At 41.8% G+C, this 116,066-nt stretch overlaps 5 protein-coding genes and 3 long non-coding RNA genes across 22 annotated transcripts; 5 read left to right on the top strand and 3 right to left on the bottom strand.

Moving 5' to 3' along the window:
• Positions 1 to 3,987: 3,987 nt before the first annotated feature.
• Positions 3,988 to 34,432, bottom strand: LOC120743244 (protein mono-ADP-ribosyltransferase PARP14-like). 3 transcript variants are annotated; one of them, XM_040046816.1, is made up of 23 exons: positions 34,118 to 34,432; positions 33,322 to 33,410; positions 30,258 to 30,285; positions 29,820 to 29,888; positions 28,840 to 29,013; positions 27,777 to 27,902; positions 26,067 to 26,168; positions 23,367 to 25,539; positions 21,918 to 22,106; positions 21,765 to 21,831; positions 19,192 to 19,428; positions 16,221 to 16,442; positions 15,729 to 15,834; positions 15,089 to 15,238; positions 14,929 to 14,991; positions 11,583 to 11,765; positions 11,030 to 11,233; positions 10,313 to 10,437; positions 9,122 to 9,357; positions 8,772 to 9,040; positions 8,456 to 8,601; positions 7,469 to 7,643; positions 3,988 to 4,461 (listed from the first exon to the last, which is right to left on the bottom strand). In XM_040046816.1, the coding sequence occupies exons 1-23, from the start codon at positions 34,299 to 34,301 to the stop codon at positions 4,181 to 4,183; spliced, it is 5,598 nt and encodes a 1,865-aa protein (XP_039902750.1). In that variant the 5' UTR covers positions 34,302 to 34,432; the 3' UTR covers positions 3,988 to 4,180. The 3 variants fall into 3 exon arrangements, with proteins under 3 accessions (XP_039902750.1, XP_039902749.1, XP_039902752.1); XM_040046815.1 differs by having other exon boundaries at positions 3,988 to 4,464; positions 34,118 to 34,431; XM_040046818.1 differs by having other exon boundaries at positions 3,988 to 4,464; positions 33,331 to 33,410; positions 34,118 to 34,431.
• Positions 34,433 to 37,478: 3,046 nt separating this feature from the next.
• On the top strand, positions 37,479 to 45,148 carry LOC120743254. The gene is made up of 4 exons (XR_005698127.1): positions 37,479 to 37,490; positions 41,343 to 41,352; positions 44,087 to 44,091; positions 44,223 to 45,148. It is a non-coding gene; the product is annotated as an uncharacterized LOC120743254 (long non-coding RNA).
• Positions 40,640 to 45,148, top strand: LOC120743252 (phospholipase A and acyltransferase 3-like). 2 transcript variants are annotated; one of them, XM_040046841.1, is made up of 6 exons: positions 40,640 to 41,146; positions 42,058 to 42,128; positions 42,528 to 42,544; positions 42,658 to 42,766; positions 42,967 to 43,220; positions 43,790 to 45,148. In XM_040046841.1, exons 2-6 carry the CDS (start codon positions 42,107 to 42,109, stop codon positions 43,871 to 43,873), a joined length of 486 nt encoding a protein of 161 aa, XP_039902775.1. In that variant the 5' UTR covers positions 40,640 to 41,146; positions 42,058 to 42,106; the 3' UTR covers positions 43,874 to 45,148. The 2 variants fall into 2 exon arrangements, with proteins under 2 accessions (XP_039902775.1, XP_039902774.1); XM_040046840.1 differs by lacking the exon at positions 40,640 to 41,146 and having other exon boundaries at positions 42,044 to 42,128.
• On the bottom strand, positions 41,813 to 42,994 carry LOC120743258. The gene is made up of 2 exons (XR_005698131.1): positions 42,890 to 42,994; positions 41,813 to 42,203 (listed from the first exon to the last, which is right to left on the bottom strand). It is a non-coding gene; the product is annotated as an uncharacterized LOC120743258 (long non-coding RNA).
• A 5,902-nt stretch (positions 45,149 to 51,050) lies between the features above and the next one.
• LOC120743247 (GTPase IMAP family member 8-like) lies at positions 51,051 to 70,787 on the top strand. Its single transcript, XM_040046822.1, has 8 exons — positions 51,051 to 51,283; positions 57,378 to 57,450; positions 61,786 to 61,842; positions 62,456 to 63,067; positions 63,150 to 63,206; positions 64,012 to 64,161; positions 66,026 to 67,165; positions 68,450 to 70,787. The coding sequence occupies exons 2-8, from the start codon at positions 57,432 to 57,434 to the stop codon at positions 70,129 to 70,131; spliced, it is 3,717 nt and encodes a 1,238-aa protein (XP_039902756.1). The 5' UTR covers positions 51,051 to 51,283; positions 57,378 to 57,431; the 3' UTR covers positions 70,132 to 70,787.
• A 6,627-nt stretch (positions 70,788 to 77,414) lies between these two features.
• LOC120743251 (GTPase IMAP family member 5-like) lies at positions 77,415 to 89,005 on the top strand. The gene is made up of 7 exons (XM_040046839.1): positions 77,415 to 78,060; positions 79,343 to 79,447; positions 82,638 to 82,692; positions 82,766 to 82,822; positions 83,603 to 83,650; positions 86,283 to 86,330; positions 86,474 to 89,005. Exons 2-7 carry the CDS (start codon positions 79,379 to 79,381, stop codon positions 87,028 to 87,030), a joined length of 834 nt encoding a protein of 277 aa, XP_039902773.1. The 5' UTR covers positions 77,415 to 78,060; positions 79,343 to 79,378; the 3' UTR covers positions 87,031 to 89,005.
• Positions 89,006 to 90,805: 1,800 nt separating this feature from the next.
• On the top strand, positions 90,806 to 103,895 carry LOC120743248 (GTPase IMAP family member 8-like). 12 transcript variants are annotated; one of them, XM_040046823.1, is made up of 7 exons: positions 91,073 to 91,682; positions 93,622 to 93,946; positions 96,046 to 96,105; positions 98,670 to 98,720; positions 98,904 to 99,542; positions 99,638 to 99,700; positions 100,177 to 103,893. In XM_040046823.1, the coding sequence occupies exons 3-7, from the start codon at positions 96,087 to 96,089 to the stop codon at positions 102,888 to 102,890; spliced, it is 3,486 nt and encodes a 1,161-aa protein (XP_039902757.1). In that variant the 5' UTR covers positions 91,073 to 91,682; positions 93,622 to 93,946; positions 96,046 to 96,086; the 3' UTR covers positions 102,891 to 103,893. The 12 variants fall into 12 exon arrangements, with proteins under 12 accessions (XP_039902766.1, XP_039902767.1, XP_039902762.1 ...); XM_040046832.1 differs by lacking the exons at positions 91,073 to 91,682; positions 93,622 to 93,946 and adding an exon at positions 90,806 to 91,049 and having other exon boundaries at positions 98,673 to 98,720; XM_040046833.1 differs by lacking the exons at positions 91,073 to 91,682; positions 93,622 to 93,946 and adding an exon at positions 90,807 to 91,049 and having other exon boundaries at positions 96,078 to 96,105; positions 98,673 to 98,720.
• LOC120743256 lies at positions 92,510 to 93,634 on the bottom strand. Its single transcript, XR_005698129.1, has 3 exons — positions 93,528 to 93,634; positions 93,442 to 93,484; positions 92,510 to 92,758 (listed from the first exon to the last, which is right to left on the bottom strand). It is a non-coding gene; the product is annotated as an uncharacterized LOC120743256 (long non-coding RNA).
• Positions 103,896 to 116,066: the final 12,171 nt, after the last annotated feature.

Genomic DNA, 116,066 nt, shown 5'->3' with positions numbered 1-116,066 from the left:
GAAAGAAAGGGCTTAACCTTTGATAAACGTCTGAGGTGATAAAATGCTGATTTTACCACCCCGTTTACATGGTCATCAAAGGTGAGTGCAGAATCAATTTTAACTCCGAGATTTGTGATCGAGCTCTTTAGTTGGGAAGTCAAAGCTGCAAGATCAACATCCAGAGTATGAGAAGAACGATTTGGGCCAAATAAAATTGCTTCTGTCTTCCGATCATTAAAATTTAAAAAGTTGTTTGCCATCCATGCTTTGACATCAGTAAGGCAGTCAAGCAGAGGTCCAGTTGGGAGACTATCAGAATGACTAAGAGGTAAGTAGAGCTGGCAGTCATCTGCATATAGATGGAATGGCACTTTATGCTTTCGGAAAATCGCGCCAAGGGGCAAGAGGTACAATGAAAACAATAACGGCCCAAGAATAGATCCCTGTGGAACACCCCAAAGCAGAGGGGCCACAGAGGATGAAGCCGACCCCAACTTAACACAAAATGTCCTATTTAAAAGATAGGACTTTAACCACAAAAGTGCCGAACCAGTAATTCCCACACCGTGCTGTAAGCGGGAGATCAGCAAATCGTGATCCACAGTGTCAAATGCAGCTGTCATGTCCAACAAGACCAGCACTGCATATTTACCACGGTCTGTCGCTATCAGGATGTCATTCATAACTTTTACAAGGGCTGTCTCCGTGCTGTGGAATGGCTTAAAGCCGGACTGAAAGATTTCTGACAATTTAGAGTCATTCAAGTAGTCCATCCAGTATCGTAACAAAAAATTTCTGCTCTGAACTGGAAGAAAAAACCCTGAGTAGAAGCTCACATCAAGAAAATAGCTCCTCGGTTCACAGTAGCATCGCTCTGCTAACATGCTAACAGCACATTTGAGCTACTCACCCCCTCCCTCCTTGCTCACAGCTTCTTCTTCTTCTTGGTTGGCAACCAATGTTAAGGCGCATTACCGCCCCCTGGCTCACAGCTCAGTGGACATTTAGATGAAAAAATATATATTTAACACATTTAAGGAAAATACTAATAAAATAAAAAATACAAATATATTAAAATAAAATAAAATAAATGTTTATTAAGCAATTTTGATAGGAAATTGCTTAATTTTAGAAATGTTTTTGCTCTTTTTTGCTCTATAAAATAGTTGATTTCTTTTAGAATCATTCATCCTAGCAGTAGGATTTACATGAAAAGAGAAACAAATTAGGTTTGAGTGAAAATGTACATTTTTTGCACTCTCTGGTCAACTGACTCAGTGAATCAAATGACTCAAAAAACCGATTCACTTTGGTGAGTGACTCATTAAAACTCGATTCAGTAAAAAGAATCAAATTTACCATCACTAATTCACAGGCAGAGAAAATTTATACTATTTATACTCATATAAATTAGTGTAAGAGTGATGATGTACTGAGACAATCTCTCCTGAACCAAATTCCACTTTTGGTTTTAAGTGGCCTCCTCCTTTGTAAGCAACCAGAAACCAGACAAACATGATTTCATTCCATAAGCAGTGTAGCTCTTGTAAAGGTCATCTTCCCTTTACATGAGTAGATCACACATTTACCAGCTAAATGTGGTCTGATAATTTATTTGCAGGTATTGCACAGATATAACATGGATATTGATTGAGTTCTCTTAAAAAAAGAGTTTACCATGAATCATTTCAATAACTGTAAAATGTCATTTGTCATCCAGACTGTGCTAAAATTTACAACATATACAAGACACACTTGAACACAAAGATGCTACACATACAAATAAGCTGAATTGTCCATTAACTACACACTGCTGTCTCTGAATAAAAGTAACCTTCTACAAGTCTTGCAAACATTTGAAACAAATTTTAAAAGAGGAAACAAAAGAGCAGTTTGGGGCAAGTTACTTTGAAAAAGTAATTTATTATAGTTACTTTCTTGAAAAAAGTAACTGAGTTACTAACTGAGTTACAAGATTCTAAAAGTAATTAATTACTTGAAAAGTAACCATTGCGTTACTTTAAAAAAAATGTTTAACCCTCTGGGGTCCAGGGTATAATCGGCCATTTTAACTACTTTTGATGTTTCCTCCACATTTCACCTTTAAAAACTATTTACTTTGTCTTGTTTGGTATCATCAGCACAACCTCACGTGTCTGAATTTACAGTCATGTTTTCATTATATTTTTTACTGTAACAACCACAAACATGTTTATTGAATCATATTTCATAACTTTAAATACAAATATAAATTGTCAATTTTAAAATCATATCCTCAAGTTTTGCAAACAACAAAGTTATTTGCAGCCATTTACCTTTTACCCTTTTTTAAAATAACCATTCCAAACTATTTACAGAACAATCAGCTGTTCTTCAATAAGATGTCACACAAATTATTTGTGCCACTCTAAAAACATAATTTCTGTCCACCATAAAGGAGAACATCACAGCCTGATACCTGCAGGTCTGACATGCTCTTTTTTGACATGCAGCGGCGCTGCACACATTAACCAGGTAAAATACATATTTAGGCAGAATTGTGCAAATATCTATTTTTTTCAGCAGCATAGAGCTTTTTTTCCAATTATTTTTTAAAAGTCAGGTCAAGGCTCTAAAAGCACAAAGGCGATTCGAGGCTGGCGGCTCACAGCAGTTTTTGTTTGCTGGATCCTTTTAGTTCAGCTGGGTGTCTTTCCTTTTGTTATATTTCTTTAAGAGTTCAAAATGTGTTAATTAAATAAATAAAATGTAATTTTCTCTGTAGCACTTCATGGATTTCATAAGCAACACACCTTAGTAGTTCACACAAAGCATAAAGGTAAAAACAATATATACAGTGTTATCTTCATTTTAGATGTCAAAAAGTATTTGCGGCTCCCAGTGTTTTCTTTTGCATGGAAACCAGGTCCAAGTGGCTCTTTGGGTGTTAAAGGTTGCAGAACCCTGGCCTAAGGGAAGCATGTGTAATGTAAACAGAATAGGTCCTAGCACTGAACCCTGTGGAACTCCACAATTAGCCTTAGTGTTTGAAGAGGACTCTCCATTTACATGAACAAATTGGAATCTATTAGATCAGCGTTCCCTAACCCTTTTTTGTGCCACGGACCAGTTTAATGTCAGACAATATTTTCACGGACCGGCCTTTAAGGTGTTGTGGATAAATACAACAAAATAAAATGATACGACCAAGAAAAAAAAACTGTCGTATTTTGTAAATATAATAATAATAATCGTGAATTCACTATGCAATTGTGTAACTTTATTAACAGCGTGCTCCTGAAATGCGCCAACAACATTTAGAACAGGGGTCAGCAACCTTTAACACCCAAAGAGAAGTGGCACAATTTAGGGGATGTAGAAACTAAGGGGTTTGATCTGCGATGCTCATTAATTCCACTCACCAAGGGGATTGAAGGCCAAACAACCGGGGAGTCTGGATGAACACTCCTAAAGTAGCACAGTATCATAGGTCCAGGCCCGTTACATTCAAGCAAGGATATGGAAGAAAAGTTCCCCTCCATAAAAACTGTCTGAGCACAGGTGACCAGAAATGCTTGGCGCCCCTTACCAGCTAGTCCCCGCTTCCAGAACAGTCTAAGTTTCACCTGGACACCTGCTCTTTTTCCTCTCCTCCTCCGTGATTTGTGTAGATCCAGAAAGGTACCACTGGTGCCACTCACACGGAGGACTACTTGAACATTGGACTCTTTGTCACCCTTCCTTTTTCACTGTAAATAAAAGCACTGTCTGTTCCTTCAGAAGCTCCACACCCGGGTCCCTCATTCCCCGTGACAACCAGAAGTGATTGAGTGAGTAAGTTTACCAAGTGACGTGAGTTACAGCTACACCAAAGTTTTCTAGATATGTGACTAATCATAGCGACACCCTGGGTGACCTGAAGGGAATGGGAATGGCAGCAGGAGACAATTTAAACTGGAGTTTACTTTTACGATTCTCCGATTATTGTTCACATTAAAGAAATAACAGAGAAGAGAATCACTGGAATTTATTTCAGCGTTAGTTTAATCTTCCTTTAAAATGTGCTTCAAAATATTTAAAAATAATGTGACAACAGCAAATGAAAACAGACTTACACTATTATATATAATTTGTAATTTTAAAGAATGAACAGTCAGAACAAACATAAGAGGAAAGGTTATTATTTTTTTTCTCAGAAATGTTGCACAGTGGTGGCAGCTCATGTAAATGTTATAAGGTATTCTGGGTAAGCCTGGATATCATTGAAGACCACAAACATGGTTGGATTCGACATGTTATCTGTGACGCTGTCATACAGGTCTGAAGCGCTCCCAGATTTGGCTGGAGGGGTGATCATGCCACTGTTTCCTTGGGTGTATTCTCCAACAAGAACCTTGGCCTGGTACATGCGCTTGTGTCCTTTGGCGTCAGGGCTGGCGTAGCCTTGTGCTGAATAGTTTGGGTTCACAGCAAAGTAAGAACCTTTGCCGATTGCTGCACCTACTGACAGAGTGAATAAATAAAAAGATTTAGTCAAAGATGGTCGACAAAAGTTTTTTTTAAGTGAACGCTGCTCCACAGCTGTGGTCTCTGTCAGATATGTATCATGTATGTCATTAGAGTGCCTAACTATCAGTTTGTAGGTGGAGGGTAAAAAAAAGCTGTGGCTTGTTTCTGGTAGCCCAGGTGTAGCCGGGAACATCCGCCCTAAATGTTGGTAAAAAAAAGGTTTGTGCCTGTTCTTCTAAAGAATATGTAGATAGATCCGACTGAGCAATTTGAAAATCTGTCGTGAAACACGGGATGTTTTATTTCTCCAACAACCAGTGAAAGTGTCATCCATTGATTAATAAACTACTGACTGTAAATAATCTAAATAAAACATGCCAAAAAATAAAACATGGAAATCAGCATAATAACTGCTGAGGAACATCTGTCTGGCCTACAGGGTTGAGCCAGCAAAAGACAAGACAGCAGAAAATGTCTCTCACTGACTCAAGCTATACCTGAGCAGCAGTGGAAGAAAACACAAGGAAAAAAAACAGAAACAGAAATACAACGCGAGTGTTTTTGTTTAACATAATGGAAGAGTTGTTGAAGTGACAAGGAAACAGTAAACGGCTAATAGCAAACATGCATCTCCAGAAATATGATTCATGGCATGTCACGAATTTATCAAATCATCATTTAGCCTGGAGAAATAGTTTGCTGCTTTATAAGAAAGCCCTCCGCAAAGCCAGAACATCTTACTATTCATCACTGATTGAAGAAAATAAGAACAACCCCAGGTTTCTCTTCAGCTCTGTAGCCAGGCTGACAAACAGTCAGAGCTCTGTTGAGCCAACCATCCCTTTAACGTTAACTAGTAATGACTTCATTTAATAACTTAATATTCACTTAGACTCTTTTTCTCCAATTGATCTTTCTGAGTTAACTTCAATAATTACTTCCTCCAAACCATCAACGTGTCTTTTAGACCCCATTCCTACAAAACTGCTCAAAGAAGTCCTGCCATTAATTAATTCTTCGATCTTAAATATGATCAACCTATCTCTAATAATCAGCTATGTACCACAGGCCTTCAAGCTGGCTGTAGTTAAACCTTTACTCAAAAAGCATCTCTAGACCCAGCAGTCTTAGCTAATTATAGGCCAATCTCCAACTTTCCTTTCATATCAAACATCCTTGAAAGAGTAGTTGTCAAACAGCTAACAGATCATCTGCAGAGGTTTATTTGAAGAGTTTCAGTCAGGTTTCAGAGCTCATCACAGCACAGAAACAGCTTTAGTGAAGGTTACAAATGATCTTCTTATGGCCTCTGACAGTGGACTCATCTCTGTGCTTGTCCTGCTAGACCTCAGTGCAGCGTTCGATACTGTCGACCATAATATCCTATTAGAGCGATTAGAACATGCTGTAGGTATTACAGGTACTGTGCTGCAGTGGTTTGTATCATATCTATCTAATAGACTCCAGTTTGTACATGTAAATGGAGAGTCCTCTTCACACACTGAGGTTAATTATGGAGTTCCACAGGGTTCAGTGCTAGGACCAATTCTGTTTACATTATACATGCTTCCCTTAGGCAGCATCATTAGAAGACATAGCATACATTTACACTGCTATGCTGATGACACCCAGCTCTATCTGTCCATGAAGCCAGATGACACACACCAATGAGTTAAACTGCAGGAATGTCTTAAAGACATAAAGACCTGGATGGCCGCTAACTTTCTGCTTCTTAATTCATATCAAACTGAGGTTATTGTACTCGGCCCTGAAAATCTTAGAAATATGGTATCTAATCAGATTCTTCCTCTGGATGGCATTACCTTGGCCTCCAGTAATGCTGTGAGGAACCTTGGAGTCATTTTTGACCAGGACATGTCCTTCAACGCACATATTAAACAAATATGTAAGACTGCTTTCTTCCATTTGTGCAACATCTCTAAAGTTAGAAATATCCTGTCTCAGAGTGACGCTGAAAAACTAATTCATGCATTTATTACTTCCAGGCTGGACGACTGTAATTCATTATTATCAGGAAGTCCTAAAAACTCCCTGAAAAGCCTTCAGCTGATCCAAAATGCTGCAGCAAGAGTCCTGACAGGGACTAGAAAGAGAGAGCAGATTTCTCCTGTTTTGGCTTCCTGTTAAATCCAGAATTCAAAATCCTGCTCCTCACATACAAGGTCTTAAATAATCAGGCCCCATCTTATCTTAATGACCTTGTACTACCATATCACCCTATTAGAGCACTTCACTCTCGCTCTGCAGGCCTACTTGTTGTTCCTAGAGTATTTAAAAGTAGAATGGGAGGCAGAGCCTTCAGTGATTCTCACGTATTGGGTTCTGTCACTTCTGCAGCTGGTCCGTCACATTATTGCCACCCCAAAAACACTTCCTCTGTCAATTAAGAGTTGAATTCTTTTCTACTTTCACTTTGTTCTATTAAAATTCATTTGTGTTTCATTCAACTGCTGTTGTGTTTTGTTTTGTTTTGTTTTTACTTGCACTGTTTGACCTTATAGGCCTCCTTATATTTTACTGCAACACACAAACCTCTGTTTTTTTGTTTTCTGTTTTTCTCCTACACAAGCAGGTGTTCAAAGTTAGCAGTCAATATTAATCTACTAGTAATAGATATGATGTCTTCATGTTACCTAGCAACCATCTACCAATCTAACGAAATCTTATGAAAGATTTGCTGATTTTATGTTCACAATAATAACATGTAATTACATGTAATACTGAATATATGGACTTTGATATCTTTGATATCTTTGATATCTCCCAATCGTGTTGTCAGTAGTGTCAATATTCCATCATTTCACACATTAACAGCAGAATTTTCTGCAATAACAAACTGAATGAATGAAAAGTTTACATTTTATATTATTGTTTCTGTTTGCACACATTATTTGTTACATATTTGGTAAGGATATTATGGCGTCTGCTAATTGATATTACTGTTCTATAAATGTGCCGTGTATGAGTGTTCAGGTACCGTTTGTTCCTGCGTAGCTGCGGTTGAAGCCTTTGTCGTTGATGAGATCGACAGATTTAGCCCTGGTGCCATGAAAAAGAAGCTTTTCGTTGTTTTTATGTTTATTCTTTGCCTCCATTTGCTTCTTCAGGATCTGGTAGTTCTGCCACAGTGTTGGATTTTGGACCCGTTCAATCTGCCAACACAATCCAAACACATTATTACTTCTCATAGTTCTTACCTTCTTACCTCTGCTTATTTTGTCTAATGATGTGTGTATATAGATATTTATCTTATTTGCTCAATCATGAATACATTTCTTCCTTACTCCTTTTTACTAGCAGAAACCTCCACCTGGCTCTCTTTGTACATAGATGAACTTTGAAAGATTTCATCCATATGAAAGAGGTGTGCTGAGGCTGGCTCCAGCAGTTTCAGTCCCCATAGACTCCCATTTTAAATGTCCAAACTTTATAGCACAAATACATACATTATGGTTGTGTTTTGGTCTCTATAGATAATCACTGCCTTCATACCAACTTTGGGGATGAGGAGGAACTTTTATATAACTTACTTGTTTGATTTATGTGTGTGCCGTTGGAGCCTTTTGGAGCATTGTCCTACTATCTCACAAATAATATGGCTGAAGTTCTGTTAATTATTCTAACAGAGCTCCAGTTTTGGGCCACAGGGAAATTATAGGATTTCACTGTGGACTCAATGATTCCCATGATGCATTGAGTTTTTCCTTTCCAGTCATCTTTCTCACTCAACATGTGTTAACAGACCTCTCTGCACTGAATCATACTTGTTATTAATCCAGTTATAAATGGTGAAGCTAAAACCAAAGCTTTAACCTCACACCAGTGAGTGATTCCATGGTGACTTCATCCATCTTTTATGTACAGCATATGTAAAACATTCGTTTACTATGGAGACTTTTACTAGCCAATTTTTTTAACCGTCACAGTCATACAGTCTGCTCCGTGTATTTGTGGCTGAACATACACTGATGATGTTAACATGAAGTCGATTCTTTGTCAGTTCCTGCTCCACGTCGTTGTATTCCTGAGATCCTCGAGTCAGAGCAAACAACTTCACAAGGTCTCCTTTCATGTCCTCCCAACAAGAAGGCAGAGGCAGAGCAGTGTCATCTGTAAAAATCATTGGAAGAGCTCAGTTCAAACTAACAGTGCATATATACAACATGCTGTGATTAGAGTTTCAGTGGAAGATGTAAAATGCGGTGGCTACAGACTGATCACCTCTTCTGTTTTTTCTGAGGTAAAACCTCCATAAAAGACAAAGTGCCTAGATGACTCACCCTTCACCTCTTTCCGAAAGAGCTCCATAGGAGGCCTCTTTGCTGTAACTGCTTTTCTAAGTCCTGGATCAGCGGTGTACGTTTCATTGTTGATCTTGATCTTCACCTTTTGTTTCTTCTCTAGCGCCTCCTCCAGTTTGAGGTTGGTGTAAATGTCAAACGGCACCATTGAGCCACTGCGGTCTGGATACTGCCACTCTACCAGGCTGCTCACTAACAAAGCCTGTCTCTTTGAGTTCTCCGCCCTCTCCACTTTCCGGATGATGTCCCTGATGGTCATCAAATAGAAAAAGCAGTTAGGACCTTGCACTGAACATTCTTGAAAAACATTCACGTCTCTGTTTGCTGACCTAAGTGCAGACTCAGCAGTGAACACGTCTCTGGTCAGACCCTCCAGGTGGATCTCGGGGTCCTGGTCTTCTGCTCCTTTGTCCAGACGGATGCTGACCGTCAGTTTCCTCTGCAGAGCCTTCAGCTCTTCCATGTCAGCCTGTGACAGCTGACTAATGAACGGGTCAGAGATGGTTTTCTGTGCCTGCTCAGCCAGAATCAGGTCATTAATCCTTTTCTTGGCCTCACTCAAAGCCTGCAGGGTTGGAGAAATCGTGGTACATTTTAGTTACAGGCATCGACACATTTTCTTAAACTCACAGAAATAGATTTATTCAGTGTTCTGGAAACATTTAATGTGCATCAGTCTGTCCAGTAATTCTACACAGGCTCTCTGACAGCAGCCAGATTTGTCTGTGAGCAATGTCGTTCCAGTCTGGAGAGAGAATTTATTTATTTAAGTTCAGCTTGACACATGTCTAAAACTACACATAACACCTCTCTCGCTCACTCACAAAACTTTAAGTATGTGTGGACGAATCACCTGTTATGCACAGATCACGTTGAGTTTGGCTCGTAGCTGCTAACCAGCTGTCTGGTCTGGGTCAACTTATAGCAAAGTGGAGAGAGGCGTCGGAAAGTTGCACCAGCAGAACATTATTCCTCTGGAGGCGGTAAACACAGTGATCAGCTGAATCCTAACATTTCGCTCACAGCTGGGCCTGTTCGACTCTCTTTTGGCTGCAGCAGCTGCTACTATAAGCATACTTTTCTTCTTCTCACTCGCTGTAAACTTCGTACTGCAGATGTTACTCTCACTCGCACACACACTGCAGAGAGAGAGGCGGTCCCTGTCTTCGCCACAACATTCAACCGTTGGCACAGAATACATTACCCATCAGGTTACCTACTTAAAGGGAAGGTTATGCCTGAAACATTTAACATTTTCTTAGGTTTATTTTTTCACCAAAGCTTGTGGGAGCTACAGCTGAGGGGAGCCGTCTTCTGTTTTAGACCACACAGGCTTTGATTTGTTTTGTTCTCTGATTAGCACAAAGATTTGCAGTTTGACTTTGGGCACGTTGCTCGATCCAGATTGCCTTGCTACAATAGGCAGGATATGTTTGATTGTTTGCTTGTTTTCTATCCATCCATGTGTGTGTAAAAAATTAAATATTGTTGGAATAAAAAATAAATGAATAAATGCGTACCTTGTTGTCGTCGGCACACAGCTGAAACACTGTGGGCTCGAACTCTTCCCTCTCCAGAACTAAGTCGACAGAGCTGGACTGAGCCGACCCGGATACCAGACCTGACATGAACTGGCGGACTGTTGCTGAAACAATAATAATATCCAACGTCAATCCATCTGACAACATTTTATGTTATGATCAGAAGTTTCCAAACACTCATTGTGAGCATGAATGTCAGGGTAATTCTGGCCTTTTAATGATTTCTTTCTTTCAATTTAGTGATGATCATTTTCAAACCAATACACTGAATTTTAACTTGGGCTCATTCAAATTCAAGTTCTGCCCATACTAAAACCCCAATTACAAAAAACATAGAAAGCAGATCCTTACACAAAGACATTTTACAGTTTCATTAACATTATTACTGCTTTTTTAAAAGAACACTGCCTATCAAATGCACTCATTGCCTTCACCACAATGACCAGGAGGGAAATTAAAAAACATGTTAAAAACACATCAAGAGAGACTTACATCTTCAGGATCAAACCACAGAGATGTTCAGATAGTTCAAGTTATTCTGAAATGCCTTTTTGATTTTGGTCAATAAAAGAGCAAACATTGTCTTTTAGGAGAAATGTACTGGTACTTTTTAAGCCACCATGATCAAAATGAAATGGATAAGTAAACAATTTCCCATCTACAGTTGGGTTTCCCTACCAAACAACAGCGACGTACCTTTGACTTTGTCAAAGACACTCCTCTCCTCCACCGTCTCTCCCTGTCTCTTCTTCATGCTCATGTGGAAATCGTTCAGCATGGCCGTCTGGAAGATCAGGATCTTCACACTCTGAACAAACCTCGGCTGTTTCTTCCTCACAAACTCCATCACTGCATCAACCATGGCATCAGCCACTGTTGAAGGGCTGACCCCTCCCTGACCTGACAGGCAGACAAGGATGATGATGGTGATGATGAAAGGAAGGAAAGAGGGTGAAGAGTACACTTTGTGAAACTCAACAGAGCAACAATCTCACATCTGGCTGCAACATTCATTACAGCTCGAAGATGAAAGAGTTGGACAAAACCAACAAACTGATGGTTTTGGTGTAACCTAAGATCTCAAAGACTCTGTAGAAGGGATCTGGTTAGTTGGCGTGTTTCAGCTTAATATTAATTTGGTGTGATCACAAACTCTGATGGGACCTTTGTCACAGTTCCTCATGCAGTAATGACCTCTGCACACTGCTGCACAGCAAATCAGTGAATACCATAAATAATATGTACAGACCTGTTCCCAGGGCAGGGAAGGCCACAGAGCTGAACTTGTTCTCCTCGCAGAACTTCAGCACTGAGTAAACCATGTTTTTAATGTTTGCAGGGTCGTTCTGGCCGACGACGTGGACGATGTTCCCGCTGGGCAGCTGCCCGGCTGATGTCAGGATCATTGCATGAGGCTGAGCCATGGAACTCACTGCAGGGAGGAAGCACATGAGGCTTATAACACAGTGTGGCAGAATTGGTATTTTCCAGTCCAAAGCGTTACACGTTTGAAATATTTTAAAAAGTATTCCAATCTGATCCATAATTTTGAAATTCTATTTTTCACATCGGAACCTGAAATTTGGTAAAAGGTAGTAACAGCAAGGTAGTGACTTTACAGTAAAGATATTGATCGATATTGATTGTACCAGAACCAGATGCAAAATTTAATGCTTTAATTGATTAAATAACTCACTCAATAAACTTCATCCTCTACCACTTATACTTTTCAGGGGCGCGGAAGGTGCTGGAGCCTATCCCAGCTGTCATAGGACGAGAGGCGGGTACACCCTGGACAGGTCGCCAGTCTGTCGCAGGGCCAACACACAGGGACAGACAACCATTCACGCCTATGGGCAATTTAGATGAATCAATTAACCCCACTAACTGCATGCCTTTGGACTGTGGGAGGGGGCCGGAGTACCCAGGAGGAACCCACGCAAACACGGGGAGAACATGCAAACTCCACACAGCAAGACTCGGCCTGATGGGGGAATCGAACTCAGGACCTTCTTGCTGTGAGGCTACAGTGCTAACCACTGTGCACAAACTCCACCATACCTGAAGTCATTTTAAAAATAAATAAAAAATGGCTTACTCAGGTATTAAAATTTAGTTTAAAAAAGAACATACTTTATAAATGTTATATTAAAATTCAGTGATGGAAACAAAGAATTATATATAAAATACAGAAATAAGGTGACACCAAGTGTAAGTCAATAGAAACATACAAACCTGTGCTTCCTCTGATGGGATTATAATATTATCTAATGCCATGTTAGACCCCTAATTAAAGATTGTGAAACTATTATGTAGTTTTAGTTTGCAGGATTCTCCTGAATTAGAAGAAGGTGAAAACTATTACAGTTATTAAACTGATTTGTGTTACATTAGACTGCTGATTGAACGAATGATATTGTTTATGATGCATTATACTGCTGAGTTATAGGAAATACTGTTTTCGGAGAGTCAGGACTTTGCTGACTTTGCTTTTTCTGATAGTGGAGGAGACAGAGAGCACATCACCCCCACCCCAGGCAGACAAAATAGGGAGCCAAGGCCATAAGTCAGGCTCGCTGGGAGTTAGAGAGAATGTGAATGTTTAGGTTTTTACGACTAGGTGGGGGCCACTAGAGGCTAGGAGAGTTTGAGTAACCCTCCACCAGTTTGAGACTTGCTGTGACCCTCTTCATGCATGGCTCCCCATCTGGATGGTTTGTGCTCATAAAGTGTTGAATTGTATGGAATAAAAGATTGTTGATTGAGCATTTATACACCGAGTAGTGTCCTTCCTTCAGCCCAAAGATCGAAAGAATTGGGAGGATTTAACACCTAAAAACAGTTGAGCAAGAAATTGTGCCAGAATTGATTAAATGATGAAAATCTTGCAAATAGTTTTGACCAGTTTATCTCCAAAGGAGACAACCTTCCTTGGGCTATTACTCCTCCCGAGTGCCAATATAAACTGCATTTACAAGGCCATGCTCTTTTTTCAGCTGCTCCCTTTAGAGGTCCTCTACCTGCTCTCTACTCTCACCACAGAGCACAGTGTCTGCAAACATCACATATCATTTTCTTAATGATATCAGTAAACTTCTCCATTCTTCAGGTGTCCTCTCATATGTCAAACAGTCTCCTAAAAATGTCTCTCTGTCCTAGACCTCTCCATACCTGCCATCTGCACCAATCACCTTTCCAGTCTTTATTCTCTTCATAGCTGGCATCACTTCCTTATTCACTAACTGCTCTTCATCCTACCCTCCTTTCTCTCTCATTTTTTACAAGTTAATTATTTAACTTGGATATCTGTGAAAAAAGAAATTAAAGATGCTGATCACAGAGGTGGAATCTTAACAAAAGAATTTGATGCGATTAATTTCAAAATCCATCAGAGACAGCACTCGTTTGGAAGTTATATGCACATTTATAAATAAATGCTATAAAATCAACATTAGTAAAACTATTACATTTGTGATCTCAAAGCGATCAATATTAGGACGACGTCTTTTCCTTTCATATTGCAGTGATTCGGTGTTTATTCCTCTAGAATTTTGTAATGTTTGCTGAAATTGGAAACGTATTGAACATGTCTGTATCCTGATAAATGGTCCAGTTATTGAAAGTTGAAAGTAAAATTCAATAATTTATTAAAGGTTTAAATTGGTAAATATCTGACCTTTAAGAATGAATAAAGACATTAAATATGTTAGCTCATTTTTTCCATTCCTTTAATGTGAAGCTCTACTTACCTTGTACCAGTCTTTGTTTGAGCCTTATTTTTATGATGTGATCTTATATGGTACAAAGCGTCTCCTACTTATCTCAACAGATTACAGACTTTACATAAAGCAGGTATGCGAGCCATGACACGGCCCACAGAAGATGCTCTGATCCTACAAACTTCTGACGTTAACTGTAACATTTTCATACTGTCTGTGTTATGAGTAATGTGACATTAAGACTGAACAGCAGACTCACTCACAACACCAAGGAAAGATCATTTTTGAGTGGAAAGAAATGCAAACGTAAATGTACGAGTTTGTGTTAGGACAATATGGAATGAGCTTCGAAACACTTTATAAATGTTAACCACTGTCATCAACCACTATCTTTAACAGGAATTTAATAAACTGCTACTAAAATATGTTTGATTCTGAACCCTGTATAGTAAATATAGCTTTGAACTTTAAACATAGCGCAATATTTAAAGTTCATACTTAAATTCACACAACTATTTTCGTGTACGACTGTCTAGATCCATTGGATTTGTATTATTTATTTAGTGATTTAGGTTGGCATTGTACGTACAGTGTATGTTGGGAATGATGTATTTCCTGTATATCATCTGATATCTACGATTCTGTTTATGAGCTCTGGACAGTTTTCAGGGAACCTATTTCACAAATAACTACTTTACGTTTGATTTGTGAATAAACTGAAACAGACTTCAGGGTTTTGAAATTAATAAATTTTCAGTTTTAACCGCCTGCTGATGCTGAAAAGGGAGTCAAGTGTGCCGTTCCATGTAGAATAGAATAGAGTAGAATAGCCCTTCATCATCAGTGTACATGTACAACGAAATTGTAGGCACACACCGAACTGCGCACACTCTCGCTCCACTGTTATTCCAGCGCCGTCCAAGATCGCCTTTGACACTCCTGAGAAAAGATAAGAGGAGAGCAGTAAGTCAGACGGTACGTTGACTTTGTACAGTTAAATACAGACTTTGTGTTTTTAGCACTCAGAAACACTCACCTGCTTTAAGGTTAAAGGTCTGATTGGACGAGTTGACAATGACATCACTGGTCTCTTTGGTGATGTCACCTGACGACACCTCTAAGGCGAGCTGACCCATCTGCATCTGGTACACACCGAGGGAGGTGGACAAAACTGGGCCAAAAGTGGCTGAAACAAGCACACGTAGACTTTCAGCGGATGATTTTAGACCTGCGATTTTATCTGGAGGCTCGAAACAACACCAGTGACTAAGATCCTTATCTGTAAATAACGAGGCCTTTTCTGATCACTCTAATTAAATAGCTCAGCTGATTTGTCTTAAATGTGTTAAAACAAGAATTTTCAACTGAACAGAATTGATGGGGTTTAGTGGTTAGAAATAATTTTTCCCTCTTCTGCCTCATACCACTGGCCATCTGAGTCCGGCTCATAATGTTTTTAACGTAAAGCTAAAAAGCGACACCTGTTGCACAACCTTAACCCATCGTCTATTTACATCATAAAGACACGAGTTGTTACTGATGGTCGTATCAGGGCTGTTCTTATAAAACTGTGACTGCCATCATGTTTCTATGACCTAACTAAACTCTATTAAATCATCATATAGTGGTTTAATATTAAATAATCACTCACTGTAAAGTTTAAAAGGACTGCTTACCTGAGGAGTGTTGTGATTGGCTGACAGGCTGTTGAACTGGTGGCTCATTAAAATCATGCCGTTCGCGCTGGACGTTCCTCTGACCCGTGAACTCTCTGGTGAAACACTGACCAACAACAATATAACTTAGATGTTACTGCTATAACTGCAGCTCAATGAATTTATAAGTAACAGTTAGACTTATGTTCACACATTACATCATTTTAAACCTCACAGCAGTTGTAATTAGATTTTAAGACAACAAAATTCTAAAAGTTTGATATAGTCTGGTTTTGTCTGTTTGTAGTTCTTATTGCTTCCTGTTGCTATATTTGCAGGCTGAGTTAATTAAACCTTCTCATCCTTCTCGTACCCGTTTCATGTGATAAACAGTATGTACTGTGTGTTACTCTGTGCTTTCACTCACTAACAGGGTGGGTTTGCTCGTCTCTAGTGCTCACTGTCAGAACATGATAAGCACTTAAACAGCTCCTATCAGAGTCACAAACTCACATCCACGGTTTGGCTGTCACTGGGGTGAACGACGATGACCACCTCTCTCAGACAGCGAGGGTTTCTGCTGCCGCTGTACGAGCGGATCTCCCTCAGCAGGAGTTTGGACACCAGGGTTTTGGGGAAGCTCAGGTTTCCTGTCCCGATGGCTGGGAAGGACAACGATGTCATCTGATGTTTCTCAGCCTCCACCAGACAGTATCTGATGATGGACGTTAACTCCTGACAGAGATAAGATGGAGAAAGTGAGGCTGGACTTCAGTGACGGGTTATAAACAGTACGGTGCATATGTTGTTGTTGTTTTTAAGAATTTTAATCACTTCAAGATGATGGAGAACATGTTTCCATCACATGCTACTGTGGCTGAATTTACTTTTTGGTGCCACTAGGTGCCGCTGAAGCATCTAAAACTCTCTAATCAAAGTGCTGCATATTCTCTAAAATTTCTCTAATTGAGTGTGTTTAACTGAAGAATGCTAACTAAAGCAAAACTTTGGACGTGGCTTCATAACAAGCTTAATGCTGCATTAGCATAGAAATGGTATCAGACACTATGAATGTGGAGCAGAAGAGGATCGTGGTGCTGTGGGGATATGAGGCCTTCGTATAGACGACCACTGTCTTCTGCCCTTCAGCTTCTCTGTATTCTGTCTGATTATTTTCTGTCTCGATATTTGTTATTTGTCCAAAAAGGTCCCGGCCTTATTTTTTTAATATTCAATTATAAAGAAATATTTCTTCTGAATCATGTAAGTGAGCCTCACGGTTCAGAGGTTCCTTTGACTTTTCTTTGTTTAAAGAGCAGGGCCTCCTCCTGAAGTTGCCTGTGTGGGCGTGTCCTACCAGGCACGCCCACACAGGCATGCCTGGCCTTAGGTGCCACCTTTTTCTTTTGTACAGCTGATTCACATCAGCAATTACAGGTGTTTAAGCCCAGGGAAAGGCGAGCTCTGGGCCAGAGAGCCATGTTGGTGGTTGCAGCTAGTGATGGTGAGATGAAGCCTCGTGATGAACTGAAGCTTTCCATCCAGCCGGTCGACTCATGGTTCGAAGCATTGTGGTGATTCCTTTGTTCTACTGCGCCATCAAGTGGACGATTCAAGTGAAACAGGCTCTGTGATTATAATGATGTGACGTGTAAACCTCTAAACTGAATAAGTAAATTGTTTTCATGGTTCTTTATCCCGAATATTGTCTCAGGATGTCTGATACAAACGAGAAAGTGGAAACTATCAGGACAGAGTGTTGGCATGATTGTGTAACTGTGTAATCATGCTTATGTACATCTGGATAATGACACAAACTAGTGTGTGACGCTTCACTTTTTAATAAACTAAAAGACAGAAAGCAGATTATAGGATCTGTAGTGTTGTTGATTTATTTATATCCTGGTGTTTATCATTCGTGACATTTATTACTGTGTGCATACTTTATTAGGAGAGATGAGATAAAAAACATCTCTTGCTGGTTCCATCGAAGAAGAAATGCTCAAGTAGCTACGTAGCACATACGTAATCCAATGGGAAATCAGCTGTGTTTTGCTGCCCATTTTATTTCAAATCTGGCGCAAACCGACGAGCCAGTTCCTGAATCAGTCACGTGGTACGGACTGCCCGCGAGGCCTCGAACGTCACTGCATACGTAATCAAAGCGAGCCTCGATACGCGCTTCACAAAAACTCCCCCGAGATTACCTGACACACGCTTCGAAGCTTCGACACACAGGACACATCACTTTGATTGCTTGCTCCTGCTCAGTGGAGAGTGGGTTTGGTTACTAATGTCTGTTTGACTTACTTTTCAGTTTACTGACCGATGCTTGAGTTTTGTTTTGTTTCTTTAAATGGTGATAGCAGCTTGTCCGTCTCTTTTAGTTGAGCTATCAATAGAAACTTTAATAAAACTCTTTAATTGAACGCTTTTGCCTTTGTCTTCTTTTTCCGACCCGGACACTTTTTGTTACTCCCCCCTCACCGCCTGGACCCTTTTAGGGGAACGTAACACCTTTAAATATCATCTCCCTGCTTAATCGTATCTACACCCATCTGGACCACAATATGTGTGTCTCCCACAGTGTGTGTCTGACAAGGTGATCAGCAACACAGGGGACTGTCCTCTCCCCCTTCCTCTTCACCCTCTACACCACAGACTTCAGCCACTGCACAGAGACCTCCATCTTCAGAGGTTTTCTGATGACTCTGCGGTGGTTGGATGCATCAGCAGGGATGATGAGACAGAGTACCGGGCTGTGGTCGACTCCTTTGTCACGTGGTGTGAGCAGAATCATCTGCAGCTCAACGTGGCAAAGACCAAGGAACTGATCGTGGACTTCAGGAAGACCAGGAAACACTTGACCCCTGTTTCAATCCAGGGGGTCAGTGCTGGACATTGTGGAGGACTATAAATACCTTGGAGTTCACATTGACAATAAACTGGACTGGGCTAAAAACACCACAGCACTTTACAGAAGGCCAGAGTCGTCTCTATTTTTTGAGGCGACTGAGGTCCTTCAACATCTGCCGGAAAATGCTCAGGATTTTCTACGAGTCTGTTGTGGTCAGTGCGATCCTCTATGCTGTTGCATGCTGGGGGAGCAGGCTGAGGGTCGCAGATGCCAACAGACTCGATAAACTGATCCGTAAGGCCAGCAATGTTGTGGGGATGGAGCTGGACTCTCCTAAGGTGGTGTCGGAGAGGCGGATGCTGTCCAAGATAAAGACAATGTTGGATAACACCTCCCACCCACTCCATGACATGCTGGTCAGTCACAGGAGCACGTTCAGTGAGAGAATGAGATTACCCATGATGCACCACTGAACGACACAGGAAATCATTCCTGCCTGTGGCTCCCTGTACAACTCATCCATCTAACACACTGGTTACTGCTACAGCTACACCCTTTTTGCACACGTTCTCCTCTTATTCAGCCATTTATCAATATGTGATTTTATATATACATAAACAGCCTCACCTCCTCTGCCTGGCCGCCTCCGTTGTCCCAGGATGGACAAACAGCATGAAAGACTTTGTGACATGTGAGGTTGTAGCCGTCAGTGATGATGACTTCCCCGTCTCGCAGTGTGTCCCTTCTGGCTTCAGAGTAGATGGCGTCCTGCAGACTCCCTCCAGCCGCTGACAGGATGGCTTTGGACACAGCTCCCTGGCTCAGGTTCATGTCCTCTGAGATGGTGTTGACGATGACGTCAGTCTGTGGAACAAAAGCAAAATGGCACAAAGCTTAGGCTTGAACAATCAACGGTTCACGCAAAAATACAAAAACATTTTATGATTTTCATTTTTAAAACCAAATGGCCGAGGAACTAAATGTCTGCACAGTGTGGCAGACGATACCAAACTGCTTACAGCAAAGCAGGCGTCTGCTCAGGCTGGCCGGATTAGATTTTTGTAAAATACCAACGTTAAAACAGCAAAAACAACCCTGAGCCAAATATTCAGCCCCACAATAAAAGTTTTTCCTTTGATAATTCACATTAAATGATAACAAGGAAATTATTTTTGGATTTTATTGCGTATAACCACTTTGAAAATATGCTTCAGAAGACATTAAACTCCAGAAAACCAGAATCATTCATGATTCCAAACATTTTTTACAAATAAATAACTGAAAAGTGAGGTGTGCGTGATTATTCAGCCCCCTTTGGAATCATGTATGATTTTGGTTCCACGTCTCACGTGTGCACCACTTTGTGTTGGTCTTTCACCTGGAATTCCAATAACATTGATTCATGTTTGTGGCTGTAATGTGACAAAATGTGGGAAAGTTCGAGGGGGTCGAATACTTTTGCAAGCCACTGTACATCACGTAACTGAGAAATTAGAATATTGTGTTCTACGGTGTCAAAAGCAACAGTAAGGTCAAGCAAGACAAGAACAACATGGTTACCAGAATCACATGCCAGAAGGTTGTCATTAAAAACCCTTAATAATGCAGATTCTGTGCTATGAATGTCATGGTCCCTGTGCCTCCCCGGCCAGCCCAGTGTGGCCACAAGTGTTTGTTGTTTTTCTCTCTGTCTCCTACCTGTCTGCCTGGGCGGAGCTCTGATTGGGCTCCCGCCCTTGGCCCACGCACCTGCAGCTGATCTCGAGTGAATTGCAGTCGACCTCTGGCTCTTCTTAAGGCTGGGGCTCTGAGCTATTCGTCGCTGGAATATTGAGTGACCCTCGTCAGTGTTGCCTGGCTTCATTGTGAATTAGTTGTTCCCGTGCTTGCCGCCGACTTACCCTCGTCTATGTTTATAGGTTTATCTGGACCCGCCCGTTTTGATTCCTGGACCCCGTGAGTGTGAGTGGGTGTGAGGAGTGTTTGGACAAGGAGCGGAGCGAGTGTGAAGACGTGTGCTTCCCCCCTATTGACCCCCGGGACCCTGGTGTCTCTCCCCCCCCTTCATGTGTACATAGCGCACCGGAGTGATTAATAAAGTGTTGTTGAACCGTGCTACCTCAGTCTGCGCCTGAGTCCGTTCCACCACCGTGACAATGAAGGCTTTTAAAACCTGACTGAAAAACCTCAAAGACGCCATTATAAACTAGAAAATCTTTCAGCTGACTAAAAACAATTTGTGGAGGAAAAGGATCCCGAGGGGAACCTGTGGGCTTAATGTGGGCGAACCACATCCTCTAAAGTGGAGAGCGTCACAAGTTCAAACTGAGTGAAAACAGCAGTGCAAGGGGCAGAGACCGAGGGGTCAGAGTCAGGAGCTGTGATAAGAGCCCTGGTGGTGACAACCTTTTCAATAAAAAAGTTCAGAAAATTATTGGAAATATTAGGAGAAACTTCCAAACAGACATTCAACGGAGTATTAAGAACAGTGTCCAAGGACCTAAATAACACATGTGGGTTATTTAGGCTGAAACGAAACCATAATCTCTGTTACTGTGACACACAGAGGGCTGACACCAAACTGTGAATGTAAATAGTGATCTGTAAGATGTGCTGATCCTGTGTTTTCAGTGTCATAATTCTCTCTCTCTTTCTTTTTACTGTTGTATCAGTAACTCGTAAAGATAGTACTGAATATTTTATTTAGGGGTATCAGAGTAAAGGTAAATATAAATGCACGCCACACTTTTCAGATTTCTATTCGTAAAAACACCAGGTATAAACACTTCACAATTATGTGCTACTTTGATTGACCAATCTCACAAAACTAGAAATGAAATACATTTATGTTTGTGGCTGAAATGTGACAAAATGTGGAAAAGTTGTGAAGAGTTGTGAATACATTTTCAAGGCACTCTGTTTATCCTAGTAATCTGCGAAGTTTGAGAAGTAAAGACTAATAAAAAGACGTGTGATAAGCAAAGGAATGTGAGTGGTCAGATAGGGGTCAACAGAGAGTGATCAACAAAGGACAAAACTATAAAGGTTTTCTACAAATTGTAATAATCTAGAATTAACCTTTAATCTTGGTTTTTCTGTGTATGTGATCTAATTCTATGTTCTCATGTTATAATTAGCTCTAAACCAGCAGTTTACAGAATCCTCTCAGTCGTGATCCAAACAGCAACACAGGTACTCACAGTCTGGTCCTCAATGTTTCCCCTGCACAGAATGATCTTCAATCCCTCAGCTGTGGTCTGCTCCAACCTACACCCAATCAGATAACAGCACTGATGACATCACACTATGGCAGAGTTTTATACAACCAAAGAAAAGAAGATGAGGAACCTTACCCTCCGTGCTCTCCATGGCTGGTGTGTTGCTTGGGACTTTGGCTTCCCCTGTTACCCTGATGATTTCCCCAAGATTCACCTCTTCCTCCTTGTCCTCCTCCTCGTCCTCCTCCTCTTCCTTCTGTTTCAGACCAACCGGCACCATGTGACTGGCTCTGACCTTGTTTGCCTCGACCTCGGTGATATCCACTGAGAAACAATTTTAAAATATTTAAGTTCACTTTGTTTTAATAAAATGGCGGACATTCAACTTACATGCTGCATGTAAGTTTCTTTGCAAGCACAAACCCTGTGTAAACTATCTTGGTATCAAAATAAAGCTAACACTTGTGAGATTTCATCAGACGTTTAAATATCAGAATCAGAATCATCAGAATCAGAATACTTTATTGATCCCTGGGGGAAATTATTTTTGGTTACAGTGCTCCAGTATAAACAAACGGTAACAAAAACAGACAATACACTAAGTAAGAATAGCACAATACACACACACACACACACACACATATATATACACATAAAAGTCACTTATTAATAAATAGCTGAAAAAGGAAGAACATGTGCAAAAAGGGTGTAGCTATTGCAGTAGATGTTACTGTGTCAAAGGTACTGAGGCTGAAACACATTTTTGGATTTTATTGCATATAACCACTTTGAAAATATGCTTCAGAAGACATTAAACTCCAGAAAACCAGTAATCAAAATGTAAACATGTGAATAACGCACACACTCACATACATTGGGCCTGTTTTGCCTTGTGCCACAGTCAGTTTAAATACCCCTGTCACTTTAAACTCTGAGGGGCTGTAACTTTTTGGAATCTATGAGAGCTCAGCTTTTAGAAAATGTATGGTTCGCTTGGTTAGTTGTGGTTCCGTGCACGTGGGGCTCGGTTGCTTGTGTTGATGGACATTTTGCGAAATGATGTTACTGCTGTTTTAATTGTTTGTTGTGTTTGCTGTGTTGGGTGGTTGTAGAAATGGTTTATATTAGCTTTTAGCTGAGATTCAGAGGTTTCTGTGGATGCCACACATCCCGGGACTTACATAACGACCTCATGTTATAGCCGATAAAATTGAATCTTCCCTCCTTTTTTGTAGCTCTTTGGTACCAGGGATGCTGGGTACCAAAAACAGTAAATCTGAGTGAAGATTTAAAGAAAGTTATATTGTATTGTTTTAGGGAGAGCGATTACCACCACACTGTCAGTTATGTAGCATGGCAAAGCTAAAGGTTTAGCACAAGAACTGGAAAAAAGCACATGGACGTTGTTACATGTGAGCCAATGCTGCTAGCCAAGCTAGCTGTTTGCCCTGATTCCAGCATTTTTGCTAATCTAATCTAACTACTTGCTCATTGCAGCTTTTGCTTTATTTTTTTTATTGTTGATGGGCATCAATGTTGAGTTGCATGCAGTAAAAGTTCATTATTAAAAAACTTTAACATTACCCTGAAGCTCCTGTTCGTTTCCCGCCTGCTTGCTGTGGGATGGTCATTGTAGGTCTGAGGTCAGAGAACTCCTTGCTCACAGCTGTGGCCATGACTCTGACGGTGCTATCATTGTTGTCCACCAGGTGAATCTCAGTTAATGATCTCAGACCTTGTGGGTTGTCACAGTACTCCCGAACTGCCTGGGCTATGGTCTCAGCACAGAGGTCAACAGGGAAACCAAAGATGCCCGAGCTGATCGCTGGCAGTGCAATGCTGGAGCAGTTGGCCATCTCTGCTTGTCTCAGACTTTCTCTAACTGCAGTCTTCAGGCGTGACACTGACGTCTTCCTGTCAAAGTCAGAGAATCGTGGACCAACTGCATGGACAACATGTTTGCAAGGCAGGTTGTAGGCATCTGTTATGATGGCGTCACCAGGACGTAGACGTCCATTTTTAGCGACGTAGTCGCTGCTTTCTCTCTGCAGCTGTGGTCCTGCAGCCCTTAGCAGTGCCAAAGCCAGGCCACCAATGTGGTCTAAGTCCTCATTAGCTGCATTGACCACAGCGTCCACACCAAAGCTGCAGATGTCCACCTTACTGACAGAAATCAGTACTCCACTGTTGGTCTGCACTCTGCACAGGGTAGTTTCTTCTTCATAATTCTCTACTTCTTCTTCTTCCTCTTCAATCTCTGGACGAAGGAGAATAACACATCTTAACTCATTCATTATTGTAGGCAGGAAAATGCTTCCTTGGGTTTGGAAGTATTTCTTTGCTCCGGGCTTGTCCACAGTTAAGGTGTCAGTGAAGAGAGCACTGGCCAGTTCCCTAAAGCAGGATTTGGTTTTCTGGACATGAAGACGAGCTCCAGCAAAGCTGATTCTTGGCCTCTGTACATAAAAACTTACTGAAACATTATTATCTTTGGCAATACTGGACCATTCCTCTGTTCTTTTCTTTTCAATAAACTGAACAGCAGCACAGGATTGGACACGAATGGTTTCTTGAACTCGTGAGTAGTTCTCAATAAACTCCCTCAGACTCTGGCTGACCTCTTTCACTGGATTCACAAAACCAGCCACTGTTATTTTTCTCTCTGGGTGCATCTGAATGGCCACAGTTTTTTTCTTCGATAAGTTGAAGATATCTAGCAGGTTTTGTTTCAGGTCCACCCAGGTAGGGAGTTTTAGAACTTCCGGATCTTCCACATTTACAATCTGATGAGCCAAAGCAGCCTTCATCTTACTTTCCGCATCAGCAAGGATTCTGTCAGAACTCCCAAACAGGAGAAGCCCTTTGTTGTCGATGGTGTAGATTGCACTGATGCCTTGAGATGTGAACAGATCCTGGGATAAGTCCATGGGATCCAATGTTCTGAGAAAGTCTAGAAGACATGGGGGGACATTCTGTTGTTTCTTACTCATATTCACATTCCTCTCCAAGATCCATGACTTAGTCTTGTAGACCTCTGCACTGAGTCCTGTAATGGTTAACTTCTGGGTGCCTTCATCATAAGAGAGTTTCATCTCAGGAGAAATGTCCAGAGCAGATTTCTGGAGCCCTTCCTGCTTCAGGATGTAGAACCATGCAGGGGACAAAATCATTTCCTCAGAGATGCTGTTTGTCTGCCGTTCAATGTGACTCATGGCTTTAAGAAGAATGTTCTCCACAGGAGCCCTGATTCGTTTCATATCATCAGCTCGGCCAGCAACAGTCAGAACCCCTTTGGATGCATCCAGCACCAGGATGGCATCTTCCTTCACAACTGAACGGACATCTTTCTCTGCAGCTGTCCATCCCAGTGTATTTGCTTGACATTCGAATGCCATGTACTGAGACATCAGGCAACGGAAGGCATGTTGGGCCTTACTCATCCAGTTTTCTACATGTTCTGCAGTCAGATCTTGCTGCCTCAAAAACTCTGGCACAGGGCTGAATTTCACTTCAGGGTCATTCAAATCCACTCTGCAGAAGTGTGGACGCATCTGATCATTGATGTGTTCTGATAGTTTCTTCTCCACAAGGAATTTCCAGATAACGTGGAGAACAGGCTCTGTGAAGGGCTCGGGCATCTTCCATGTTGGGCGTTCTTTGCTGTACAAGGCGGTTCCCAGTGACTCGTAGTATGGATATACCTTCACTGTGATAGATTTCATCTCGAGGTCTTTCTTTACACAAATCTTTTCCACAACTGCAGCAAACAAAGATCAGAGAAGCAAAGGTTAGATAAGTGGTGTTAAGTTTTTTTTTTTTAATGTTTCTATAAAGATTTATCCAAGTCACAAGGGGTTTTGAACCTTTTTTTATCTGACATAACCCCACAGATATAAAACATTCTTCTATAACTCCTTTCATATTCAAATTATTTCATCCATCCATCCATTCGCTTCCGCTTATCCTTTCCAGGGTTGCGGGGGGCACTGGAGCCTATCCCAGCTGTCATAGGGTGAGAGGCGGGGTACACCCTGGACAGATCGCCAGAACACTAACACATAGACGCAGGCAACGATTCGCACTCACGTTCACTCACAGATTCACACCTATGGGCAATTTAGATTAATCAATTAACCTATCCGTCAGTCTGCCCCAGGGCTGCTGTGGTTACAACTGTAGCTTGCCTCCACCAGTGTGTGAATAGGGTTAGGGTCAGGACCCTCTTGCTGTGCGGCTACCGTGCTAACCACCGTGTTAACCAACATGCCACCGTGCTAAATAAACCTTTAGGGTCGCTGAAAGTGATGATGGCAGCCTGTTCAGTTGGGATCATGACAATTTTGGCCGGCAGAGTCCAGGTCTTCTCAAAATACAGCTCCAGCATGTCTAGAAATAAGACAGAAATACACAATTTTACAGCTGCTTAAAGGATAAATTCAATTTCTAAAGGTTGGTCTCCATGAAATTTGACAATAACGTGAGGTTTGTGTAATGATGAATGAGCTCAGGAACAGCAGAACCCCCTCAGGACATCCAGCATTCATTGTAAATAACATGACATAACTCTTGTTTTAAAACACATATTTATGCCGTAAATAAAAGTCAGCTCAAACTGACAGATATAACTTTTCCAAAACATCACAAAAAACTCTAATAATATAGAATCTACTACGTGTGAGAATCTTTTTTTTCTGCAGGTGTTTTTCTGAAACAGTTTTGGCAAGAAATCCTGAGACATGCTAGGATCTACAATTCTAATAATTCATCCCATATATTGAAAACACACTGTAATATGTGTTGAACCTCACGAAAGAGGAAAAAAACAGATCTGTTTTTTTATTATATTACACACATATTACAGTGTGTTTAAAGAAATTTAAAACCCGGATAATGTGAAATGGTAACAACAAAAAAAGACAACCAGGAGAAAAGGAATCGTCAACAAATATGCAACAAAGCTTTAAAATACACACAAATACACACAATCAGCAACTTCACATGAATCAAGTCCCTGTCAGGACTCTTGCTGCAACATTTTGGATTAACTGAAGGCTTTTCAGGGAGTTTGTAGGACTTCTGATAATAATGAATTACAGTCGTCCAGCCCGGTTAGATACCATATTTCTAAGATTTTCAGGGCCGAGTACAATAACCTCAGTTTGATCTGAATTAAGAAGCAGAAAGTTAGCGGCCATCCAGGTCTTTATGTCTTTAAGACATTCCTGCAGTTTAACTCATTGGTGTGTGTTATCTGGCTTCATGGACAGATAGAGCTGGGTGTCATCTGCATAGCAGTGTAAATGTATGCTATGTCTTCTAATGATGCTGCCTAAGGGAAGCATGTATAATGTAAACAGAATTGGTCCTAGCACTGAGCCCTGTGGAACTCCATAATTAACCTCAGTGTGTGAAGAGGACTCTCCATTTACATGCACAAACTGGAGTCTATTAGATAGATATGATACAAACCACTGCAGCACAGTACCTGTAATACCTACAGCATGTTCTAATCGCTCTAATAGGATATTATGGTCGACAGTATCGAACGCTGCACTGAGGTCTAGCAGGACAAGCACAGAGATGAGTCCACTGTCAGAGGCCATAAGAAGATCATTTGTAACCTTCACTAAAGCTGTTTCTGTGCTGTGATGAGCTCTGAAACCTGACTGAAACTCTTCAAATAAACCTCTGCAGATGATCTGTTAGCTGTTTGACAACTACTCTTTCAAGGATGTTTGATATAAAGGAAGGTTGGAGATTGGCCTATAATTAGCTAAGACTGCTGGGTCTAGAGATGCTTTTTGAGTAAAGGTTTAACTACAGCCAGCTTGAAGGCCTGTGGTACATAGCTGATTATTAGAGATAGGTTGATCATATTTAAGATCGAAGAATTAATTAATGGCAGGACTTCTTTGAGCAGTTTTGTAGGAATGGGGTCTAAAAGACACGTTGATGGTTTTATATACAGTCTATGGTTTTTAGGAGCATATGTACCTTCAACCACAGTCGGAGGAAGACTCTCCACTCGGATGTCCGTTGCTACCTCCAGAGGCCGAGCGGTCAGTCCTTGCTTCTTCATCTTTGAGCTGGTCTGACTTACAGAGAGGAATCTCTCCACATCTGCAAAATAATCCAGACTAATCCTTTCAGACTTAAACTGTTTCATCAGAGGATGAGAGACAGAGCTGGGCTATAAAATGTCAGATTTATTTATTTTAGTGTTATTTCTAATAGAACTTGTTTCAAGGTTAAAATCAATGTTTAATCTCAAAGACTGAGCCAGCATAAGCTGTCCACTGATATCAGCTCTACAATGTTTGTAAGGACATTTGAAAGACACGGTTTGAAAATATAAACATCTTAAAGCAACATTTCCAAAATGGTAAATGGCCTGTATTTATATAGCGCTTTTCTAGTCCTTAAGGACCCCAAAGCGCTTTACACATCCAGCCATCCACACATTCACACACTGGTGATGGCAGCTACAGTGTAGCCACAGCCACCCTGGGGCGCACTGACAGAGGCGAGGCTGCCGGACACTGGCGCCACCGGGCCCTCTGACCACCACCAGTAGGCAACGGGTGAAGTGTCTTGCCCAAGGACACAACGACCGAGACTGTCGGAGCCGAGGCTCGAACCGGCAACCTTCCGACTACAAGACAAACTGCCAACTCTTGAGCCACGATCGCCCCAAAACATGAGAAATGAGATCTGGGGTTGAATCCAACGTGAACACTGAGCTCAGACGTGGAGTGAAAGGTTATACAGAGGAAAAAAGTAACCCACATGTGCCTGAAACCTCACCAGTGGACAGCGTACATTAAGATAACAGTTTTTTATATTTCAAGTTTTGTAAAATCATATATTAAAATAATTATTCAATTATTATCTTATAGTTTTATTAAAATTTTCTGTAAATATGGACAAATCTGCACAATTTCTCCGAGTGCTGCATAAAGAGAGTTTTAAAATGTAAAATCAGAATCAAAGGTTTTAACAAAGTAGATCTGGGCCCTGTAGTGTAGTGTGTGGGAGGAAAAGTCCAGGTGTGTCCTACCTGCAGGGCTTTTGAATGTGACCACGGTGCTGTTGGATTCCCAGATGTTCTCCATGCTGTAGCCGTTCTCATCCAACCCGGAGATGTTCTCCACCAGCATGGAGAGCAGATCTGTGGACATGTTGTCTGTGACGTTTTCCAAAACCACCGCACAGCTCTGAGACGACTCTGAGTCTGAGAGAAACACGAGTCAGAACCAGCCCATCAGTGTTGGAGGAAAATGATTCTTCATTCCAGGCTGTTATTCCCTAAAACCTTCCTTCATAGACTCACAGAATTTGAGACTAATCAGATCTGACTTTGTTCACTTAAGACTGAAATCACGCGTCCGTTTCCATAACACTAGGGTCTAAGTGCTTATTATTTATTTCTAATAAAAATATTTTAATTGTGAGTCATTCACACTGCTGAGTAAACCTCTTTCACACAACGACTACAGGCGTGAAACTGCGACACTGAGAGTCTGTGACAACCAGGTGAGCCGCATGAGTACAGTGCAGGTCCAGTGTGTGCAGTAGTCAGCTGACCTCTGAAGAGGGGGATCCACTCCATCAGGACCACATCGTCATGAACAAGAACTCATCAATAAGACCTGAGAGTCTCATGAACACTGACATTACATAATATAGTAACAAAGTCACCCCTGTCTCTATGCATTTCTCTATCCCGACTATTATATCTGCAAAAACAGCACATTTACTCCACACTGTGAACATCGGCACACATGCTGTTGTTCTGTTCACACGTGCTCACAACTGGACTTCACACTGGTTTTAATACATTTACTGTCACACTCAGACATTGAGTTCATACTGAAGTTCACTCAGTGCATGTGTGACCACAGCTTTTAACAGCAGAGGAATCCAGTGGAATTAAAACAAAGTGTCACATACAGAAATATTACATTTGAACCAGCTCCAGCTGTGGCACAGTTTTCATAAATTACTGTCACAACATTTGTTCCATCAGTTTGTTTTTACCCTCTTTGTTGGCAGCAGCAGCTCCACTTCCAGGTTCAGCCTGAGGCTTCTTTGAGTCTGTCGATGAGTCTGAGAATCAAGAGGATCCAGTTGGTCCAGTTTAGAGTAATGATCAGCAAACATGAACACATCGAACCACAGGCGCTCAGAGAAAAGCTCAGATGAAGCTTGAACACATCAAACTGATTTAAAGTTGATCTTATTGTTTTTCTTCATAAAAACGATGAATAATCAGTCAAATCAGAACATGTTTAACAAACGTGTCTGACATCATGACAAATCATGATGTGAATGTGCTTCAACTTAAATAAAGTCCAGTAAAATCTCCCTTCAGTACCACAAACAATCACTGCAGCTCATTTTACACAAAGAAGCTAAAAAAACTAAATAAACTGTGATGATGAAAACTGAGGAGATAAGCTGAGGAGGAGGATTTACCTGAGACATCGTCGCTGCTTGTTGGGCTCTGAGAAAAAACAAAAATAAGATTTAATCTAAAAAAAATAGATCTGCAGTCAGTTTAATGAGTATTTCAAAGAGTTTTGGTTAAAAAAAGAACAACATTAACCAAAATCAACACAAAGTTGACCAAAGCACTGCAAATCAAATGTTTGACCTCCTGCTGGGACCACAAAGTCAGAACATCGATCAGTCCTCCCGATGGTTCGCATGAGAATGACGTCAAGTTTTTATCAAGCATCTGTGTAGGACTGGACCTCTTTAGGCTTGTAAAGATGTGTCGGACCTGGAGTTTGTGTTGTGAAGTCGCTGTCTTTGTGCGACACGCTTTGTGATGTGAAATTATTTTACCTGAGAGATGCAGGAACAAAAGAAACGTGAGTGTTTTTGTCTCTTCAGCAGGAAGTGACAGCATTAGTGGATCACCGGCTGAGACTCTGTCACAGTCCTGGGTCAGTGACCCAGTGTTTTGCATCTGTTTAATTTGTGTTTGTTGATTATTTGTTATTCATGGCGTTTTGGTTTCTGTCCTAGTATTTCTAGCTTCATAGTAGTATTTCCTCAGTTCTAGTTCTTAGGTGTTGTTGTGCTTCCCTGTGTCATCTACTCTGTACCCTCCTGTCCCTGTTTCAGGTTCCTATGGTCTCTGTGTTAACTTTACATATTTTGAGTTCAGTCAGTGTGTTTCCTGTTTTGTCACTGGATTCAGTTTTGCTTCCTTCCTGTCTTGTTATGTTCAATTTAATTCAATTCAATTTTATTTATATAGCGCCAAATCACAACAAAGGCGCTTCATAGATACAGAGAAAAACCCAACAATCATATGACCCCCTATGAGCAGCACTTTGGCGACAGTGGGAAGGAAAAACTCAATGCATCATGGGAATCCCCGGCAGCCTACGTCTATTGCAGCATAACTAAGGGAGGATTCAGGGTCACCTGGTCCAGCCCTAACTATATGCTTTAGCAAAGAGGAAAGTTTGAAGCCTGATCTTGAAAGTAGAGATAGTGTCTGTCTCCTGAATCCTTAATGTCAGTTAAGTTCAGCCGTGTCTCCCTCCTGTGTTCAGTTTCCTTGTTTCCCCCTGTGCTTATATATTGTGTGTTCTTTGCTCGTGACTGGTCCGTCTGTGTCATCGCTGCACGTCTTCCCCGTGTTGCCTCAGCGTCGCCTCCGTCAGCTTTCCCTGTGTTTCCCGGTTCCTCATCCCTCAGGTTGTTTATGCTTAGCTTTCCTCGGTGTAGGTTTGCTTAGTTTTCTCTGTTCCACCTGTTTGCAGTATTGATCAGCTGTAAAGACTCACTTTCTGTCCAACACGTTCTCCTGCATCCGTGTCTGCATTTGGGTCCTTATTCATCTATAATTCCACACGTCTGACAGAAACATGTCTGATTACGACCATCTGACCTGTGTGACTGTGAAACTTTATTCTTTTATTCCAGCCTCGTGTTTTTCACCAGGCTGTCCACCTGTAAAACCTGCATCTGTATCTGAGACTCTCTGGTTTGAATTTGGGAAACTTTGAACACAGCAGATCCTGCTTCTCTTTTCCTCAAGTGTCAGAATCCACCACGGCTTTCCTTCACCTCATGTTTCTCCAAAAATCCAGGAAGGTGATTTTAGGAAAAGAAGAAAGGACATGACATCATAACTGTGATTTTTCTTTAAAGAGTCCAGTGTTGACGTATTTTAGTCATATTTGGCGACACTGTGGCAGTGAAGGACCCGACGACAGCAGCGTTGAACTTTTTAAACGTCTTTTCTTTTCTAACTTTCCGGCTGCTTCTGCACACACAGCCCTCCCCTCCCAGCAACAGCTTTAACAGGTCAGATGTGATTGGATGATGAGGTCAGGTGTGTGAGTCAGACTCCCCTGACACCACACGCTGTAGCCACTGCTCCACCCCTCCCCTGCAGCTCGCAAGCCACACCCCACCACAGTGATTATTATATAACACTTTAGTGCTCAAACACTAACAGCGCTTTATACAGCACGCCTTGTTTATCCTTTCATACTGTCAGAGCTTTCTCTCTGACACTCACAGTCTGACGGAGAACTACGTCAGGTTAGCACCCTGGCCAACGATATCAGGCGGGGATCAAACGGATGTGAGAAGTGTAAACTGGGAGGTTTGGAGGTTAAGCTGTGATTTCACTGCCTTATAAACGTGAACAGAACGTATCATCTCCATGTCAGCCAGGCTGGTTATTACTGGAGTTCAGAGGAGCCACGCCCGGTCACACAGCAGCAAAACACACAAACAGCAACGAGGAGGAGAAGCTGAAAGTGGAAGTCAGGCTCCTGCTGCCGTCACACAGCCAGGAGTTTATTTCCACCCGTGAAGAAAACACCTTCACAACCTGCCACACAGACTGAAGCTCACCCTCTCGTAAGGACAGCTGATCCCTCCTCCGTGCTGTTATTAAGACTCTTTGGACTGATCAGCACTGAAACAAGAATCCAGCTTTCTTTAATAAATCACTCACTACGTCACAAACATGAAGCCACTTCAGTGACTCCATGATTATCGATGCTTCTGGAATAAAAATCTGCCAAATAGTCAGCTGAAGTTTCATATACAAAAATAGGGGAAACTATTTTTGCCCCTAAATTAACCCTAAAATAAATCTGATCAGAGAACCAGTGGAAATGTTCACCTTCCTTTAATAACTGCTTCGTCCTTTTCTGCAGGACGTTTGTGTTAAACTATTATTTTCCTGTGAAATGAAACTCTGGAGCTGTTTGTGTCCTGAGCTGATAAGAAGCTCAGCAGCCATAAAACTCCTGCGTGGATTATTTTACAGTCAGTACCTGATGTTTCCAGATCTCTGATCAGGTCAGAATCAGAGGACCGAGACTGATGTCACAGTTTTCTGTTTTTAAAGAACTAACTGTGATATTTGTATAAAGGGAGGCGCTCGGTGATTAGTCATAAAACCCTAAAGGTGCTTGGTCCAAAGAGCTGAACCCAGAGCAGTGACAGTGAGCAGCAAACAGGAAGCTCTGAGTGAGGAAAAAACATCCACATGAAACATCGAAACTGGACTTACTGCTGAGCTCAGCCGCAACTGGATGGTTTTACTGTCCAGGATGATCTCATGATTCTTCCTCGCGAGGACTCGCTCTCTCACTGAAATCACACACACACACACACACACACACACACACACACACACACACACACACACACACTTTTAATGATCAGCTGTTTGTAACAAAGTAAGAAACTAATCCCTCCCTGCTTCCACTTCCTGTGAATAAAAACCTGCTTCCTGTCATGTTTTGGTGACAGCTGCTGAGTATCAAAGCCACACCCCCTGGTGTGGAATCATTTTCATGATTTAAATACACGTTTCTAAAAGTGATGAAGGCTCCACGCACGAAGCATGGAAATAAAACCCTCCAGGAGCTCCGCACTGAAGGCATCAGAGCTCCTGATGTGCTTTATTAACCAGAGGCGCTGTGCCTCAACAACAACAGGAAGGAGTGTAACTGGAGGGTGAAGTGCATGCTGGGAAATCATCGCAGAGGCTCTGGGTGTTAATTAACCAGCTTCAATAACCGGACAGATATGACAGTATGAAGAATTTCATATTTTAAAGCTGGTGTAAGTCAGCTGCTCTCTGAAACTTTCCTCTCTGAGCTGAAAGGTTAAAAACATGAAGTTTTGAGATCCTTCAAAGCTTTATGGCCAAACTTTCTCTGCAGTCTGTCCGGTCACAGTGAGACTCTCAGACCTGTTTGTTCCATCATTACACTCGCAGGTCTCCGTCTGTCGGTGTTTTTAATTATTAAATGATTTATTTTACTATGTGAACCACGATGAAGCGCACTCACCCTCCGGTGAGCTGAAGTAAACGGCCGCCCTCGGGGCTCCTTCCTCCGCCTCCACCCGGCAGTCTCCTCCGCTCGACTTCTTCTTGCTCTGGAAGTAAATGTGCAGTTTGTTCTTCAGGGCTTTGGTCTGAGCCGGAGTCCAGTCCCCCTCCACGGTCACAGGCGGACACTCGGATCCCTCCATGCTGCCGTCCGCTCACACACACGGACACACACACTGACACTAACAGCCGAACACTTCAAACTAAACTTTACTTTCACTTTCGTTTCTTCACAAAGAGCAAGAACTCCGGAGCCTGACTCACTGTTTATTCTGACACACGAAACTTAACTGTACAAACACGTTTCTTTAACCAGTCGTTCCTTACGTTCAGAATCATTTTACTCGTTTGGGATGAAACTCAAATATTATTTAAGGCCTTTTGTAATGTTTGAAATCATAAACACGCAGAGAAAACCCAGTAAAGAAATGCACGAATACATTTATAGATAAAATACTAGAAACCACAGAAAACGCCGCATTTATTGAAGCGAGGCTGTAAATGCAGAGTAAATATTATAAACCTGATAATCAGCGCTGTTAATGTGTAACAGTCATCAAAAGACAAACAAAATTACAGTAATAATTACAAAATGATTTTTTGAGGTGACATAATTAAAAGTGAGCATCAGCAGTTTCAATGAAAACTAACATTTTAGATTTAATTATGTTTCATTATTTTAAAAGTGCTGTAAAGGGAAGCTTACCTGTATTGTTTCAAGTACATTTTGTTTTTCTCTATAAACCTGTTAGAGCCGAATATCGCCCCCTGGTGGACACAGCTGCACATTGCGGTGGGTTTTGTTTTGAAATTGCAGAAAGCGAAAGCTGAACATTTAGAAAGATGACCCTCTGTCTCATGACCTTTCGTTCAGCAATCAGCTGATATATTTTCCATCACCTGACAGAGAGATTACATGCTTGAATTTTACTTCTGACTTTACTTTCTGCAAAATGATCCAAAAACAGGAAGTTAACTAATGACCTATAATAAACATGCATTAGAAGTCTGTCATAGGAGATCATTTAGAATAAACAAAACAAAATTCATTTCACAACATTAACGACGATGCAGGAAAAGTTATTTTATTGATTTCAAATCTTTTTGCTGTAAATGAGCTGAAACTGTTGAATGTTTCAGAAATCCACACAAGAACTTTTACAGGTCAGTTCCTGAATCTAAGACGCAAAAATATGTTTATGACCACATGAGACGATTCAGGCTTCATAGGCCGCTTTGTTTTGACCTGCAGAGGAACGAGAACCGTGGTGAGCATCAGGAGGAGGAAGAACCACTTCAACCAAAACAGATTCAAATATTTGTGCTGCTGTTTAAAATGACTGCTGCCTTGGTGCAGGTGTAGGACACCTGGAGGTACCTGGTCCTTTGAGGCATATTCAGCAAACAGGACGTGACAGACATCTGGTTCCCACAGCTGTACAAAGAGTTCAGTTTGATGATCTGATCTGTGATCAGGTTTATGTTCAGTTGAAATGATTGACACGTCTCTCTGTGACTACACTACCCATGATTCTTAGCTGCTCTTAGCTGCATGATTCTTGTGCTGTGCATTCAGAGGGCAATGAGATATTTGAATCATAACTGAGGGAAAAGAGGAATTTTCATATTTCCTGTTTTATTTGGGGACTCGTGATGTTTTCCAGAAAGGTGGAGCTGTGTGGAGCTGCCGACCACAAGTGGAGGATGGGGCTGTGGATTTAGTGACATGTTTGTAAGTGCTGCATTCCCACAGTGGAGCAGTCTCATAGCATCACCTCCAGTTACCACACCTGCTGCTGCACATACACACAAATAATGGTTTGGCCCCATTAACTGCTATTCATTGAGGACTGTCTCATTAGCGCCCCCTAGATGAACTGCAGCCAATTTCGCATGAATATTAATGACTGAAGGAATTGTCCATAAATCAGAGTGAACAATCTGACTGTTATAAACGTAAACATCTCAAATTTCGAACGTTATTTAAAGTTCAGTGAGGGATGTTTGTTAGGTTGTCGTTTACTCTGTCCTCAGAGGATTTAATGACTTCAAGTAAAATAATTATCTTATAGTCTAATACTCGGAGAGAGCTCCATCAGTCATGTGACATCGTCTACAACAAACACAAGGACTCTCTGGAGACGACAGAATAAAGTTTCCTTACAGATCCTCCTCCACCTGAGACCATGAGGGGCAGCAGGTGCTGGGTCTGTGTCACACATCTGCAGAACAAGTGTCACAAAGCAGGACAGAGTTTCATTTCTTAATGATTTGTTGCAATTTAATTTCTTTACTTCAGCTTTGATACAGTAAACTGACAGTAGGGATTAATATGAATTAATTAATATTCGCCTCTGTCAGTGCGCCCAGGGTGGCTGTGGTTACAATGTAGCTGCCATCACCAGTGTGTGAATGTGTGGATGGCTGCATGTGTAAAGCGCTATACAAATACAGACCATTTACTAGTTACCAATATTTCTGTTAGTCATGTCACATTTGTTGGTCACATATGCTCCACAGGCATCACTTAAAGGACTGCACTGATCATCAAGTCAAGAGGATGCAGGGTTATTTATAAAATATGAAGTTCCATTTGTCACCTTAGCTCGTGGCTAAGATGGAGGTGATTTATAACGTCTTATTGTCCTGAGACTAAAACACACATTTCCAACCCTGTTATGATGTCTGGCATTACAGTTTCTTTAACCGTCCGATTCTGGGCAACCTCATCCCACTTTAGTGTTCCCATCAGAATTCACCAGTTTTAGTAGCATAACAAACTTTGATCACCAAATTAAGTTCAGTGGGTCTTTCAGGGGGTTGTTCAGCACCATTAACTCATTACATCACTTCCTATAAATGATGTAACAAGGTTGAGTAAAACACTCAAAATCCAATGAAAGAGGTGATCATCACTTTTATATGTTCAAGTGCACCGTGTGCAGGATTTCATAAAAGAGTCGTACCTTCAGCATAATAATATTTCAGAGATGCAGAGTACATTCATCCAGGCTGAGGTGCCTCTCAGCCGCCTGACAAAGCCTCTCCCTCAGAGCTGTGGTGGGGGCTGTCAGGACGTGAGGGGAAGTAGGGCCAATAATCCAGTGCTGAAGTTTTACAAGTTCATTTGATTCATGTTGATCATCTGAACTGGTTTAGATCTCGATCAGACGAAGCAATGAGTTGATCTAAAATGAGTGTTTTTATACCACAGTCTCACAAATAGTCAAAACAAAAGACAAATTTAGGTTCAAACAAAACAGCAAGATTTGATTTACTGTGGTGAAACTGATGTAATTCCACGCTACACCAGAAGGTGACACTGTGTGTTTGTGTCGGCACTAACCTTCTGAGCTTTGGTAGAAGGATATAAAAAAACAAGAGGTACCAGAACACAATCTGATGCACGGCCCTGTTCTACCTGCTAGCCAAGACCAAAGCAACAAAGGCATGTAGCAGAGGCTGAACAACTCATTCTTTAGAGATAATGGAGGTAAACATACACTCAATACTTACATTTGTTATGATGAAGACACTCGTAGACAAACACGTCTGGAAACTCCTCAAATATCAAGCAGAACATTTTTTATCTGGCACATCTGAAGGTGACCAGATTTATACTGTGAAAGCAAAAATACTTGGAGTGATGCCTGCTATGCAGTTTTCCTCTCCATTAAAGCTTAAATAGATATAAATAGATAAGATAGATTAGATTGATACTTTATTGATCCAACACGTGAGAAATTCAAAAGTTAGAGCAACATAAGTGTCGAAGAGAAAAACTAAAAAAGCTTAAATTTTAATTCTAAAGCCATTAAATTTCCTTTAGTCTATTTCTGTGAGTGGAAAACATTAAATGATAAAGACTCTGCATCTCAAGCTTATCTCATAAGCGTTGCTGTATTTTTATTTCATTATATTTATAAACTGCTGATGCACACTGAGCCTGTCTGCTCATAAATGTCTTGATTTGATGACGTCAGTCTCTCTGGTCAGGTGTCTTCCTCTCCCCCGACACACCCTTTGTCCCTGTTTGCATTCACTCAGCTCTCGTTGGTTACTGTCAGGACTGTGCTTTTGTTCACTGGAGGCAAAAATGATGCAACATTAGTTTCTGGTGAGAACATGTAAGATAAATGTGAGCAAATACTGAATAATAACACTGTACAATAAAATGTGATGTACTTCTTAATCACATACGCTGGTGATTAAGTATAGTGATTGGTATAGTTTAATTCAAAGTGGTTTTAAAATGTAGTTTGACCCTAATGTAACATTTATGGTGTTATCAGGGCTTTTCTTGATGATCCAGGTCTGGGAATAAAAAAATCTGAACACTACGATGGATCAGCACTCATCTTTGCAGAACTGCTGTAATTCAGCCACACTGCTGGGGTTTCTAACTCGGGCAGCATCTCAGTCTGATTTAAGTCTGGATCTCAACTCGGCCACTCCAAAAGCTTCATGGTTTTTCTTTTTTTTTTATATATATATATATTTATTTATTTTTTTTAGCCAATCAGAGTTGGGGAATCCTGCTGCATAACCCAAATGGTCTTGAGTTTCAGGGCATGAATTGATGGGTGGACATCCTCCCATCTGCTGTTAGGGGCGTTCTAGATGTCAGTTATCTGTCTAAAGTCCATAGAAACCAGAACATGAACCATTTAGAGGCAGAATATTTGGAAGCTGACTATGATCACAGAGTTGATCCTTGAGATGACAAACTGCCTGGAGAAGCAGCTGATTGTGACTTTATTATATATTTTCACAAAGTATTCCATCCATCTATCCATCGCCACGTCACAGCAGCAGCCTAAGCAGAGAAGCCCAGACCTCCCTAGCAAATCAAATGAACAGCAGGAAGTACATACACAGAACAGCAACACATAAAAGCAAAGTCCTGGGGTGTACAGCCTTAAGCACAGAGAAGAGAGCCACACAGAGAGGGACAGAAAGAAGGAGGGGTGTCCTCTGGTCCCTGAATTCATAGGGACCAGTAACCCTGCCCCGTGCTGCTGGGTAACTTTCCTCTTGTCCTCCAGCCAAAGACAGCAGGTGCACGTCTGTGTCCGTGCGCCTGTTCGTCTGTGTCTATATGTCAGCTTGGGTCTTAGACTCCGCCTCTCTGGGTACATCTCAGGCCCTCCAAAGTACGGAGGCCTCTCTCCCCTCACCACACTCCCTGCCGGTGGCTGATGCCCTCAGACGTTGGTGTGTTGGTGGTCCTTGTCGTCTGGGGCTGGGCGCTCATGTATGTACCGGCTCACTCCTGGTGGCCCACCTGGATCAGCATACAGGTGACCCAGGTGTTTTGTTTGTGTTTTTTTTCCTCCCCCTTTCTCACCGTCTCTTCTCCCCTCCTCTATTTTTCTTTCTCTCTTTCTTTCATTCTTTCTCCCTGTCCTATCCCCCAGTCATGTCTGTCCCGTCTTTAAAAAAACGAAAATAAAATAAATTCATAATTATAATAAAGGTCAATCAAATGGACCAATATGGCAAGGCCATGATGATCCACTTGGTAAAATAAATCCGCTTGGCATCTTTCTTGGCCTTCAGACAACAATTCTGATGGCAAAAGAACCAAACAGGAAACACACAAAAAAAGGAAACGTTTAAAGACGATTTATCATCTCTTTTATTGTGGTAGACGTTTAAAGTGTATGTGAGAGGCTGTCCTTTCAGTCGTCTGAGAGAAAAACGTAATAATGAATGAACATATACAGTTGGAGGTTCAAATACCAAAGTTGGACTCGGCCAAACAACCATCAGTACAGCTACACAGTAAAATATCGGCTCTGAAGTACAAACTCAATAAATTGCTCTCAGATAAAATTTCCAGGGCCTGTTAAGCAAACCTTGAATTTGGTGATAAGCTGCATAAATTACTGGCCAGGCATCTAAGAAAGAGAGAAAGTGGTCGGGGTCAGACTCAGGTCAGACTCAGGGTTGTTGATTAACTCTCATAAGGATATTGAGTCACTTCTGGCACTGCACTTCATCCTTCCTTCTTTTCCTTTCAGTGGGTTCTCGTCACTCATGGAAAACTGGAAGTGAAACTATTCTTACTGTGGTTTTTTCCCCACTTGGGTGCTGTGATCTGCTGTATGATCACCTGCTTTTACAGCGACTCTGACACCTTCCAGAAATAAACCGTGCAGAGCAGATTGTGTATCCAGTTTCATTTTTCCCTTTCAAAACCGAAAGCAAATATAGATGCTGGCCCCGCCGACCTGGTGGGTGTCTGGGAGGGGTGCCATCCTAAATCCTGCAACTGTGCATTAGAATAAAGAGACACACAAGCTTGTTTACAGCTCTGACTGCAGGATTTATGAACAACACAAACTCATCAACCACTTCCAATGATAAGCAGCATGGCAGATGTTGATACACTGTCACAAAGGGCATGAAGAACCTCAGGAACATGACAACTGAAGCACCACAGAGTGAATCTCATGGTTCACAGTCACCATTATAACAATATCTGTTCTTTGGCCACAGTAAACCACTTGTGCAAACATTTGCATCACCAAACACAATAAACTATAGACTCACAGTGAGTAACTAGTAAATAACCATTGATATAAATCCCATCACTGAAACATGGGATGATTTCTTTAATGATGAAAATCACCCACAAATGTCCAGCAGTTAAAACTAAGGAATGTTGGATTAATGTGAGCTGAAATTCACATTAGAAATAAAAAAACAGTGATTGATAAAAGATGTTTTTGCATGTTTTACCAAAGTTAACAACGATGCATAACAAAAATAAAGGTTCACTGTGTGGATGATGTGCTGCATGAGTTGCTCATCAGGAAAACATGAGAAACACATTAGGTGCACAGGTATGTCTTTCAGTTCGTTCTGCTGCACACTTTTATTTTCACTTTTACACTGACTGTGAGGATGGGCTGGGCCACGGGTATATGTAGCGCTTCACTCTGAGGACTCACAGCACTTCTCTCTGCAGCACTGACTTCAGCAGGTGAGTGGAAAGAAACGCAGACGTCTCTCTGCACATCACACAAACACAGCTTTATATTTGGTTTTACTTCAGATCAGCAACTTTCAAGTTTCAAGTCAAAGTTATTAGATTTCGCTGCTTAAATATAAAACATGACCAGGAACATGATAACTCATAAAGTTATTATAAAACACAGTAAAAGTGTGTTTGTTTTCAGGAGTTTCACAGTGATGATAAATGCTTTAGAAAGATTTAGGTTAAGTCTTAATAAGCTTTTTGATAGTGGACATTAGTGGAGTTCAGGAACAGCCACCAATGTTTCATTCTCATATAAAATCTGCCGTAAGCTCATCTCCATCTCTGCAAGTCGCTCCAGCTTCATCAGCTACTCTTCTTCTTATTTTGCTCTCAGTGGTTCTTGAGTGAGAAAACTTTGTTCTGTGGGAGGGGAAACTTTCTTTCCCTGCTTTTAAACTTTAGAATGATTAACTTCCTGTTTCATTCTTGAATGCATCAGTTTTGACTTCAGGATTTCAGCTGGTGAATAAATGAAGCCCACACTGAATTATTTGTCCTTAAATCACAGTGTGATGAAGCAGACGTTTGAGATGTTTCCACTGGCAGGGATGCTAATGAAGTGTGTGTAACGTAATGTACACGTCATTAATCCCTGTAGGGGAATTAGTCCTCTGCAGTTGACACATTCACTCAGTGAAGCAGTGGGCAGCCACCGAGGTAGCACCCGGGGAGCAGTGAGTAGGGACGGTGCCTTGCTCAGAGGTACCTCAGAGTAGCCTTTCAGTGGATTTAAACCCCCAACCTTCTGATCATGGTGCGACCACTCTACGTACTGAGCTATGAAATTGTGTTTTTGTGTGCGAATGTGTGTAAAAGTGTTCCAGTTAAACTCAAAATGTTCTTTGTGTCACCAGGTCCATCAAACAGTTCAGTCCATCGTTTGTTTCTAAGTTCGGAGACATCATGGGATCATCATCGTCGTCTTGTGAGTCTGTAACTGTTTCTTAGTTTTCTCAGGATGTTGTCATTTCTCATTTGCCACAGTTTACTTTCATCATTTCTGAAAAAGACAGAGGAAACTACTTATGGCCAAAATATGGTTCAATTAATCCAATAAAATAAAAAGCAGAGCTTTTCTCTCTTTCTGATGATCTGTATGTTATATTTCCACTCTAGTGTCAATACACTATTAGAGCTTATGCCGAGTCAGACTGCACACACAATAGTTTGTTTACAAGTTGACTTCTTCTTTATTGGGATAACACAGAAGTAACACACACACATAACTGGGCGTGGTGCCCCCTACTGGCGATGGCTTGCATAGCACACAATAATTCTTGGTTCGTACATAACACTGTACTAAAATGGTTTTTTGTTTTTGCAGATGCCGGAGGGGATCAGGTAAGTAGACCAGTCAGACATGAAGGCTGTGACATGTTACTGAGACTGGCTTTAAAAACAATTTAATTATTTAATTGAGGAATTAAATTTGTTTTCTTTTTTTCTAATCCCAGGTTGACAGGGAGCCAGAGCTCGGGGACTTGATTGAGATCTCCCGTGACAACTATAAGCACTGGGCTGTATACGTCGGTGCGGGCTTTGTTGTTCACTTTGTAAATCACTGTAAGTTTCAGTCCTGACCTGCTACCAAATATCAGCAGATCTAACAGCCCACATTCATTCAGTGTAGTTTTCAGACCACAAACAATATCTTTTTAGACTAGACTGTCACAATGATCCACTTACCAGAAATGAATAGGTTTGCATTCAGTGTAGAAACTCTTTATAAGCCGTTTTTATTTTCCTCTGTTTCGCCCTGAAAGCTGGAGTCGCCATCGGCGCTTCTGTCCGAGCTGCAAACGGCATTGTGCTGAAGGAGAAGATGTGGAATGTGGTGGGAAAAGACAAATGGAAAATCAACAACAGCATGGACAGGAAATACAAGCCACGCCCAGCTAATGCTATTGTGGAGGATGCTAAAGCGTTGGTGGGCAAAGAACTGCGATACGACCTTGTCTCATTTAACTGTGAGCACTTTGTCACAGAGCTGCGGTACGGTGTGGCCGAATCACCGCAGGTGGGTTAAACCGTGTTGCTGCTTTCAGGAAACTGTCTTTATGGAGCTGCTGTGAAAAAATGAAATAAAAAGGCACCGATGTTAGTCTGCTGCTCATGGAAGAAGCAGCTTTACATTATTTCATTATTAGGACAAGTAACAAAACCAATAACAATCATTGTGGTGTGTGATATTCTGTCAACTAAAACCAGATCATACATGACACTGACGGCAATTAGTTATAATATTTAGACACACGAGGGTGAAGCACACAAAGAAATGGATTTACTGCAGTTAGAAGCTGATAACCAGCAGAGCTGTGAGGGGCTGCTGCTCAGATTTCAGCTGTTTTGGAGATTTTGAATTAAAACGTTTCTGACTGCTGACCAGAATTATTGATGCCATAATAATTTAAAGAAATAAAAATGCCCATAATCATAGTAATGACCAACAGCTGACAATGCTCGTGTACGTGTTCATGTGTTTTTACTGATATCTCAGAGTTGTTGAAACTTTCAGCGGTGACTGACGACAATAATCTGCTCATAATGTTCCTGCAGAAAAACTAAACGACGTTTTTCCTCCTGCAGGTGGAAGAAGCAGCACTCGGAGTCTTGGGTGGTGCAGGCGCCATCGCTCTGGCTGTATGTGCCGCTGTGGCACATAGAAATTGACCTAGCTCATTTTGAACAGTCTGGAGCTGCTGTTTTACACAAACACACACACATAGCTGTCAGCTGTTCCCAGGACTGCGCTCTTCTCATCTCCGCTGTTGTTCCCGGGATCTGCTGGAGCCATAACTTGGGAGTCACCGCACCGAGTGCTCCGATCACCACGGGGACCGCCGTCACCTCCACCCTCCACATCCTCTCGAGCTCCTCTCTGAGCCCTTGTTACTTCTCCAGCTTCTCGTGTTCCTTCTTCCTGATGTTGCTGTCATTCAGAACCGCTACATCGATCACTACGGCCGTCTGCTTCTGCTTGTCTACCAAAAGAAGAAGACGACGAATTAAATAGTTGAAGCGTGTAGAATAAAATGCTGTATCGATGTATGATTAAAACGTGACTTGTTAGTGTTTTGAGGTCAGTGAGACTAAGTGTCAAAAATCAAGGCTGTAAACAAATGTTTGAACTTAAATCAAAGAGAAATGAGGCTGAGTGCAGCTGCACCACAATAACTGATGATCAGGTACATGATTCCCCAAATGCTTTATCTTAAATTTAAAAGAACTTGTCATCAAAATGTAATATTGACATGTGTCAGAATAGGATACACCTGTGTATAAAAGCTTTCAGTGATTTATGAATAAATACTGTCTGATAATAATTCACTGTTTTTTGTGTGACTATTGAAATACAGAGAAACCTACAAATGATTAACACAGATTTGATTTCTTCAGATTTTCTATAGAAGAGAGAAAACACACAGCCAGAGCTGAAGGTCTGTGAGCATCAATATTTCTGCACAGAACTGAGCCATGATTCCATTTTCCAACAAAGAAATCCAGCGAGAGAGCGATGGCCAGCTAGCAGATGATCTCTGAGACTGAAGAAAGACAACAAAGTCCAACTGAGGGAAGAACATGAGAAACAGAGGCAACAATCAGGCAGCGAGTTGGAGCCAGAGTTTTATTGCTGCATTACTGATTGAAAATGTGGGAAACCACCATCTCCAAAATAAAAATAAACCAGGAGGAAACCAAAACTCACAAAAGTAGACAAACACACACAGACAGGAGACAAAATATAGAGGTGTTGTTCAGCACTGGAGGGACCACGGCAGATGACATCACACGCTCTGCACTGCATTTTGTTCTTTTGGAGATGAAATAAATATTTTATAACACAGTGGGTTCATTCTGAGGCAGGAAAAAGCTTTTATTTGTGTACAAACCTTCAGTGACCCGTGAATGAAACTGAGAGAATAATAAAGTTTGTTTTATGGATGATTTTAGTTTCAAGTTTACGGACAGTAAGAGAGCTCACACAAGGGCAGCACACCACCTATCCATTTTCTTCTGCCAAGGGCGTAGATTTGGCACGTACAGAAGGGACACGTCCACCAATAATTTGATCTCTTCGGTAAAGAAAAACAAAACGATCTGTCAGCGTCTCATTCACCCAGCGGTGCAGAAAGAGTTAAACTACGTTCTCTACTGGAGTGCTACCTCATGTGACAAATATGGCCAATGTGATTGGCTGTGCCTTTCAGGGAGCTCTGTTTAGTTTTAGCAGCTGCAAGCCTGCGCTGCCAGGAGGAGGACGGCAGCAATGAGGAAGAACATGGATATAAGAAAGTGTTTTTCAAAGAAACCTGTCAGTCACTTAAAGCCAAGCTCACTAATATAATGTCACGGTATGGCATGGCACACCGTGGAAGGAGTGGGGAAGGAGGACCCAGGCGCGGTGCTCTATGTACAAACAGTGTTTATTTACAGAGTGAAAACAACGTAACAATAAATCCCCGTGTTCTCCCAGACTCCCGTGTCGTGTCTCCCGTGAATAGTCCGTGTGCTCTCTGCTCCCGTGTCAGCACCCCCCGGTGCTCGCTGCTCTCCGTGCCTTCCACGCTCTTCCTGCGGGAAACAATAACGGCAGCTGTCAGGACACTCAGAATGGCAGGCATACACTTTCTGACTTAGCTTAGACAGGGTGACTAACGTGGAGTCTCATGCAATGATCCCGCGTTGGTGGGAGCTCCAAGACTCTCCTAAGTAGCTCCCCCGACGAGCCCTGATCAGCGGCAGGTGTGTGGCTTCGGGTGTGGCCAGTCCCTCCGCAGGGCCACACCCCTCAGGCCTGCAGGTGGCCGAGCTCCATCCTCCAGGCACACCCGCAGACATACACACCCATACCTCGCCTAAACATATGAGTGGGACAGACTAACACAGCACAGAGAAACACACATATGTACACGCACAGAGAAGGGGAAAACGACACCAAAAATACATAATAATACACAGGTCCATGACTGCCCAGGGATCCTGGGTTGCCCAGTCCCAGGACCCTGACATATAATGTGTCATAATAACGTTACAGGCTGTGCTAGGCTTTGGCCCACATCAGTCTAAAATCGTATGTAACCATGAATAACGTGTTTGGGAAACTACCTGCACAACAGGCAGCACTATTAGTTCTCTCAGTCAGACCGCTGACCTTAATTATTTCTCTAGGGATCCAGATAAAGACCTAATGATATTGAGCCTTCTGTGCATTCTGTGATGTCCTTATGATAATCTTTCATGCTATCTGTTTCTATCCATGCGTAATCTGGTATGGTGTTCTCTGTAATGCTGAACGTGAGAGATGCTGAACCTTATTACCAGGGAACAGTACAGAATCACATTTCAGAGATAATGGACTAGTGTGTCCGCTATATCCGCTGTAATAGCTGGGCTTGGTGGAGCAGGCCGAACCGCTCCCCTTTGATTCCTGGCAGCAGCAGTCCACGAAGGCTGCACATGCTGGCACCATCTTGCCGGTATAATCAGGGAAAACAGAGATGGTCATATTGTTCAGTGAAACCCCCTTAAACTCCCTGAAGTCCTTGCGGAGAGCCAAAAGCAGCTCTATTTTGAGAGTGCAGACATCGTCACTAGTGATGGCCTGGGCCGCAGTCCCCGACTCAGGACAGGTCAAGGGCTCATTAGGAGATCAGGCCGCAGGTGAGGCGGGATTGAGTTTCCTCCTTTAGTCAGCTTTGATGGCATTTTAGTGACCAAAACCAAAAAGTATACTGTAACACAGGACCTCAGAACACACATACGCACAAACTGGCGTTATGTTTGGGCAGCAGCTCTTTTATTTATGGCAACACAAACTGCGGTTTTGTTAGCCTAGTTGTCCGTCTGTCCTGCTCACATCTCCAATGGTTGTACACGTCATTAACGTGGCTTCACTCCACATCAGCCATGCCATTATGCCAGCTTAAACTCCGGTGTCGGCACATAAGGACGCTGTCATAGCCTGTCAGCAACGTTGATTGGCTGCGTATATACGAATGAGAATCGCATCATTGGATGGACTATGGGATAAGGCGGCATCGTTCTAATCCCACACGGGAGCAGCCAGTCACTGACTAACACTGCAAAAAAGAATTGTCCATCCATCCATCTTCATCCGCTTTGTCCGGGGCCGGGTCGCGGGGGCAGCAGCCTAAGCAAAGAGGCCCAGACCTCCCTCTCCCCAGCCACCTCCTCCAGCTTGTCCGGGGGAACACCAAGGCGTTCCCAGGCCAGCCGAGAGATATAATCTCTCCAGCGTGTCCTGGGTCTGCCCCGGGGCCTCCTCCCGGTGGGACATGCCTGGAACACCTCACCCAGGAGGCGCCCAGGGGGCATCCTTGTCAGATGCCTGAACCACCTCAGCTGGCTCCTTTCGATGTGGAGCAGCAGCGGCTCTACTCTGAGCCCCTCCCGGATGGCCGAACTTCTCACCCTATCTCTAAGGGAGAGGCCAGCCACCCTTCGGAGGAAGCTCATTTCTGCCGCTTGTATCCGCGATCTCGTTCTTTCGGTCACTACCCACAGCTCGTGGCCATAGGTGAGGGTAGGGACGTAGATCGACCGGTAAATTGAGAGCTTCGCTTTTACACTCAGCTCCCTCTTCACCACGACGGACCGGTGCAGCGTCCGCATTACTGCAGCTGCAGCCCCAATCCGTCTGTCGATCTCTGGCTCCCTTCTCCCATCACTCGCGAACAAGACCCCGAGATACTTGAACTCCTCCACTTGGGGCAGGAACTCATCCCCGACCCGGAGTGGGCACTCCACCCTTTTCCGGCTGAGAACCATGGCCTCGGATTTGGAGGTGCTGATCCTCATTCCCGCTGCGTCACACTCGGCTGCGAACCGTTCCAGTGCGAGCTGGAGGCCCTCACCCGATGAAGCCAACAGAACCACATCATCTGCAAAAATCAGAGATGAGATTCTGAGGCCACCAAAGCGAAAGCCCTCCGCCACTTGGCTGCGCCTAGAAATCCTGTCCATAAAAATTATGAACAGAACCGGAGACAAAGGGCAGATCTCAGATCCCACAAAGGAAGATCTCAGCCTGGGCGTCTATTGTTTTATGTAGTCTGGAAGATGAGTGGATGGTGGGGTGGGTGCAGTTTTCTCTGTGGTGGGGTTGGGTGGACTGTCCCGGGTTCTGTGGGGCCGGGGGCGCTGCTGCACTGGGCCCCGGTCTGGATGGGCCTGGGCCCCCTTTCCCTGGCGGGTTGCGGAGTATGGAGTACAACTTAGACATTCACATTACTCACACTCTCATTACACATACATATAGGATCTTGGGGGTGGGCACGATACACGGAGTCCAAGTTACCATCAGGGTGTACACCCCACCCCTGGGGTCGTTGCCCACCTCTCAATTTTGAATACACGTAGACATTGAGGGCTAGCAGGAGGGACCATGCGCTTACCTGCTGCTCTCTGGCAGGTAGCTCCATGCCCTCCTGGGTTTTAATTGCACCTCAGAACACACATGCATCAACACTACAATGAGCGGGTGGAGGGAGGTTTGGAGTCTTCTCTCACCCCCGTTCTCTGCGGCATGCTGGAGCGGGGGGGCTAGGAGGAGGAGTTGGCCATCCGACTGCGGTCTGGAGTGTGGGGCCTCCCTGCTGCTGCGGAGTCGGGGCGGTCTGCCTCCCCCCACCGCAGGGAAAAGGGTAACACCACCTGGGTCTGGGTGCAGTTCCCCCCTCCAGGGGCAAGGGTACCTAGACCCGGTTTGTAGAGTACGCTTGGGGAGTGTGATCGTGTGTACAGCGTCTCTTTATGTCTGTCTCCACGTTGGTTGAGTGTGGAGTAAGTGCATATGAGAGCATGAGGGTGGGAATGGATGTCTGTGTCTATATGTCAGGTTGGGTATCAGACGCCACCTCTCTGGGGACATCTCAGGCCCTCCAAGGTTTGGAGGCCTATCTCCCCCCACCACCACTTCCCCTGCCAGTGGCGGACTCCCTCAGGTGTCGGTGCGTTGGTGGTTCCTTGTGTCTGGGGATGGGCGTCCAGGTACACACCGGCTCACTCCTTGGTGGCTGCTTATCGGGGCCTGGAGCCTGGGGCTCGCTCGGGCCCCTTCGGAGGTGGGGTGCCCCCGGCCTCTCGGCCTGGGGCTCTGTCACTCAGGCACAGCTGGCTGCCGGCGGAGCTCACGGGCGCGTCACTGCAACTCCCCCTGGCTTCTGCTCCGCAGCTGCTGAGTGAGCCCTCATCTGGGACTCTCCTCAGCTCTTACTGGGACAGTGGCGCGGCTGCCCCTCTGTTGGTCTTCCTTGGTCTCTTGTGTTCTGGGGGCCTCTGGATGTCTGGAGTTTTGATCTCCTCCATACCTGCTTCATGCCCTGGAGGACGGGGCTGTGGCCCCCCCACACCCTCTAGCAGATCATTACATGGAGAAACCTTTGGAATACAAGCATGCTGATCCACACAGGTGTGCACACGAGTATTCACAAACGCGGACTACAGCTTTCTTGGCTGCTGCCTCAAAGCACATTGTGCGCTGTCTATCTTGCGTGCTGCACAATATCGTTTATTATTTAGTATCTACTGATATCTACTGCTAGCTAGTTTATTGTGATGGTGCCGTTTTTTTTCTTATGTTGCTCTTTGTTGTTTGCTTTCTCTTCTGTTTTTTTTCTCCATACAGGTGACCCAGGAGTTTTTTTTTTTTTTTTGTTTGTTTGTTTTTTCTTTCTTCCCCCCCCCTTCTCACCGTCTCTTCTCCCCTTTGGTTTTCTTTCTCTCCCTCTCTTTCTTTCATTCTTTCTCCCTGTCCTATCCCACAGTCATGTCTGTCCCGTTTGTAGGAACTGAAAATAAAATAAATTCATAATTATAATAAAGGTCAATCAAATGGACCAATATGGCAAGGCCATGATGATCCACTTGGTAAAATAAATCCGCTTGGCATCTTTCTTGGCCTTAAGACAACAATTCTGATGGCTAAAGATCCAAACGGGACACCAAAAAAAATAAAAAAAACAAACAAACAAATACTTACTTTAGGAGGATGGGGAAGGGCAGCATGAGGTTGAGACTTTGACATCTGTAAGAAAAAAATTCATGTATTACAAACAAGTCATTTAAAAATACATTAATGTGGCAGACTGTTCCCTGTTCAGATGCAGTGTATAAGTACAATCAGGGCTGTCACAACAATGTGGCGGGAGGGGGGCAAGTGGCTGCAACCCTAGGTGCAATGTGCAGGTATATATAATTACATATAATATATGTGAATAAAGCAAGAATCTGTTTAGGTTAGGCACCGTGCTGACTGATGCTTGCTAGGTTTATATATGATTGTAAACTGCACAAAAACAACAACAGCAACAAAATTAATGATAACGACAAACAAAATTACTTAGATTTATGTAAATCTCACATCAGGAAGATCTGCATTTGATTTCATGGGCTGAAATAAATAGGCAGAAACATTACTGCTAAACAACCAAAAAAAAAAAAACTCTAAAAAGCCTAAAAATGACTAAAAAAGCGAGGAAATGTGGAACATTGTAATTAGTGAATATTACCAAGGTGCTAACCTTGGTAAGCAAGTACTCTGTAGCCACAAGGAGAGGTGGGATTTCTGTGAAAGTCAAATTAAATGTGAATAGGTTTTGATAGTTATTGTATATAACATCTGTAAACAGTTTTATTTGTAATTTTTTTATAATAAGAAAAGGCTAAAAGGCTTTCATTTTGACAGCCCCCTTCATTTCCATCCCACCCTAAGAAAATTTCTCTAGATCCGCACCTGGATCCAGGATAGTTCTCCTTGCATAAGGAGCACCAGCTGGGCTCTCCAAGTCACGGACAGTGTCCCCTCATTCTTGGAGATGAATGAGGAATAATCTGGCTATGGCACTTAGCCACAGGGGGCGCTAGTTGACTCGACACCATTTTAATGCACACAGTTTAAACTGCACGCTCTGGTTGTGGGGCGAAAAAGCTGAAATCGGAGTAATAAAAAGCGAGGAACGATAACGAAGACGAGATTCTCCAGATCGCCGACTTGTCCTGTAAACAGCATCGTGTGGTGACGTAAATTTGTTTTGCCATTTTCGCGGTCGTCTCGTGCAGGTAACAAGAGTAACAAGAATGACGGGTTTAAATCAACCTCACAAATGTCACAGTTGAAATGTTCAGTGTTTATTTGCTGCTTTACCAGTTACGGTAAAAAACAGAAAAGCATGATTGCAGCGCAAGCTCGTATTTGTCAAGCGTTAATCTTGTTGAATACTTTAACTTTTCTTGCGGAGAAAGTTGGTGGCGAACATTAAAATATAAAAATAAAAACAAAGGGAGAAACATGCTGACAGCGGATAAACCGATCATTGAACCACACAAGCTTCTTTATTGACCTCACTAACTGAAAATCCATCACTGATTGTACAGCTCGAGTCTGCTCAGATTAAATCGACAGTTTCTTATTTGTCACATAACGACTCTGACTGAGCTGAAACTCACTTCGACTCTACTCAAACTGTCATATCACGTAACAACTGACGCGACTTCAGATACATGGGTGAAATTAAAAAGTATTTTTACTTCAAAAACTGTTTAAAAGGAAACAAGGACATCACTTAAACAGACGCGATGTCTGCGGTTTATTAATGTGTGATCTAATGTTCAGTTCGTGTTTAACCTCTGTGTGGTGTTCATATTTTTGTTACTCAGCCAGTGTTCATGGGTCTGGTGGACCCGCTACAGTTTTGGCTTTCCAAATTAACACTATCAAACAATTTTATGTTAAATTACTCAACAGCTGTTTACTTCATCCCAATTACAAGCCATATGAACAGCAAACATGGTTAATTTTCCCCTTTACCTTTGTTAGATCACATTGATGAATTAATGTGCTTCTCGTTTTTTTTTTTTTTCTAAAATGTTATAAAAAAAGTAAATCAGTTATAATCAAGTGGAGTGAGTGGAAAGACACAACACATTTACACGTGAAGCAATATGTTTCACAACTAAATGGGATCAGCTGCTCATCAATGGTGACATTAGGCCCAGGGTTGTAAAACAGGGGGAGGTGGTGCACACACTTATCCCACACTGTCCTGATGGCAGCTAGCTTGACTCTCTGCCGTCGAGCTGGTCTGTCGTCTCAGTTATCAAAACGGATAATCCTGGAAATTTTGTGGAAGTTTTCCAGAGACATTGATGCACGGAAAGGTTCTTGCCGGTTTCTGCATCCCACAGGGATTCTGTCGATTCCCCTTTGGACCTGAAAACTCCTGCGAGGATAAGAACCCCAAAGTAGGCCTTTGGAGTTCTTAAATGAATTTGGTCCATCTCCTTCCACCTCTCTCCAAAAACACACCTTCCTTCTAGATTACTGCAATCCAGAATAATTTTCTGGATGGAATCTGGGATGAAAAGCTCAAATGAAGACTTGATGTCCTGCACATGAGTAACTGTCAGCCGTGTTGGCCCTGGCTTATCACAGTAACAGCTCTGCAGGGTGGCTCATTTCTTGGCCAAGAAGACCATTCAATTTCACCAGTTATTGACATCCATATTTCTTCACTTGCTGTCTGGTGGGCTTGTTCTGGTCCTGGAGCTGGCTGCAGATGGGGTACTCGTCTTTGTTTTGTTACTAAATGGTGATCAACCACATCCTCTTCTTCAAAGTCCCTGTCAGACTCTGAATTTTCAGAAATGTGAAATATTCTGAAACCTCTTTGTCAACATCATCATCCGAAGCTCCTCTCTCTTCCAAAATCAATTGGATGGCCCTCGCAGCAGATAATCTTTTGCCATCTTCATCAGTTGTGATAAAGAACCACACTGGCAAAGTCTTATTTGTAGTATTATGCCCCTAATTTGCAGGTGGGACAGGGTATGAGAAAATAAAATTTGGATCCCTCAAGAAAGAGGGTAAAATGTGTGAGAATGTAAGAGCAGACGGTGTTGATAGTTGAGTTTTCAACAATGGTGCAACTTTGTGTGCGAGCAGGAGGGGAAGAAAACACTATCAGCAGCACCAGAAAGGAGGAAGACAGAGTGTGGGAACACAGGACCTACACTTTCAACACTTTTATTAGGCCTGGGTCCAGTGGACCCCAACACCTTGTATGTAATGTAAATGCGTGGGGGGAGGTACAGTATGAGGTCATTGAAAATGAGTTTGTTCTTCACAGAAAATAAGCCAAAGCCTGAATTTCAGGTTGGAAAAATAATTGTTTAATTTTTCTTTAGAAAAAAACTGAAAACGGGTCTCACAGACCCAAACACCATACAAGGGTTAAATTGAGTACATTTAAGGTGACACTGTGACACTGACAGCATTTTGAAGGATCAGATCTGAAATTGTAAAGTTTGAGTAAAAAGATTGATTTCCGCCATTTCAGATTCGGGTTTGGCAAAACAGGAAGAAGAGCTTACGTAACACAAAGCTGCTGGTAAATTTACCCTTTTAACAAGAGATACTCAGTAAAGGCTTGTAAAGATCTACCTAGCTGCGTATAGAATTCAGAAATTATTTATTAGGTCTTTTGTTTCAGAGATTTATTTAGGCCCATTCATTTGTATGCAAAAACATCTGATCCCACACCTGATTTGGCGTTAGCAGAGTGCAGAGAGGACATTTCAAAAGTAAGGGGGGGGGGGGGGGGTGGAGCAGCAGGCAGTTGTAACACTCAGTTACTCAAAGCAAACAGAAGGTAGATGGCTATACTTACTCTGTCCATGTTAATTAAGACGCTCTTTCTGAAAAAGTAGAGAGTGACTTCATTTGTACAGAAATTCTGATGGACAAAACTTTATTAGAATGTTTGTGGAACTACAGTCCTTTCCTTCTGCTGCGCCAATTTTAGAAAAACGTCATTTAAAGCATATTCAGTTTTATTTGTAAGATATTTGTTAAAAATTAATATAAATAAATTAACTATGGTTACAGCTAGAAGACAAGATTGTAGCATACTTGAGATGTTTTACAGCAAGGAGAGCAGTTATAACAGAATTATTTGTTTAAGGTAATGACATGGTAGAAAATTGGGATATTTTACCAGAATTAAATGTAAAATCTAATGTAAATACATCTTATATAAAATAGTGCTTTATATGTTTTAAAGTAATATTATCCAATATTGATTAAAGGAATGCCAGTTTGCATGGATTTATGATGACTTATATTATACAGATAACTTCTAGCACTGTCAAAAATGTATATAAATATGGTCTTGGCATAATTTTACTGCATTATTCTGTACAGATCTGTTATATCTGTATATCTGTTAGCTGTATATATGTTAACGCTGCTCAACATCGATTGTTTATATTAAGATAAATTAGGTTAGAAACTGTTTTTGAATAATATAGTTAAAGTGCATATAGAATCTATTTACAGCTCTTCACTTACAGCAGATCATCTCTATCTCATCCCGTTGCCAGAATCCTCCTTCTGTCACAACCAACCCTGTGTCCTCCTTCACTCACTGCTCCTTTGTAGTCTTCCTCTTCTTTTCTTTCCTGGCAGCTCCATCTTCAGAGTCCTTTGTCCAGTATATCCACTATCCCCGCTTTGCATGTCAAAACTATCTCAACTTTGTCCAATAATATAACTTACAAAATCCTTGAACCTATGTACTTTCAAATTTATATATATATATATATATATATATATATATTACATACTGTACATACATAAGAGTTGGCAACTAGTTTAGTGGTAACAACATCTGGAAAGTATTTACAACAGTTCACTTGTCCCAAATTTTGTCATGTTACAGTCTTATTCCAAAATTATTAAATTTGTTTTTCACCTAATAATTCTGCACACAATACCCCAAATGGGGAAAAAAGTTTACTTTAAATTCTTGCAGATTTATTTTTAAAAAGAAACATCCACAGCCTGTGCAGTGACACTCAAAATAGAGCTCGGGCGCATCCTGTTCCCACTGATCTAGTGTCAGATGTTTCTACAATTTGACTGACGTCCAACTGTGGCAAATTCCGATGATTTTGCATCACTGTGTAGGTTTTCAGGGGCCTATTTCTCCCTGCCACTTTCCCTGCCATGGGCTGATGCCCCCACCTGCTGGTGGTTCTTGGTGATTCTTGCCATCCAGGGCTGGGTGCTAGGGCGTGTACTGGCTCACTCCTGGGCCTGCTTGGTGGGGCCTGGTCCCCTTGACTCTGTTAGGCCCCTGCTGGGTGGTGAGAGGAGGTGTGTGTGTGTGGGGGGGGCATTTATTATTATTTTTTATTTATGGTCATTTATGCATATGATGGTGTTTGCTGTGTTTTCTCTGCTGTGTTGTTGTTTTTCCAGCAGGTGTTGAAGCAGATTCTCAGTGTTTTGTTTTTTCTGTCTCCCTCTCCTTCTGTTAACTTTCTCTCTAACTTCTGTCTTTCTTTTTCTTTTCTGCCCCCCATCTTGTCCATTGTGACTTCGAGTTATTAAAGTTCTAATAAAATATGCCCATTAATTGGATCATTATAGCAAATGCCATAAAACAAACACATGCACACATCTGAAGTCCAGAAAAATTCTGACGTTATTTAAACCTGAACAAAACAAAAACTAAAAGACTTTAAAATTAGATGAGCCAATATTTTTTTCACAACAAATTAAACATGAATCTTGCTATAGACGGGGCAAGAGCATGTTCACCGTGGTGTAGCTCCTCCTCTTCTTTTCAAAACAGTTTGAAGACATCTGGCCATCGAGGTTACGAGTTTCTGAAGTTTTGGTGTTGGGATTTGGTCCCATTCTGGTCTAGCATAGGTTTCCAGCTACTGAAAAGATTGTGGTTGCCTTTGGCATATTTTTTTCATTTAATGATGCACCAAATGCTCTCTATAGGTGAAAGATCTGGACTGTGGGCAGAACAATTTAGCACCCAGACTCTTCTCCAGCAAAGCCATGCATTTGTATTATTCTGCTGAAATTCACAATGCCTTCCCTGCAATAGACATCATCTGTAGGGGAGCTCATGTTGCCACAAAACCTCTCCCTCCGGGGGAGAGTCGTGGAGGTAACAGCCTAAGCAGAGAAGCCCAGACCTCCCTCTCCCCGAACACCACCTCCTTAGCTTATCCAGTAGAAGAACAAGGTGTTCCCATCCAAGAGATTTAATCTCTCCACCAGCAGCAGCTCTACTCTGAGCCCCCCCCCGGATGTCTGAACTTCTCACCTTATCTCTAAGGGAGAGGCCAGCCACCCTTTGGAGGAGGCCCTTTCCCGCAGCTTGTATCTGTGATCTTGTTCTTTCGGTCACTACCCACAGCTCGTGGCCATAGGTGAGGGTAGGGACGTAGATCGACCAGTAAATAGAGAGCTTCGCTTTTACACTCAGCTCCCTCTTCACCACAACAGACCGGTGCACCGTCCGCGTCACTGCAGCTGCTGCACCAATCCATCTCCGGCTCCCTCCTCCCATCACTTGTGAACTAGACCCTGAAATACTTAAACTCCTCCACCTCCTCCTCACCCGATGAAGCCAACGGAAACACATCATCTGACTAGAGACGAGATTCTGAAACCACCAAATCGGAGGCCTTCGAGGCTACGCTTAGAAATTCTGTTCATAAGAATTATACACAGAATCTGTGACAAATTCCAGCCCTGCAGAGTCCAACATCCATTGCGAACAAGTTCGAATTATTGCTGGCTCTGCGGACCAAGCGCTTGCAACTGTCCTATAAGGATTAAGCAATGGGCCAGACACCCCAAACTCCCAGAGCACGCTGCACAGGACACTCTGTACTTGTTTTCAGAAAATAAAAACCTACTCAAGTAGAGTACAAATACCTGAAAATTCTACTGAAGCACAGCAACAAAGCATTTGGTGCTTCCCACGTTTGATTATAGCACCTAAAGTCTGGAACAGCCTTCCTCAGATTGGCTGAATCTTTGTTTGTTAAAATAACTATAGCAAAGTCATTTTTAAAAATTAGCTTTCTCGTAATCTCTCTCCCATTCTTTTTGGCTGTAAATTTTCATCTAATGAGTGCGTATTAGAATGAATGTAAGACTGTTTGTATGTGTCTGTGTGCTGGAAATATTTTAGTTGCAGTAATCCAAACTAAAGCTTTGGAATTGTGTTTAAATAATCTGTCAATCGGTAACTCACTTTTGTGTTGTTTTGCTTTGACAAAAAATGTAGTTTTTATAAACCTGACTGATGATGTTTTTGTCTCACCTAAATCTGCATTCTTCATCTAGGTGTTAGAAGCAGCTGTTCTTCAGTTGAATTACTCTGATGTGACAGTTGATATTATGGAAACTGCAACACCTGGTGAGTTAAAGGAGGCCGTAATCATCTAGATCTTTTTTTTTTGCTCATTCTGGGCCCTATTTCAGGAAGCCGGTTTAGTGCAAACTCTGAGTAAGTAAACCCTGAGTTAATGAAAACTCTGGGTTTTCGGTTTCACAAAGCGAGTTCAGATTAAATCTGAGTGAGTTACTATGACGACACACTCCGTGAAGCTAACCTGCCCCCTAGCAGGTTTACTTCAACTAACCCTGACCTTCTCCGCCTCTTTGTCAGAAACCTGACTGTAGGAAGTGTCAGACATGGCGTGCCCCTTCCTTGAAGAGCCAGTAGATGTTGAAGCCCAAATTCTCCGCAGAGCTCTCCGCCGGGAGAGAGTGATTAGAGCGCGTTTTATCGTTTCCTGATGATTTCCTGTGTGAACGTTACCGTTTTTCAGCACAATCTATAATTCATTTGAATAACATCCTCAGGCCTAATATTGCTCATGTGACACATCGCGGACATCCTCTCAGTTCTGTACATATTATTTGTATTGCACTTCGGTTTTTTGCAAACGGGAGCTTTCTGTATAATATTGGTGACGCTGAGCACGTTTCCAAGGCTACCGTCTGTCGGGCAGTCAGGAATGTTACAGTTGCACTGAAACGTCTCCTGTACTCGTCTGTGGTGTTCCCCGGTCATAGACCCACAAGATTTATCAAAGAGGGATTCCACAAAATTGCAGGTATCAGGATGAACGAAACTTAATTCATGATGTGGTGATACTTGAACTACTTAAATTTTACATTTATTCTCACGGTTCCCAGGCGTGATTAGCTGTATAGATGGCACTCACATTCCAATCATTGCTCCTTCAGTAAATGAAGGAGACTATGTGAACAGGAAGTCTTTCCACAGCATTAATGTACAGGTACATAGTTCCCTGTAGCGTTTCAAACTAACAAATTATTTCATTATAGTAATGGATGCTAATTTGTGTTCTCTGCACTGTGAAGATCATATGTGATGCTGCCAACATTATCACAAATGTGGAAGCCAACTGCTCAGCCTCTGTGAGTGGTGGTGGTGGAGGACCCCCACCTGTTTTTCGGGCCTCCGCTTTTTTTTCTGTTGGCTATAACGGGTCACATTTGAGCACACAGAGTAAGCAAATATGTACTTGTAACGTGCTCAGATAATTTCAATAAGTGCTTACAGAGGGGAAATTAATGTAGCCTCTAACTGCAATTGATTTACAAACAGACCAAGCACTATGGCTCATAATACAATTACACCTTACCTGTTTGGACTATATTTTTATATTTCATTTTTACTTGCTGCCAGGAACGTTTGGGGCCTGTTGGGTTGCACCTGCGCTCACATCACATCACAAAATAAAATGTATAAAATAAAAAGGAAAATATAATATAATAAAATAACGTGTTAAATGGGTGGAGATCCCTAGATCAATGTTTAAATTAACACTCACGCATTGACTCTGTCGGCTATGTTTTGCCATGCATGCTCCCTTTCTTTTGCAGCTGAGGCTGTGTTACTTTTTTCCCGCAAAATTTGCATGTTATCGGCATATGCTGCCATCAGAATTTCGGCCTCAAGCGCTGTAAAATACATTGACCGCGCCTTCTTTCCCTCCGTCTCCATGGTGACTCGCTTAATCTGTGCTCCACTAATCAGGGCTTTATGTATCCTCGTGCGCGCGCTTAACTTGGGGTTAAAGCAACTCCGCGTTGATTGAACTAATTGTTATCAGCCTTTCTGAAACCGAATATTCCAAGTTGGACAGTTCGGGGTTACTCAACCCTGAGTATCGTTTTTCACTCTGAGTTTTCTAAACTGGCTTCCTGAAATAGGGCCCAGATGGTGAATAGATTAGAATAGCCTTGTATTGTCATCGCAAATTGCAAATTGTGCTCCACTCAAACTGTGTATGCAATTAAAGATTTAAATAGGACAGCAAGAGGAAATAACAGATGATATACAAACGACAGAAATATGTACAAAACAGGAGGAAGACACACATAGCGGACAGGTTGCTTGTAAAGTCCTTTGCAATGTAATGTACTGCATTCATTGTGTAAATAAAATCACACTTGGAATATTTACTAGCCTGCAAAGGCAATCATAAACAAAGACTTTTTTAAAGTGTCTTTTCTGTTTTTGTTCATTTCAGCTTTTTGAAGCGGAATCGTAATCTGCGTTCCCTGTTGTGTCAAACACATTTGTTTATGTCGGGTTTTTTGTTTTTTATTTTTCACATTGAGTATTTATTATTATTATTATTATTATTATTATTATTAATAATAATAATAATAATAATAATAATAATAATAATAATAATAATAATAATAATGGATTGCATTTATATAGCGCTTTTCGAGACCCTCAAAGCGCTTTACAATTCCACTATTCATTCACTCTCACATTCACACACTGGTGGAGGCAGCTACAGTTGTAGCCACAGCTGCCCTGGGGCAGACTGACAGAAGCGAGGCTGCCATATCGCGCCATCGGCCCCTCTGGCCATCACCGGTAGGCGGTAGGTGAAGTGTCTTGCCCAAGGACACAACGACCAGGACAGAGAGAGCAGGGGGATCGAACCGGCAACCTTCCGGTTGCAGATGAGCTGCCCAATCCCCTGAGCCCATTGTGTAGCAAAGTGAGAGTTGACCAGCAGAGATAAGAAAGGAGATGGAAACACGATTTAAAATGGAGGATGAGCACAATTGGTCTCCAACTGTTGCATCTGTAATAAAATACAGTAAGAAAGAGAAAAGACAAACATAGATTGTTGCTGTGTGTATGTGTGTCATGAAACATACTTGATATGGACTGAAAAGCCGCAACAACACCCCTGGGAGCCAGTAGAAAACATAGGAAGGCCCAGGACGGAGGCGATCGCACTTTTCTTCCTCTCCCTTATCTTTCCTGCTTGGCTTCTTATGTCTTTTGTATAGACTTGCTTATCTCTAACCCTCAAAGAGTTTCTCAGACTTGTTCTCTGAAACCTAAAGAATTATGGATTTGATCAACTGGTCCTGTAACAGAATTGACACCCTGCTGGGCTTGGGAGAGCCCAATTGTCCTGTGGAGACGTTTGCTGCCGGATATTCGATGATCGGTTGCGTCGTGTGTTTGGCGACACTTTCGATGGAGGACATTGGAGGACATCTACCAATTTGGAACCACAATAACAGAGTTCTGGCTGACTGGAGTTGGCTCGGTCCTGGCTTATTGAAGTACAAGAAGCAGCTACAGCTGCTCAAAATCCCACAAGGCTGGCTGACATGATAGACCATGGGCAGGGCTGTGAGCACTCCGACTGTGTTTTGAACGCAATATGGAATTAGGGAAGAACAATGGGAATTGAGAGAATTGGCGACCAGTGACGGACATTAGACCAACTGTAAAAATTGGATGCAGTTGTTCGCACTAAACGCAAACATTCACCATCTTCACTCATGCAGCTATCCCAAAGGCGCCAGCTGAAGGCTGCCAAGGTGGAAGCTGACTGGAACAGCAAACATTCTCCATGATTTGAATGTATTTATTTAAAAGGGACAGTGCAGTTTAACATAGTTCAAGTACAAAACATGAAACTGATGTAAGGCACATAAGTTTATAGCTATAGCTATTGCTAATTTTGCAACAGGATTGTTGTCGAACTCTTTGTTCCTTCTTCAAGGCCATCCGTGTTGATCGAAGATTGTTGACTTTTGCTTAACCGGGTGACGGGACACTTTCTCTCGGTTGACATGAAACACACGCACACATACACATGTTCACTCACCCCCCCAAACGCCTTCAAAGCTTATGTTTTCTGTGTTGTGAGATGTGATGATTCATGTGCTGAGGTGGTTTTTTTTTTCTGTTCTCAAACTGATCTCTCTGTTGGAGCTCAGTCTGGGGGGAGTTATTTTTTCCTCATGTTGTGCTTTTTCCATGTTATACCTCTCTGACCTGTCTTCCCCATGTGATGTTTGTGTAATGTATGTATGGTCAGAAGGGTCAGATGGCACTAGCACGGCTGGCAGACTTAACCCAATTACCCTCGGGATGAAAAAAGTATGATCGATCAGTCAGTCACACCTCAGCTGTTAGCCCCCCAAAGAGTACTAAAGACATGCAGAAGGAGCTGAAATTATCAGAACTGGTTATAATAGAAAAATGTGCATTTTAAAGGAGCAAGAGAATAACTCTTTTGGTCTGTGTGACTGCTCTGTCACTCTTGCAGTCATCTGTTATTGCACATGATTTGGATGTTTGTGTTCACTTGCATGTCTGCAGGAGATTTTAATCTCAATAAGGCTGGAAAAATAAAGGATAATGTGACTAAAATGGCATCTGTATTTTTTTCAGGCCCAGATGTGCAGCCGCTGACGCGCAGTTCGAGCTTTGAATTCCTGCCACCAGACAGTAAGAACTGAGTTTAGAATGTTGAACATACTGTAGTTATGCAGCAAGAGAACTTTGTTTTTTATTTTATTTTTATTTTTTCGGTTTACTCAGCCTCACCTCTGGTGCCGGGGCCCACGTCTCAATATAAGTACATGTAGACATTGAGGTTCTCGGGAGGGGCCGTGCTGACACAGCTGCTGTCTGGCAGAGAGTCGTTGGTACTATGCCCCTCCCAAGTTTTAAATGCACTTTAGAACAGCACGCAGCAACACCACATAGAGCAGAGTTAGGTATGGGGTCTTCACACAGCTGGTCTCTGTTCACCATCTGGGGCTGGGGGCCAGGAGGAGGAGCTGGCCATCTGTTTGTTGGGCTTCCCTGCTGCTGCAGGACCAGGGGCGGTCTGCTTGTTTCCACCCTAGAGTAAAGGGAACCATCTCCTGGGTCTGGGGGTGGATTACCTTTTGTAGTAAGAAAAATACAAAGCTAAAAATCTCAGTCCAACACCCAGATTGTACATTATTTAAGCATTATCTAATGTTTAATAATCAATAATATCTCATCTGTGGTCACTTCCCTCAATTACACGTACAGCATATAAATTGACATGTGTTTTATTTTGCCATTTCAGTGTCTGAGCTGAGGGTTATTCTGCTGGGGGGCAGATGGCCTGACAGATATTCACTGGGAGACTTAATACTGGGCGAGGATGTGTTCAGTCAATCTGACTATTGCCATCTCAGAATGAGTGGAACAGTGGAAGGCAAGAAAATTGCTGTTATCAACACTACAGATCTGGTCTTTCTCAACATGGACCAACTGACAGCATTTGTACAAGACTGTGCAAAAAACTCAGATCCTGGACCTCATGTGTTCCTGTTAGTTCTACAACCTGAAGACTTCAATGAACAACAAAAACAGATACTCTGCAAAGTCCTTGAAAACTACAGCGAACGATCATTTGATCATTCATTGATAGTCATATTAACACCAAAAGAGGAAAGCTCAACCTGGGTGGACAGTTGTATGCAAACTGAACCAATAAAAAGCCTGATCAAGAAATGTAGGTATAGATACTTATGGCAGAGCAACCTTGGGAGTAGAGAGCTATTAACACGTCTGGGTCAAATTGTAAAGGAGCACAATGGAGAGCATGTTATCCATGAACCATTTCAAGAAACAACACAGACAAACGAAGAAGAAACACAGAACTTACCCATCGTATCTAATATTAAAAAACTTTGTAAGTGGATAAACAAAAAAAATCTTCACTCAAGATCACCTTTTATTGAACTGAAATAATGAGCTGTAAATTACTTTCGCAGGGACTCCTGGAGTGACTTCAACATTCCCTCTCTCCGGGACAATCCCTTCTCATCAGAGTAAGTAAATGCAACTGAGATGATATATACATAAACAGCAGGTAAAATAAGCATTGAACATGTCACCACATTTCTTAGTAAATACATTTCTAAAGGTGCTATGTACACCACATTGGCAGGAACCCATCCAATTCAAGAGCATTGTCATTCCCAACACATAACATACTGACGATTTTTCATGGCCTGAGACGCTCCGGACTGTCAATTGAATCTAATAGGATTCCACTTGTGGCAGTAAGACACGCTTAGAGCCGAGGCTCCAGCCATCCATTCCAGCCCCAACCATAACCTTAACCCTATCACATAGTGTTTTTCAGAGTGATTCATGATCAGAACGTGAAACACATTTACATGTATAGATTAATTCCAGCTGGCTCTCATGCCTCCAAACGTGTAATATACAGATGATTGGTCACATAGCATTGGTATGTTACATGTTGGGATGAGAACGTGTTTCCAATTCACACACCCAAAGAAATCAAAACATAGATGTCTATAAATTAATGTTTATGTAATATTATGAAATGACACGAAGGAAATGTGCAAGACAGGGAGGTGCAAAAGGGCAGTGGAAGTCAAGACAACAGCTGGAATCTATCAGTAATTAGGAAGCACTCCGGCCACTTGTGCAAATTAATATTATCTGACCAAATGATGACCTGTAAAAAGGTGTGTCATCACCAAGGTGTCACACAAGAAACACCTCATAATGCGTAAAACCAATGAGCTCTGTCAAGACCAAAACTTTATTCTTGCAAAACATACTGATGGCACTGGTTACAGAAGATTTTCTAAACTTCTGAAGGTTCCAGCGAGCACTATTTGGGCCTGCAAGTGGAAAGAACATCATCATCATCAACATCCGCACAAGATTTCGGACAGAGGGAAAAGAATTATATGAGGAGTTGTCCAGGAGCCAGCGACCCCTTGCTACAGAAAGACCCGGAATCAACAGGTACAAGTTTTTTTTTTAAAAAGAAAACAAGCTGTCATCACCAACAACACACATCATTTAACACTGAATTCAGTGTTAAATGATGTGTGTTCAATACTTTTTTCCATTTCTGTAAGCACGCAGCAGCTATAAATAGATTTGCACAAAATGACAACAACCTGAACTGTTTATCAGACACTAGTTCAGACAGATGAGCTACTTACCAAAAACAGTCATATCCACCTGTCCTGTCCACTACACAGACGGTCTGCTCAGAGAACCTGTAATATTATCTGAATGAACTATAACAGTGGAGCCTGAACCCACAGTGAGCGGAGCTCTGCAGTCAGATATGTACAGCTGTATTTTACTGAGTGATGGCAGCAACATAAGCATGCTTTATATTTGTTCATTATTTGTAAAATTAAATTTTCTCAGTCAAACGAACACTGCGGCATGACTGAGAGTTAAACTGTCTAAATTCTTTCATCTTTAATAAAATGATCAGCGTTGCTGCTTTACCAGGTGTAACTATGAAGTTTAACATCCAGGCATCCATGAAAACAGGATTTAGTAAATTCAACGAAGTTAAAAGTTAGCAGGAAGTTAGCTCGCTAGCTTCAACCTAAACATGATATAGCAACTGAGAGATTTCTGAAACAAATTAAACGTACAGCTCTGCTATCACTTCCAACATAAATGAAGACAGAAAACTAAACAGCAGTGACGTTTGTAGGGTTACTGAAGTTGGGCTAGCTGGTATATAATGATGTGCTACTATCTCTAGCAACACAGCTATGTTAGCATAAACAGTGAAGCTGGAGGATGAACGCTAACACTTTTTCCACTCGATAAAAGTTAACATGAGGGTTCCTGATGGTTAGAGACAAATACAGTCGCATGGCAGGATGCTGTAAACAGACCTTCAGTCAGGAGAACAACTGAGATAATCCATCCACAATACAAGGTTAGACATTAATATACTGCAACAACATGGGAATAGAGCAGCTGCCAGAGAATTCAGCATTAATGAATCAATGGTACAGAAGTGGAAGCAAGGAGTTGAGTAAAGTGTAACTTATCTGACTCTGTTGTTTCGCTTAATGCTTAATCCGGTGCGCCTTATGGTCCGAAAAATACGTTTTGTTTTTTTTCCAAGAATGGTGCGTGTTGCTCATTATTTCTAAAATTAAAATGGGTATGTGTCAATCTGAATTGTCCATATAATTGACCAATTGCATTAGGTCTTCTATTCTTTTGGACCCTGCCCTCCAAACAGTCAAAAGCCAGCTGATTCAACCAAGTAGGATTCAGCTTTGAGCAGACACAGCGCATAAAACTGACACTCATATTTACTTACCTCTCTCTCATGAGCTGCTAACAGGCTGCATTTATTAAAAGTATAGTTATTATTTAAGGAGGCTGAAGAGGAGCAAAACATGTGACACAATGACCAGAAAAGTGCCAGTGGGGCAGATGACAAAGATGAAGAGCTAAGCTAATAGCTAAGCAAAACTGTGGAACGATCTGCCTTTAGAGATTAGACAGGCTTCTTCTCTGCCTGATTTTAGATTACACAATAATTACACAAGCTACACAGGTTAAACTATACAAAAAATCAGTGTGGTTAGCAATAGGAACAGAAGGTTATACATACTGCAATGACCAAATAAGAAGCCACAAAAAGATAAGACTAAAATTCGCTTTGTTTGTCATCAGTTTCTCATTATTATAACGACAGTATCATCAGGCTGCAATGTACCAAAACTGAACAGATTGAAAGGGTAGACAATATTTTCTGTAGTGTGTGTGTGTGAAGGTACAAATACATCACACCTGATTTAACCATGTGCTTGTAACATTGCATTTCTCTCTGTTGTATCAGTCTCTGCATTCAGGATTGTGCTGCTGGGCAAAAGTGAAGATAAGAAGACAAAACTTGGTAACTTCATCATTGGGTACCAAGGATTTCACTGTCAAAAACTCATTCACTGTGTGGCCTCCTGTGGAGAGTGGAGAGGAAAACTACTGACAGTGGTGAAAACTCCAGACTTGTTCAGTCTGTCTGAGGAGGACATGAGAAGAGAAGTGAAGAGCTGTGTGAGTCTCTGTCATCCTGGACCAAATGTTCTGCTGCTGTTGGTGAAACCATCAAAATTCACTGAGGAGAACAGAACAACTCTGAAGTTCATCCTGAGCCTGTTTGGTCACAATGCCTTTAAACACTCGATGGTCGTCATCACACATGAGAATGCAATGTATTTCTCTGTGAATGAAGTCCTCAGAGAATGTGGAGGAAGGCACTACAACATGTCTGAAGATAACTATGGATCGTTAATGGAGAAGATTCAGGAAATGACAAATCAATACAATCACCTGTTCAAACCATCTTTAAACCTGGTTCTGTTTGGGAGGAGAGGAGCAGGGAAGACGTCAGCAGCCAAGGCCATTTTAGGTCAGACTGAGCTTCATTCAGCCTCCAACTCATCAGAGTGTGTTAAACATCAGGGAGAGGTGTGTGGACGTTGGGTTTCCCTGGTGGAGCTGCCTGCCTTGTATGGAAAACCTCAGGAGGCAGTGATGGAGGAATCACTCAGGTGTATCTCCCTCTGTGATCCTGAGGGTGTCCATGCCTTCATCCTGGTCCTACCTGTGGCTCCCCTCACTGATGAAGACAAGGGAGAGTTAGAGACCATCCAGGACACATTCAGCTCTCGAGTCAATGACTTCACCATGATTCTGTTCACTGTGGACTCAGATCCTACAGATCCAGCTTTTGTTAACTTCATAAAGCTAAGCAGGAACATCCAGGAGCTCTATGAGAGATTTGGAGGAAGATCAGTTGTTCTCAACATTAAGGACAAACAGCAGATCCCACAGCTGTTAGATACTGTGGAAAAAAACTGCTATTACACAAAAGACACATTGATATATGGCAAAATGGATGAGATATCATGTCAGCAGAAAAAATTAACTACTCTACAGGAACAGCTTCATGTGATGGAGACAAAGCTCACAGTAACTGGTAAGCACATCTGTGATTTCATTTAAGTTTGACTACTATACACGTGAAACTCAAAAAATTAGAATATCGTGGAAAAGTTCATTTATTTCAGTAATTGAACTTAAGAGGTGAAACAAATATATGATATTGACTCATTACTTGCAATGCAAGATATTTAAAGCTTTTGTCTTATAATTTTGATGATTATTGCTTACAGCTTATTCAAAAGCTCAGAAAATTAGAATATTGTTAAAGGTACAATATTTTAGGTTTAAAGTGTCACACTATAATCAGCAAATTGATCCAAAACACCTGCAAAGGGTTCCTGAGCCTTTAAGTGGTCTCTCAGTCTGGTTCAGTAGGAATCACGATCATGTGGAAGACTGCCGACCTGACAGTTGTGCAGAAAACCATCAGACACCCTCCATGAGGGAAAGCCTCGGAAGTTAATTGCAAAAGAGCTTGGATGTTCCCAAAGTGCTGTATCAAAGCACATTAATAGAAAGTTATGTGGAAGGGAAAAGTGTGGAAGAAAAAGATGCACAAGTAGCAGGGATGACTGCAGCCTGGAGAGGATTATTGGGAAAAGGCCATTCAAAAGTGTGGGGACCTTCACAAGGAGTGGACTGAGGCTGGAGTTAGTGCATCAAGAGCCACCACACACAGGTGGACACGGGCGTCAAATTGTCGTATTCCTCTTATCAAGCAACCCCTGACCAACAAACAAAGTGAGAAGCTTCTTACCTGGCTTGAAGGAAAAAAAGAACTGATCTGTTGCTCAGTGGTCCAAAGTCCTCTGTAAGAGTCCTCTCATGAGACAGAACCATGCAGAAGAGCTGAAGGTTGCTACTGAAGTATCCTGATCTTCCACAACACCTCAGCAGTGCCACAGGCTGATCCATGCCACGCCGCATTGAGGCAGTAATTCATGCAAAAGGGGCCCAAACCAAGTACTGAGCACAAATGCATGATTATACTTTCCAGAGGTCTGACATGTCTCTATTTAAAATCCTTGTTTGATTGATTTCATGTAATATTCTAATTTTCTGAGATTTTGAATTTGGGCTTTTCCATAAGCTGAAAGCCACGATCAACAAAATTATAGCAAATAAAGGCTTGAAATATCTCGTTTTGCACATAATGAGTCAATATCATATATTTGTTTCACCATTTAAGTTGAAATAAATGAACTTTTGCACAATATTCTAATTTTTTGAGTCTCACCTGTATAGTGTTCTCTCACAGTGTGTTATTATTATCAAGTAAATTTGGCATTATTTAATTCTCTACATGCTTCTTTTACAGGTGATCCTGAGGAGCAGAATATACAGCCTCTCAGGATCGTGCTGATTGGGAAGACTGGCAGTGGAAAGAGCTCTTCAGGAAACACAATACTAGGAAGAAAAGAATTTAAAGCTGCATCAAGTCACACATCAGTCACACAGTGTTGTCAAAAAGTACATGGTGAAGTGGACGGTCGTCCTGTTGCTGTGGTCGACACTCCTGGACTGTTTGACACAACTCTGTCAAACGAGAACGTTCAAGAGGAGTTGGTAAAATGCATCAGTCTTCTGGCTCCAGGTCCACATGTCTTCCTGTTGGTGTTACAGATTGGTCGACTCACAGAAGAGGAGAAAGAGACTTTAAGGCTCATCAAGGAAGTTTTTGGCAAGAATTCAGAAATGTTCACCATTGTTCTTTTTACAAGAGGAGATGCACTGCAAAATGATGAAACGTCCATTGAAGAGTACATTGAAAAGGGATCTAATGCTTCCTTTAGAAAACTTATTTCTGACTGTGGAGGAAGATACCATGTGTTTAATAACTATGATAAGCAAAATCAAAAACAAGTCAGTGACCTGATGACAAAGATTGACGCCATGGTGAAGGACAACAGAGACAGCTACTTCACCAATGAGATGCTGCAAGAGGCTGAAGCTGCAATACAGAAAGAAATGAAGAGAATCCTGAAAGAAAAGGAAGAAGAGATGAAGAAACAGAAGGAGGAACTTGAAAAAATATATGAGGAGAAAATTCAGTCTATGAAAAAAAGAATGGAAGAACAGAGAGCAGAAATTGAACAAGAGAGAGAACTCAGGGTCAGACAGCTTAAAGAAAAGGAGGAAAACATACGAAAGGAGCGAAAGCAGAGGAAGAGAGAACAAGAAATTAGAAATAATGAAGAAAAGAAAAGAAAAATGCAGGAAGAACGTCAACAACAGGAGTGGGAAAAAGAGCGAGAAGCTCTGGAGAAAAAGATCAAGTCAGGATCAGAGGAAAAGGAAACAATTGACAGAAAACTGGAACAGAGTAGAAAAGAGATGGCAGAAAAACGAGAGGCCTGGGAGAAGGAAAAAAACAAATGGTGGGAAAAGCGACACCAAGAAGACGACAAGAGACGTCAGGAGGAGCGAGAAAAACTAAAAAAGCTCCAGGAAGAGTATGAAGAGGAAAAAAGAAAATATGACCATCAACGAAAGGAAGAAGACCGAAAGAGAAGTGCACAAGAAGAGAAGGAACGAAAAGAACTGGAGGATAACTATAAGCAAAAAATGGAAGACATGAAAAAGAGTTATGAGGAGGAGGCAAGAAAACAAGCTGAAGAGTTCAATGAGTTCAAAGAAAAATACACCAAAGACCTTCAAGCTCTGATGTTAAAACATGCGACAGAACTGAAGGATTTAATGCAACAGCATGAAACAGAGGTACAACAGAAAGAAACAGAAATGCAGCAGAAAGAGAAAGAACACAGCGAACAGTACAGGCTCTTAGAAGAACTGTCAAAACGCAAAGAAACCACACTCAGAGATGATTTGGAGAAAAAAGATGAAGAACTAAAAGGAGAAAAGGATGACAAAAAGAAAATTGTAGATGATAAAAAGGCAAGAGAAGAAGAAATAAAAAAACTGAAGGAACAACAACAAAAAGAAATAGATGATTTTTATATCATACATGTCATGAAGATCAAGAAGTGCACAATCTGTTGATCGTCCATCCTAACAACAAATATTTTATTCACCCGTGTTACAGCTGGTTAGCACCCACCCACCAGTATCTATAGCTCTCTGTAACTCAGTAACAGTAAGTCATGTAGTTGTATTTACATCCTTTTTTTCTCCAGTGTATTTGGAAATTTTTGTTTATTGGAGTAAGTAAAAAAAAAAACTTTAATTAAAAGAAAGCTTTGTATATAACATTTGTCTTTCATTGTATACCACTTTAATGTTACAGTTTTAAGTGTCTTTTAAAAACGTTACTTTTTTTATTAGTTATTGGAGAAACTGTATGAACTAACATTAACAGTCACATGACCTTTTTCTTTTTTTGAATTGTTTTAGGGAAATTTAAACAAAGTTTGTGAGGCAAGCTGCCTCGACCGGATGGCACAAAAGACATTTTGTGGAAGAGAACCAGAGATTAATGATATTTTGTAGTTGTAGTAATGATGATGATAATAATAATGATAGTAGTAATAATAATAATAGGTTAATAAGAACTGATAATTAAATGCATAGTGAGAGAAAAAGATGACAGAAGAAGAAATACTCATTGCATCATGGGACTCCCGCAGCAGCCTACACCTATTGCAGCATAACTAAGGGAGGATTCAGGGTCACCTGGTCCAGCCCTAACTATATGCTTTGGCAAAAAGGAAAGTTTGAAGCCTAATCTAGGAATCCTCTAGGATCAACAAGTAAGCCTGCAGTCTGAGTGAAGCGCTCTCAGACCTGTCATGTCAAAAACTAGAGTAGAAGAATGAATTTTACTCTGTCAGTTATGAGAATGTAAAAAGTGCGTCTTCTTTGACATTCTCATCCTCTTTAGCTGATAATGATTTCAGCATGTTATCCACAAGCTCAACATAATTTTCTGCTGTGTGATTTCCAAGAAAGTTCTGGAAAACCTACACAATGCTTCCAAAAAATGCTGCTTATTCAGTTTGCTTCAATTTCCTTTTGAACTTACCAAGTGTCAGTTAATGGATTTCAACAAAAACAAACTAACACCTTTTCTTATATTTTGGTTTCACTTTTCTAGACATCAGACTTATTTCTTAAGTGCTGAAATTCATAACTAAAAGCAGGACTTGCTTTTAGTCAAGCAAAGAAAAAAAAGAAATTTTCAGATTTGAAATCAGCGAGTTAATTTTGTTAATCAGTGAAACTGTGACGCTTTCAGACTATTTTAGACCAAATGTCCAAAATGACTCCTGACAGTTTTAGTTTTTATTCCTTCAGTTGCAGACTTGTTGTTATTTGAAGAATTTGAGAATAATGATTAAACATGGTAAATGACTACCGTCCAGTAGCACTGACTTCAATTGTGATGAAGTGTTTTGAAAGACTGATGAGAGATCACATCACTTCTTCACTTACTGCCACCATCGACTCACTTCAGTTTGCTTACCGGACTAATCGTTCCACAGACGATGCCATATCTCACCTGCTCCACACATCCCTGAGTCACCTGGACACTGGCAGAGGGAATTATGTTAGGATGCTGTTCGTGGACTACAGTTCAGCATTCAACACAATAATTCCCTCTAAGCTTTTCACCAAGTTGACGGATCTAGGACTCAGCTCATCACTGTGTCAGTGGATCCTCAACTTCCTCACAGACAGACCCCAATCAGTGAGGGTGGGAAAACAAGTCTCCCCCTCCATCTCACTCAGCACTGGAGTGCCTCAGGGCTGTGTTTGAAGCCCCCTGCTGTACTCACTGTACACTTATGACTGTGTAGCCACATCAGACACCACCTCCATTGTCAAGTTTGCTGACGACACTGCTGTTGTGGGCCTGATCTCCGACAACATCGAGACGGCCTACCTGGAGGAGATTAGGAACCTGGAGACCTGGTGCCAGGAGAATAACCTCCTCCTAAACATCAGCAAGACTAAGGAGCTGATCGTGGACTTCACTACAAAGCAAGCGAGGAATTACAAACCCCTCATCATTAGTGGCACGCCAGTGGAGAGAGTGGACAGTTTCCGATACCTGGGTGTCCACATCACTCAGGACCTGTCATGGTCCTGCCACATCAACACCCTGGTTAAGAAAGCCCGTCAGCGTCTCTTCTTCCTCAGAAGACTTAGAGACTTCCATCTGCCACTGAAGGTGCTCAAGAACTTCCACTCCTGCACCATCGAGAGCGTCCTGACGGCAAACATCTGCACCTGGTTTGGGAACAGCACCAAGCAGGACAGACGAGATCTGCAAAGGGTGGTGCGCTCGGCAGAACGCATCATTCAATCAGAGCTCCCTGACCAGCTGTCCATCTACACCAAGCGGTGCAAGTCCAAAGCTAGGAAGATTATGATGGACCTCTCCCATCCCAACAATGGACTCTTCTCACTGTTGAGGTCTGGGAAGCGCTTCCGCTCCCTTAAGGCCAAAACAGAGAGAATGAGGAGGAGCTTCTTCCCCCAGGCTATTCGGGCCCTGAACCAGGTGTAGGACTGGACTCTCCCAAACACGTCACTATAAGACTGGACTCTCACACACGTCACCACACGCACCACCACACATTTCCTATAATCCTATAATTCCTATAATTTATAATCCTTATCTTTATAATCTCTTCTGCTATTTGCACATTCTTTACTGTAAATTCCTAAGTTAATTTGTAAATTCTGTAGTAAACTGTAAATTGTAAATATTGTGAAACTTTCCTTCTGTCATTTAATGGTCAGGCATTGTACAGCTACAAGCATTTCACCCCCATGTCATACTGTGTATGGTTATGTGTGTGTGACAAATAAAATTTGAATTTGAAAAAATGGCCTGTATTTGTATAGCGCTTTACTTAGTCCCTATGGACCCCAAAGCGCTTTACACTACATTCAGTCATTCACACAGTAGCGGTTTTTGATACAGGCGACACGGGTGGTTGTCTGGGGCGGCATCACGGGCATCGGCAACACCCCCCCCCCCCCAAACCCCCCCCAAAAAAACAATTGCTCGTACTCATGCTGCCCCGACATCAGCCAGCGCATATTGGGAATGTCACAGGCACCGATCGGTTTTTTATGGCCCATTTGCTGGGAGTAAGGACGCCCTCCGTTTGCGAGGTGCGCCTGCTGCTTGCGGCGCAGGGAGGAGAGGGCGGGGCGGCGGGGGAGTCTCTGGTGGCTGGAGCAGCGTCTAATAACCAACTCGCAAAATAAAACAAAATAAAAACAAACCAACAAACACGAAAACACCAGACATCATGATACAGACTTATAATTTCCACTGATGTTTTTTTTTTCTTGATTTTAATTCTATAAAGTGAGCGCGAGAGCCCTCGGTGCGCGTGCTCGCTGCTGAAGTCAAAGTAAACTTTATTGTCATCTCCGCTACAGACAGTCCAGCATATAGAGACGAGACGACGAGGCTGCAGTTACAGCAGTGCAAGGAAACAAACAATAAATATAAGAAGAGTAAGAAAATAAATATACACTTTAGGACTCGGGGTAAAGGATCAATAACAATTTAAAATTTATAATTTACAGTTTGATGATTTAAAGTCTCACACACAACCCGTCGAAAGGGGAGGGGCCTGCTGCTTCCAAATAGAGCACATTTCATTCATAATGATTTAATCCAAGCCCATCATGTATTAATGATTTGAATCCTGGGTTGTGCGAAATCCCAGAAATAAACCTTAGACAAAGTGAATCTGTGAACTAAGCTGTAGGTGTGTTAGATCATGTTGTGGTGATCCTCGGGTTTGGGGATTTGTGTTCATACTGGAGTGCAAAATTAAAAGATGGACAAGAAAAGTTCAAAGCCATCAGGTGCTCAGTTTAGAAAAAAGAGAAAAGAAGAGAAACGAGCAAAAGATGCAGGTAAGCAGATGTGTGATTGGATGATGGCAGGTCATCCTGAACCAATCAGAATCAAAATACTTTATTAATTAAAGGAAATTATGTGGGTTACAGTTGCTCCAAGAAGAAATGGTAAAAATAGCAACAGTAACAGACTAAACTCCAAACAATACTTTATGTTACAGATTTTAATATTAATTAATCATTGTCAATTTGTCCTGTTATCATTGTGTGATGAATTATGATGGCTGTTTGCATACTATGCACACTCTCTCTCTTCATATGTGTGTGTGTGTTTCTCTGCTGAAATTCAGTGTGGTTCCGACAACAGTTTTATGTTAATGTACAATCCTTAATATGTTTTATGTGTGTGGGTGGGCGCCAGAGGGAGTGTTCACCCGGGGCGCCAAACAGGCTAGGCCAAACAGGACCGCCACTGCATCCACACACCCATTCACACACCCATTCACACACTGGTGATGGCAGCTACATTGTAGCCACAGCCACCCTGGGGCGCACTGACAGAGGCGAGGCTGCCGGACACTGGCGCCACCGGGCCCTCTGACCACCACCAGTAGGCAACGGGTGAAGTGTCTCGCCCAAGGACACAACGACCGAGACTGTCCAAGCCGGGGCTCGAACCGGCAACCTTCCGATTACAAGGCGAACTCCCAACTCTTGATTGCCCATTATTTAAATAAACAAAATGGTCTAAATACAAACTTCATATAAGGTTAGCTTTTAGGATCACATCTTAATGCCAATAGGACAATAAAGTGTTTTACAATTATCTTCTATAATTGTTGCTGGCAACAGGAAAAAAACCAACTCAAACAAACAAATAACACTCATTAATATACTTGAATAAAGACCACTGATCAGTGGTCATGACAATTTGCTTATTAATGAGCAAGGAACTGACCTCTTCTATACAGACAGAATAATCGCACAGGAAAGTTATTAGTTATTATTGATATGAAAACAACACTTTTAAAATAAAAAAAAGTATTGGCCAAGACGACATTGGTTTGGAAAAAGTTTGAAAGAGAAGAGCAATAGCAGTAACACACTGCCCAAGGTGTACTTGCAGCAAATGGAAATGTATACTTTCAGACACAGATACTTATCCCAATTTCCCTTTTAGACATTTTCTGCATCAATGTTAGTCACATTTTCTTGAAATCGTAAAATACCAACTTTAAACATTTGATAACAAAATATAGGTCTGTGATATTTGCAGATCATTGCATTGAGTTTTTATTCACATTCTACTCATTGTTTTAAGTTTTTTGAAATTGGGATTGTCTCATATAGTTTGTGTAAGTTAAGCAACCTTTGCCTTCTAATAACTGCTGCACATCACAAACCACTTTCCAACCCTCCCCCATTAATCTCATATATGTTGTCATTAATGTTTCTTCCTTGTGTGGCAGCACGAGGTGGGAATGGAATAAATATTCTTCACAATTTAAAATGCCACCCTGGGAATTTCACACAGAGAATACTGGATCGAGAGGATACTGATCATCAAGAAGGTACTTAGGTTCGTTATACTCAGTACAGATATGTGGTTCAATATTTCTAAAAAGTATTCAGAGCCTAGTGATGTGCGAATCATGAACGAATCCTTCAATACTCGAGAATCACTTTACTGACTCGTGAATCATGCATCACAAGCCCAACTGACTCACTAACTCATCCCTGTTTCTGTTAGCAAACTAATTTCATTAGTAGAAATATATCCAGCTTATAATTTAAATTGTGGGGGAAAAAACAACAGCCAGTTTCTTAACAGAAACATTTCTGCTCTGAACTGAAAGAGAAAACCCTGAGTAGAAGCTCACATCAAGACAACAGTTCCTCAGTTCACAGTAGCATCGCTCTGCTAACATGCTAACACCACATTTGAGTTACTCACCCCCTCCCTTCCCGTGCTGAGTCGTAGCATAAACGAATCACTCACTAGCTGTGTCTGAATTCAGGGGAAGGATGCTTCAATGCCATATTTGGAGGCAATTACGTCACGGCGACGCAACGAAGGCTGTCCGAATTCAAAGAGTGCTCAAAATGTGGCGACAAATGCGTCCTACTTTGCCCCGAATTTTAAGGATGGGTCCGATGTATCCTTCGTGTCCTACTATATCCCAGGATTCATTGCGGGTCATACAGGAGATTTGTTTCTCATAACGATGGTGGTCGAAGCAGGAGAGGAAAACACTTTCAAATGTAAGTATATGAAAATCTGGTTGTACAAAAGTTAAATTGTTATAGCGGTCGTGTTGTTAAGCTTTGGGCATCTGCATAGACATGTTTCTTTTGTATTTAAATAACCGTAAACCAGCTTGTATCGCGGGTCCCGTAGTTTTTATGTATTGCTGCTTACATACAGCTAATTTTGATTTTTTTTTAATTAAAACGAGGAGAAAACGATCACCTCATCACTGGGGTGAAGAATTGGGCCGCTACCGCGTGGAGGTACAAGAATAAATGAGTTTACACATCATATTCATATGAGTGCGGTTCTAAAACAAAACAAAACAAAACAAACAAACAAAATCAACAAGCTTAGTTACCAAATTTTCTTCACATTACTATTATGTCTTTGGTATTTACATTTATCAAAGTTAATACTAATATTTAATACTAACAGTTTCTTAAGATGAATATCTGAAATAAGTTAAACAGAAGGAGAGAGAGGGGAGAGAAAGAGAGAACAATTCTCCCCCTCCCTCTCCCGTTTCTACTTCAATCATGAAACTGATCAATGATCAGCTGATCGTCTCTCTTGTTTGTTTATCGCCCACTTTGCGCCAGAAAGGGGAAACCAGCAGATGTCGTGCTAAACAACAGCAGCACGTTTAAGCTTGATCAGCTGTTGTTAGAATTTATTTAATATTAATTTCTAGTATCAGCTGATGTTTGCTGGAGCCACAGCTGTAAAGCTGCTGGTCATGATGTCGGTTTGGATATGTGGTGAGAGGGAAACATGAAGATGAAACCAGGAGATGTCCTTACTGAATCATCAGAGCTGAACAGGTGATGGAGAAACAGGTTTACCTTTTAGGTGACATGGATGAGTTGAAGTTATGAACTGTTTCTGAGAGACAAATAACACCAGGATCCTTTTTTATGTAGCTGACAGCTGGTAACTGTGCAGGGGCGGGTCTAGCAAAGTGTTGCCAGGGGGGCAGGTAGGGCATTAACAGGGAGAGGGGGCACAAAGAAATACTTTTCTTTCTTATTCTCATTTTAAAATGTCTAGCTTTAATAAATAATTATCTGAATCTTACAACCAAAGTGGTGATCTGATACAAAATGTATAGATATCGTACATATACCAACAAGACTGCACATCACTGTCACCACAGCGTTTGTTTTCATTCAAAGGCTTTATGGTTTTCCCTGTAACACCTGGGGGGGCGGTCTCTAGTCAATATGCCCAGGACAATTTTTTGTCCCAGTCCAGCCCTGACTCAGAAAGAAACTGGAAAAAAAAGTAAGATTGAACTACTTTAATTAAAATCAGATGGATACAAAAACAAATGCTCGATGCTCTGATAATGCTCTTCTGTTCCACTCATTATGATTCAGCTCTTTGCTTTCCTGTAAACTTCAGAGGTTTATTTTTATAAGATATACTGAGAAGAGTGTGGGATTTAATTAACTTACATATTACATGACTTTATGTGCAAATGTAATCCTACACAAGGAGAAACTGTAAACCTCTGAGAAAATGATCCACCTGGTAGTTAGTTACATTTATCAGCCACGGCTTTTAATGCAAATAATATAAATGTTTAACAGGATTCTTTGTATAATACAGACTGACAGACACAAAGTTTCACAGAAACCCTGTGAGCATCCTCCTTGTTTGGTTAATGTTTGATTCAGTTTAATAAGTTCTTACTAACAAATCCACCATCACGGGGAAATCTGATCATATTATTGGTTACAGGAAACAGTGACGGCTGTTTCCAGCAGACTGCAGACCGACTGCAGCACTTCTTCCTCCTGTCATCACCTCTGATCGTCTCTGCTGTAACTCGGCTTCACTCTGACTCGACTCTCCTTCTTCAACCTGGAAAGAAAATTGAGCAGCAACAATCTCAGGTGAGTAAACCAACGCTCAGCACCACTGTGTTACAAACTCATGATCCAATATTGCTGCTCTGGCACAAATTCTGCAGTATGAACTTTATAATGTTCATAGTGAGTCCGAGTCCTGCAAACGGTCACCAGATAAATTTACATTCTTTCTTTATTCTTGGCTGGAATAAACAACAAAAGTGGTGATGAATTAATCAGTGATTAGATTTATTTGTTTTTGCAAATAAAGCCGTCGACTTTAGGAGAATCTTCATCAATATTTAATATTTAATAATCTCACCATGTTTTGTTTCCATAATTTATTTTCCTAACTTATCATCCATGTTGGCGTTGCTCCTTCGTGCACACAGTGTCTGCTGCCCTCTTCCCCAGGAAACCTTCAAAAAGGAGGTTTTTTGTTCGTTATTTGATGTTTGTTATATTATTTGGTGTAAATAATACAGTGTTAACTTTATAATGTTCAGTTTTTGTAGCTTTGGAAATATGTATATATTGCTGTATATATAATGTTTATTACTGACATAATTAGAGTTTTTTATTTTGCTGTTATTTGGGTTTTTATGCACAGAGAGGTCAGAATATTAGAAACAGAAACAGAATTAATTTTGAGTACATGCATACACCAACAGCTGGTTAAGATCCAGACTAAATGAATAACATAATCAAACAATTAATACATTAAAAAACATTAAAACCACCAAGCATTTGATTATTTAGAGGAGATCATTTAAAGCAGAAGACACGCGTGAAGCTGTTCCTTCTGTGCTTAAGTTCAGGTTAAAGAAACACCGGACATGGTAAAGTCTGTGTCCACGTTTAAAGATAAATTTGGGAGTTATAACTGAGGACGTCTGTTCAGCATTAACTACTGAAAACACGAAATATCATTTCATTATTATTTGTAAGACAATAGAAAAAACGGCACCGATAACGTTGCGCTGAGTAAACCCACTTCCTGCCTCCCTCAGTTATTACTGAGGGCTGTAACTTAACCAGCATGCAGGTCATGCTTTTCATGTCAGCCGAAGAACAACGACTCACAATGTTTGCTGTAAGGTCACCTTTGCACAGGTGAGTCAGGAAGTGGAACAAACACCTGTGAAGAGCTTAAACTTGGAGTCCGAAAAACCCGTGTGTGTGTGTCTGTGTGTGTCTGTGTGTGTGTGTGTGTGTGTGTGTGTGTGTGCGTGTGTGTGTGTGCGTGTGTGTGTGTGTGTTGGGTGTGGTGTTTCTAACTGTAAGTACTAACCACACATTAATATCCTCGCGTGTGCTGAATGCTCAGGTGTGATCGTGTCCTTGAACCACACACCGACACGTCATGTTTCAGGAGACACGCGAGAGCCTCACACAGAAGAAACACACAACAGTGATGACACACCGACCTCTGGTGAGTGCTGCCGCCCAGGACGGGAACAGACTCTTGGTTTGGACGTGCTCATGTTTAAGCACTTCCTGTTTGGAAACCTTTCCTTGTGGTTAATGCCTCAGCGAATCAGAGTCCAGAGTCCAGAGTCCAAGATGAAAGTGAGCATATGAGGAAAAAACACTCCAGTGATGAATAATCCAGGCAGACAACAGGGCCAAGCATTAACTGCTGCACCCTCTGCCCACTACACCTGCACCACAGTGTGATGCTGAATGTGATGCAGGACAAAACAGAAGCTCAGAGGATGTTAATGCCACATTTATTTTTATGTTATATCATTTTTATCTTTTATCATCTTTTTACTTTCTTGTTTCCAGAGGTGTGGACTCGAGTCACATGACTTGGACTCGAGTCTGACTCGAGTCCAAGTCATGTGACTCGAGTCATTAATTTTATGACTTTAGACTTGACTTGAAAAAATGTTCTAAGACTTGTGACTTGACTTGGACTTTTACACCAATGACTTGGGACTTGAATTGGACTTGAACCGGTTTACTTGAAAAGACTTGATATTTTACCCCAAATATAAAATTTAAATATTATATAGAGATTGAAAATGTGACGTCATTCACGGGTAGAACCGCAAAGGATTCTGGGAACTCGTGGCAAGAGGTACTAGCGCACGCAGGCTTTCAATTAAAATCAGTTATACAGCGATAAAAAAGAAACACAAAAATGTCAAGAAGCTGTTGTATTATTAACTGCAATAGCCGGTCGCATGACAGCCACGGGAAGCCGACGGGTAAAGAGATCGGTTGTTATCGGATTACGTCGTTGAAGAGAAATTGTTCGAGCCATGTTTCTGAAGTAACAAAGAGCCGACTGGATTGCAGCCATTCAAAGACCAAATATAACGTCCCAGAACACTCCAGCTCACAGGTTAGTCTGCTCCAAGCATTTCCACACAGGTCAGTCTGCTGTTGTAGTTAATGCGTCATTTTTCTTAACATAATTGGTGATATAGGTTACAAGCAAGTCTGGCGCTGAACAGAAATTGTCGCTCCTTTGTTTATTGTGCATAAATAGTGAATTGTCCTGACACAATATTGTGTTTCGCTTCTGTTATTATGGTACATTGACAAAAACATATACTTTTATTCACAGGATAAAACAGTTGTTTTGTATCACTAATTGCCCAGTACGATTACAACATACAATATTATTGTCACTGCTACATTTCTGTGATGCTACCAGAAATTATTTCCACTGCTAATTAATTATTGTTGAGCTCAAAGGTTATATTAATAAACGGTTAACGAATGTGTATTTATGACGACGATTTGTGAGACTGGTAAACTTATGATACGTACGATGGTCTTTACTTTCTACACGGTGCATTTCAAGGTCCTGTACCCATCCGTCGGTAAACTGTACCTGGGCTTGTTGCAGTGACCTGAAGTTACTAAACTTCACGAGTGTATGCACTCACTCCAAGAACCGTATAATTATAAATATGCATATAAATATGCTATGATGAGATAGCTGACTTCATCTAACTAGCAAATGTTGTCCAGGCTACGTTGGTGATGCAGTTTTTTTAATATGTATGATATTTTTGTCATGCGATTTTAAAGCCGGTCCTACAACCGCATCCAAGAATAACATGCAGCTTATCTCAGAACTGTCGGTGAAAATTATTCTTGGAGCTAGGTTTAATTGAGCTGCATTTTAAAGAGGTGCAATTTCACAATTTGTGTATATTTTCTAAGTTCACTATTTTGTCATGTGTTGAGAAAAACACAGATTTTAAAATTACATGGTCTAATATTTACATTTAGCATAACTGCAACATGCTTTTTTCGTTTTTTGTTTTTTTTAATGACTCGAAAGGACTTGAAATTCAAAATTTCAGACTTGTGACTTGACTCGGACTTTTACACCAGTGACTTGAGACTCGACTCTGACTTGCCTGACATTACTTGAGACTTGACTTGAGACTTGAGGATAAAGACTTGAGACTTACTTGAGACTTGCAAAACAATGACTTGGTCCCACCTCTGCTTGTTTCAGTAGAAGTTGTACTTGATGCTGAGCTAAGTTTATATCTGTTTTCTCCACATTTTTATAAAATCACTGTAAAGAATATCTGTTTATGGTGAGCGTGTTTAAAACAAATTTGTACTTTATTTTCTTTTTTTTAATTAACAATGAAACATCAGGAAAGAACACATGTTTGGGACAAAGTGTACAGTCAGCAGAAATCACAGAACCATCGAGAAGATCAGACAAATGTTTTTAAGTCTTTTTTTCCTGCACATCAACATTTAGTGACTGTGTGTTTTTCATGCATTGACATGCTCAGTGAAATCTGTCCCTACAGGGCAGGATGACTCATCTGCAGACCTAATATTACAGCACAGGAGAAATAACCTGTGTGAAACACTCCTGTGATGAGGAAAGAAGAACATCAGATCAATAATTCAGATAAACTTTCATTTATTTACTTGTGATTCTTTTTAAAAACACACACACATTACCATCTTATCCAACATTTTAAACTCTGTCATCTCAAAAATGCTGCAATTTTCACAAATTGAAATAAAAAACATTAAAAATGATACTCAGTGAAGTGAAAATCTTCTGTCACAGAGCTTTCTGGGTATTGCAAAATTTATTGGTTCGACTTGTTTGCACTTTTAAAACTTTAAAAATGATTTTTAGAACAGCAGTGGCAGTGTTGCTCCGTATTTCTGTAGTACTGCTTGTTGACCACCAGATGGCGGTGGTTTAAAGGGCTTCTGTTTCTGCAGCACCTGTTTCACCTGTGAAAACTGTGTGACCACGGAAATATCTCCAGATGTAAACGAGCTGCATTTAAGACAGAAAGCTCCTTAAAAATAAAAAGTTTTCTCTTTTTCAGCCACGAACTTCTGACTTTTCAAGGTCAAACAAAAATAGATTCACAGATACTTCTATGCAAAACGAAGCAGAACATCAAATTTGTGACTGATTCAAAAGTTTTTTATAATTAGTTAATTAAAAATATAATTCATGTAATTAAATGTAATAAATTACATCTTTAAAACTTAGCTGCCAGCTCTTTATTTCTTTACTTTTACCTGCAGTGACTTTGTTACTCTGTAATGTTCGTCTAAATTAAATTGATAACCGTCAGCTGGTTTTATTAATTTGATCTGTATTTTCTAAACAGCCAGAAATTCCTCTGTTATGTCTCCCGCTGAGGGACGGTGCAGCTGAAACATCTGGTGAGTCCATCAAGCTTCATGTCACAGATGTTAAATACAAATTACTGCAGTTATATTTCTGTCTGTTTCACAGACACATGTGATGCTGAACCTCCAAACAGCAGCAGCTACGACCAAAGGCCTCCTGACAGTGAGTTTGACTGAACTGAGAGAAAGTTCATGTGAGAAAAAGTGTGGAGTCGTCTTTCTGCGACACGAGTCAGACTCCACACCTCGAGTTTCAACCTGCAGGATGATGATGATAAAGGAAAAATGATACTGGAGGCAAACAGAGAGTGTTAGCCTCAGCACTCAGAGGCTCACGTACACATTTCCAACAAGACAATCTGATATAGTTTAAACGTTAAAGCAACGCAGTAACAGGGAGACTGAGACAAACACACAATGATTCTGTGCTGAAGCAGCTAAGACGACTTCATCATCACAGAATAAATAAATCAGGTTTTTGTTTATTTTTCAAATTGAAGTTGAAATGAAACCGAAAAATATTCAAGAACAAAAATGAATGATTCATCATTTTCTTTTCCTTCATGTGTTTCAGCTGTCATGTTCAGGCTGGTTGAAGCTTGTCAGCTTTATGTTTCTTATCTGAAATCTGAACATATTGTTTTCCTGCTGAGTGCAATGATGAGTATCAAACATGTTGGTTTATGCATTATTTTTGTGTTTTATGTGGGAGAAATTCTATGTAAGAAGTTTCTGTGGGACATCAGTAACATCATCCAGGATCTTTACATTAAAACATGTCAGTAAACCATGTCTGTCCTTCTGTGGCTCATATCTCAGTGTTACATTAAACACTCAGAGTGTATGATCTCTACTCTCTGTGAAATACACTCACAATAAGGTGCAGCGTCAAATCACAGAATTCATGAACAAATGAAGTAAATGAGTTTCTGTCTCTTTGCAGATGACGAGCGTCACTGCAGCCACAGATATGAAGTGATGCCGCATCACAGTGAGTAAAACTGAATCTTTCTTTTTCTTTCATTGTTGCAGTTTATTATAGCTGCACAGTGAATCTGCTGAACTACAAACACAAATCCAAACACTGTACTTACATGAACTCGGCTCTAAAGTTCTGCATAGTGAAAAAATCACTTTAGTTTTGGGTCAAATTAAAGTAAATTTTATGTGCTGTATATTCTGTAATAAATACTTATAAACAACGTTCCCTCTAAGCTGCGCGTGCGCAATTGCACACAAAAAAAACCTAACCTGAATTGAAATGAAAATAAACACGTTAACAATCCTGTTCTGCAGTGTTAGTCAGTGACTGGCTGCTCCTGTATGGGATCAGAACCATGCCGCCTTATCCCACAGTCCAGCCAATCACGCGATTCACATTCGTATATACGCAGCTAATCACCGTGGTTGACAGGCTATGACAGCGTCCTTATGTGCCGGTGTTTTAGCAAAGCGGCTGATGTGGAGTGAAGCCACGTTAATGACAACGTGTACAACCATTGGAGACGTGAGCAGGACAGACAATAGCTTCTTCTTCTTCTTCTTCTTGGTTGGCGACTGATGTTAAGGCGCATTACCGCCCCCTGGCTCACAGCTCAGTGGACATTTAGATGAGAAAATATATATTTGACACATTTAAGGAAAATACTAATAAAATAAAATAAAATAAATAAAATAAATGTTCCCTTTACAATTTTTTTTGCTCTTTAAAATAGTTGTTTTTCTTTTTCAATCACTCATCTTAGCAGCAGGATTTACATGAAAAGAGAAACAAATTAACTTTGAGTGAAAATGTACATTTTTTGCACTCTCTGGTCAACTGACTCAGTGACTCAAATGACTCAAAAACTCGATTCACTTTGGTGAGTGACTCATTAAAACTCGATTCAGTAAAAAGAATCGAATTTACCATCACTACAAAGCACTCTCCGCCTGTGAGCAAAAACAACACCCCCCCCCCTCCCTCCCCGCGCCTCTCGCCTTTGCTATTCGTGGAAACATGTACAATGTGGACCAATCAAAAATGATATGGCAACATGGCATTTAGCTGTTTAGGAAGGAGGAAGTTTTAGGAGTGACGGCGTGTTTGACATGTGAGAGATTTGAGACGTTTAACGCAAATCTTGTGTAGTTAGTGTGTAGTTAGTGTGTAGTGAGTGTGTAGTTAGTGTGTAGTGTAGTCAATAGTTTTGTTGTGTGTGTCAGCACAATGAGGAGCCTGCTGAGTGTTACAGGTGTTACAGCAGTGACACATCTGCTGCTGTCAGGCCTGCAGGTATCAGGCTGCTGTTCTCCTTCATCTCATAGTGGACAGAAATTATTTTTGGAGCGGCACAAATAATTTGTGTGGCATCAGATTTGATGCAGAACAGCTGATTGTTCTGTAAATAGTTTGAAATGTTTATTTAAAAAAACGCCTTGGCTGCATTTTTAGGTAAAGACTGAGGCAAAACTCAGTTACTTTTTTGAAGAAGTAACTATATAATTAATTGCCCAACATTGGTCATTATATCCTGTATTTTGCAGGCAGAGAGTTACAGACTCTCTCCCAGACCACAGACTCAGTGTGTTTTGGGGTTTAAAAGCCACAGAGACACAGTGTTTAGAAAAAATGCGTCTCAGCTGCTCCGATAATCCTGACACATATGGGATCACTACAGGTTTTTGCTTAGGCAGCGGTTGTCCTTCTCTCCTGGATCGGCTGGAGCTTTCTTTAAGAGCCTTTCCAGCTTTGACAAAAGTCCAGCTGTGATAACAACATTTGCTCAGGGCCTTCTTGATGTTCTTCTGCCTCCCTGGCCGCTGTGTCAGTGGGGATGGTGTTCGCTCTGTGTTAACACAGAGCGATGGTTCGCTCTGTCTCTGTGGCTTTTAAAGCCCAAAACACGCTGCACCAAAAATTGGTCCACCCCAAGGATCAGCACCCCCAAAGCTCTGATCCTAGAATCGCCCCTGCTCATAATGCAAGTCAGAGCTTTATAAAAACAGAACAAAACAAAGTTGTACAACAAAAAACTTTGTTGTACAACTTTGTTTTTGTTTTGTTTAAAAAACACGTTTTCAAAATTGGAGTTCAAGTTATTTTTACTTCCAGTAGTGTTAACATGCTACAGGTCATGAACAAGATTTCTTTTAAGTTTTCATTGTAAGTGGACTAAAGCAGTTAATTCAAAGTAGTCTAACATAAATGCTGTGATTTGATTATTTTAATAAACATGTGACTTGGATGCTGGCGTGACCACAGTGCACACGTCTGCTGTTGCTCAGTGGTCCAGGGACGCTCGGGGAGTTTGTGTGTTCGCTCACACACATGAAACATCAGAGGGAACATTGATTATAAATCCTCATCTTTTTGATTTTGTTTTACATTTTCAATCACTAATTTAATTCTTTCTTTATGTAGAATGAACATTTAATGTGGAAATGTTGAGCTTCCATTAAATGGGCAGTTATTACAAGTATCTTTGTGCTCTAATGGGTGTGTGTGTGTGTGTGTGTGTGTGTGTGTGTGTGTGTGTGTGTGTGTGTGTGTGTGTGTGTGTCTACCTGGTGAATGTGAGCACATCCAGGACGAACATGTTTTCTGATGATGGCGCTCTGAGGTGATCTTTGTGTTTTCACAGATGATCTGCAGCTGCTGAACAGCAGCGACGATCTGCAGCCTCCAGACAGTGAGTCAGACTGAAGTCTTAGTTTCTATAAGAACAATCAGTGCAGTCAGCTGAAACAGTCACAGACAAATAGACAATAAATCTTTACCTGAATCTTCTACACTTGGTTGTCTTCATTGCTTTCTTTACGGTTTTCTTTGCAGTGTCTGAGATCAGGGTCGTTCTGCTGGGGAACAGCCAGTCTGAGAGGACCGCTGTGGTGAACTTCATACTGGAGGTTCCTGTGTTTAGCCCCGAGGAAGAGCCAGACTATCAGCCGGTCAGAGGACTTCTGAGGGACAAAGAAGTCATCCTAATCAACACTCCAGATCTGCTGCTTCCAAACATCTCTGAAGATGATCTGAGAGAACATGCAGAAAACTGTGTGAGGCTCACAGCTCCTGGACCTCATGTGTTCCTGCTGGTCCTGCAGCCTGAAACCTTCACAGAGGATCACAAGCAGAGACTCTGCAAAGTCCTGAAACTCTTCGGAAAACGAGTGTTTGATCATTCGCTGGTTCTGCTGTCAGCATCCAAAGAGAGGGGCTCGAGTTTCATGGAAGAGCTCGGGCTCCATCGTCCCTTAAAAGATTTGATCAAAATGTGCAGTTACAGATATTTGTGGAGGAAAAACCTCGAACCTCAAGAGCTCTTCACACGCCTGGTTCAGATTTTTAAGGAGAACAATGGAGAGTGTGTGAGATATAAAGCACATAGCTAGGAAACGTTTACTGAAGCGTCCGGTCTCAAAATGCAGAGTATAACTGCACTGTTTAAGTCCCAGAGGACTGCATGCCTTTTAAAACCAGACCAAAAGTTTGTTTGGTGAGTATCAACCAACAGCAAGGGGTAAAAGCAGCTTTTTGTTTTTTAAAGGCACCAAAATAGTAGAAATAAAAGATGTATAAGAATTCTTGGTTATCTGGATGTGTGTTTGTTGTTCTTTAGTCTGTTTGTCCGGCTGTTATTGGTTCGGTCTCTCTTCCCTGAAGCGTGCGTCGTCTCTGTTTCCGTTTGAGGCGTCAGCACACACAGTGACTCACTGACAGGACGCTCGCTATTGTGCTTCACCGGGAGCTGAGAGCACAGTCGGGCCAGCTTCAGCTTCCTCAGGAAGAACAGTCGCTGCTGTGCTTTCTCACCAGCTGTGATATGTTCACTGACCATGTGAGATTGTTGGTAATGTGAGCACCCAGATATTTGATGTTCTTCATAGTCTCCACCTCTGAGGATTTTTATCATCACTGGTGATCAGTCCCACTGTAGTGGTGTCATCAGCAAACTTCACTGTATCCCAAATCCCTGCAGGGCTGTCTTCAGGACCAGGGTTCACGAGTTTTTGGTGCCGGTTCTGACGTGTGATGGTCTGTGGGCAGTGGATAGTCCCAGGGTCCCAGTTTGTGTCCCAGTTTGTGAGTGATCATAGTGTTAAAGATGCAGCTGAAATGAACAAAAAGCTTCCTTAAATGTGTTTGGATGCTCCTGCAGGGACTGGGGTGTGTGAAGTGCAGGTAAGACTTCATCCTTCAAAGATCTGTTCTCCTGATAGGTGAATTCATGGTTGTCAAGATCTTTGGAGAAAATGTGAGATAAAATAATGCCCTCAAAGCAGTTAATGACCAGGTGAAGGTCACTGAGAGACTTAACTACAAATGTTTCTAACATTTTTCACTTTATCCATCCTTGGACCTGTAGGAATACTGTTGATTATTAATTAGCAGAAACCAAAAGAGCTCTGCCCCTTGAGCCAAAGCTGATGACATAACAGCAGCAGAGACAGATTGGAGCTGTTTTTACAGACTTGGAGCTTTTTATTGTCATTGTGCAGTTTCTTGCACAGCGAAATTGGGTAGCTGAACCAAAAAGGTGCAGAAGTAAAGAAGAGAAAACAATATACAATGAGGGGAAAAAAGCAATATATGTATACAGATATGTGAATGAATTATATACATGGTGTATGTGTAAGAAACATTGAAACAGAAACATTGTGGGTCTGCATACAATGGCAGTTATATAATAAATAAATAAATAAGGGTCGAGGGGAAATGGTCATTTAGGGTGGGGATGGTGATTCCACTGAGACCAAAGTATTGCATAAAACATGGAAAGACTGAGATATTGCACATAGATGATCAACAGCAGTGTCAGGATGGATGTGTTGGAGAAGTCTGTTCACACTCTTAGTTTGGATTAACAGTTCTGACAGCCCAGGGGACCAAGCTGTTCTTTAGTCTGTTGCTTTTGCACCTGATGGATCTGAACCCTGGGCTTTCTTCACCAGGGCTGATGTGTTTGTGGACCAGGATAGGTTCTCAGATATGTGGGGCCGACGAACTTAAAGGAGGACACCCTCTCCATATTTCTGTAAAAAGAAAAGAGAGAAGAAATGTTTCTGATTTTATGACTTGATTGTTTTATTTACCATCATCCAAAGTTGGTATTTTATGAATCATCACAAAATCAGTTCTTGTGCTGGTAGATGCAAATTGACAACCAATAAAAAATCACAACAATAAATTGACACGGTGATAAATATCTGATAAATTATTAGAACATGTTAGTTACAAATGTCATCTCAAAAATCTCTTCTATCACAACTAAATATAGATGTTATCTGAAGGTAATGTTTAAATTTCTATCTAACTCTTTTTATAGATCACATCACTCCTCCTCTGTCCTGTACTGTTTGTTTTTTCATTTACCTTATGTTTATAGTTTGCTGTACTAATGTGACCTTGAGGGTCTTCAAAGGTGCATGTAAATAAAATGTATTATTATCATTATTATTATTATAAACATGCATAAAGACAGTTATGTTTTCAGACAGTAGTCATCTTCTTTAACATTGATTCTAAATTTAAAACATTTTCATGTACAGCCTTTTCAATTTGTTTTGACTCAAATATTTAATGGGAAATTGATCAACTACTTATTTTATATTTTCATTATTATTTGTCTGCCCATTACAGACAGACGATGTAAGAAAATGGTTTTGATAAAATTTCATGTCCTTTGTAGAGAGCAGCAGATAGAAAAGGCAGAAATTTGTCTCCAGTATATGTTTTATTATTGAATGTGAACATAATGTAGGGGAGACTGGGGATAGTTGTAATGTGGGTCAGTTGTAACACTTCCAGTTTCTCCAATCAGGGCTAAGTTTCAAATGATGTGACTCATCCTGTGCATGCCCAATTCAGTTCTGCTATCACATGTGAAAAATCAGCACATTTCGTCAAACACAGACAATTTAACACGAAAAAAAAGTAATTTGTATGCCAAAAAGTAAGTTTTTCTACTTTATTTCAGTTTCTAATAGCATTATCTGCTTTGCAGTTAAACTCATCGAACTTAAATTATGTTATTTGTATGTCTATGGGGATATATTCTGTGTAAGTCTTTAGTGCTAGTGTTTTAGCCGTTGGCTGTAATGTTAGCTAGTTCATGGCTATAGGAGTCTGGGTCAGTTGTAACAGCAACAGTCTGGGTTAGTTGTAACAATAATGCAGATGTTACAACTTACCACACTATTACTTTAACTTATATTAAACAAGTTGGGGCAACGACATCAGCAGAGAGAGGTTCACTGGTCGCATTTGTATATGCGGTTAATGCCATTGGCAACACAATTCCTCCACTGTTTGTGTTCCCACACATACATTATGCAGACCACTGTGTCAGAGATGGACCAGTAGGAAGTACTGGTAGTGGAAATAAATCAGGATGGGTGCAAGAAACAGATTTCCTCATCTTTCTGAAGCACTTTGCAAACCACACCAAGGTAAGCCAGGATAAAAAGTAATGGAATTGCGATGTTGGTGCACAACTACATTTTTTCAGCTTCATTGTTATGTTCAAAGTTGTTGCAAGAGTTGTAGGTTATAATGCCCACTGAGCCAATGAGGCCAAACTCAAGGAAGACCAACCAAAATTAATGAAATATTCAGTTGCAGAAAATTCCATAATATGTCTTTTTTGGGGGGTTGGAATATGTTCAAAAGCTAGATTTCTGCATTCTGTCACACACACACACACACACACACACACACACACACACACACACACACACACACACACACACACACACACACACACAGCTACATAAATGGCTCTAAGTGCATTCATGTGTTGAATAAACAAAGATTACATGTTAATGTTTTGTTAGTACCCTTATTTCATTGTGTTACATTTTACCCCAGGATATGTTACAACTAACCCAGACTATGGGTTAGAGAAAATAGCTGCACTATTTAATAGCAGAGACATGTAAATACTTTGCATTACATTTTGAATCCACTACCTTAAAAGAGCTTCAATTTACAGACAGAAATGTCAAAAATGTTACAACTATCCCCGGTCTCCCCTAAATATTCTCTGTAAACACCACATGGATACAGATTCACTCTGAGATTCAGTGTGTGGGGGCTGCTCACCAGGTCAGACCAGTGGCGGTTTTTGGAGCATCAGAGGGAGTGTTCGCCCAGAGCGCCAAACAGGCTAGGACCGCCTCTGGATCAGACTGCGAAGTCTCGACCAGTGATCACACTTAAATTTAATTAGATCACAAATTTAAGTAAAAAAGTCACACAAGTTTCATTGTTAAGTCGAAACTTTCTCATTCACACAGCTACGTCTTGGGTGGGGTGGGGTGGGGGGGGGAGTCTCCACCTTTTTTGGGGTGGAACATCTTAAACACTTTCGTTTTCATTCGGATGGACGTTTTGCTGCAAAACGGTTAAACCGGTGAGTAACTCAACCGACAATGAAAACTTTAAGATCTTGTAATAATCTGCTGCTGAGCTGCTCATTAAACCAGACGAAGCTTCAGTGTTGATATTACTGACTGATCATCAATCACTAATCTATTCCTGTTAGGTTAGTCAGATTTATATCGACATAATGATATCTCGGCAATTTGTCTGACGACCTGGAAACAGCTTCCTGATCACTCAGACTGCACACAGCGTCATTGTGGCAGGCGGTCACGAGGTAATTTTCGTTGTTAAAGCACAAGTGTGACTTTTGATAGACTGAAGCGCTTAAAGCCTTTGTGTTTTATGTTTGTAGTTTTCACGGCGTTCAATAAATGCAGCGAAGCGCCCGTCTTGAAGAAGCCGTGCCTGTGTTGTCATTTCGGAGTTACAGTACGAGTGTTTGAAACGGAAATACAGAAAAAAGCCCGAGAACAACGACGCGATTTGTACAGTTTAATGTGGAATTTGATTCTCTGATTGTCAGTTTGTGTTAAAATGAGACCCTCCGGTTTCTTTTCTGCAACACTAAGAAAGTTTTTTTTTTTAAATTTAAAATGATCAAAATGTATGCAAATGGTAAATGCAGCGTTTTAGATTTCAAATGTGAAACACAACCAAAAACGTACATAACAGAAAGTTACATTTATATGGTTTTGTCTTATTATCAATAAAGGCCCCAAAATCTTTGTACGTTATACTGTGGATGCATTATAGATCATACATTCTTATATATTTTATTTCAAAGAAAAAATTTATTTATCTGACTTGTTGCCATTTAGGCCACAATATATGCTTTAGCAAAAAGGAAAGTTTGAAGCCTAATCTTGAAAGTAGAGATAGTGTCTGTCTCCTGAATCCAAACTGGAAGCTGGTTCCACAGAAGAGGGGCCTGAAAACTGAAGGCTCTGCCTCCCATTCTACTTTTAAATACTCTAGGAACAACAAGTAGGCCTGCAGAGCGAGAGCGAAGTGCTCTAATAGGGTGATATGGTACTACAAGGTCATTAAGATAAGATGGGGCCTGATTATTGATAATGCATTTAAATAATAACATGTACAGTGAAAGAACTTACAGTAAGAATTTATGCTAAAGTTATCATTTAATTTTTTTTAACTTAGTTAAGGTGTAAAATAGTTAGAAAATGGGTATTAGCAGCCGTACACTCACAGTTACTTACCACCTTTATTTTACTTTCTTAACAGGTACCAACTGAGGTACTAATGTGTTGTTGGCCCATGTGAAACTTAAAGTCTCTACACGGTCTGGTTTATCTGTTGGAACATGTCATAAATGTCCCCATTCTCCTAGACTACCTGAGTAATCCTTGACAACTTCAAAATATTTATTTATTCTAACTGCACTCAGTTTCTACTTCTGGACATGAGCCAGTCAGACCTGAATATCCGGAACATGCTCAAACAGTTCCTAGGTGCAGATGTTTTTGCAGGTCTGAATAAAACAGTTCCAAGCAGAAACTCTATCTCACTGAGAGATGAAGGTTATAGTCACACCACAGGTCAAAGGTTACTGGAGTGTTAATGTCTTCATAAAGGTACCATAATACGATTTTACTGGTTGTTTGTATGAAGGTCAAATAGCACTATCTAATTCAATGCATTTTTTAACCTTTCAGCCACTACTTCTTATTGCTTTAAGTTTGAAACTCTTCTTGCCTTTTGTGCAAACAAATCATATGTCTGTTTATTGTCATGGTCCTGAGTCTGAGGACTCGGTGTATTGTGTTTCTTTATATTATTCTTTGTTCTCGGTTATTCTGTTTTGTCTTTTGTTTAGGTTTGCTATGTGTTAGTGTTTTTGTTTCATGCCTGCCTGTGTTTCCTCTGTCTGTCCACTGTGTTATTGTGTCTGCTCATGAGTCTGCCTGTCAAGTTCAGTGTCCTGTCTAGTTCTCTGTGTCTGTTAGTTTCCTGTTTTATTCTGAAAGTTCATGTCTCATGTCAGTGTGTTCAGTTTTACCTCTCCCCTGTCTCGTTAGCCTAATTGCTCCCAGCTGTGTCTCCCTCCTGTGGCCCATCCCCCTGATTACTCCCCGTGTATTTAAGCCCTGTGTTTTCCTGTGCTCTCTGTCACGTTGTCTGTTTAACTCCATGTCCGTCTGCATTGTTCTGCGTAACCTGGTGTTCAGGCTGCGTCTCTCCGCCATCTTTCTTTGTGCATTTTGTTCCTCCTCCCGTGAGTGTTTGGTTTAAGTTGAGTTCTTTAGTTTTCCCCAGTTTAGGTTTGTTTTCTCCCCGCTCTGCTCCTCCTGTTTTTGTCACCTTATCACCTCTGCAAATAAACACTCACTCGCACCCCAGGCAGTGCCTGCATTTTGGATCCTTTTTCTCAATTCACCACACGACTGCTGTGCAGCCGTGACATTTATTAAGCTTCCATATTAATGGTTGAGGTGTGGTTTCTTTCTCAAATTTTAAGTAACTGAACATGTTAAATTATTAGCTCTACAATCACAATAACATAACTACCAAGTTTGTCCTAAACCAGGGTTCATCATTAGCCACTGTTGAGTCCCTCTGACATAAACCAAACTTTTACTGAGAAGAATCAGAATCCCTGATTATGTAGTTACAGTTGTTCCAAGATAATAAGAACAGTAACAGACTGTCCATCCATTTTCTTCCGCTTATCTGGGGCTGGATCGCAGGGGCAGCAGCCAAAGCAGGGAAGCCCAGACCTCCCTCTCCCCAGCCACCTCCTCCAGCCTGTCCGGAGGACCACCAAGGCGTTCCCAGGCCAGATATAATCTCTCCAGCGTGTCCTGGGTCTGCCCGGAAAACCTCGCCCAGGAAGCGCCCAGGAGTAGTGATGGGATTTTTGGCTCTTTTTAGAGAACCGGCTCTTTCGGCTCCCAACCGGCTCTTCAGGTTGCTTTGTTGTTTAATTAATTTATTAATAACAATTATATAAAATTATGCACAAAAGGAATTACTAATGTAAAAGAAAAGTGGTTATATTTATATATTTTTATATATAAATATATGTGGTGGCCCCTACAGACAAAACACGTACAAACTCCAAAACACATTTCTAGCATGAACTGAACTTCTTAAGCAGAGCTACCCACATCACTTAAATTACACAATTGAAAGCATATGTATATTGTTTGTGTATTTATACACAAGCACTCATATATATTCAAATAATTAAAAAAAGTTCATGTACCTGTTACTACCACACACCAAATCCGGTTGTTGGTACTTCCTGGCTTGTGTAGCCACTAAGTGAGCTCAACACTGCCCCCTAGCATCCTGGAGCCCTTCTGTTGTGTTTTGTACGTGTTTGAGTTTTTACGTGTTTTGGAGTTTGTACGTGCTCTGTCTGTAGGGGCCACCGTAAATATACTTTTACTTATTCACTCCACATAAAATATAATAAAAAAAAATTAATCATATAATACAAAAACCAACTATTCACATTTCAACTTTTAACTATTTAAATTTTCAGCTTTTTCCTTTTAAATAAATTTAAAGTGAAACAACACAAAACACTGCAAACCACAACACAATTAAATATAAATTATAATATGAAAACAAAAAGAAGATGCATATTCTCTGTCATATGGACCTGCATGAATAAACTTTCTGAATCCTTTATCATCTGCAACCGAAAATAGTTGTGGATGATTACTATACCTTTCTAATGTGACGTTGTTGTCCCTGGCTCTCTTTCTCTCTCTCTCCCTCCCGCTCTGTTCCTGTGCTACTGAGTGTAACTACCGCCCCTCCCCCCTCTGCCCAGCGTAAAGCATCCTTGTCAGATGCTCGAACCACCTCAACTGGCTCCTTTCAATGTGAAGGAGCAGCGGCTCTACTCTGAGCCCCTCCTGAATGGCCATATTATTGTAGGGTCCGTGCCTTGGAAGCGTGGTGTTGTTGTGATTGCAGACCTCAGCAGACAGCAGGAGTTTATTTTTCCAGATATGATTGAGGTTAGAAATCCAACCAAGTCTGTTTACACATGTTTTCATGTGTTAGAGCCCTGTACATTATTATTAATCCTTTATTTATCCAGGTAAAAAATCTCATTGAGATTAAAAATCTCATTTCCAAGAGAGACCTGGCATCATGGCAACAAAAGTCACATACCACATAGGTATATAACATTTAAAACAAATACAATATCCCATACAAGCCCTGACTTCAGTTCAAGAGATGAACCTTCAGGTCAGAAGGATGAGGATGAGGTTTTATTAAGATGGTGGTGGCATCTCTTTCCTTTGCATTTTCTGTTCTTTCATGAAGGAGCTCCTTCTCAGGTGATAAAATATAGACATGTTCCTTCATATCTTGAGTCTGAAAGTGCAGATGTGAATGAAAATTTGCTTCTATTGCCCACAAATGAATATAAATTCTTACAGATGTAATAGATATGCAGCTGGTCTCTAGTCGCATAAATGAAATGGAATTAGGCAGAACTGTGTTCTTCATGGCTACCATATTTAAGACAGCAGTTGCAGAAACTTCCACAAATAACTGCCTGCTGTGTTTTTAATTTATAAATTGTACGATTATCAGTATTGGAAGACTTAATTGCACACTAATCAATATATATTTGTGAGTACAATATTATTTTTCTATCAAATAAACTGAAACATGAATGAATGTACCTTTCAAACTATGGGATAAAAATGACTATAACTTAGATTATGGAGCACGTTTTGATGTGCATTTTATTTTTACTAATTTTATTTATTTATTTATTTTGCAATAATTAAAGGTCTTTCGCAGATGTTTGCACAGTTGTCTGTTAACCAATTCTCCATTCAGCACTATGCACTAAAAGCACAATAACTGAAGCATGTTGTAGCCTGCTCCCTAGAACAGTGAATTATCAAATAAAATCATCAGGAAGGCACAGTGATAATATTTTTTCTTCTGTTATTTTCTTTGTTCTACTGTACCAGCTGGTTTGCTACCTATATTATGAACTGGTGCATTATTTTCTCTGATTTTATCTTTTTTAGGTTGTTTGTCTAATAACTCATATTTCCCACAGTGTGACCTCATGGCAACTACAGTAACTGGTGAGTTCAATCAGATTTTATAACTAATGCTAAAAAATGACTGCATCTCCCTTTCTGTAGACAAAAGTGTGTGTTGTTGTAATAGCTTTCTGTTTTTGTGAAAGAAAATAATCTGCAGCATCATAATACGCCACTTATCCCTTTCATGCATGAATCATGACAACCTCAACCCAGAGATTTTTCTTAAGTATTTTTATTCATCTTTAGGCAAGACATTTTTGAACTTCAGTTTTTTAAACATGTACTTTTCAAAAAGAGTTTTTTACATGTCCACTTAGGTGGACAAAACTGGCTGACCAGTGGGTGGCAGGGTATAGAGTGACACATCAATTCAATTCAATTCAATTCAATTCAATTTTATTTATATAGCGCCAAATCACAACAAAAGTCGCCTCAAGGCGCTTCATAGATACAGAGAAAACCCCAACAATCATATGACCCCCTATGAGCACTTTGGTGACAGTGGGAAGGAAAAACTCCCTTTTAACAAGAAGAAACATCCAGCAGAACCAGGCTCAGGGAGGGGGCAGGGCCATCTGCTGTGATTGGTGAGGTGGTTGGGGTGAGAGAAGGAAGACAGGATAAAGACATGCTGTGGAAGAGAGACAGAGGTTAATAACAGATATGATTCAATGCAGAGAGGTCTGTTAACACATAGTGAGTGAGTGTTGGAACACTACAATGGAACATCAGTGTCCATTGTAGTGGTTTATGTGCAAATATACCACCAACACTGACACAAATACAAGAAATCAGCCTTTGAATAGCTGTCCACTGTAGTGACCACTATGCGTGAAAGGGTTAATTTATCTTTTTATAGAATGAAGAGTACAACTTGTTTGTTAGGTAACATGATAGCTGATAGATTTTTTTTTAATCTAGTTTATCCATCAATGGGTAAAAACTGCATACGGTGTTGAAATTAAGTCTTTTCTTTCTAGTTTGAGGTTTTCTTTCAGTTCCATCCTCATTTTTCTGATTGGTGGTGCTCTCAGTGCACTCATTTCACTTCCTCTTGCTGTTGAAGTGCAACCTGGTGCATATTTGTATCTGTACTAGATTTCTAGATATCTTACCATTACCAAATTCCATGTATTTTGTCATGTTCAACTTGACTAATTTATTTATATAAAACTATTTGTTTCTATTTGTTTGATTCATCTCTCAACACAAAGTAATACAACACAGAACTAACTAAATCAAACCATAATGACTGCTAAAATCTACAACAAATGAAGAGTCTACACAAAATGGAATATACAAAAGATCACAAAAGATCAGAGTCTAATAACAAGTCTATACAATTAAGCAAAATAACCTATAAAACACTTGACAGTAACAAAATTTGAAAATGCAGGACACAAGTCAATAACCTATAAACTAAATGATGATTAGCAAAGAAATACAGAAATTCAACTGTAAGGATAACCTAAAAAGTAGGACTTCAATGAATAAGCAAACTCCAGCCTGAAAGGTTATATCTTACATAATAATACATAACAAAAGAGCTGCAAAGGAACAAAACCTGAACTTAAAACGTCTTGATGCATGCTTAATCATCTAGGAAATCCCAAAAAGGTTACAGTAAACCTACGGATACAGATCAGTATTTAAGGTTTGACTCTCATCATCCCCTGGGGTACAAACTGGGTGTCATCAGGATCCTACAACACAGAGCGAACATCATCCCCACAGACACAGTGGCCAGGGAGGCAGAAGAACATCACTTCAAGAAGGCCCTGAGTAAATGTGGTTATCCCAGCTGGACTTTTGTCAAACGCACCTAAGGAAAGCTCCAGCCGATCCAGGAGAGAAGGAAAACTGCTGCCTAAGGGAAAACCTGTTGTGATCCCGTATGTGTCAGGGGTATACATATACATATGTTCACCCTGACCGGGATAGGGTTACCGGGGCCCTGCTTTGGAGCCAGGCCTGGGGAGGGTGGCCAAGGGCGAGCATCTGGTGGCCGGGCCTTAGTCCATGGGGCCCGGCCGGGCACACCCAGACGAAGGGACATGGGCCCATCTTCCTGCAGGCCCACCACCCGCAAGAGGCACCATAGGTTAGGTGCATTGTGAGCTGGGCGGTGGCCAGGAGCGGAGGTCCTGGCAGACTGATCCCCAGCTACCAAGACTGACAATTGGTCATGGAATGTCACCTCTCTGGTAGGGAAGGAGCCTGAGTTAGTGCGTGAGGTTGAGAGGTCCCGGCTAGATATAGCCGGGCTCACCTCAATGCAAGGCTTGGGCTGGAGTTTCCCCTCGTTAGAGGTGGTGGGCTGGGGTGGGTATCCTGGTATCCCTGGTATTCTCATAATTGTTAAATTATTTTCATATTTCTTATATCTATTTTCAAATTTTTATTTTGATATCTTGGAAAGTTTCTATACAATCTATTTCCTTTTTACAGGCATTTTACAATCTTTTTTTTTACATTCACAACACTTGTTTGGCTGGACAATTTTTGTCATTTTTTAAAAACTACTTAAAGAACTGTATCATGTGCTTTATTAACATTGTTTTTAGTCCTGTTCCAAAAATAATTTCAATCCATCCATTGCACAGAAGATCTGCGTCGCCAGACAGGAAGCAGCTTTGAAGTCCTGCCAGAAAACAGTGAGTCACACTGAACTGTGTCAGCCTGAACTTAAAATATATGTAAATTTACAATAGTATGTTTGTGCACTCTGTTAGAACTAAAACCTCTGGATTTAAGCCTCACTGAAACAAAAGGAGTCACTCTTCAGTATGCTCCATGTCTGTGTTTTGCGGCCTTTTCTAAATCTGTGTTTCCCGCAGTGTCTGAGCTGAGGGTTGTTCTGCTGGGGAGCAGCTGGACTGAGAAAAATGAAGTGGGAAATCTGTTACTGGGAAATACTGTGTTCACCAGTAAAACTAAAGCGTGTGTGAGAATTAGTGGTACACTGGGGGACAAAAAAATTGCTGTCATCAACACCCCCTACCTGCCTCCTCTCGACACCTCCCAACGAGATCTGACAGAGTTTATAAAAGACTGTGCAAAACACTCTGCTCCTGGACCTCATGTGTTCCTGCTGCTTGTACAGCCTGAAAACTTTACAGAAGAACACAAACGGAGACTCTGCAGAGTCCTTCAAGGTTACAGTGATCGATCATTTGATCATTCACTGATACTGATCTCAGCACCCAGAGAGGAGAGCTCAGGTTCTGTTGAAGACTTCATGAAAAGTTCTGCATTAAATGAAATGATCAAAAAATGTAAATGCAGATACTTGAAGAGGAGCAACGTTGAACTTCCAGAGCTGTTAACACATTTGGGTGAAATTACAAAGGACAACAATGGAGAGCATGTCAGCTATGAAGCTTTTGAGGACACAGAACAGGATTTATCAAAAGATCAACAACCCATCCCAAAAAAGGAGATGAAGACTCCTATCACTGACGCTGTTAAAGCTGCAGGTAAGATGAGAAACTTCTTCTGACAAGGATGACATACACAGAATATACAACATCTATGATTCAATAATCAGCATAACAATTTCTTATTTTCACAGGATTGCCCAATAAATCAAAACTAATCAATCCTCAAGTGTCTGGAAAAACACCTTTGACCAACAGTAAGTAAAATTTTCTCAGGGCTCATCCTGTTATCATTCTTTTGTCCTTTTTTGGTTTGAACATCCAACAGTTTTAATTATGCTAGGATAGGCTCCGGTGCCCCTGCGAGGCTGAAAAGGATAAGAAGAAGAAAATGGATGAATAATATATGTTAGTAGGCTTGTGCAGAACTTCGGTGAGCTGAGGTTGTTTAAACTTAACTTAATAATTCTAACATTAAACTTTGACATTAAACAAACAGTTGTGCAAAAAGCTTAAATGTTTAACACATTCACACACAATGACGAACTGTGTTGGTGTTTGGATTTTAATCTTTAAGTGTGACTCACATCACATCACATTTGACCAAGTCAATCGATGAGTAACACTAAAGGTTCTCTGAGCATATCGAGGACTGAAGAGATCTCCTCGTACAAGCAAAGTGTTGTGATTTTAGATTAATTTGTGTTATTGTGTTCTCTTTGTTGTATCACAGTGTCTGCGTTCAGGATTGTGCTGCTGGGCAAAAGTGAAGATAAGAAGACAAAACTTGGTAACTTGATCATTGGGTACCAAGGATTTCACTGCCAAAGACAATCACCCATCACACACTGTGTGGCCTCCTGTGGAGAGTGGAGAGGAAAACTACTGACAGTAGTGAAAACCCCAGACATGTTCAGTCTGTCTGAGGAGGACATGAGAAGAGAAGTGAAGAGGAGTGTGAGTCTCTGTCATCCTGGACCAAATGTTCTGCTGCTGTTGGTGAAACCTTATGAATTCAGTGAGGAGAATAGAACAACTCTGAAGTTCATCCTGAGTCTGTTTGGAGAAGAATCCTTTAAACACTCGATGGTCGTCATCACACATGAGAATGAAATGAGTTCCACTGTGAATGAAGTCCTCAGAGAATGTGGAGGAAGGTACTACAACATGTTTGAAGATAACTATGGATCGTTAATGGAGAAGATTCAGGAAATGACAAACCAATATGATCACCTGATCAAACCATCTTTAAACCTGGTTCTGTTTGGGAGGAGAGGAGCAGAGAAGACGTCAGCAGCCAAGGCCATTTTAGGTCAGACTGAGCTTCATTCAGCCTCCAACTCATCAGAGTGTGTTAAACATCAGGGAGAGGTGTGTGGACGTTGGGTTTCCCTGGTGGAGCTGCCTGCCTTGTATGGAAAACCTCAGGAGGCAGTGATGGAGGAATCACTCAGGTGTATCTCCCTCTGTGATCCTGAGGGTGTCCATGCCTTCATCCTGGTCCTACCTGTGGCTCCCCTCACTGATGAAGACAAGGGAGAGTTAGAGACCATCCAGGACACATTCAGCTCTCGAGTCAATGACTTCACCATGATTCTGTTTACTGTGGACTCAGATCCTACAGATCCAGCTTTTGTTAACTTTCTAAATGGAAACCAGGACATCCAGCAGCTCTGTGTGAGCTGTGGAGGAAGATCTGTTGTTCTCAACATTAGTGACAAACAGCAGATCCCAGAAGTGGTCCAGGCTGTGGAAAAGGTGAGAAATAAAGGAGCCAAATCCTTCACAAAAGACATGTTGATATTAGAGCAGATGAAGAGAGTGGTAGAACAGAAAAACATTAACACAAGACTTAAAGCTGAAATGATGGATTTAAGAAAAAAAAAGGACATGATTGTTGATGACAGAAATCAGAACAATGAATGTCTCAGGATGGTTCTGATTGGAAAGACTGGCAATGGGAAGAGCGCAACTGGAAACACCATTCTGGGTAAAAAACATTTTAAATCTAAACCCAGCGGGAAGTCTGTAACAAAGGTCTGTGAGAAAGCAGAAGGAGAGGTCGATGGACGTCTTGTTGTTGTGGTCGACACCCCCGGTCTATTTGACACAACTCTGTCCAATGATGAAGTAGGACAGGAGCTTGTGAAATGCATCACCATGTTGTCTCCTGGACCTCACGTGATCTTACTGGTGCTGTCGATTGGTCGGTTTACACAGGAGGAAAAAGATACAGTTGAACTGATCAAGAAATACTTTGGGAAAAATTCACAACATTTCATCATCGTTACATTTACCAAGAAAGATGAACTGGGCGATCAAACATTTAAGAGTTACTTAGAAGAAGATTGTGATGAATTTGTACAAAAACTGATTCACGATTGTGGAGACAGATATCATGTCTTTAATAATAAAGATCCAAACAATCGGGCTCAGGTCAGTGACCTGCTGGAAAAAATTGATTTAATGGTGCACCGAAATGGAGGCAGCTGCTACACCAGTGAGATGTTCCAAGAGGCTGAGGTGGCAATAAAGAAGGAAGTGGAGAGGATCCTAAAAGAGAAGGAAGAGGAGATGAAGAGACAGAAAGAAGAGCTTGAACAAAAACATGAGGAACAAATAAAAGCAATGGAAAAAAGAATGGAAGAACAATTAGCGGAAACTGAACAGGAGAGAAAAGTGATAGAAAAACAACTTAAAGAAATGGAGGATAACATAAAGGATGAACGTGAACAGAGAAAAAGTGAAAAGAAAAGGCGAGAAGCAGAGGACCACCAAAGAAAAATGCAAGATGAGCTTCAACAACAAGAGTTGGAACAAAAGCGTATAAATCTGGAGAAAAAATTAAAGGCAGAATCAAAGGAAAAGGAAATAACTGACCGACAGCTGGAACAAAGCAGAGAAGAGATGAGAAAAGAACGAGAGAAGTGGGAAAAGGAAAGGAGTGAGTGGTGGGACAAGCGACATCAAGAAAATGAACAGAAACAAGCAAAACTTAGAAAACTGCAAGAAGAATACGACCAGGAAAGAGAAAAATATGAAAAGAAGAGAAAAGATGAGGATCGAATGAGAAGAGAGCAAGAGGAGAAGGAGCGGGAAGAACTGGAGGAAAAATATAAGAAAAAACTGGAAGAAATGAAGAAGAAATATGAAGAAGAAGCCAGAAAACAGGCTGAAGTGTTCAATGAGTTCAGACAGAAATACACCAAAGACTTTACAGCTCTGGTAGAAAAACACATGGAGGAAATACAAGAACTGAAACTACAACATGAGAGAGAAATGCAGCAGACAGAGGACAGACGCAGTAAAGATTACAAACAGTTGGGTGAACTCTCCAGTCACAAGGAAAAATCTCTCAAAGAACAAATTGAGGTCTTGAAGAAAAAGCATGAGGAAGAAACACAAGCTCTCAAAAAGAATTATGCAAGGAGCTGTATTATCCTCTGATTATGAACACGATAGACCTTCAGTCCTTTTACTTAAAAATTTTCCAACTTTTTTCCAATATTTTGGAGATTGATGAGATTTACAGGACTCCATATTCTTGACAAGTCTGGATAAATATTTAGATTATGCATAGTTTATCAAGACTAATAAGAATATACATATCTTTAGTATGTGTGACATTGGAATGTAGGATGTTGAGTAAATTCTTTGATGTAAGATACTTAACATGCAGTTAAATTGTCTCTCTCTCTTTCATAATCAATTTTCTTGTCATTTGGGGACTGAAATAACAACAGAAATAAATTCTCCATATGTTCTTTATGTCATATCAAATGTCACACTGGGAAAATATCTATTGACCTGAATTTTCTATGTACATTTATACCATTTAATTGTATTTGTATGTTGTATATGTATATATTCTATATTCCAACTTTCACTGGCTTCCTTTTTAAATGATGAATTGTGTTTCTTTAATATTTTTTCTATTTTTTTTTAAAGTGGAAAATTCAAATCACAAAAATAGGATTGTTTCTGGAATTTGCATTTATTTCTATCCTGTAATGTATGATTAATGTTCAAACACCGTCATCAAAAAATATGTGTCTTGTAAAATATTTGATGTAATACCTTGATATAATCAATGTTTGTATTTTTTAAACTTTGCTTACTTTTTATATTGTACATGTTTTTATGGTTTGCTTCCCTCTCCTACTTTAATAGAAGTTTTGCTTGCAGTGAAATATTTTTTTAACAGAATATTCTTCCCCAAGTACAATTTCTACATCCAAGTCTTTCTATATGTTCGAGTACAGTACATCATTGCTCTGTTATAGCTTTTGCAAATCTACTCACTTTACCAAACATTAGTACTTCAAGTCTGTCAGACTATTCTCCCACTTTTCAGTCTATGGAAATCTTCATTCTGTTTTCATTGTTACTGTTTTCCTAGAATATTTGCAGACAACAATTCATTAAAGAATACAAAAAACTTCAGAGACACTTTGCTTGTTTATATGAAGTGGGGGTTTTTTCTTGAGAAGAAAGAATATGTAATATGTGAGATAGGACGTTATATTTCAATTTATCTTTGATTAAGAATAAAAATGCTTTATTATTAGCTGATAATAAGACCTTTTAACCTCTCTTAGCTTTCATGTACAGGCAGCCAGGAGGGGACTTTCTCTTTCTACCCCAGGTCTCATGACAAAACTAATTTTGGATTAGCTTGGGACTCTACTTGAAACTAGACTAGCTCAAGATCAAGTTGTTGGAGTATCTTTTGGCTCCTGTACAGCATGTAAGGCAGTGATACAACTCAGTGAGATCTTTCTCAATGTAATGAGTCCGTAATATTTGTCTGAGAGCTCGTAAAGTCAGATGAACCCTACTTTCAAGGTAACTTTCCAGTTGTGTTCCTGCTTGAATGACGGCTTCAACAACATCTCCTTCATCATGTGTCCTCTGAGTTTGTCTTTCCAAGCTAGTGTATGTCAGTTTCTCCTTTTGTCAGTGGCCCCATTATTTTATTTATTTATTTATTTAGTGGAGATATCATCTGAATTTCAGGAGCGGGATCACTCCTCCTTCACGCCCCCTCTGGCCTCAGGCTATAAAAGCCCCCCTTCACCAATACCTGCTGTTCTCATTTTCATGCCCCACCCTTCCCCCCCATTTTCCCTCTCTTCTCCTGTTCATTCACTTCTCGTTAGTACACGGGGATCTGCCCGGCCTGGGAGCCGTCGCCAGTCCCCTTCGAGGCCTTCCCCAAAACGCAGCACCAGTTCCCACTTCCTCATCCCTCATTGCCCATTGTTACCAAGTATGTGGTCCTCGTGCCACTCTCCCGGAAAGAGCTGAGGGGAGCCCAGGATGAGGGTTCACCCATGAGCTCCGCCGGCAGCCAGCTGTGCCAGAGTAGACCAAGCCCCATGCCCAGAGGCCGAGGGCACCCCACCCCCCAAAGGGGCCCAACCGAGCCACAGGCGCCAGGCCCTGACAAGCAGCCAACGGGAGTCAGCTGTGTATCCATATAAATGGCCCACCCTGTAGATAAGCGACTAATCATAGCAACACCCTGGGTGACCTGAAGGGAATGGGGATGGCAGCAGAAGACAATTTAAACTGGATTTTACTTTAACAATTCTTTGATTCTTGTTCAAATTAAAGAAATAACAGAAATTGAAGAATTTGCCCTTCTGGTAGTTCTGCCAGTTCCTATCTGTGCTGCACTCATATATTAAGACATGTTCCATGCCTGTTCATCTTATCCACTATGATGCCTGACAGGAGCTTCCATGTAATACTTAGGCTGTTAGGTTATTGGCTGGTAGGAACCGGAACCTTCTATTATAGTTGGATGACTTCCCTCTGTGCTGCCATGGTCTTGGCCTCTAGTCTTCTTCCATATAGAGAATACTGCTCCTTGCCACAATCCAAGATGACACACAGAGCATCTGCACATATACTACCTGTCAAAGGTTTTAGAACACCCTCATTTCTCCAGTTATTTCTTGCAGTTCAAGTCATTCAAGTCCAATGAGTAACTTGAAATGGTACAAAAGTGGTGAACTGCCAGAGGTTTAAAAGAAAAGTAAGGTTACCCAAAACTGAAAAATAATACCCCTCATAGGCATCAGTAGACACTATTATACTGCAAAAAGTAGTGCATTGCTACAAAAACGGTGCAAAAGTTAATTAACAATGGAACATCGAACCATGCATGAGTCGCAGTGGCAGGGGCTCCGAAGCTGTCCTGGGTGAGCATTGTCGGGGGGTGTGGAGAAAACTGAGCATTGCTATTTTTAAAAGGACTAGCGGAGGGGGAGGCGGGGGTAAGGAGCCGGATGAGGGGCGAATAGTAACTAGAGCATGTCTGCGGAAGCAAATCTTGAGAAATCTCTGTGATAAGGTGGAAAACACTGGATGTTTTTGATCTTCAGGCCATCAGGCAGCGTTGCATTACAAACACAACTCTGGGATGGAGATCAGTGCAGAGGCTCAGGAATACGTCTATAAATCACTGCCTGCATCCACACATGCAGGTTAAAGCTCCACCAAGCAGAGGTCATAAGAGAATATGACACAGACACACACGCACACACACACACACACACACACAAACACACACATACACACACACACACACACACACACACAAACACACACACACACACAGGCAAGGTACTCTTTGTGTGTATGTACACGTCGTATGTTAATGCACCTATGCATATTCATGTAACCTCAATAGAAGAGCAGTGTTACGGGGGAGCGGACGAGAGCAACTGGGGTCAAGCGAAGGAACGGCGTTTGTCCGGTTCTCTCCCGTGCACGAGAAACATGAAGAACTTTGCCTACTCGTGTCTTGCTTGCTGTGTAATTATATTGTCTTCAACGTTCCAGCGAATAGGTTCAAGCTACAAACCTATCAACAGACATGCTGCCATCTTCTCTGGACCAAACTTCATTTAAACTGGATGAAGGCTAGAGCATGATGAGAATGATGTCCCTGCTGGGCAGGTGCCTGGCTGATGTCAGGATCAATTCAAGAGGCTGACCCACGGAACACACTGCAGAGAGGAAACACACAACACTTATAACAAAAAGGGCCAGATTTACTCATAATACTGTGTGAGCTCAATGCCCAAATAGCGTTCATAGGTGTGGTTACTTTAATGAGGATTTACAAACGTTGCACAGCTTTCTAAACACAATGTGCAGCTAGCTCATTTCAATGTGACATTATGCCAAGAGCCGAGCAATTCAATGCAAGGTTGCAAACTAAAAGTGTTGTGAGTAACTTGTTAGTTGTTAATTGTAATCAAAAATGTTATTTTCAATTCGAGGTTCCAAGTCATCTCTGAGTTCAATGAACTTAGAACTTAGAGCTTGGTAACATATGGTACATGTTTTTATCACATCTTTGTTAAGAATTACAAAAAACCTGGCAAAAATGGAAAATACTCTCCCTTATCTAGTGTGTGATCTTAAATCTGATCCCCTCTCCAAGCAGCCATAACCGCCACCTTATCAAGGGGAAAAATTAAAACAATTTTTTTACTGCCTTAAATATCAAATTGTATTTTCAGAATCAGAATACTTTATTGATCCCTGGGGTAAATTATTTTTTTGTTGCAGTGCTCCATTATAAACCCACATAAACCAACATTAACAAGACAGACAATACACTAACTAAGAATAGTACAATATATACATATATATATACATACATACATAAGTCACTCATAAATAAATAGCTGGAAAAGAAACATGTAGCTGTTGCAGTAAACAGTGTGTTAAGTGGATGCGTTGTACAGGGAGATGGCCACAGGGAGGAATGATTTCCTGTGTCGTTCAGTGGTGCATCATGGGTAATCTGAGTCTCTCACTGAACGAGCTCCTGTGACTGACCAGCATGTCATGGAGTGGGTGGGAGATGTTATCCAACATTGTCTTTATCTTGGACAGCATCCGCCTCTCCGACACCACCTTGAGGGAGTCCAGCTCCATCCCCACAACATTGCTGGCCTTACGGATCAGTTTATTAGTCTGTTGGCATCTGCGACCCTCAGCCTGCTCCCCCAGCATGCAACAGCATAGAGGATCGCACTGGCCACAACAGACTCGTAGAAAATTCTGAGCATTTTCTGGCAGATGTTGAAGGACCTCAGTCGCCTCAAAAAATAGAGACGACTCTGGCCCTTCCTGTAAAGTGCTGTGGTGTTTTTAGCCCAGTCCAGTTTATTGTCAATGTGAACTCCAAGGTATTTATAGTCCTCCACAATGTCAACACTGACCCCCTGGATTGAAACAGGGGTCAAGTCTTTCCTGGTCTTCCTGAAGTCCACGATCAGTTCCTTGGTCTTTGCCACGTTGAGCTGCAGATGATTCTGCTCACACCACGTGACAAAGGAGTCGACCACAGCCCGGTACTCTGTCTCATCATCCCTGCTGATGCATCCAACCACCGCAGAATCATCAGGAAACTTCTGAAGATGGAGGTCTCTGTGCAGTGGCTGAAGTCTGTGGTGTAGAGGGTGAAGAGGAAGGGGGAGAGGACAGTCCCCTGTGTTGCTGATCACCTTGTCAGACACACACTGTGGGAGACGTACATATTGTGGTCTTCCTGTCAGGTAATCAACAATCCAGGACACCAGAGAAGCATCCACCTGCATCGCTGCTAACTTATCACCCAGGAGGGTCAGCCTGATGGTGTTGAAAGCACTAGAAAAGTAAAAGAACATGACCCTCACAGTGCTCGCCGGCTGGTCCAGATGGGTGTAGACACGATTGAGCAGGTAGATGATGGCGTCCTCAGTTCCGAGACGAGGCTGATAAGCGAACTGAAGGGGATCCAGATGTGGTCTTACTATGGGTCGCAGCTGGTCCAGGATGAGCCTTTCCAGGGTCTTCATGATGTGGGAGGTCAGTGCCACGGGCCTGTAATCCTGGGGGCCACTGGGACGTGGCGTCTTTGGTACAGGGACGAGGCATGATGTCTTCCACATCACTGGGACCCTCTGCAGACTCAGACTCAGCATAAACAGTTTATGAAAGACTCCACACAGCTGGGGGGCACAGGTCTTGAGGACGAGGGGACTCACTCCGTCTGGTCCAGCAGACTTGCCTGAGTGAAGTCTCCTCATTTGCATCTCAACCTGGTATTGAGTGAAGGTGATGGGTGGGGGGGTGTCAGGAATCTCACAGGAGGCAACATGTGAAGAGAGAGGCTGGCACAGTGGTGTGGCTCTGGATTCCAGGCTGACTACAGGTGAGGTTGTGGGGGTGGGAGCAGACACTGTGGTGTCGAATCTATTGAAAAACAGATTCGATGGTCTTCATGCCCCTCCACACCTCTCTCATGCTGTTCTGCTGGAGTTTCCACTCCAGCTTCCTCCTGTAATTGTCCTTAGCCTCTCTGATCTTGTCCTTTAGTAACACCTGGATCTTCCTCACCTCCTCTTTGTTGCCCCCTCTGAAAGCCCTCTTCTTGTTGTTGAGGAGGGCTTTGATGTCCTTAGTCACCCACGGCTTGTTATTTGGGTAACAATGAACAGTCTGAGCTGGAACAATGGAGTCGGTGCAGAAAGTTATGTAGTCTGTGATACACTCAGTAAGCCCATTGATGTCCTCGGCGTGAGGCTCACAGAGTGTTTCCCAGTCGGTCACCTCGAAACAGCCCTGTAGTTCCGCTAAGGCCTCCTCTGACCACCTCCTAACAGTCCTGGTGGTCACAGGTTCCCTCCTCACAACTGGCACATAGCGGGGGGTGAGGTGAATCAGGTTATGATCTGACCTACCAAGTGGGGGGAGGGAGGAGGAGCTATATGCATCCTTGACGTTAGCATACAGTAGGTCTAGAATTTTCTCTCCCCTGGTGGGACAGTCCACATATTGTCTGAATGTTGGTGTATTGTCTAGTGATACATGGTTGAAGTCACCCGAGATCACAATAAAGGCACTCGGGTGCTGAGTCTGTAACCGAGCTATGGCAGAGTGGGTAGTGTCACATGCAGCTGTGGGGTTAGCAGAGGGAGGAACATAAACAGCCACCAAGATGACGTGAGAGAATTCCCTGGGTAAATAATACGGCCTGAGTCCAACAGCACACAGTTCAGTGTCCGGGCAACAAATCTTTTCTTTGATTGTTATGTTGGCAGGGTTACACCACCGGTTGTTAACTAAAACAGCCCAAAAAAAAGCCCACCTCCTTTCCGCTTACCGCTAGCGATGCTGTCCCTGTCCGCCCGAACAGTGTGGAAGCCTTCCACGGAAGCATTCTCGTCGGGAATGTCCTGGTGCAGCCATGATTCAGTGAAACACATCAGGCTACACTCTCGGTATTCCCTCTGACTCCGTACCAGTGCTGAGAGCTCGTCCATTTTATTCGATAACGATCGCACATTTCCCATCACGATAGACGGCAGACATGGTTTATACCTCCTCCTCGCTTCGAGCCTCCGCTGTCTCACTGTCTCCTTCTTTCTTCTCTTCTGTCCTTGAACTCTGCATCCCCGAAGTGTTTTCCTCCAAAATTCAGCTGGTACTTCTGCGGGCCTGGCCAGCGAGCCGGCCGGCATCAGGGCGATCAGCTGATCTCTGGAGTAAACAGTCCGTGAGTGTAGGAGATGTGCCGCGGTCCTGTTCCTTTATAAAAGTAACAGTTCCACGGCCACCAGAAGAACAAAAACTCTCTCAATCCACATGATCGAGTAAAAGATAATAAACGGATGAAAATACAAGTCAGAAAAAAAGAATACGTAAGAAAAAAAAGAGCTAAACTAAGAGAAAAAGCAGGAGCGACTGTAACAGGCTGCACGCTGGTTGGCGTATGCGCACTAAGATAGTATAGTGTGAGACCTGCATCGTGACCTATGAACTTCTAACCCCTGCGAGTCAATCATGCAGTTTGAGCAGGAGCTGAATAACGCGACTGAAAAAAAATTGCACAGTGTTTGTCCACATTTTTATGGAAAGTAGAGAAGGTTTGATGATATAAGAGAAAATGTAAATATTTTATGGTTCTTGATAGATGAAATAGGTCTCGAAAACAAAAAAGAACCTCATAATTAACAAACTCATTTTCCTCCCTTCTTTAACATCAGTCTTTAAATGTCTGTGGCCTGATGTGAGCAGCTGCTGGACTTTGGCAGAGGATTTTTTCCCATTCTTGTCTGATAGAGGATTCTGGTTGCTCAGCACTGCTGGCTCTTCTATGACGCGTTTTTAAATACATGACGCTCCAGATGTTCCCAGCTTTACCTTTCAGCACTGATGGAGCTTTTCCAGATGTGCCAGTTCAGTCAGTTCTGACGAGATTATGTTCTGTAGATGATGATTGTGTTCAATGTAAACAGTGTTCACAATTTTTGAAAACTATTTTCTGAAGTTGTCTTAAAATTTGTAGATGCAGCTTTTGGGGAGGTTGGGGAACCTCTGCTTCTCTTTATACCTGTTGGATTTCAGCCAGCTCTTCCTTTTTCAGTACCACTTCTTTCTCCAGCCTTTTGTTTTTGAGACATATTGCTGCCATCAAATTCAAAATGTGCTCATATTTTTTATAAAACAGCAAAATGTCTAATTTTAACCATCTGATATGTTTTCTGTGCTCGTGAATAAAGTATGGGTATATACAATCATTGCATTCTTTTTTTAAACTTACATTTTATTCAGTGTTACATTTTTGAAGTTAGGGTTGTCACATACACACTCCAATTTTTCCAGTTCTTTATTGCAGTTCAAGTCAAGTCCAAATGTGACCAAGTGGTCGGCGGGGTTATGAACAAAATAAATAAACTTGACAACGCCACCTAGGGGAAATTACACCCCCAGGAAATATATTTAAGAAAAATAAAGAAAAGGAATAAAAGAAGACCGCACAGATTCAAGGATGCACACTGAGGCAGGTTGGCTTCCAATATTAAAACAGTTTTATTTATAGAAATGAATAAAATATTATAAATAATATTTTATTTATAAAATATTAAAAGTCAAGATGTAGCGTCATTATTGACAGTGTCCTACAGTAAAAATAAACAATCGTGGAACTTGGACTTACCAGCAGCCGTGGAACCAAAAGAAAATCACACCACAAGAATCACTGCAGACCACCCAGTGCTGTACAAAAGAAAGTGTGAAAACGACCCACCACCTGAGGTCCCAGGGCCACTGGCTCGTCCTCCTTCACTAAAATAAAACACAGAAAAGTATGTTAAAAGAATAAAAGGACACTGAGCGTCAGGCTCGCTACAAATCATAAAAAGACTAAAACACACCTTAATAACTTTAATAAAAGAAATCTAACACACACACACACACACACACACACACACACACACACACACGGGAAAGGCTTATTCCCCACGGGTCAAACTACCACTCGTGCTGGTAATAATTATTCTCAGGCGTAGGCCGGTCTGGCTCCCCACCGGCTGAGACCGGCCACCCAGGTGATTTAGAGTCCCAGCACGACACTCGGGCAGAGAATCGCTTCAGCCCGATCACAGAAGTATGGGTACGAACAACAGCCCAGGGTAAAATAAAACACCAGGCGAACCCAAAAAAAGGTAAGCCTACTTAATAAAAACAAGATAAGACAAAACAAGACAAGACAGCAGACTCCACCAAGGAGGAGTTCACAACAGCAGCTGAGAAGGCAGTCCACTCTTCCAATTTAGGTTGGACAATTTACCATGGAGAGGTGAGTACAGCAGTGAACCCCCAGGACCGGAGGCACTATACTCTCATTGGTGGAGATGCCATTGCGGAGAACACCTCTCTCCGCAATGGCAAAATTAAACAGACTGCTGCGCTGTAGCTGTCATATAATCGGCTCTTGCTGATCAGTCCGTCGCAGTACGCCAGCATTTACTGTTGTATCGTACCAGAAGCTCGGGAGGAATTAATCCAACAAGACATCGGCTTAGCTTTATACAGGCTAGCGCCACCCTGCAATCAATGTGCAGGTGGGTTCCCAATTAACCCGATCACCTGATACAAGGAGCGAGTGCAGTGGAAAGAGAGCGAGGGTGGTAGAGCGAGCGAGAGAGAGAATGAGAGAAGAAACAAAACGGAAAGCAAGTAGCCCATCTGGCTACATCTACCCCCCCTTTTTTGTATTGGCGCCCCGACAATAACTCAAGGAACCTAACACCATGGCCTGAATATGGCAAGCTGAGCATTAGCAACTGACCCAGATTCAACAGGACGTGGCAAGTGATAAACATTTGAGTGCTGACCAGCTGTTGAACGTGCTGTTCTCCGCAAATGTGGCCCACTCACCTCAGACTGTTCAACAGAGCCTGAGGAAGAACCTGGGGGAGCAGAGGTCGAGGGTGCTACAATCACACTAGGGGTGGACCTGAGCTCCACCGATGGAACTCTAGAGGCATCGGGAAGTGACACCACAGGTGCTACAGGGTGTGAGGGTACCTCAGGGACAAGGAGCCACAACTCGTCGTCACTCAGAGAGGTCTGCTCTGAGTCAGCGGGTACAGGTGGGGGTGGAACCGGTGGACCAGGTGTAGGTGGCCCTAGGCTGACCTGTGCCTTTAACATGTCACGATGGACATGTCGAACCTTCTCCAAATCTCCCACGGGGGCAATGGTATAAACAGCCCCGTTCTCTTGGGTTGCCCTCAACACCTGATAGACCACAGAGCTCCAAAGGTCCTGGATCTTGTGCCGGCCCCGGGCGCTGTGATCTCGAAGATACACCAGCTGACCGACCTTTAAAGGGACAGGGTGGACTCTCTGGTCATGCCGCTCCTTACGACGGTCAGCGGCCAGCGACAACCGTGCCCGAGCTCCCTCAAAAGCCACCATTAACCTGGCTTGGTGCTCGGCCACCCAGTCCTGTACCTCTCCAGGCACTGGGTCCTGAACGCGGCCTAGAAGGAAATCAATAGGCAGCCTAGGATCCCTGCCAAACATCAAGAGAAACGGTGACTCTCCAGTGCCCTGATGTGGCGTGCTATTATAGCAAAAGAGCACATGCGGTAAGCATGCAGCCCAGTCACGTTTCCGAGATGATGGCAGAGTCCGGAGGAGGTTATGGAGGGTTCGGTTAAACCGTTCGCACTGCCCATTACCCGCTGGGTGGTAAGGGGTTGTACGGGACTTGGCTACCCGATACAATTCGCATAACTGTTGCATCACCAAACTCTCAAAATTTCTACCCTGGTCAGAGTGGAGGCGGCTTGGAACGCCAAACTTAAAAAACCACTCTGTTAACAGGGCCTGGGCCACAGTAGAGGCCCGCTGGTCCCGGGTAGGGACTGCAACAGTGTATTTGCTAAAAACGTCAGTCATAACCAAGACGTTTTCAACTCCACTACGGGAAGGTTCCAACACCGTGAAATCTATGGCCAGGATTTCATTTGGCCTAGATGCCAACAGATGACCCATGTAACTGTGAGACCCCAACTCTGAGTCCTTTGCGACCTGACAGCGTTCACAACGCTGAACCCATTGCTTGATGTCAGAGGACATCCCGGGCCAATAGCAACGCTGCCTGACCAGTTCAGTGGTACGCTCAATACCTTGGTGCCCATGGTCCTGGTGCAGCTGCCTCAAGGTCTCAGGCTTCAGAGCCTCTGGGAGAACAAGTTGGAGGGCTTCCTCACCTCCACCTGGACGCAAAATACGGCGATAAAGGATGCCATCCTTCTCCACCAGATGGTCCCACTGACGCAGCAGAACCATGACTGGTTTAGGGACCTGACTCCTTTCCTCTGAAGAGGGCGGGGTGTGCCTCCTCCAGTATACCAAGAAATCCTTGAGGAGGGGGTCAGCCCCCTGCAACGCACGAATATCCTCCAGGGAGTGAGATGGAAAGGCCCCAATCTCCAACTGAGTAACGGAGGGCAAAACGGCTGGACACTGAGCCTGCTGAAGTGAAGTCGGGACACAAGTCCCAGGCAACACACCCTCGGCCAAGCTGGAGCTCGTCTCATACTGTCGAGAGAGAGCATCAGCATTCCTATTACTGCGGCCTGAGCGATACTTGATCTCAAAATCGAATGCCGCCAGCTGGGAGGCCCACCTCTGCTCGGTGGCACCCAGCTTAGCTGAAGAGAGGTAACTGAGTGGATTGTTATCGGTGTAAACCACACACTTCTGCCCCAGCAGGTACTCCCGGAACTTATCGGCCATGGCCCACTTGAGCGCAAGAAACTCCAGCTTCATGGAGCTGTAATTGTCCATATTGCGCTCATGTGGCCGAAGACCTCGACTAGCATAAGCCACTGGCCTAACGACACCCTCTACATCTTGGGAGAGAACTGCACCTAAACCACTGTGGCTGGCGTCAATCTCCAAGATAAATGGGCACGTGAAGTCAGCATATGCTAGCACAGGTGCAGACACAAGCTTTGCTTTCAGGGCCTCAAAGCTCTCCTCACACTGAGGGGTCCAAATAGCACTCAAACTCTGTCCCGAGCCCTTCTTTGTCTTTGTGCCAGCCGATTTAGCCACCACTTGATGCAGGGGAGCCGCCAATGTGGCAAACCCCTCCACAAAGCGCCGGTAATAGCTGGCGAAACCCAAAAAGGATCGCAACTCTGACACAGAACGAGGACACTGCCATTTGGCTACTGCGTCAACCTTGGCTGGATCGGTCGAGACACCCTCGCAGGAGATTACATGGCCCAAGTAGTTAACCTTCTGCTGGAAAAAGGCACACTTTTCTAACTTAGCCTTGAGCCCCTGTTGCTGCAGCCTTGCCATCACCATCTCTAGCCGTTGCAGGTGCTGAGAGACAGACGAGGAGAACACAATGATGTCGTCTAGGTACAGCAGTAATGACTGGCATTGCTGATCCCCGAACATCCTCTGCATTAGGCGCTGGAAGGTACCAGGAGCATTGCACAGCCCGAATGGCATACGATTCCACTTGAACAGGCCAAACGGCGTGCAAAAAGCGGTCTTGGGCTTATCCTGCTCAGAAACTGGCACCTGGTTGTACCCGCTGGCCAGATCGATGGTAGAAAACCAGCGTGCGCCAGCTAGGGCATCCAGACTTTCCTCGATGCGAGGTAAGGGGAAGGCGTCCTTCCTTGTTTTGCTATTCAGCAAACGGTAGTCAACGCACAGACGGAGGCTTCCATCCTTCTTGCGGACCAACACGATGGGAGAGGCATACGGACTGCTACTTTCCCTAATTACCTGGGCCTCCAGTAGCTGGTTGATATGAGCCCTAACAGCAGTGGCGGCTGGCCCATAGGGGGCGCTCGGGCTCCGCCCCCCCAAATGTGGAGGAGTAAAAATATATATTTTTAAAAAATTCATCAATGATAGTTTTACTATGTGTGTGCCCATATACAGCCAGGCGTATTTTAACATTTTCACCAGCTGACTCATTAAAGTTCAACCAACAAACGGTGTTTTTCTTCTTCTGGGGCGCTCGTCAAAGCGCCCTTGATATGCAGCGAAATAGCCTATCATTAAATGGTTGCCAGGGGAAAATAATAAATATTTGACCTATCAGCGTCGCTGAATTAAATGGTTTGGGGGCGCTTAAAATTGCGCCCCTGCAGAAAACGCGCGAAGATTTGCTGTTCTAGAATTTTACCTCAGTCAGTAGCCTAAGTGAGCTATAAGGTCAGAGAGAGACGATGGCAGCGGTATTGTTAACGGTTGAGGCACAGCCTCCCCCAAATTCGGTTAGATCGCTTCTAA

This window comes from Simochromis diagramma, unplaced genomic scaffold (genome assembly GCF_900408965.1).
Source record: "Simochromis diagramma unplaced genomic scaffold, fSimDia1.1 OVJJ01000491.1, whole genome shotgun sequence".
NCBI lineage: Eukaryota > Metazoa > Chordata > Actinopteri > Cichliformes > Cichlidae > Simochromis > Simochromis diagramma.
Note: the sequence above shows the minus strand (reverse complement) of the source record. Positions and strands in the feature narration are given on the sequence as shown.

What these genes read in the sequence shown, in the direction of transcription:
- LOC120743244 (XM_040046815.1), bottom strand. Translation starts at nt 34,301, where the DNA reads ATGGAGGGATCCGAGTGTCCGCCTGTGACCGTGGAGGGGGACTGGACT. An exon ending in TCCTCCGACTGTGGTTGAAG is followed by an intron (nt 26,169 to 27,776) that starts GTACATATGCTC and finishes TCTTATTTCTAG; the next exon opens with ACATGCTGGAGCTGTATTTT. An exon ending in CTTCCCTGCCCTGGGAACAG is followed by an intron (nt 11,234 to 11,582) that starts GTCTGTACATAT and finishes TCTGCCTGTCAG; the next exon opens with GTCAGGGAGGGGTCAGCCCT.
- LOC120743252 (XM_040046841.1), top strand. Translation starts at nt 42,107, where the DNA reads ATGGGATCATCATCGTCGTCTT. An exon ending in TGTTCACTTTGTAAATCACT is followed by an intron (nt 42,767 to 42,966) that starts GTAAGTTTCAGT and finishes TCGCCCTGAAAG; the next exon opens with CTGGAGTCGCCATCGGCGCT. An exon ending in GTGTGGCCGAATCACCGCAG is followed by an intron (nt 43,221 to 43,789) that starts GTGGGTTAAACC and finishes TTCCTCCTGCAG; the next exon opens with GTGGAAGAAGCAGCACTCGG.
- LOC120743247 (XM_040046822.1), top strand. An exon ending in ATCTAATATTAAAAAACTTT is followed by an intron (nt 63,068 to 63,149) that starts GTAAGTGGATAA and finishes TTACTTTCGCAG; the next exon opens with GGACTCCTGGAGTGACTTCA. An exon ending in GACAATCCCTTCTCATCAGA is followed by an intron (nt 63,207 to 64,011) that starts GTAAGTAAATGC and finishes AAACTTCTGAAG; the next exon opens with GTTCCAGCGAGCACTATTTG.
- LOC120743251 (XM_040046839.1), top strand. Translation starts at nt 79,379, where the DNA reads ATGTTTCAGGAGACACGCGAGAGCCTCACACAGAAGAAACACACAACA. An exon ending in TGATGACACACCGACCTCTG is followed by an intron (nt 79,448 to 82,637) that starts GTGAGTGCTGCC and finishes TTTTCTAAACAG; the next exon opens with CCAGAAATTCCTCTGTTATG. An exon ending in CGACCAAAGGCCTCCTGACA is followed by an intron (nt 82,823 to 83,602) that starts GTGAGTTTGACT and finishes GTCTCTTTGCAG; the next exon opens with ATGACGAGCGTCACTGCAGC.
- LOC120743248 (XM_040046828.1), top strand. An exon ending in TGAAGTCCTGCCAGAAAACA is followed by an intron (nt 98,721 to 98,903) that starts GTGAGTCACACT and finishes TGTTTCCCGCAG; the next exon opens with TGTCTGAGCTGAGGGTTGTT. An exon ending in AAAAACACCTTTGACCAACA is followed by an intron (nt 99,701 to 100,176) that starts GTAAGTAAAATT and finishes GTTGTATCACAG; the next exon opens with TGTCTGCGTTCAGGATTGTG.